This window comes from Corvus hawaiiensis, chromosome 14 (assembly GCF_020740725.1).
Source record: "Corvus hawaiiensis isolate bCorHaw1 chromosome 14, bCorHaw1.pri.cur, whole genome shotgun sequence".
NCBI lineage: Eukaryota > Metazoa > Chordata > Aves > Passeriformes > Corvidae > Corvus > Corvus hawaiiensis.
In genome coordinates, this window is record NC_063226.1 from 22650205 (window position 1) to 22783859 (window position 133655).

Sequence of the window (133655 nt, forward strand, 5' to 3'; positions counted from 1 at the left end):
TGGGACAAAGTCATCGGGGGACACGGGGATTTCCCCCTTTCCTCTCGAGGCAGCTGGGTACAGGCAGGGACCCGCCATCTCTTGGAGACCCTGAATGTGACAACACAGCCCGAGTGAGTGGGTTCCCGCTCTGGAGGGTGACAAGACTGGTGATAGCTCCCCCAGGATGTTCAGAGCTGCAGCTATCGGTGTCCCAGCGCTGTCACCGAACTGGTGTGAGGAGCGGTGGGCGACACCACAGGCAGCCCCGAGCCACGGCGGGCCTCGGCCACCCACGTCCCCGGGAATGGCCCCGCTGCGGGGCGAGGGTCCCGACTACAGCATCTCGGCAGAATCTCCGGCTCAGGTTGTGCCGTGCTGGATACGGCATCTCCATGGAAACCCCCGGCTCGGGCGGTGCGGGCTTGGGAGATGCCATCTCCACGGAAACCGCTGCGGCGCCCGGATGCGGCCGGGATGCGCCGGGCACCGGGTACCGCGGCGGGAGGGACGGGTGTCAGCGCGCCCCTGGTGCGGGGCGATGGAGACTGAGAGACCCGGAGAGCAGGGACCAGCCCTGTCCCCGGCACGGGACAGGTTGGGGAGAGCATTTCTGAGCCTGACGTTCCAACCCCAGACTTACCACCCCTACCCTGTTTGTCCCGCACTGTCAGGCTGAGCCTCTCGCCTCTGTCCGGTCGGGGGGGGTTCAGCCCCTCTCCCACCCAGGAGAGTGGAGTTCAGGCCCATTCTGGACAGGACCGTTTCCAGCCCATGGGGGCTGGAGGTGCTCAGGGACACGGAAATTCCCCGATCCCAATGAGCAAAGGTACAGGAGCACCCCAGGAATCCAGGGGTGCTCCATGATGGCCCCAGTGCTCGCACTCACATCCTGAGCTTGGGAAGCCAGAGGGACAAGATTTCAGCTGCAGAAACAGCCCAGACGAAATATTTTACAGGTTATTTATAGACTGCATTAAAAAAAGATAAGAAAAAAGAAACAAAAAAACCCCAACCCCCCAAAAAACAGGGACCAAAAGCCTTTTGTTTGTTGATTTTAAATCTGCCTTTTACTCCAACCCGCTCCCGCTGGCCTCCCGGGGCGCCGGGTGCAGGAGCCCGGCTGCACCGGCAGCTCCCCGGCGCTGGAGCGGCCCTCGCTCTCGGGTGGGTCCCTGCCCCGGGGGACCTCGTGGTGGCCGTGCTCGTCCCCAGCCCCACGGCACCGCCGCCGGCCCTGCTCCGCTGCCCACCGCCCGTGTGCCAGCCAGGCTGGGCGGCCCCGGGCCGGGATTAGTCCCCGCTCCCCGCTGGCACCGGGAGCAGCTCGGCCGCTCTCGCCGCGGCTCCCGGCTCCGTAAGCCCGGCTTTGACGTAGCCCGGAAAGTAGGCCAGTAAGAGCAACCGCAGCCGCTCGCCGCTCTCGGGGGACGCGGCGCTGGGGCGGCCGAGGAAGGGCTGCGTGTTCGCCCCGCGGCCCCGGGGCTCCCGTGGCCGACGCGGTGGCCAGCGACAACAGGGCTTTGTCCAGGTTCTCCCCGACTCGCACACTGTCTGCCAGCCTGCGGCCGGCCCTGCTGTCACGGGGAGAGCGACGATCAGGCCGGGGAAGTCCCCGCAGGGAGCCACCCCAACCCGCAGCAGTGCCAGGCTTCCCCGGCCCGTTTCTGTCCCCTTGCAGAGGGCTCTTCCCCACTTCCTGTGGGGGTGATGCATCCCTGGCATCCCCTTTTCCTGCAGCAGACCTGAAATGGGTTATTAATTGAAAAACCCCAAACTCCTGGGCCCAGTAAATCCATTTTTGCAGAGAAATCAGAGGGACAAGCGTTGCTTCGATGTGGGGGCTCCAGAGGAGCCTGTGCTGCAGCGGGAGCCTGGAGGGGCCGGGATGTCAGCACCAGCGGTCCCCCCGCACCAGGGTCCCTCCCACTCAACCCAGCAGCTCATGCTAATGCTGTCCCCGTTTATTTTTGAAGCATCTCTGGATACTGTTCAAGCCAGTCCAGTCCAGTGCTGCTTTTCCTCACAGGATGAGGCAGATCCAGCTGTGTGGCTACAGCTGTTCCCTCCCACGCTGAGCATCACCCACACTCCGGTTGCCAGACCCACCAGCTCTGTGTGAGGCAGGGATCCATACAGGAATCTGCACCTCGGCAGGTCCTGTCGCTGCTCCAGGTGATCCAGCCTGTGACAGCTGCAGACCCGCTGGCTCCACCGAGGCCTGAGCTGGTGTTGCACCTGCCGTCCTCGGTGCTCTGCAGGATCCGCACCTCAGGACTACCCTGGTGCCACCATCTTCCCGGCCCTGCAGGGAGCATCCCGTCGGAGCTGGTGAGGTCCCAGTTCAGGCTGGGGCAGGGCCAGACCTCGCGGGGCTGTGCTTCCCTCCTCAGGGACACAGGCGGCACCGTGCACGGCAGCAGCATCTTTGCCGTGGGGTGGGCCAAATTCGGGGACTGAAGGCACGTGGGGGGTTTCCCCTCCCTGCAGAGAGGCAAAAAGCAGGACAGCGCTCTGCAGGTCCTGCTGAGCCCAAACCAGCTCTGCTCTGCCTGCCTGGTCCTGGCTGCCCCTGACCCTTTCCAGCCCGGGTACCCTGAGCATGCCGAGGCTGGAGCTGAGGAGGTGGGCTGGGTACTGGGGCAGCCCATCGTGTCCAGCCAAACACTATCCGGGCTGGGGAGGAGGAAGGCAGAGCCGTTGGCCGGGGCAGGCGCGGGAGGGCCCCTGCAAGAGGCACAGGGACAGCGGTGCCGCAGGGATCTGCTGGCCTCAGTCCCCGGGGGCTGGGGCGGCTGCAGGCAGGGGACGCTGCCTCCCCCTGCTCAGGGCGCTTCACCTTTTACTAAAACAAACACGAACCCCCCCTGCACTTCACGACATCGCCGGGGGCGAAGGTTTCCCATGGCAGAGGGACGCAGGCTCTGCTGGGGCCACCGGCCTCGCGAGGGGCTCTCGGCGTCACGGCACGGAAATGCTCTCCGCTTCCTTTCCTTTTTTTTTCCCCAAGCAACACAACCGTGGCCCCATCACGAGCCAGCGCTCTCTGACCCCCCCGCCCCGGGTGCAGCAGGGACCACAGACACCCGGGCTGGGTCCCCGGCAAAGCCACGGCACCGACGGCCCCAGCGCCGCGGCAGCCCCCGCTCCCCGCGCAGCCTAGGAAGAGCCAGCACCCAGAGCCCTGCGGGAGTCACGGGGTACCCGCAGTCGGCACGGGGGGTGCCGGTGACCCGGCCCCACAGAACGGCCCCCCTTTCCTGGTCTGACCCAGTGGCAACGGAGAAGGGTGGCCCCGGGGACAGGCCGTGCCCGGGGCGGGCTGCGGGGCCGAGGTGGGAGGAGGCGTCCTTGACACGAGGGACGTTTCCTGGGACCAGCAACAGCTCCAGCTCCAGCGCTGGGGCCGGGGAGTGCTTCCCCAACTGGCGCGAAGCACAGCCCACGCTGGAAGTGCGGGGAGACGCCTGGGGGGATCCCTGCCCATTCTGTAAGGCTCTGGCACATCCCTCCACTTGTGCTGGGTGCACCAGCCAACCCCTGGGCAGCATCTCACTGTCACACTCCGAGGGGTGGCTGGGCACAGAGCACGGGCTCGGAGGGGGCAGCAGAAGTGAGGGCTGCCCGCGGGCAGAGCCAGCTCCCAGCATGTGCAGAGCAGCAGCACCTCACAGAGCTACTTCCAGGTGATCAGGTTCATTAGGGCTGAGCAGGTACTTTGGGAGTGCAGGTAGACCTGAGAAACACCCCCGAGACCAGGCTCAGCATGACAAGGTGGGGAGAAAGCCCCTTTGGCCAAGACTTAAAAATCTATATAGATACAAAAATGGGGATATGAAAGACAATGGCACAGGACAAGATGTTGGCAGTTATTCCAGTCCCTCACCATGCTCCCAGACCTGCCCCACTATGAGCCCTTGACCAAGCTCTTACCCTCAACTCAGCCAAAGCACCTGACCCTGCATGGACCCAAGGACAGGATGGAGGGCACCAGCCCAACCTAGCCCCAGACACTGCCAAGGCAGCCATGCACACAGCACAGAAAGGGCAGCCCTGGGTTTTATTGCAGGGAAAGAGGTAGAAGGAACTGGACAGAACCAGGAGCTGCTCCTGGTTCCTCGGCTCACTCCAGTTGGAGCCCCCAGGCTCCAGGCACAGAACTACTGCGCTCTGCGGCGCCGGGGCTGCGCCTTCCCCCTGGACACAGCCTTCTGCCCGGGCACAGCCTTCCCCCCGGGCACAGCCTTCTGCCCGGGCACAGCCTTCCCCCCGGGCACAGCCTTCCTCCTGGGCATGGCCTCTGCCCCGAGCCTGGCCCCGCTGCCGGGGGCCGTGTCGGGGACGTCCTCGGCCGAGATGGGCTGGATGATGTGGCCGGCGCGGGTGATGATGCGAGGGGCCGTCAGCTTCTGGAAGGCACGCTGAGTGTTCCACGTGGGGCCCACGGGCGTCCGCATGCTCTGCTCGAACTGCTGGGGCCGCTCGAAGGGGAAGGGCAGCTCGCTGACCTGTGGGGACACGCAGGGGTAACGGCCCCGAGCCACCCAGCCCCGCTCTTCCAGCCCATGCTGCCCCCAGTGCCCACCCCTTCCCACTTGTCCAGGACCCACACACATGCTGCTTCCCTTTCCGCTGCCAGCAGAGCCCAGCAGGGCTGGAACAACCACCACCACCAAGGGAGCAGCCCTGTACATCCCTCCTCCTTCATTTCCGAGCTGTTTAAGCTGGAAGCTAAGCATTGAGCAGGGATTACAGGCAGGGACTGTGGACATTTTGGGAAGGGATCACAGGAATGCCGCAGGCTCGCCCAGGTGCCGGAGCTCTCACGGAGACCGGGTGTCCCCACCTGGTGTGCTGCCGCGTGGATGTTGCGCTTCTCGCTCATGATGACGTGGGGCAGGTGCTTGTCCTTCCGCGGAGGCGCTGGCGGCGGCTTAATCAGGAACCTGTGGGCAAGTGAGGGGTCAGGGCTGGCACGGGGCTGGGAGCATCCCTGAGCTCTCCCCCACTCACCTCTTGACCTTCCTGGCGCTGGGTTTCAGCCCCGTGCCGCCCCACTCGCCCCAGCCTGGCAGCACCAGATTCACCGGCTGTGGCTTCGCCGCCTCCTCCGCCTTGCGCTTCTCCCGGCGGAAGTCGGCGACCACATCATCCCCAGCGAAGGCCTCTGTGATCATCCCGCGCTGCTCGATGCCCCCCTCCTGCAGAAGGACAAGGCAGAGTGGATTTAAGGGTTACTGGGGGAATTGGGAGGCACTGGGAGAGGGTTTGTGGGTACTGGGGAGAGTGGGAAGGGTGTAACTGGTGGGGTTTGGGGTTACTGTAAGGGGGTTTAGGAGTACTGGGAGTTACTAGTTTCGGGCTTCTCGTTACTGGGAGGAGGTTTAGAGTTACTGGTTTGGGGTTACCAGAGTTACTGAAGGGAGGTTTGGGGTTACTGGGAGGGAGTCCAGGGTTACCAAGAGAGGGTTTGGGGTTACTGGGAGTTAATGGTTTGGGGTTACTGGGAGTTAATGGTTTGGGCATTACTGGTTGGATGTTCTGGGTACTGGGGAGCACGGGGGAGGCACGGCCTGCTCACCTCCTCCTCCAGAACCACTGGGAGGCTGGGGCAGTCCATCTCCTGGGGCTTCCCATCCAGCACAGCCTCCAGGCTGATCATCTTCCTCTTGGCTGGTGTTTTCCTGCTATGTCTGTCCCCAGGCCTGCCTTCCTCCTGCCGCTGCGCTCGCTTCCCTGCTCTCGGGGCTACTGCCTTCTCCTGCTCTTCTAGAAGCTCCTCCTTGGCCAGACTCTCCACATCCTCCATGGTCTGCACGCGGCGCAGCTGCTCTGAGAGCAGGAGCTGCTCCTGGGCCTGAGGGGGCTGCTCCGGCCCCACACCCACCAGCTCCTCCACACAGACTGGGGGGACTGGGCTGTTGCCCAGCTCCTCAGCACAGACTGGAGGGACTGGGCTGTCCCTGGGCCGCTCAGCACTGGCCTCAGTCTCATCAGCACCTACATGTTGAGGGCAGAGATGGTCACTCCACAGGGCAGCAGAGTAAGGACAGCTATGTGAAACCAGCCAGAAACTGTCCCCAAATCCCCCTTCCTTTGTCCAGCCCCACAGCACTCCCAGCTCACCCAGCTCAGGGCCCTGAGCTCCTCACCATGCCCCTCATGGCTCCCTGTCCGCTCCCGTCGCTTCTGCTCAAAGTCTTGCAGCAGAGCTTCTTCCTCTGACAGCTCCTCCTCCTCCTCCATCTCATCCTTGCTCTCCACAGCACCAGGCACTGTGCCATCTCTGGGACCCTCTTGTGCCTCAGGCTCTGGGGCCGGGCCACTGGGCTTGCCCAGCATCCAGGGATTAGCTGTGCTGGCCCCGGTGGGCACAGGCAGGGCCGTGGTGTCCTCCTCGGGCACCTCACACAGCTCCTCCTCAGGTGGCTGCACCTGCACCTTCTGCATCAGCTCCTTGTTCCTGGCCAGCTGCTCCTGCATGGCCTTGCGGGCCTGGGGGACACCGAGAGGTTCTAACCCAGGGCAGAGACAACATTCCCAACCTTCCCTGCCCACCTCAGCCTCCCCCCCTTCCCCAAGCAGTGCTAAGAACCTTGCCACGGCATTTCAATGCATAAATGGGCTTATAAGAGATAGAGAGACTTTATACCATGGTTTGGAGGCACAGGACAAGGGAAAGTGGCTGCACACGGGCAAAAGGCAGGGACAGATGGGATATTGGGAAGAAATTCTTCCCTGTGAGGGTGGGGAGGCCCTGGCACAGGTTCCCAGAGAAGCTGTGAATGCCCCATCCCTGGCAGTGTCCAAGGCCAGGTTGGACAGGGCTTGGAGCAAGCTGGGATAGTGGAAAGTGTCCCTGCCCATGGCGGGGGGGTGGAACTGGATGAGCTTTAAGATCCCTTCCCACCAAACTCTTCTGTGGCCCCATCTCACCTCAAGGTCATACTTAGCCATAATGGCCCTGGATCGGGCCCATTTCCCCTTGTTCTGGTGCTTAAGGCTCATCCGCTCCTGGGGGAAGAGAAGCATCACACAGAGTTCCCCAAGGAGCAGGGCCCTCCTGAGGGATGGGGCAGAGGTGCCAAGGCAGCACCTGCATCCTGAGCTGCTCCAGCTCCTCCAGCCGTGCCAAGGCTGCCGCGGGGTCCGATTTGTGCAGCTGCTCAAACTCCTTCAGGGCCTGGCGCCTCCGGCTCTTCTTGAGCACGCGGTGGTACCTGTGGCACAGGGGCAGCTCAGGGCTGGGCAGCCCACGGGCAGGGCAGGGCCCAGCCCTCCCACCGTGCCCAGCCCTCCCACCGTGCCCAGCCCTGCCACCGTGCCCAGCCCAGCCTCACTTCTTGCTCTTGATCCGCTTCGCTCGCCGGGCCTTGGCCTCGTAGTAGGACTGCACTGCCCGCGCCTTCTGCAGCTCTGCCCGCCGGCGCCGGGCCTGCCAGGGAGCACGGGGTGAGGGACGGGAACATGGGGACACAGGGTGAGGGATGGGAACATGGGGTGAGGGATGGGGAGCACGGGGTGAGGGATGGGAACATGAGGACATGGGGTGAGAGATGGGAGCATGGGGACACGGGGTGAGGGATGGGAACATGGGGTGAGGGATGGGGAGCACAGACTGAGGGCTGGGGCCAAGGAAGAAGCCCCCAGAGCCAGGGCCCAGCAGGGTGAAGCCTCACCTCCTCCAAGCTCATGGCCTGCAGCGAGGCCATCTCCTCCTGTGTCAGCAGCGGGTCTGTGATGGGCTGCTGTGTCTTGTGGAGCAATCCTAAGATCTCCTGCTCCAGTGGAGTTCGGGCCTGTTGGGACAGAAGACACAGGAAGAGGATGAGGAGAACTGCAAGGGCCAATGCTCCCCTGGATGTCCCCATCTGCTGCCCCCAAGGAGGTCTGTGGAAGGCCCAGAGAAGTGTCCCCCCCTTGTCTCCCCTTGGGGGACTGGGTGGTCACAGCCCCATTCAGGAGTCCCACACCACAGCCCCTGGGCACTCTCCCAGCCCCGTGGCCAGGTGAGGGCAGGTAGAATTCCTCCCACATTGGAGAAATGGCCTCCCAGTGGCCAGGCAGTGCTGACCAGGCGGCACCACACAGGGAGCACAGAGCAGGAGTTCCAGGCCACGCAATGCCATGTTCCTCTGAAACAGGAAGGGACCTTGGGGCAGATCAATGTGAGTGACAGGTTTGTTGGGAGCTCAGCAGGGGCTGCCCCTCCCTCACCTGAACATCTGACAGCTCCCAGGGATGGCAGTGACTCCCTGCCAGCAGCACAACCCCACAGGAACTCGCATTCAAAACCAAACACATCCTTCTTTTGTAAGGAATGTTTCCAGGCGTGCAGGATTTGGCAAACCAACCCCCTCTATCTCAGCACTTGTGGCCAAGGAACACTCCCACGTGCCTGGCCCTGAGAAGCTTCAAGGAGGAGAGGAGACAGAGCAGGCTCCAAACCCTTTGCTCATACCTTACCTGGCTTGTCCCAGATGGAATTGACACACCTGCTCTGTGTGAGAACACTGACTGCCCTTTTAACCCTCCCAGCCCAGCGGGCACCTGCCCAGCGCGTCAGCCACAGGCTGGGCCCTCCTCACCTCCACCGCTGCTCCCAGCGCAGCCAGGAGACATCGACCTGCCCCAGCTGATCCTGGAGCACCCTGGCCAAAGCCCCGGAGCTGGCCCAGCTGTGTGACCGCCAGTGCCCACCTTCCAGGCCGAGGTCACTCTCTCCAGAGGGGTGACCGTGGCGATGTCCTGCCGCAGGGGGAACACCAGCTGCTCCGCGCGCCGGTTCTGCACCACCACCTGCTGCCACTTCCCCACGTCCTTCGAGGTGGTGACGTAGGCGGCCTCCCTCACCACCTGGAGGGGAACAGGACGGGCAGAGAAAGGCCATGCTGGCCCCCGGGAGCGGCAGGGGGGTACCGAGGGCCCCTTGGCTCCCTGCACTCACCCTCTTGGCCTCCTCTTTGCTCAGGGGCAGCTCCACCGCTGCCTTCCGCTTCACTCTGGCCAGCTCCTTCCTCACGCTGCCCAGCGTGGATTTGGGATGGATGGGCTGCAGCAGCTCCGACAGAACCAGCTTTTCCCCAGCACCTACGCGCAGGTGCGGCACTGCCAGGTGAGGGAGCTGTCCCAGCCCTCGCAGCAGCGCTCGGTGGGCAGCGCCGTCCCGGCCTCCCGAGCCCTGCCCAGCTCCCTGCCTCACCTTTGCAGGTGACATTGAACTCGGACACCTGCCCGCTCGCCTCCGAGCGCTCCGCCAGCTTCCGCCTGCGAGAGAAGGACAGAAAAAAACCCCAGAGGTGCCTCGTGTCCCCCTCGGGGGCTCTGCAGGGTTTGGAACCGGTGCCCGAGGGCAGGGGCCGAGAACCGCCACACCCGCCCCTCTCCCTGGGCAGCCTCTCCCGGCGCGGCTGCTGCAGGAGCCCCGGGGCCGAAGCCATCGGGACGCCCGTACTCCCCGCTCACCGTTTCCGTCCGGACAAGGCGCTGATCGCCTCCAGGAGCTGCCGGTGCCGCCGCTCGCCATCGTCCTGCCACACGGCACACGCGGTCACAGGCCCGGCCTGGCAGAGCGCGCCCACGGGGACGGCCCCCGCGCCCGCTCCCAGGCGCTCCCCCGTGCCCCCACGGCGCCGCCCGGCCGAGGCCCGGACCCGGCATCCCCGGCCAGGCCACGCCGTCCACCCCGGCCAGGAGAGCGCTCGGAGCCCCGCAAACAGCGGTGGAGGCCGCCCGGAGAGCCCGTCGCGCTCTTGCCGGCCCCGCTCACCCCCTCGTCGCTCTCGCTGCCGCTCCCGGCCGCCGCCGCTGCCGGGTCCTCCTCCGCCATGGCTCCGCACGCCGGCACTGCCGCAAAGCGCCACCGAGTGTCGCGCCGGGCCCTCGCGCTCTGCCGCGAAGCGCGCCCGCGTGACGTCAGGGTTGCCATGGCAGCGGGCCCGGCGGGCGGGGCGGGAGCGGGAGCACCGGTGGGGATCGGGGGGTGGGCCCGGGAGGGACCGGGGCACCGGCACCGCCGGCCCGGCCCCGGAGGGGGCTCCGGGACAGCTCTGCCCCTCCCGGGACGCCCCCGGGTCGCCGGTCAGCGGGAGCCGGCGGTGCCCACCGCGGGCCAGAGCAGCTCTGAGGGTCTCCGCTCCGTACGCGACCCTCGCGCGTCCCCCCAGCCCCGGTGATTCCGGGATTCGCTGTTCTCCCCCGGGACGTGCCGCGGGCTCGGGGACGGAGCTCCCTCACCTACGGCTCCTCCCGCCCGGCCGGCCCCGGCTCCAGGGAGCGTTTTTGGGGTTTACGGGATTCAAAGGATCGTTGGAGCGAATTCCCGGAGTTCTCAGCTACGGGGAGGTGCCGGTGTCTGTCACCTGTGCCCGCAGCATCCATCCATCCTCCTCGTCCTCTTTGTCGTTCTCCATCCCGAACTGGGCGCACAGGGGGGCTCAGGGCAGGGGCCCGCCGAAGGGAGAGGGATAACGAGCTGCTCCCCATCTGCTCGCGTCTCCATAGCAACAACAGCGGGAAAAGTTCCGTATTTTCCCCTCGGGTTTGACGCTCCGGGCCCTGCCTTTGCCGGCAGCCACGTGCCCACGGGGAGCGCCGTGCGTGGGATGCCGGAGACGGATGCCGGGGGTAGGATGCCAGGGAGGGATGCCGGGGGTGGGATGCCAGGGAGGGATGCCCCGAGGCGGAGTGCCAGGGATAGATGGGATGCTGATGGCAGGATGCCGGGGATGGGATGCTGGGGGGTTCTCCGAACCCAACCCCAGGGGCTGCGTGTGCAAAACCCTGTGAAAACTGCTGTGCAAAATGTGGAAATGGGGCGGGCGGGGAACCCACGAGGCAGCAACCCGTGCGCTCCCCGCGGCGCTGGGGTTCGGCAGCCCGGTGCTTGTGGGCACCCGGTGCGAGAAAACGAAAAAGAAAAGGGGAATGGGGGGCGGCGCCGGTCGGGCCCCACCGGGGGCTGCACCGGGAGGTGTGGCGGGAGCCGCCGGGCCGAGCCGAGCCAAACCGGGCCGGGCCAAACCGGGCCGGGGCCGGGGCCGGAGCCGCCACGTGCCGCGCCCCGCCTCCGCCCCGCCCTCCCTTGTCCGCACCGGGGCGGGGCCAACCGCGCGGAGTGGCAGCGCCTCTGGCCAATGGGCCTACGAGAAGCGGCGGGGCGGGAGGAGTCGCCGCGAAGTGACAGCGCTGGTGACCAATGGACAGGCGAGAAGCGGCGGGGTAGGAGGAGCTGCCGCCGAGTGACAACGCGCGCGGCCAATAGGCAGGCGGGAGGCGGCGGGGCGGGGCGGGGGGCGCGGCGGGACCAATGGCGGTGGCGGCTCCGCCCCGGTGGGGCGCGGGGCGTGGCGGCCCCTCCCGGCGCGGAGGGAGCGACCGGCGCGGCCCGAGCGGCACCGGCACCGGGTGAGCGGCGGCGCGGGGTCCCTCCCGTCCCCTCCCTTCCCGTCCTCTCCCGTCTCCTCTCTAACCCTTCCCTTCCGCCCTCTCCCCTCCGGATCCCGGCACGCCCGCAGAGCCGCAGCCGCCCTGCCCTGTGTGGCCCGGCCCTGCCCTGTGTCCCCTCCCGGTGCGGAGCCGCCCCGCCGGCCCCTCCCGCCCAGCCGAGGGTCTTCCTGGCCGCGCCCCGCGCCCCCTCCCTGGTGGATTCCCACGGCAACGCCCCTCCCGGGCGCGGGGTTTCCATGGCGACGGCGGCCGTCGCCCCCCGCGCCGGTGCCGCCGCCGCCCCGGTGCTGACCGAGCGCTCTCCCCGTTCCCTCTCCCGCAGCCGCCGGCCCAGCCCAGCCCAGCGCGGCCCCGCGGGGCCCCGATGATGCCGGGCGCGCGGGCGGCGGAGCAGCAGCAGCGCCCGGAGGTGCGGCGGCCGCTGCCGCCCCAGTGACGGCCCCGCCATGTCGGTGATGGTGGCGAGGAAGAAGGTGGTTCGGAAATGGGAGAAGCTGCCGGGCAGGAACACCTTCTGCTGCGACGGCCGCATCATGATGGCCCGGCAGAAGGGCATCTTCTACCTGACCCTCTTCCTCATCCTCGGCACCTGTGCCCTCTTCTTCGCCTTCGAGTGAGTTCCCCGGGGACCCCGCGGGACGGGGATGGGGATGGGGTGCCCGGGGCCCTCGGCAGAGGGAGGGGAGCCTGGCGCGGTGCAGCCTGGCAGAGGGTGCCTCTCCCAGCCCAGATCTGCTTCCTCACCCTCAGCAGACCGACCCTGGAGGTTTTGGGGAGAACGGGCCCTGCTGGAGCTTGTGACACTGGCCTCTCTTCCCCGTGGGTCACCTTCCGTCTGGGACTTGGCAGTCCCTTGTCCCGAGTGTTCCTGGCTCCAGGATAGCTGGGGTGAAAGGGCGCTGCTGCTGCTGCAGCCCCGGGGCCCAGCCTGCGTCCTTACCCACGAGGGGACGTGCAGCTCCCGCGCCAGCCCCACCAGCGAGGTGACCCCAACTGGAGGATTAATGAGGAGTGAGCCTGGGGGTCCTGCCAGTCCAACCTACCCCCAGCCTCCAGGCTGCACTACAGCAGAGCCCCCGCAGCCAGAGCCATCCTGGTGTTTGGGAAGGATCCGACCACTCCTTACATCCCCTCAGCAGCCTAAAGGCCTTCAGCCAAAACCTTCGATCCTGCTGAAAAAGAGGGATCTGCCGCCTCCCCTCAGCTCTCTCTGGGAGCCGGGCTGAGGAGTTGGGCTGGCCTTAGACTAATCCGAAAACCAAAAAACAAGCAAAAAGGGAAAAGCCTGTGTTTGTCTGGGCCGATGGTGTGGGAGGGGGCAGGACACCCCTCTTGCCTGGTTAGAGGATGAGCTTGGATCAGCTAAACAACTGCAAAACTTCCCTTGCTTGGTCTCCATGGGCATGTTTGTGTTCTGGGGCGGGAGAAGGGCTGAAACAGGGTTGGGTAACACAAAAGCTAAGCCAGGAAGAACGAGTGGAAGGAGCTGCTCGCTGGCTAAGCCCTGGCTATTCCTGCAGGTCCAAAAAGCCCTTGGCCCAGATGCTGTCCTCCTCAGCATCTTTCCTAAGCCAGGGAACTTGTTTCCACATTCTCTGGCCCAACGTGTCTCTCCCTGCTTCCCTGCCCAAATTATCCCTGGCTCGGTCTGAATTCCGAGGTACCAAGTGACACCGCTCTTGGTTTGATGTTTGGGGGTTTTTCCATCTAAAAAATGGGGCTGAGCCTTCCTGCCTTACAGGAAGAACTAATAAGTGTTGGTGCTCCAGAAATGCTTACTGCTGCACCAGAAACACTGATTTGAGGGATAATTGCTCTGGCTCCCTGTGGATCCTGTCCGTAGCAGGAGAGTGAACCACATCCCGCTCTGCCGTGGTTGCACTAGGCAGAGTGAGCCAAGGCTGTTTTCCAGACCTAGGCTGTGGTTAGTCGGGAACGTGACTGGAAATTCCTTGAGAAGCCCCTTTCCATGCTCTGGCAGGCAGAGGCCTGTGGAGGGGTCGCTTGCACCAAGACATCCAGGCCGTGCCTAGAGCTGGAGGGTGGGCTCTGCGGGGGGAGTGCCTATGGGAACAGGATCACCTCTGAATTTTAGTTAAATCATCTGAGGGAGATAAGGAAAAGTTTGGGAAAATCCAAATAGCCATTTGATTCTTTCAGTGCGGAACACCTCAGTGTTGGTTTTTTTGGAAGAAAGAGGGTTATTTTGAACTTGTTTGGGGATTTTTGAATTTGGGATGGGGATGAAATGTTGCCTTCCCAACGGTAAACGCTGCCCAAGGTCTCTGTTTCACTGATCAGGCTGAGATAAGCAGCTTGGCTTCTCGGGAGCCCTTCCTGCCCTGCATGTATAGGGAGTTTTGGGTGAGGATCTCAGCCTCGATGTTTCACTGTGTTGTCCATTTGTCTCAGTGTTTGGCAGGTTCTTTAGCGTTTGCATGGAAATTCCTGGTTTCCCCCTTAAAGTTCGTGTCTGGGTTTGGAGCGGCAGCCGGCGGTGGGCGGAGGAGCCCTTTCCCTCACTGCCCGCTCACTGCAGGCTGCCTGTGCCGTGCTGCTGCTCCATTCAGCTGAATCACTTGCGCAGTCACACCTTGTCTGAGCACGGCTCCGGGGTGCCTGGAGCCAGGACCCGTCTGGCTGCTCGCCCTGCGCCGGGCTGGGCTTGATCCCGGCGCTCCGGGCTGCGCTGGCTCCAGTTACAGCTGAGGCCGGTGGGGACGGGCACCCAGGTCAGGAGAAAAGCCACCGCCGTTCCCTCTCAGCCCTGGAGCGATGGCTGCACTCGCGGGGCTGCTGGTGGTGGTGGTTTTTTCCTCCGAGTTCCTCCAGTGCTGTCAGTGGCTCCGCGGTGTCCACAGGTGAGGGGGCTGAGCCACCTCAGCCCCGTGGCTGGGAATTTGAGTTGTTGATCCCCCAAACCGCAGCGCTGTGGTCTGGGATCGGGGAAATCTCTCCAGCCAGGAGCAAACAGGACCCAGAGGCTGGCAGAACTCAGTGCTGTACCTGAGATCCGACTCCTCCCTCCTAGATAAGGCAGAGGGACGGAGCTGTGCTGGCTCCCGGGAAGGGCTCTGCAGTGACCGGAGTCCTCTGCCCAAGGGCACCTCTCTCACCACTCTGTCGGCAGGGAGCAGCTCCCACTGCTTGGGGCTGGCCCCTGCAGAGTCCGAGACCTGTGTTTAACTGGGTCTGCTCTGTAACAGGTCCCATAAAATACAGTTTCACATCCTCTTGGCCTTATTTCAGACTCCTAATGGTATGTCAGCCCTGTGGTTGGGCACTTAGCTGCTGTTTGCTTGAGGTGTTCCAGCACGAGGAGAAGACCAGATAAAGCACTTGTGAAATCTCTTTAGGACCTGGGATAATGGGAGGCAGTGTCTGGGAGTTCCCTTTGCCGTTCCTGTCTCTCCTGAAGCGAGTTCCACGCTCAGCTGACGGGAATGGGATTTCTTTTGTCTCTCGCTTTTCAGCACAAAACTTGGCATCTGTAAATGTTAGAGGCATGATAGCACCAGCAACACTGGCTCCTCACGGGAGGGGGCTGCTCTTGGATTTTCCAGTGCCCAAGCATGTTTGTCACTTTGTTTTTCCTACTTTCTTAGCTTTGTAGAGATGAAAATGTCTTTGTTTTCTGCTGAGCTGAAAACGTCTACACTGCCCCTTGTGTGACTTTATTTTGTAGCCTTGATTTCCAAACCCCGGAGACCCAAGTCTGACAGAGGGGCCTCTGAGCTGGCGTTACCTCTGGTTAGATCTGTGTCAAGCATGGTCAAAACTTACATGTGAGTTGAGTGGTGCTTTTTAATCATTGTAATTACTCTCAGTAGAAGTGAACTTTTTGGTGTCCAGACTTCAGCTTGTTTTGCTCCTGTTTCTGCAGGAAGTGGCCACTTGTGGGGTTTGGATTGACCTTTTTCTTATATGGGGTTCCTTCTCAGGAGATGATTTTGCCCTCCCTGCAGCCTCCACATCCTCTGTGGCACCCCCATTCCCAGATGGATCTTGGGGTGATTTGCCTGTGCAGAGATTTGAGATTTTAGCTGGGAAAGGAGCAATGACATTGGCATAACACGTCTGTCTCCTGCCTCAGTTGGGTCAGAAGCACATGGTGTGTGCTAACAGTTGATATGTCACTGCTGGCAAATGGGGAGAGCTTCCATGGAGAGCTCCAGCCCTGCCTGTGCTGCTGGGAAGGGCCTGCACACAGTGTTGTGGTGCGGCCGGGCCTTGGAGCAGCTGCTTCCATGCTTACCTCAAACCCAGCAGCTGCTAGACACCATCCCAGGGCTGGTGTGAACAGCCAGCACAGCCAGGCTGCAGTGCCCTGGTGAGAGTCAGGCATTTGGGAAAGGTACAGCTCTGCTGGCACTCACACCAGGCACACGGTGTGGCTGTGCTGTAGCTGAGCAAAGTTAAACTGGTGATTTGCAGGTGAGACGACAGTGGGTGAGTGAGTGATACTGCAGAGCTTGTGCTAAGCCCTGGGAGCTGTGCTGCCCTGTGGCCGTGGCTGCAGTCCCTGTCACCAGGGCTGGCATGGTGGCTTTCCCCTTCCTCCAGGGCTTTGCTCAATGTGCCGATTACAACAGACCTTCCCAAGTGGGTGCAAAATAACCAGCCAAGCACCATAACTCATGGCACCTCCCAGCTGCTTCTCCCCCTGCTCCCCATTCCAATGATCTCTTTGTTCAGCCTTCCTGCCCCCAGCCCATCCCGCTGTGATGATTAGTTGTGATAGTGCTGTTATTGTCTGCTTTTTGGTGACAAAATGCTCCAGAGCACAGATATGGTGCTGGGAGTGGGGGAGCAGCGTCCTCACATGCCAACAGAGCATCTCTGTTGGCTCTGAGCTCTCCCAAACAAAAGATCTTTAAATGTCTGTTCCTGAGCAGTGAAATTGTCTTCGAGATAAGGCGTGGACTGAAGATACCCCAGTGCTAGAGCGTACCTGAGTACCAACCCAAGAGTTTGTGTGGCTGCTTTCCCTGCTGTGGACGTGTTCCCCAAGTCCCCTCCCGAAGAGCGAGGCCCCTCAGCACAGCTGGTGGGCTCCATGCTGGGCTCCGTGCTGGGCCTTGGGGTGCAGTTTCACCGTGGTGGAAGCTCCTCTGGCTCTTACCTCTGCTCTCACCTGCAAGGGGCCACAGAAGCCAGCCCAGCTAAGGGAAGCTAAGCTTAGCCTGTGTGGAAGCAGGAGGGCCATGGCTCAGCTTTAACACGGCTCGTGGATCCGTATTTAAACCCACAATATGTTCATGTTGCCACAGCGGTTCCAAAAGCTGTCTGTTCAGCTGGACAAGGGTCAGGCTGCAGCCCTTTGGGGCAGACAGTGTCCAGCTTTTCAAGGAATAATCACAGAATCATTTAGGGTGGAAAAAACCCCCAAGACCATCAAGTCCAATCTGTGACTGGTCACCACCTTGTCAACCAGCCCAGAGCACTGAGTGCCATGTCCAGTTGTTCCTTGGACACCTGCAGGGATGGGAACTCCACCACCTCTGTGGGAAGCCCTTTTCAATGCCTGACAACCCTTTCCATAGAAAAATTTCTCCTGATGTCCAACCTGAACCTCCCCTGGCACAGCTTGAGGCAGTGTCGTCTTGTCCTGTCACTGATTACCTGAGAGAGGAGGCTGACCTGCGCCTAAATCCATGTTCCATGTTCCTAACCCCATATTTCTACCTAAATGAGAGCTCTAAATGAGCTCCAAGGTTTTTGTTTACTTGCTGACTGACTCGCAGCTGTCCCTGGACTTTGCCCTTGCAAAGGGAATGCAAAGTTATCTTGGGCTGCCTGAAGACAATAAGCTCGGCCCTCCAGTTCTTCGTCTGTGGGCAGGGCTGGGCACAGGGACGTTGTTTTGGGGAACTGCAGAGTGTGCAGTGTCTGAAATGAAGGATGTTGGTTTAGGGGCCAGGCCCTCTGTGTTGCTGTGGGCCCCTGGTGTTGCAGCTGTGACTAAAGCGTGCTGTGGCTTCAGTGTGCAGCCCTTCTGTCCTCGTCACGCGTGGGGGACAGCTGCTGGAGTTGGGCAATGGCCCGGGACACGTTCCTGCAGTGGGCCTGCAGAGCCCAGTGCTGCCAGCTGGAGCTGGAAACTGTGTTGTGTTTGGGGAATCTATGGTGGGAATGGTGTCCAGAATTAAACACTGCTGTGGAGGTCATGGAAGTGGCCTTGCTTGGGATGGCAGCCCCACCAGGGAGGATAATCCCTGGCCCCTCACTGCAGTAGCCTGATGCTCCCGTGGAGAGTAGCTGTGGAACAGCAGGAGTCTGGGTTGGATCCAGCCCTTAGCAGAAGGGATAAAGGGTGGATCCTAGAAAGGCAGGAGCCTGAAAGCCTGGGTGCCCAGCTGCCTCAGGAGGCACCTGGCGAAGGGATGTGTGCGAGGAGAGGTGAGACATGGCACAAATGGTGGGATGTGGGTGGGCTTTCCCTTAAACTTCACCCCAACATCAGTGGGGTTTTCTGAAGGAATCAGGGTAAAATGTGGTTTTTTTCAGCTCAGTATGTCTCTAAATCAGGACTTCTGCCCAGGCCTCCCACACGGCCTGTGTTGTGGCACCCATGGGGACATGGCTGTGGGTGTCCAGGAGCAGCACAGCCATGGTGAGATGAGTCCCATGCTCCCTTTGCATCTCCTCCATCAGCAGCATCAGCACCATAAACTCCTCATTGGGCCTTGCTGCATTTATAGAGCAAACACACCTTGTTCCCTTTGGAGCTGGGGGTCTTGAAGCAGGAGCCTTTCTGCTTTATTTGGAGCATTCCAGTCCATTGTCTCAGAAAAGCCAAAGGAAGCCAGATGTCTTGTTGCATGGGAATGTTGTGCTTCCATAGGAATCCATTCCTGAGAAGCACAGGATGCACCTAATCCCAATAATTTCTGTGGTGCTGGAAGCTGCTGCCCTTTAGGGGCCAGCCAGAGAGTCCCACCATCCCCACAGGCTTCCATGCCTTCTGGGTCTCCAGGCTTGGGGTCCCTTCAGGCTTTGGGTGCTTCTCCCAGTGGTCTGTCCCATCCCTTGGCACCAGGAATGTAGTGGACAAGGTCTCTCCAGCTGCCTGGTTGTGTTTCTGGCATTACTTAAAACAGGAGCTGAAAACAGAACAAATGCTGGGAAGTATCTGTGCCTGGCTGGTGGAAAACACGGAGATGCTGTGATGGTGCCTGGTTGTTGGAGCTGCCCCAGGAGTGTTCCCTTGTGGTGGTGGGATCAGAAGGATGTACTGAACAGCTTCTCTGCTCCAGATCTGAGCAGTGCCCGGGCTCTGATGCCATGCCAGGCGCTCAGCCCGGCACTGGCAGACTCTGACTCATCGCCTCCCACCCCGTGTCCACAGGTGCCGGTACCTGGCTGTCCAGCTGTCCCCGGCCATCCCTGTGTTTGCAGCAGTTCTCTTCCTGTTCGCCATGGCCACGCTGCTGCGGACCAGCTTCAGCGACCCTGGTGTGATCCCGAGGGCGCTGCCCGACGAGGCAGCCTTCATTGAGATGGAGATCGGTGAGTGTGGAGCGGCCAAGCTGGTGAGGGCTGGAAAAGCCTCTCTATTTATGGCATATTTCTAGGTTACAGTCCCTGCAGAGTTTATCTTCCTGGCTGGACCTCCAAAAGTGAGGATTGCCCCAATCTGCTGGCTCACTGTACTTGGCCAAGTCTCAGAAAGTTGGCAGGATGTACCTGCGTCCCTCCCTGGGAGCCGTTTCACCTGCTGCTTTCTCTCCCATAGCCATGTACATACAAACCTAGTTTGTTTTTGATAAGGGGTGTAGAAAGCCTGGAGTGATCCCCTTGATCCTTCAGGGAGGGAGGAGGTTTGGTGGATGCGGGTGATAACACCCAGCCCACTCTCAACATGCCCATGAAAGCTCTGGCATCCCTTTTCCTGCCTCCAAGCTGCCAGGTTGGCTCTGGCCCGCATGAGCAGAGCTGCAGCCTCCGGCTCCGGAGCCAGCGGGCTCTGATCCTGCTGGTAGGAAAGGCAGGGAAGTGAGTTGTCATTTGAGGCCTGGCATGTTGTAGCAGCAGGTCCGATCTGTGCCCGGCTCTCTCTGGCAGAGGCCACCAACGGGACCGTGCCGCAGGGTCAGCGCCCGCCCCCGCGCATCAAGAACTTCCAGATCAACAACCAGATCGTGAAGCTCAAGTACTGCTACACGTGTAAGATCTTCCGGCCGCCCCGCGCCTCGCACTGCAGCATCTGCGACAACTGTGTGGGTGAGTGGGGCTGGGGGCTGGGCCTGCTCCTCGCAGAGAGCCTCGGGGGAGGGACGGGCCCGTGCCCGGGCTTGTGCTGGGCAGCTCCGGACTGGTGGAGTGTCCGGGCTGCCTCGTCTTGTACTCAAGGAGCTTGAGGTTTGCTCAGAATCTGGAGCCAGGTGGTTCCTCTTTGCCAGGACTTTGACAGTAACCAGTCTAACCGAGCCCAGCTGCTCTGTGTACACGTGCAGCCCGCTTTTGAGTTCCACTGGACTCTGGCCTTGCAGGACTGGAGGGTTGCAGTGGAGAGTTGTGTCTCAGGTGACAGCAGCTCCTTCATCAGCACAGAGACTGTGCCATTCCCTGGGGTGCCCTGGTTGTTGTCCTCCTTCTGTGTATGTAATTGGCTCATGTTCAGCATCACTGCTCCAGGCAGAAATCCCATCCTGCTGCACCTCTTTGCTCCTTTTCAGATTCCCAGCCTTTGTGTGTTTATACAGTTCCTTGAACCCTCTCCTGATTATTCCAGGGTAAGAACTTGGGGACCCCCAGGCCTTCATCTAACCCATGTGCTGTGGCTGTTGTACCCCAGGGAAAGAAGACACATGAGGGGTCAAGCTCAAACTCTCTCTTAATGTGCAAAATGACTCATTATAAAACGATTTTGGACTTTTGACCTCCTGAAAGGAGGCCAAAATGTGGGGTCCTGAGTGAGCGGAGGGTTGGACTTGGCAGTTTGTGCCAGCCTGGATTTTCGAGGTGGAAACAGGAGCAAGGATCTAGAGGTGGGCAGGGCCATGCCAGGGCAGTGCTGATCTTCATCTTGGCTTCCCCAGAGCGCTTCGACCATCACTGTCCCTGGGTGGGCAACTGTGTGGGGAAGAGGAACTACCGCTACTTCTACCTCTTCATCCTCTCGCTCTCCCTCCTCACCATCTACATCTTCACCTTCAACATCGTCTACGTAGCACTGAGTGAGTCTGCCTGGAAAGCTGGATGGCTGGGAGGGACAGAGTGGGGCTACAGATGCTGTGAAACCAGGGAACTGGACACAGTGGGATGTTCCATATTAAAAAATCTCTCTCTTTTTGTACTGCAGAATCTCTGAAGATTGGGTTTCTGAACACGTTGAAAGAAACCCCAGGGACATATCCTTCCCATGGTCCTGAGGGCTTGGCTTCTCCAAAACTGGGGGTTAGTGGGAGCTGCATCGAAGAGTGGCTGCCTTGGCCACTCTGAGTCTTTCAAAGCATTTTCCTCCCAGGTGACAATGTGGGGAGGAGTTTCATGGCTTTTGGGAGGAGAGCAAAACAGAAAACAGTGGCTAGGAGAGGAAGAGAAGTTGGTGTTTCTGGGGGCAGTAACAGCTGGGCTGGGCCTGCTCTCAGGCTGTTCCCAGTCCTTAACTGTTCTCACTGTACTGGAGGTGCTCATCTGTTTCTTTACGCTGTGGTCGGTGGTGGGGTTAACTGGGTTCCACACCTTCCTGGTGGCACTGAATCAGACAACCAACGAAGACGTAAGTAGAGCCTTCCTCTTCCTCTGAGCTGTCGCCGTTTCTCAGTGTGTCAAGGCTGTGCACAGCACAGGGATCTGGGGGCTGGGGCAGGGTGTCCCTGGAGTAAACCTGAGCTTGTGCCCAACTATTTCAGATTAAGGGGTCCTGGACTGGGAAGAACCGCGTGCAGAATCCCTACAGCCACGGCAACATAGTGAAGAATTGCTGCGAGGTGCTCTGCGGGCCCCTGCCCCCCAGGTGAGCTCCTGAGGGGTGGCCTTGACCTTCATCTTCCAGCAGCAGTTCTGGTGGGGAGAGAGGTGGGATTTGGGGAGACATGGGTCTCTGATGGCGTGGCTGTGTCCTTGCAGCGTCCTGGACAGACGGGGCATCCTGCAGCAGGAGGAGAGCACAGCTCAGGAGGGGTCGTGCCTGCAGGGGCCTGGCACGCAGGAGCCCCCAGCCACGCAGGGCCCTGGGCAGGCCCAGGAGGGTGGCATGAAGCAGCAGGATGGCAGCATTCCTCCCCCCAGTGCCGTGAGTGATCCTCTTGGGAGCTGGGGGGGCTCTGGGACAGCGAGAGGAAGCTGAGTGTGACTTAGAAAGGACAAAATGATATGGGGGGTCTGTGCTGAGAGGCTGCTGCTGAAAAGCTTGTTTGCTCTGACCCTGGAAACCAGCGTGTGTTGGTTTCCTTGGATTTCCTCAAAGGAGATCACAGCTGGCTGGGGTTTTGGAGATCAGTCCTGCCATGAGAGCACTCTGGAGCTGTTGCCCATGGAGCTCGGTGGGGCTGGGAGGGCTGGGAGGTTGCACACGTCTTGTTCTGGTGCTGCATGTGAGCTGCAGGGCTGTCCCTGGGATCTCCATCCTTGGAGAAAGCTGTTGTGGCCCTGAGCAGCCTGCTCTGTGTTTGAAATTAGTCCTGCTTTAAGGACATGGTTTGACAGGAGACCTCCAGAGTGCCCTTCCCACCTAAATTATTCCGTGAACGTGGTGGGAAATAGCTCATCTTGCTCCTGCTTGGGCATGAGTTGTCGCTTCTCTGGTGGACACAGCCCAGACACTTCTGCTGGAGCAGTCCAGTGCTCCAGCTCTCCCTGAAGCTGCTGTTCTGCCTGTTGGGCGGCCCCTGGTTTCTGGTTTCTCCTTGTCCCAAGCCCAGCTGAGACAGCTGCCAGTGGAGCTGGAGGCAGTAGCGGAGCGGTGGGGGCTGTGTGCTCGGGCTCTGCACTGGGCTGTTCCTGCAGGTCACTCTGTCCTCTCTCCGCAGGTCCCTGCACCGTCCGTGAGCGACACCGAGATGCCAGAGGAGAAGCAGCGAACGCCTGGGGAGCTCCCGGTGCCCTCCCCGGACGCTGGGCGAGCGGAGCACTAGCATCTGCTTGGAAGGGAGAACTTTCTTTTTTTGTCGAATCAAAGCTGGAAGTGGTGGAGGAGAGGAGGAGAAGGGCTGGATGGCAGGCACCTGATTCCCCATGGCCATTTTGCTTTAGTCATTACTCACCGCGGTGCGGGCGGCGCTGGCCCTGCGCAGTGGCACGGGACAGCGAGCGTGGGCAGCACGCCCTGGTCACCACGAGGCACTGCCACCACCAGGGCAGCTCTGCCTGGGGCCGGGCCTCTGGCTCTGCGGGCTGTCCTGGATGCTCCATCCCGGCGCGGGGCTGGGGCTGTCCCTCTGCCGGGGCCCGGCTCTGACCAGGAATCCCCCCAGGAAGGGGAGAGCAATCGTGGCAGCAGCGTCCTCTCTCCCCTCCTCACTCCTTCCTCTAATCTGTCGCGTTGTTTTGTGGTTGGCGTGGCAAGGCTTGTCAGGAGACATTTTGGTGCCCAAAGGACCCAAACAAGCGGGAAGGAGTTGTGCTGGCAGCGGTTTTTAAGTAGCGTTCTTCCTGTGCTCCTTTTCATGTGGTGTAGCAAGGCAGCAGCTGTGAGGGGACCCTCCCTCCCATCCTGCCCTGGGGCTCACACCGCCCTGGGGCTTCCAGGGAGGGAGAGGACAGCCCTTGCCCCTCCCTGGCCACAGAGCAGTTGTGCCGGGGTGGGCTGAGCTGCAGGGAAGGGTCTGCCCATGCCACTGGCTCCTGGCTGGTGCTGGGGCTGCATTTGCTGCCGCGTGTCCACACTGAGCCCTCCCCGGCTGTGGCACGGCTGCTCTGCAGAACCTCAGCCCCGATTCTGTGTTGTGTCACTGCGTCCCCATGTCCCCGCCCCCTTGCCTTGCTCTGCAGTTCTCAGCCACCCTAGACTGGCTTTGGGAGCCTTGGATCTTCCCAGGATTGTGCCAGCTGCCCAGGGCTGGGCTGTGTGGTGTTGGTCACTTGTGTGTCCTCAGCGGAGGAGAGGCTGGGGGATGGTGGGAGAGCTCTGTGCCATGGCAGGGCTCCCCCCGCTCCACAGCCCCCATCCTGCACTGGCAGGACCCTCACACCTGTGGGGTCCCCACAGAGGCTGCTGGTAGAGGAGAGGCCATTCCGTGCCCCGGCAGCTCCGCATCCCACGCCACAAGCACTGGGCGCTCCCGTTCTCCCCGCAGGCGTGCGGTGGGTGGTGGCAGGTGGAGGGTGTCCTGCCTGGCCAGTCCCGTGTGTGTGTCCGTGATGCTCCTGCCTGGCAGTGGGAAATGGCTGCTGCTCCCTCCCTGGCCTCTCGTGCCACCCTGCTCTCAGCAGTGGTGAGGAGCGGGTGCAGCCGGGACCCTGCTCCCTCTGGAGCCTCCCTGTGCCTCCCAGCTCGCTCCTTGCCGCTGGCCCTGGATGAGGTGCGGTGTTAAAGCGGCACCTGCACTGCCCCCTGTCCCGGGTGAGAGGGCAGAGCTGCCACAGCAGCTCCCAGCTGGAGTGTGCCAGGGAAGGAGCCCCGGCCTCCCTGCCACGGCCCCGCAGCCAGCCCAGCCCCATCCTGTTCCATCCCCCGGGGACAGGGGTCCTGCGCCCCACCCCGTGGGAGTCACCCCAACACGCTACTGACCAAATCTCCAATTCAGTGTGAAAAAGTGTATTTTTTGGCTCTGCTGCTCCCTGTTCCACGCGGTGTGTGGAGTGCTGCCTGCCGGGACCCGCCTGCACGGGTCAGGGTCTCCAGAAGCAAGGAAGGGGTTGGGTGAGGGTTGGGTGTTCTTTTTTTTTTTTTTTCTTATTATTATTTTTTTTTTATTTTAAAACAATGAAGGAAACTTAATTGGTTTGAAAATGGCTGAGCTGTAGCCCCTGTGTGTCTGTACTGCCCCAAGCCAGCTGCCTCTTCCCCCTTCCCTGTGTCTTTCCAGGCCTCTCCATCTCACGCTTCCAGTGTGTCTTAGCTGTGTTATTTGCATCTTGCTGTCGCCCACGGCGGGTGAGGGGGGTCTCCGTGTGTCCATGCTGGGAAGTGTCAGTGTCCTGGGAAGGCTTTAGTTGCCTGCAGACACAGCTTTCCTCCCCAGCTCCCTTCCTGAGCCTGCTGGCAAACCTGGGAAAAGGCAGCCAATGCCTGTGGTGTCCTGGCGGGGAGCGCGGTGCCCCGGCGTGCCCAGAGCCCCTGGCAGTGGTGCCAGGCAGTGCCGTGCAAAATGTCCTGGGGCTCCTTGTGCCCACCCAGCATCTGGCTCTGGTGCAGGGGCCGAGCTGGGCCCCGAGGTGCCACCACTGGTGCTCCCCTGTCCCCTACCAGCAGCCATCCCCTCCAGTCCACCCCACTGTTAGGGCCAGAGCGGGAAGCGGCAGTGCCGGCGGGCTCAGGGGGATTCTGCCATGGAGACAGCCCCCAGCTGCTCCTCGGGACCCCTCAGCTCGGCCTCCTCCCGGCTGCCATCCAGGGTCTCTGATCCCTCAAAGCAGCCGGAGTCCCGAGGAATGTCTCCTTTGGGCCCTGAGGGCGATGGCAGGGCTTCGGAGGTGTCAGCATCCTCCGGCTCGCTGGCTGCTGAGAGAGGGGCCGTGGCATTAGTGGTGCTGCTGGGGTGCCCTGTCGGGGGGTCTGCCACCCCTCCCCAGGACTGGGGGGTCTCCCACCCCTCCCCAGGACTCTTACTGTCGTAGTCCAGGAGGAGCTCGGCGGCCGTCAGCAGCTTGGCGCGGTGCTGGGGGTCCGTGATGTGCAGTTCGTTCAGGTGGGTCTCCCGCAGCTCCTTGAAGTCCTCCAGGGTCTGGTACCCGTTCAGCAGGAGGGTGGGGGTGTGCTCCTGGGTGGGGGGCGTGGGCAGGGGTGAGCGGGGCTCGGGTGGCTCCCCTGGCTCCCTCCCCTGACCCCCAGTGCTGGCCTGTGGCTCCCGCCTCAGCGTGGGTCCATGGTGGGCACCTGCCCCCACGTTACCCAGAAATGCCCCATGTGTCCCCTCTGTGCCCCTGGGTGCTTGGTGGAGGGACCCCCGCGGGCGGGGGACAGTGAAGGGGAGGGGGTGGTCCCAGTGCTGGCACGCCGGTCACAGCTGGGTGCTGCTGTCCCCCACGGCCCCTGTCCCCCACCTGCAGGTTGATGCGCTCCAGCAGCTCATGGAGGGTCTTGGGCTTGAGGCGCTTGTTCCGGCTGGAGCCCCGGCTCCTGCGGGCAGGGACTGTCTCCTCAGGGATCACATCCACGTAGATGAACTTGAAGGAGCCCACCCTGTTGTTGAGCAGCCCCGTCCAGGTGCCCACAGGCGGCTTCTCGATGATGCCAATGATGTCCCCTTTCTAGGCCGAGGGACATGGGATGGCGGTGGGTGCAGCCTTGGGGAACACCCCCACCTCAGGGGTGTCCCCAGCCACCCTCCCTCCCTCCCCAGGGGCTCACCCGCAGCTTCAGGGAGTCCTTGTCGTAGGGGCTGGGGGTGAAGTCGGTGTGGACACGGGCCCGGCCGCAGAAGGGGCCGGTGTAGGCTGGGACAGTCTCCTCCAGCCGCCGGCTGTCCCCAGGATCGGCAGGGCTGGGAAGGTCGCTGCCTGCAGAGAGGAGGGGGTCAGGATGCGCCCGGCTGGAGACGCGGGGCCAGTGTCCTGTCGGGGCCGGCCTCACCGCTGGACATCTGGCGTCTGAGGGCTGGGCGCCCGTCCTCCTCCTCCTCCAGCTCCAGGTACGACAGGGGCACCTTGTCATGGCTCCGCTCTTCCGTGCTGCTGGCTGGGGACAGGGGGCATGGGGACCCCTCCTCCTCCACCTCTCCCTGCTGGGGGTACCGGGGTCAGGCCGAGGGAGGGGGACCTGTCCCCCACTCACCTGTCCGCGTCCCCACAGCCCCGCTCACCTTCCCCTCGGCCAGCGCTCTCACGGCCATCCTGCCCATCTTGCGGTTCATGGTGCGGGAGATGACCGCCCGCCACTTCCTGCCCAGCTTCGTCCCGCTGCTCCGCCCGGCATCCTCGGGACTGGCACTGCTGGCATCATCCTCAGGGATCTGCCAGGGGGATGGAGAGTGAAGGCAGAGCCCCCCACGCGGGGCAAGCCTCGGCAGGGTCACACAGGGCTGTGAGACCCCAAATCCCAGCAAGGCTGGCACCCTGGGGCTGCTCCGTGACACCTGGGCCACTGGTAAGACCAGGAGTTTTGGGAAACCAGCTCTGAAATGGGCTGTTCCCGGGGGAGCAGGATGTGTCAAGGGGTGCTGCTGCCCCAGGCATGCTGGGAACTCACGTTCTCCTCCAGGCTGAACTCCTCGTTTGACACGGGGGAGCTGACCTTGGACTTGCTGAAGTCCTTGAAGCTGCTGGAACGCTGTAGGGAAAGCTGGAAGCAGGGGCAGAGGTGTGAGGGGGGAGATGGAAAGGTGTGAGGGCTTCTTCCTGCATCCCCTGCCCCAGTTCCTCTCCTCCCTTTGGGCTGCTCTGCCCATCCCAGGGTGATGCCAGTGCTGGGAGGAGTTTTTGGCTGGCACAGCCTTTCCTGTCTGCCCTCTTCCAGGAGCTGCCGTGTGCCGTGAACTCCCCAACCTGGGATGCGGAGCTCTCGGTGCCTGTGCAGCTGCTTGGCACAGCATTCCGAGGGCAGGGATGCTCTGGTGTGGAGCCTGGCACTGCCATGCTGGGAGCAGCCCAGGGCTGTGCCATGTTGCCACGCTGGCACATGGGCCAGGACATGGGGGGACACAGGGCTCTGCAGTGCCGCAGCTCCTCTCAGCACAGGTGGGCAGGCAGTGAAGGGCTGGTAGCACCAGAGCAGCCATGTCCCTGCTGCTACCCACAGGGTCAGCTCCAGGACTGAAAGTTTCCGTGTTTTCCGCCTGTGAGTGTCACCACACAGCCCAGAGAGCACACCCTCAGCATCCCCAGCTGGCTTGGTGCCACCTCCATGCCTAAGCCATCAAAGCTGGTTTTGGAGCTCAGTCCTGGCACACCTCTCCATCCCCTCCCCTTCCATTCTTTCCTGTGCCCCCTGCCCGCCTTCCTCTCCCTGGCCTCAGGTGCCTGTCTCACACAGAAGGGTGTCTCCACGCCAGGAGCGCCCTTGGTGCCAGCACAGCCACATGGTCCCAGGTGTCCCTCATCCCTGGATGCCAGCACCAGCGTGCTCACATTGGGGCACGCTGAGCTCGGCTGCCACCGCCAGCCCTCTTGAGGCCCTCGGAGCACACACCACGGTGCTCGCTCTGCTGCCACCACCACCACCAGGGATTTCCGTTCTCAAGCAGCTCTGCCAGCTCCTGTGATGGCTGAGGCCCTTCCCAGCCCTGCACAGCCTGGCCCTGTGCTGTCCCCTCTTTATTCTCCTCCTCATTCGCCCCTCACATCCCTAAGCACTCGGTTTTGCCGTTCCTTGCAGAGGGCTGGCTCTCAGTGTGTCACCCAGCTGCCCATCCGCAGTGGCTTTATGCGGCAGGGCCGGCTCCAGGTGCATCCGTGCAGAGGGGATGCTGGCTTCTGCCCTGCTCCCACCCCAGTGCCCTGAATCCACCCGATCCAGGTGCACCGAACCCCCCCAGGGCTTCACTGCTGAGACAGGACAGCTCTGCAGCTGGGAAAGCCGCTGCCCTGGGGCTGGAGGAGCCATGGAGGGCCCGGCAGTGGGATGTGAGTCAGGGCGGCCGGGCTCTCCCGGCGCAGGGCAGGGAGGGGGAAGTGAGACTGGCTGTGGCTGGGCAAGGGCAGGGGATGCCCACTGGGATTGCCCGGGCTGGATGGGCCACCGCGGTGCAGGGAGGGGGACTTCACCCAGATTTCCTGCGGGAGCTCGCCAGCACGGAGGAGCTGCCAGAGCAGGGAGTGTGCCTGTCATGGGCAGGACCCCGTACCAGGCACTGCCCCTGCTCCCCGCGGTGACTTACTGATGCTGATGCCAGCCCAGCAAAGCTTGGCAAGAGCTGAAGTGCCAGCTGGTGCGAGACCTGGCGGGGGATGAGGAGCCAGTTTGGGCCCCACTGGTGACTTCAGCCACAGGGTGGCACATGGCCGTGCCACGCACGGGGCTCTCGAGAGGCCGTGGCACCGGCAGCTGGGGCTCCCGTGGCTCCCGTGGCTCCCGTGGCTCCCGTGGCTCCCGTGGCTCCCGTCTCGGAGCGGTGCTGCCGGAGGAAGCGGCTGCCGCACGTGACGGAGCTGCAGCCCGACCGCAGCACCTTGCACAGCCATGGCCCCCAGGAAATGACGGGCGGCCGCCCACGCCTGGCGAGGCCATGGGGGGGGGGGGCACAGCGTCCCCCAGCACAGCCCCACGGGTCCCACCGGCACCCCAGCTGGCACCCACGCTGACCCCGGGGGCTGTGCATCCCAGCCACCCATCCCAACGGGATGGAAGCCAGAGTGGGAGGTGGACAAGGCCAGGACCACGCACTGGCGAGGCCACAGTGGCTGGTGGCAGCAGAGACGGACCGATGGCAGGGCCGCTGCCACGCTGTCCCAGCCCCCTGGCACCAGCTCTGCTGCTCAGCATCCCCCGGCAGCCCAGGCTGGAACAGCTCTGGATGTGCCGGGACATCTGCGGTGCTGAGGGCAGCTGGATGCCGCCAGCACTCACCTTCCTGTGTCCCGGCTCCTTGTCCCCGGCGTTGGAGGGCTTGCGGCGGAGCATGGCGCGGGGGCCGGTGGCGAGGGCAGCGTCCGGCAGCGCCGAGCACGTCCCGACCCGCGGCACCGGCACCGAGCCGGGAGCGCACAGGAAGCTGGCGGTCACATGAGAGGCGCTTGCAGCCGTGCTCAGGGTGGCTGCCGAGGCGCGGGCTGGGGTAGGAGGAAGGAAACCCTCCACCGAGCTGCTGCCCTGCCCGGGGCCCCTGGGTGGGAACGGTGTCTGTGCCCTGCACCTCTCGGCAGCGCTGCCCCTCCGTGACGCTGCCCCTGCCCTGCCTCCCCTCGGCGGTGCTGCTGCCCCTCGGTGCTGCTGCCCCTTGGCCATCTGCAGATGGGCAGCGTGTGTCCCCCAATGCAAAAGGTGACAGTCCCCAACCCCTCTGTCGTGCCTGCTCATCCTGCTGGGACGTGATAGCCAAGCCCTCTGCGTGACACTTGGTCGGGGATGCCCCCGTTATTTCAGGTCCCCCCGGCTCGGCATCACACCCAGGTGGGACATGCTTATGGTCACCCCGCTGCTGGCACCCGTGGGGACATCCCTGGTTGTGCTGGCTGCCCTGCACCTTCTCACTCCAAATCCTCCATCTTCTGCCCCAGAATTACAATCTGCCCAGATCCATCTTCTCACTGTCGGCATTGGCTTGGTCGCCCCAGGGCTGGACAGAGGGCACAAGTAGGGTCACAGGAGGGAGTTAGGGGCCGGACTGCAGCCCTACACCGGCCGTCGAGGCAGCGCTCAGCACATCGGGCACAGCAGGGCCCGCCTTGCTCATGTTTAATCACAAACGAGCAAATAGAATCCAACAAAACGAGGAAGTGAGCACGGGGGAAGACCCGGCCGTGCTGGGAGGGGGTGGAGGGGCCATCGGTGCGGGCTCAGGCCCCCAGCCCACCGAGCAGCACCGAGAGCAGCGAGGCGAGGACCAGCGTTCCCGCGGCGGCGGTGCCGGCGCCGTTCACCGGGAAGGGCTGGGTGCTCTTCTGCAGCCACTCGTACTCCTCCTCCAGCCGCTGCCGCCGCAGCTCCGGCCCCACGTGCGCCCGGATCCTCTCGTAGTAGGAGTTCAGGTACCGGATCTGCACCCAGGCACCACGGGGAGCTGCGGGGGGGGCGGCCTGGATGCCGCCCCCCCTTTGGCCCTCCCCGTCCAGCTGCCCCACAGCCCGACCACTGGCCCCACCTGCAGAGCTCATTGTCCCTCTTCATCCACACATCCATCCCTGCTCTATCCTCATTTACCCACTCCAGCCTCATGGCATGGTTCTGGCTTTTTGCTGCATCCACCCCCCCAGCCCCCTGTGCTGACCTCGCATCCCTGCTCTGCTCCCCACCCTGAGCACACCTCCGTACCTGCTCTGGGGACAGGAGTCTGAGGTCGATGAGGTTGCGGTCATAGGGCACCAGGGACATCATCTCGAAGGTCAGAAAAGGCGTCTCCCCGCTCTGGTGCTGCCATAGAGCGGCGTCATTGGGGTGTCCCCAACCCCCTGAGAGTTGCCCTCACCCCTGACTCGATGCAGGCCCCCACGCTGTGCCACCCCTGTCCCCCCTGTCACCCCATCCCCATCGCCCTACCTCTGTCTGTGCCTCCACGACAAGGACGACATCCTCAATGCGGATCCCAAACTCTCCATCCTGGTAATAGCCGGGCTCTGAGGGCCAGGAAGATGCCTCATGAGCCCCCAACCCCAGAGGCTTCCCCAGCCCACCCCAGCAGGGCTGGATCTGGCCCCTGAGTGGGGCTGAGAGCTGACACCCCATCCCTGGTTGAGCTCTGTGCCCAGGGTTGTCCCAGAGAGCCGGGGTGCCGCCAGGGTGCCGGGACATACCGATGGAGGTGAACATGCCGGCCTCCAGCGGCACGTTGTTGGACTGGAAGCCCACGGGCCCTGCAGGGACATAGGGTGGGTTAGAGCTCTGGGGACGGCATGTGCTGCAGGGACACCCCAGCAAGGACCACAGAACCACCAAGGCAAGGACTGTGGGGCCATCCTGACAAGGACCACTGATAGGATCATCCCAGTAAGGACCTTGGGACCACCTCTGCAGGGATCATAGGATCGTCCCAGCAAGGACCACATAGTCACCCTGGCAAGGATCATGGGTCCACCCTGGCAAAAACCACAACATGCTGCAAGTAGGGATTCCCCTGCCCCTTGGAGAGGCTCTGCTGGGTGATTAGAAGCCCCCAGCAAGCTCCTGTCCTCATCCCTGTCCCCGTAGCTCAGCCCACATACCCAGCACCAGTGCTGGTGGCACCTACACTCGTGGACTGAGAGGAAGTTGCCGATGCCATGGCCAGTCCCGTGGCCGTAGTTGAGTCCAACGTCCCAGAGCGCCCGGCGGGCGAAGGACTCCACCGTTCTCCCTGGGGAATGAAGAGGTGGGATAGGGGCCACGGAGTTTATGAGGCCCCCCAGTGCCCTCCTGCTCCCTGTGCCAGGGGTTCTGTGCAGGGCCAGTGCTGGGTTTGGCACCCACCTGCTGTGTGTGACGGAAAGACGAGGCGGGAGAGGTCAATGTTGCCCATCAGCACACGGGTGTAGGCTTCCTGTGGGGCAGGGTAGGGGGTGAGCAGAGTGGTACCCAGACACTCACCCCTGCACATCCAGCCCTGGCCGGGACTGTGGTGCTGAGTGCCACGGGGAGTGCTGGGCAGTGCAGGGGGTGCTGGGCAGTGCAGGGAGATGTTGGCTGACATGGGAGGGGCTGGTACCTTCTGCAGCGGGGTGGGCTCACCCCAGTGCACTGTCCGAGTGATGTCTGTTGTCCCGTCCCTGCAAAGGGGGGTCATGAACGGGGCTGATGCAGCCCCAGCGCTGGCTTTGGGGGCCCCCGGATGTGGGGCTGTTGGGGGGGTCTCTGGTCAAAGCTACGCACAGATATTGCCCTCCGGTGTCGAAGAGGTACATCTCGCCCGCAGACAGCGTCCGGCTGCTGCCATTGGAGGGGCTGCGAGGGGAGGGGGGTCAGAGCCCTCTCCCAGCTGCCCATTGCCCACTGCCCCCTGCCCACTGCCCACCACTGCCCCAGCCATACCTGTAGTGGGCCAGCGCCGCGTTGAGCCCGCTGGCCGAGATGGTCTGGAAGCTGGGCCCGCGGCTGTGCTCCTGGGCCCTGGAAGGCAGCAGGGAGGCAGGGAGGTGCTGGGGGTCCCCGGCTGCCCTTTGCTGGGCAAGGTAGGCCTGGGGGGCAGCACTGACCAGCGAAGTGCATTGATGTGCTGAGCCCCCAAAAACTCGTCCACCTGCCCCTGCGGGACTGTCTTCTCCAGCCACAGCAGGTACTGGATGACGGCCACCGCGTCCCGGACCTGGGGGTGCCCGGGGGCACCGGGGAGGGGGCATCAGCACCCCGCTTCCTCCGGTCTGCCCCCAGTCTGCAGGGGACTGTGGGGAGGGGGACAGCCCTTACGTGGGCAGCTCGCAGCATCTCCTGCTCATGGACATTTTTCACAGCCTTGGCCATCATGACAGGCGAGTAGTTCTCCTCCAGCAGCTTCTCCTGCGAGGGCAGGCAGGAGGTGGCACAGCTGCCTGTCCCCTCAGGCCCCAGGGGCAGCCCCAACGCGGTGACATGGGGCTCTCCCCGTGCCTGCAGGAGCCACGTGCCCCATGGCCAGGTCGGTGCCCACCTGGGGGATGATGCCGTAGAGGCCGTAGGTGGTGTACTCGGTGCCCAGCCACACGGTGACGTTGCCCTGGGTGTAGCGGCGCAGGTGGGCGCTCACCTGCCCGTACTCCTGCAGCTCCACGCAGAGCGGCCCCGGGCAGCCCGAGCGCAGGGACTCCCGCGCCGCCACCGAGAGCCGGGAGCCCTCCACGAACAGGCTGGGGAGGGAGCGGGACGGGGCAGGCAGAGATGTGGTGGTCACCTGCTGCCTTTGGTTCCCCCCAAGCCCGGCAGAGAGGAGGGACCTGGGGGGCTCAGAGGGAATGCTGGGCTGGGAATGGGAGGAACTCAGGCTGTGAGGAAAGGGAGTGTGCCGTGCCCTGGGCTGGGAGCCGGGGGATGGATTGGGAAAGATGTGTGTCTCAGAGGGACAGTCGGTGGGGCTGGGCATGGCAGGATGTGGTGGCTCTGGGGCTGGGGGCAACGGGGCTGAGAGGAGAACCCCATGGGGGCTGGCTCAGGAAAGGAAGGGTGGAAGGGGGGTGGGTGGTGAGCCCCTTCCATGCCCCGTGCCCACAGGGACATGCTGCCCACCTTATGGTTGTGTTGGTCAGGAGGGTGTAGGAGTAGAAGACGGGGTTGTAGGGGATGTCGTCTCCACGGAGGTTGAAGAGCCCTGCCAGGAACGAGACCTCCATGCCTGTGACCGCCACTGCCCTCCCAGCCCCAGGGTTCGAGCCCACGGCACCTGCCATGGCAGCACCACGGCACCTGGGTACTTACAGGCCGTCTCCTCCAGCCCCGACAGCAGCACGGCTGTGGGGCGTCGCACGTGCTGCTCCATCCGCTGCCGGATCCTGGCCACCTTCTCCTGCCAGCTGCTCCCTGGGAGTCGGGCAAGCGGTCAGCTCAGTGCAGGGACCACCGCAGCCCCAGGCTGTGGGTGAGCGCCCACCCAGCAGCTGTGGGAGATCAGACCTGTGGGGTCTGGGGTCAGACCTGTGAACTCTGCTGGGAGGCTGTAGATCTCGGTGGAGGAGGGAAGGGGTCTTTGGTCACCCCATGCCTGATCCACAAGGTTGGTCTCGAGGGGGATTAGGGTCCGGCCGGAGCCGTGTAGAACCCGGCTGTAGCTGTTCCAGGTGTCTGGGGGGTGAGCAGCCCGCAGGTTGGGGCTCCTGGTAAATCTGCACCCAGGGGCTGCCCTCCCGTGGACAGGGTGACCCCCAGTGTTAGCCAGCCCTACCGATGGAGAAGAGGAAGGGGTCCAAGCTGACATTCCCCCCCGCAGGAACCGCCTTCAGGATCCACATCCCGATGGATTCGATGGAGGCTGCAGGGGAGAGCTGGGGTGGCACCACGAGTTTGTGCTGCGTCCCAGCCTGCGCTGAGCCCAGAGGAGGCTGTGGCAGGGGTTGGGGGGCTCCTGGGAGCGGGGAGACTCAGCAGCCCCCGTCCTGCCCCCACTGACTTGTCCTCTGCAGCTCCCAGTTGCAGTCCAGCTCCCGCTCTGCCTGGGTCCAGTAGCGGCTGTCAGTCCACAGGGCAGCCTTGTCCTGCGTCACCACAGCAGTGCCTGGGACAGGAGTGGGGGCTCAGGCTCACCTCTCTCTCTCTCCCTGCAGCTGGCAGGGACCCCCAGAGGCTCTCAGGGAGTGGGACCATGCCATGTGCGTGGATCTCCGGGAATGAGGAGCAGCAGGGTTTGGGGGATGCCCTCACCTGCAGAGCCGGTGAAACCGGTGAGCCAGCCCAGCCGCGCGTCCCGCTCGGAGATGTACTCGCTCTGGAGCCGGGATGGAGCCGTGAGAGGTGGCTGTGGGCGCCGGCGGGGAGCGGCTCCCCGGGGGCGCGGGGGGACTCCTGCCTTACCATGTGGGCATCCGTGGAGGGCACGATGTAGGCGAGGGCGCCGTGGGTCCGCATGGTACCCCGCAGCGCGGCCAGACGCGCCGTCGTGTTGGTGGCCGTCGGTGGCAGGTACTGGTGGCACAGGGAGACGTGCTGGGACTGGGGGGGACCCCATGCCGGGGGTCTCAGGAACAGGGAGGGGGAGCAGGGCGGGGCTCACCGGTGGGTCCACGGAGCAGTCCCGGATGTCATTCCTGGTGGAAGGAGCCTGTGGCACCCGCCCTGCAGCACAGCCTGTGGGCACGGCGACACCCGGGAGCCTCAGGCCACAGCCTGGGGGCCTGCTGGCCCTTTGCTCCAGCCCGGAACCGCCCCAGGCAGCTGTGACCCTCGTCCCCAGCCCCAAATGCCAGCCAGCCCAGCTTTGGGGCTTTTTACAAAACTCAGTGTTTTTAGCCCCAGGAACAGTGGGTGAAAACCAACGTCATCCCCTGGTTCAAGAGGAATTAAATCTGCCGGTGCCTATGGCACAGTGGGATCATCACAGGGAGCAGCTGGTGCCCAGCACGGAGCACAGAGGGGCTGCCAGGAGCCTGCCAGGAGCATCCCAGCGCTGGGGCCGTGGAAGGAGCTGGCTGATGGTGGGGCTGTGTCCAGCCGGACCCGGTCTCTCCCCAGGGTTGCTTGGCACAGGGTCCCACCACCACTCCCTGGGCTCTCCATCACCAGCTGGCACCTGGCTTCTCACCTTGGCCAAGGGCACAAGGCTTGGGTCCATGGGATAATGCAGGATGGGGTCATACTCAGCATGAGAGGCCTTGGGTACCTTGTCTCTGCACCCTGGAGGTCTGCTCCTGACCTGTCACCTGCCCCGGGCCCATCCCTGGGGCAGCTGGGCAGGGTGAGCCCCATGACACAGGCTGGCTCCTACCCCGGGGTGGACCCACCCCTGCTTCCCCCAGAGCTGTGGCTGGGACATCCCACGCTCTCCGTATGTGGCTCCTGGAGGTCGCAGATGTGCCGTCCCACCCCAGTGCCCAGCCCACCGCTGGCCATACCGTGAAGCAGGAGCGCCCAGGCTGCGATCCAGAGCGGGGGGCACATGGCTGCCCTGGCAGAGGCACCAAGGGGACACTGTGGGTGACAGGTCCCTCCTCCTGAGCCTTTGCCCCAGGGGCAGAGGGATGCGGGATGGGAGGGACGAGGCCCCAGCAGATACAGGGTGTGGGGAGCAGAATTTGCTGTCCCTTTGGAAAGCGAATTCCACTGCTAAATAAAAGCAAACAGCAAAATCAGCACAAAGTCCAAAGATCCTGCAGGAGCAGAGGTGGGAGCGTGCCAGCTAAGCCTGGCACCGCCTGATGGCCAGGGAGAAGTCAGAGAAAGGCTTTGCTCCCTGGGGAACGCCTGTGTTCTGGAGCTATGGAGAGCTGACATGGGATCTCTGGGGTGAGGGCCAGATGCCCCCCAAGCCAGTCAGCCCCCCAGGCCATCCCTCCTCCTCCACAGGACATGGAGCTGTGCAGGTGGGCACCAGCCCCTGTCCAGTGCCTGGGACCAGCAGCCCCTGTGCTCCATGGGAGGATCCTGCTGGGATGTGCCCTTTGTCCTGCCAGGTGCAGCAGCTCCGCACCTCCGTGCATCTGCCTTGCTAAAACCTCACTATCTTCATCATAAGGAGCCTTGACCCCGAGGCCCGTCACTGATGGCACAGGTTCTTCCAGCGGCTTTAATGACTCTGGTTGTGGAGGGAAGGGCTGGGAGAGGGGCAGACCTGCTGCCACAGGCACTGGAGGTGTCCATCCCGGGCATGGACACAGATCTTCAGGGATGAATGCACATTCCTACCCAGGACAGGTCATGGTTTGGTCTGGAAAGGACATTAGAGATCCTCTAGTTTTGACCCCCTGCCATGGGCAGGGACACCTTCCACTATCCCAGGTTGCTCCAAGCCCCTTCCAGCCTGTCATTGGACACTTCCAGGGATGGGGCAGCCACAGCTTCTCCGGTCAACCTGTGCCAGGGCCTGCCCACCCTCACAGGGAAGAACTTCCTCCCTGTATCTAATCCACACCAACCCTCTTTAATTTAAAACCACCCCACCTTGATCTGTTGCAATGGGCCCTGCCAAGAAGTTTGTCCCCACAGCCTCACATCCCCACCCAGTCTTCCTAGAGCACTCCCTACAGGATCATTGCTCATCACAGCCCATGAAGATCTTTGGGATGTGGCCCCACTTCCTGGGCCTGGGGTCCCTGCAGCCCAGCTCTCACAGGCTCGGCCTCGAGGCTGGACAAAGCTGGGTCTGTGTGGGGACCACGAACCCTCCGAGCTGCTGCCGCCTCTTCCCAGTGGCACTTCACGGCCTGTTGGACAGTGCCTGTCTGGCTGTGTCACCACACTGACTGTCCAGCTACATCACTGAGCTGTCTGGCTGTGTCACTGTTCTGCCTGTCCGGCTGTGTCCCCTCAGGGACTGTCCGGCTGCGTCCCCACACTGTCCGGTATGTCCGTGCCCGCCTGTCCGGCAGTGTCACCTTTCCCCCTGCCGTGGCACCGCTCCGGCTGTCCAGCTGTGGCACTGGGACCGGGCTCACCACGAGGTGGCACCAGGACGGCGCCGGAGCCGCACAGACCCTGTCCCGTGTCCCACTGTCCCGTGTCCCACTGTCCCGTGTCCTGTCCCTAAGCACCCTGCAGCTCCGGCAGCAGCAGGGCCGGGTGGTCCCCTCGCCACCCGGTCCCTCCGGCTGAGCCCTGGAACGCTCATGTCACGAATGCTCTCAGGCTGCCTGTGTCCCCGTCGCCCGCTGGTCCCCCCTCTGTGAGAGGAACCCAGGAAGGGGCAGAGGGGGGTCCCCATAAGGGGCAGGACAGGGACAGGTGGGAGGGGGACACCAAAGCTGCAGCGATTGTTTCCCAACGATGCGATGCGGTGCGTGGGGACAGTCAGGCAGCACTTTGCTGCCATCCTGTTCATTAGTGACACGCGTTAATGATGCTTCATCCTCCCTGCCTGGTTCCTGCCAGGGGCGGGGGCTGCGCCCCTCACCCCACGGCTGCACCCCACTCCCAGGGGGTCCGCACGGCGAGGGGGTCCCCACCCTCCTTATTCTCACCACTGAGCTCCACCCTGCAACGCCATCATACCCAGTGCCAGCCCGGTGCCATCATCCTCAACGGCATCCTCCTCCTCCTCGCCCAGCGCGGGGGTGGCACGGGCCGTCCCTGGGGACCCCCGGGGCCGCGTGTCGCTCCGAGCCAGCGTCAACAGGACGAAGCTCCTTGTCCGCCGTGCGTCCGGTGGGGCCCGTCCCTCCCGCGGGAGGTTTCCTCGAAGACGAGCCGGAGGAAGGCTTTGGGGGGACATCCTCCCTTTGTGGGCTATTGTTGGCCTTCCGTCACCTGCAGAGGCCGCGGGGTGACTCAGGCCGGAGTGACGCGCCCGGCAAACAGGACGCGGGGAGGGCGTGCGGGCGCAGGAATGCGGAAGGCGGTGGTGGCACCGGGATGCTGCCAGCATCCCTGAGGTGCCCCGGCAGGCAGGGTGTGCCTGGGGATGCCTGCCCGGGGGTGCACCACAGAGCTCGGCAGCCGGGCTGCAGGGGTGAGGCTGCAGCTCCTGGCCCCCCTGAAGGAGCACCCCCACTTTGGGGGTGCACAGCGCTGGAGGGGAGCGCTGACCCCACATTGCGCCAGAAGCGGGGGCTGCAGGAGAACCTGGCTGGGGTGAGGGGCCACAGCCAACAGGGCTGGAACAGGTTCAGGGGATGTGCCCCTCCCGTGTGCGGCCGTGACATGGTGCCCACACACCTGGTACAGCCCCTCCTTACATCCCCACACCCCTCCGTAGCCCTCTCTACAACCTTCCCAACCCAAATACAGTCCCCAGCCCTTCCTACAGCCCCCCATACACCCCGACCCCCCTACAGCCCCTCCTACAGCCCCCCATATACCCACACCCCCATACAGCCCCCCCCCCGCCCCTCTTTGCCCCCACACCTTGTCGGGACCACCCGCCCTCACCCCGCTGGCAGGGGCTGTCCCAGGGTGCAGTGTACTTGACACCCACCTTCTTGAGGGTTGATGTCACCCACCTTGTGGGGGGCTCACCCTGGCCAGCTGCCAGGTGTCCCCAAAGCTACTGGATCACTCCCTCCTCAACTGGACACGGAGGGAAAATACAAGGAAAAGACGGAAATAAGGACCAGGATGTGACCAGGTACGGGCACAGTTAAAACAGACTCAGTTTGGGGAAATTAATTGAATTTCATAAAATCATGGAATAATGGAATGGTTTGGGTTGGAAGGGACCTTAAAGACCGTCTTGTTCCAACCCCCTGCCATGGGCAGGGACACCTCCCACTGTCCCAGGTTACTCCCAGCCCCAATGTCCAGCCTGGCCTTGGACACTGCCAGGGATGGGGCAGCCACAGCTGCTCTGGGCACCCTGTGCCAGGGCCTCACCACCCTCACAGCCAAGAATTTCTTCCTAATATCTGATCTAAATCTCCCCTTTTATATATTTATCACCAATCAAATCAGAGCAGGATAATGAGAAAAAACCCCAGACCTTAACTGTTTTTCCCACCTCTCCCTTCGTCCTGGGCTCTAAGTCATTCCTGTTTTCTCTCCCTCCTCCCCTCTGGAGTGGGGGCTGTGGGCACCGACCCGCTGCAGACACTGCCTGGCTGGGGGGGCTGGAGGGGACTGTGGCTGGGGGGGCAGGACAGTGGAGGGTCCCAGAATCTGAGGGTCGGGCTGGGAGGGGTGTCCCAGGAGCAGGATGGATCCAGGCTGCATAGGGTCCCAGGCCAAGCTGGCAGCAGTGTTAGGGTCTGGGGGCCCAGCACGAGCATGGGTGGGGGGTCCTGGACCAGGGTGGATGCGTGGGTCCCAAAGTCAGTCTGAGTAGGGGGTCCAGGGCCGCACTGGGCACAGAGGCCGGGGCCAGGCTGGGAGTGGGTCCCAGATTCGGGCTGGATGGGGGTCCCCGGACAAGCTGGGGTGGTCTCAGAGCACTGGGGACGCGATGAGGGGGCTGTGGGTGGGGAATCCGCCGGAGGATGTGCCGGGAGGGGATCAGGCAGCAAACACGGATCGGGGGAAACCCGTGGAGGTGTCCAGCGGCGGGGCGGGGCAGGGCGGACACCTCCCCCCATCCCGGGGCCAGATGACGGGCGGCGGCGGGGCCGGGCCGGGCTCTCACCGCCTACAAATGCGGCTCCCCCGGCGGCCGCCCCCGCCGCCCCCCGCCGCCCCCCGCCATGGCCGCGCCGCGCCGGCTCCTGGCCCCGCTGCTGCTGCTGCTGCTGCTGCTGGGGCTCGTCCTGGCCGCCCCCGGTGAGAGAGGAACACTCGCGGGGACCCGGGCCGGCAGCGGGGGATGAAGGGAGTGCGGGAAGAGGGGACGGTGGAGACCGCGCCGGGGTGGCCGCGGGTTGGGGGGCGCGGGGGGACCGGCACCCCCGCCCGCACCGCCGGGATCCGCTGGGCTGCGGAAACACAAAGCGCTTACTTTGGAGCCGAAAACTACCCGGTCCTCCGAGCACAGCGGGAACGTCCGGAGCCGCGGTGACAGCCTCGGGGCATCGCCGGGTCCCGCAGCGGGACCCACGCGGGGCTCGGCCCCGGCTGCAAACCGGCCCCGCGGGGGTGTGGGGCTGGCGGTGCTGGGACCGGAGCTGGGACCAAAGCATCCCAGACAGACGCCCCGGGGGAGCAGGACCAGTGCTGGCACTGGAGCATCTCCGCCAGGCACCCAGGGGAGCAGGACCAGTGCTCAGGGACCAGAACATCCCGGCCAGGGGCTCCAGGGCCCCGGGGAAATGGGATCGCTGCTGGGAGCACCAGGCACCACGGGGATGTGGGGGAACGGCTCAGGGTGAAGGGCTGAGGGTCTCGGTGGCACAGAGGAGGGGGTGGCTGTGGCCGAAGGCGGGGGCTGGGCAGCCCCGTGCCCCGCAGTGAGGCTGGTGGCCGTGGCCGCACGAGGTGGCCATGCGTGGCACAGGTGGCCGGGCCGCCCCGGCACAGGAAGCACTTGGCAGTGATGGCTCTTGTTGGGGACAATCCAGGAAACCGGCCGGCCCGGGGCCAGGCAGTCCACGGTACTATTGCCCCTGTCCTGCGTGGCGACACATGGCTAACGCTGTTCCTGGTGTCCTCAGGGCCACTGGGGCAGGCGCCGGACGGGAAGGATGCCCAGGATGGCCTCACCCGAAGGCTGGTGCGGCCGCGGGGTGCACGGCGTGGGACCGGGCAGCGGCAGGGCGGCTGGCGGAGGTACCGGCGGCCCCGGCCCCGGCTCTCCCACAAGGGGCCCATGCCATTCTGAGCCAGGTGAGGTGCGGTGGGGCGTGGGGGACGCAGGGAAACGTGTGACGGTGCATGAGGGAACTCACACGGGCTTGCTCTCGTTGCAGGGCTGCCGCCAGCCTTCCATGGACACGGCTTCCATCGCTCGCGCCGCGTCCTCGCCCGCTCTGCTCATCCTCCGGCCCTGGGCGCGGGGTACCCCCTGTAAGCCCTCGGCTGGCCCCACCTTCTCCCGGCGATTGCTCCTGGTGGCCCCGGTGCCGTGTCTGGCACTGTGGGTGTGTTCTGCCCCTCCTCGCCACCTCCCAGGGCTGGCTGGAAGGGGGTTGCCTGCAGAGGGGCCAGGGTTGCCACGATGCCCTGTCCCGGTGGGCACGGGGCTGGCTTGGGCATGGGCCCGCTGGGACCGCGGGCTTTGCGCAAAGCACTTTGTCAGGTGGAGCAGCTTCTCCTCAGGGGTCCATGAGCTGCCTCGGGGTCCTGCCCCAGCCCTGTCTGTCACCCCCACGCCAGGGGGGAGCACAGAGCTTGTCCTGGGTCTATTTATTCCCCTGGTGCTCATCCCACACCCTGGGTGAGCTGCCCTCCCTTTCCCGCTGGCAGACCCTCCCGGGGACCCCTGTGCTGTGGGGTGCCCACCCAGGACACGCTCTGGGGCCCTGGGCCCCTCTGCTTCACGCCGTGGGACAGCAGGAGCAGGGGGGCACTGGGGGCTCTGTCCAGCTCTGCCATACACCAAAGGAGGGGCCCTGGCTCTGAGTTGGGCCCTGCTGATCATCTCCTGTGTCTGTAAAGATTTATTCCATGTAAATATATCTTTATAATAAAGAGTTATGATTGTTAACTCAGTAAATGCTGATTTCTGGAAGGGCAGGTAGGGGTTGCTCTCCTGCTGGTGGGGAGGGATCTCAGGTCCCTCTGCTCCCTCCTGGGGCTGTCTGTAGGCACTGGGGGTGCTGGCAGCCCCTTCCCCAGCCCACTGCTAGCAGAGAAGGTGCTCAGCAAGGAGTGAAGCCATGTGCTGAGCCTGTGGAATTGGCGAGGAGAGCGGGAAAACACAGGTCAGAGAGGCTGAGAGATGGAGGAGGGGATGCTGGAAGGGCACAGGGATGCTGGTCCCTTGGGCAAGGAGAGGGGCTGGGGCACCAGCAGTCCTGGTCACAGCTCTCACTGGTTCCGTATGACTCTGCTGCTGTTGGACACTCTGGGTGGTTTGCTGGATCCTCCCTTTCCCCCTGACCCCACCAGCCCTGGGCAGCTGCCCCACAGCCCTGTACACCCAGGCAGCTGTGAGTGCTGGGTACTGCCACCTCCATCCCGGGCATCCCTGTCCCTTGTGTTCAGTCACTGCTATCCCTCCCTGTCCCGGGTATCCCTGGCATTCCTCTCCTCCGTGTCCCCATCCTTGCATCCCCATCTTGGTGTCCCCACCCCACGGGGCTGGGTGTGAGCAGGGCCCGTGTGGGGGGCAGGAGGGTCAAGGCTCAGGGACTGAGGGTCCCTGTAGGACCCTGCGGGTGGGGAGGAGGGGCTGAGCCCTGCGAAGGGAGGGGACCCCACGGGACAGGACACCCCCAGCCGTGGCTGGGAGCCCTGAGGGAGGCGGTGCCCATGCGGGGCCCTGCACTCCCCGCAGTGTCTGCAGGGGGACGCCCCGGGCGCGGGGCTGTGGGCAGGGGTCGGCAGTGCCGGCGGGGAGGGGGTTAAGGGGCTGCGGAGGAGCGGAAGGGCTGCAGCTGGGCTGGGAGCGGGGCCTGGGGAAGCGCCGGGACCCAGCTGGCCTCCATGAGCTCATCCGCCGGGACCGGGCGGGATGCACGCCCCGGCCCAGTGCCAGCGCTCCCGCCACGCGGCCACCGCGCCCGCCGCACGGCCTGCGAGCCACCACCGCCACCCGCGGGGCCTGCGAGCCACCGACTGCCACCCGCGGGGCCTGCGAGCCACCACCGCCACCCGCGGGGCCTGCGAGCCACCGACTGCCACCCGCGGGGCCTGCGAGCCACCGACTGCCACCCTGCACGGCCTGCGAGCCACCACTGCCACCCGCGGGGCCTGCGAGCCACCACTGCCACCCTGCACGGCCTGCGAGCCACCACTGCCACCCGCGGGGCCTGCGAGCCACCGACTGCCACCCTGCACGGCCTGAGAGCCACCACTGCCACCCGCGGGGCCTGCGAGCCACCACTGCCACCCTGCACGGCCTGCGAGCCACCGACTGCCACCCGCGGGGCCTGCGAGCCACTGACTGCCACCCGCGGGGCCTGCGAGCCACCACTGCCACCCTGCACGGCCTGCGAGCCACCACTGCCACCCTGCACGGCCTGCGAGCCACCGACTGCCACCCTGCACGGCCTGCGAGCCACCGACTGCCACCCGCGGGCCCTGCGAGCCACTGACTGCCACCCGCGGGGCCTGCGAGCCACTGACTGCCACCCTGCATGGCCTGCGAGCCACCGACTGCCACCCGCGGGCCCTGCGAGCCACCACCGCCACCCGCGGGGCCTGCGAGCCACTGACTGCCACCCTGCATGGCCTGCGAGCCACCACTGCCACCCGCGGGGCCTGCGAGCCACCGACTGCCACCCTGCACGGCCAGCGAGCCACCACCGCCACCCGCGGGCCCTGCGAGCCACCGACTGCCAGCCGCGGGCCCTGTGAGCCACCAACTGCCACCCTGCATGGCCTGTGAGCCACCGACTGCCACCCTGCATGGCCTGCGAGCCACTGACTGCCACCCACAGGGCCTGCGAGCCACCGACTGCCACCCGCGGGCCCTGGAAGGCCCTGCCACCCTCACCCTGCCTCACAGCCACCCCAGAAGCCACTGCCACACACCTTCACCCCTGCTGGCCACCCCATCAGCCACTGCCAGCCACCCCACAAAGCCCCCAGGAGCCACTGCCGGTGCCCCCATGATGGTCTGCGTGGGTGCACAAGGGTTGCCCATTCACTGCCCAGTCCTGTCCTGGCCCTCATGCCCAGTTTTCCAGCCCCAGCAGCCTCCCAGAGCTGGGACATGGTGCCCCAGCCACAGTCCCTCCCAGATGCCCCCAGCTCCAGCTCTGGGATGCTGGGAGGGGTTATCATTCCTCCATTGCCAGCCTACGGTGCTGCTGCTACTGGTTTGAACTGGGAGTGCTCTCCCCCTGCACTTCAAACCACCCCTCAATGCCCGTGGTTTGCCTCCCCAGCTGCAGCAGCAGGCACCTTGCCCAAGAAATTTGGTGAGGTCCCTGCCTGGGCATGGGCAGGACAGGCAGTGGGGGGCCCAGCAGACCTGAGGAGCGACTGCCATGGCCGTGCCAGCAAGGCAGCGATGTCCCACGTCCCCCAGGCATCGCCCAGCCCCAAGTGCTTGGGCTGTGGCCAGGGGCTGCACAGCTGAGCCCTGACCCCAGCCCTCCTGCGCCAGCCTGGAAGGAGGAAGCCAGGGAGGACCTCCCGGTTGGGCTGTGGCCAGCATGGAAGGAGGAAAAGCTTCTGAGCCGGGAGACCTAAGGAATCTCTGGCTCTTCCTGGCCTGGCCTGCTGCCCGCAGGCAGGTGGGAGCTGCTGAGCTCGGCCGTGCTCCCTGTGCCCCGTGTGCCACGGCAGTGCCAGAGCCCCTGCACTGCAACAGGGAGCTGGGGCAGAGTGGGCAGTGGGCACAGGGCAGTGCTGGGGACATGGGCAGTGGGCACAGGGCAGTCCTGCTCCTGTGTGTGCAAGCAGGGTCTGTCCCGGCAGGGCAAGGACGGGGTCTGCAGGTCCCAGCTCACTTGGCAGGGATGCCAGGGGCACTGGGAGAGGGCTGCAGCAGTCGCAGGAGCCCTGCGGTCCTTGGGGACCGCTGGATGCCCCTGGGGGGGGAACAGGGAGAGTTCACCGCCCACCCAGAGCTGGCAAGGGATGCTCGGTGTGGCCGTGGGACACCACCAGCTCCTCCAGCCCCACCATCTGGGCACCACCAGCATCCCTCAGTGCCCATGTTCCTGGTGGGCTGATGCATGTGTGAGACCCCCGGAGCTGCACCCCAACAGCCTCCAGGGTCCCCCACAAGGATCCCTGTGCCCTCCCAAGGAGGAGGATGGGCAGGCCTAGGCTTTGTCCCATCCCCAGGGAGCATCAGGCCTTCGCTCGCTCCGGCATTTCCGCCGGCAGTGGCAGGAATGTGGCTGCTGCGGGAACAATGCCGGCACCTTGCGCTGGTCCCCTCCATGACAGCACGGGAGCAGCTGCCCAGGCACAGCCCTGCTCCCAAGGAGCTGGAAGGAAGCAGATGGAGATGACACCGGCTGCCATTTCCTGCGGCAGGACGTGCGGGCTTTCTCCACCACCGCTCCCCTCGCTGGCCCAGCAGCGCCTCGGGCACCACAGGCATCAGTGCCCAGGGCTGCCAAAGCCGTGTGCCACACAGGGCACCAGCACCCTGCTGCACCCACTGCCCTGGCCAGAGCCAGTGCCATCTCCATCCCGGTGTGGCACATGCCACCACCCACTGCCGGACGGGCCACCGGCGCTGGGCTGACGGTGTCAGCACATCAGGGGTGCACCCAGGAGCTCAGCCAGCAGGAAACAGCGGCATGGGACCCTCTGCCCCTGTCCCCAGCTGTGCCCAGCACACTGTTGGAGTGGCTGGGGGAGAGCCCAGCCCTCAGCTGCCCCTGGAGCGGGCCTGGAGCTCTGGCCAGGGCTCCGTGGTGGTGCAGAGCTGCGTAAGGGGGGCCCGGTGCAACCCCCAGGCCTTGCACAATGGAGGTTTATTTGGAACGAACGGTTTCCCAATAAATTATGTAATTTAAAAATTTTAAGGAAAAGAAAAAGGCAGAAGGGAAGGGAGCCCACGGCAGCTCAGCCTGTGCACGGGGACCGCAGGGCCACACGACACCCTGGGCTAAGCCCAGGCACCGGCGGGGCTCTACGACTGCAGCCCCCTCCCCTTGGCTTTGGCCTCCCGCACCTGAGGCCAAATGGCCCCACAGGCCTCTTAGTGTTTCAGTGGGACAGGCCACTCTTGTACCCTCAGTCACCACCCCCACAGAGGGCTGTGCCCTCAGCCAGCTGCACGTCACCCTTGCACTGCAGCCCCCCAGCTGCTCCTCTGGCCCCCAAGGAGCATTTCTGGCTCCCTTCACCCCCCAAACCTGCACCCTCTGCTAGCACCCTGGGGAGGAGAGAATGGACTCCATCCAGTGGCACCTAGTCACCCAAGCCTGTCCTACCCCCACACCGTAGGCTGGGCTGGAGGAACAGCAGTCCCATCCTGCTGAAGATGCACAGGAGAGCCCAGGAGGCGCAGAGGGCAGCTCATGGCTCTGCCTGACCCTGGCCACTATGAGCCACCCACGATCCTGTGTCCCTAGGGGAAGCTGGGGCACAGAAGGGACAAGATACTGAGGGCAGAACGAGGGGTGCAGGGACAGACCCGTGTGCCAGGGCCCTGTGTCCTGGGAGGGAGGGGAGAGGGGAAAGGCCCTGCTGAAGGGGAGAGGCTGAACGTCCGAACAACCTTCCTGGGTCAGCACGGTCCATAGCACAGTGACGGCATCAGGGCTGGCAGGGCTGTGTGGCAGAAGGTGGCACATGTCCCACAGCAGTCTGGGGCGGTGTATGCACCAGCACATGCACCCGGCACCGGAGGGACGCGTGTGCCACGGCCTCCGAGAGCACCAGCCATCCCCACCCTTCTCCACAGCAGCTCTTGGGAGATGGGTGTGACACAGAGAGAAGCGTGACTGGGGGAGCTGGTGATACTGCCACGGGACGATGGGCGCTGGCACAGTGCTCGGCTATCGACAGATCCACCTGGCTCCCGCACACAAGCCGGAGGCTCCAGCGGTGGATGGCAGTGCAATGAGCGTGCAGGTCCTCTGCAGTGTGAGGTGTGGCATGGCAGGGAGGGGGAACGCGTCCCTTCCGACTGTAAACACGGCACTTTGAGAGCTTCGAGCCTTTACCCCTCGGAGCTGTGAGAGGCCCGGCTGCAGCACAGGCTCTGGCTTTGGCACACGGCAGGAGTCATTCTTCGTCCCCGGTGAGCAGGAAGCTGTAGAGGAAGTTGATGGCACGCTGGCGGTCCTGCTGGGTCTGCCTGGCCATCAGGTTGGGCGGAGGGCGCAGGAGGAGGCTGGAGAACAGGGCAGCTGTGGAGGCAGGTAAAATCCATCACTGGTGAGGAACGAAGACCTTGGGAGGTGCAGGAGGAGGCTGGGATGGAGCAAGGGCTGCAGAGGAGCAACACTCACCGATCATGGTGGCACTGACGTTGTTGTCGTCCGAGTACCTGAGCAGCTCCCGGAGGAAGGACATTAGGTACCGAAACACATTGCGGTGGCAGCTCGGCAGCTGAAGGATCACCTGCCAGGAAATGGTGTCAGGAAGCTCTCCCAGCTCCCACCACTGCAGCCTGGGCACACGCAGCACTCCGGGCTCCAGAGCAACTTACCCACAGCTGCAGCCCAGTGCTGATGGCACTTGTGGGCTGTGGCTCCTGGTGACACTGCTTCAAGGAAAGCTGTATCACCAGGAAAAAGCCCCCACTGCCCTGGGGCTGCTTCCTGCTTGTTTCCAGTCAGATCCCAGCTCTCACCGCCCCAAAACTTCCCCCTCTGCCCAGGGACATGCTTGGCCTGGCCTGCTGCCCCACCAGCTGTTAAGAGCCATGCACAGTCCTCCATGGAAGGACAGGAATTGTAGCTCTGAGCAGGTGCTCAAGCCCTCAGGACCAGGGGAGGCTCAGCCCCTCCCTCAGGCTCCTGTTCCCCAGGTGCTCGGGGTGAGACAGGGCTCACTTGGGGTCTCTTTGGAAGAGCTGCCTACTCTCCCAGAGCCACTGCCAGCCCCTGGGTAGGGAGCAGGGCCCAGGGCCACGGCAGCAGCCCCACACGCCGGCACAGCCCTGCACCTGTCGGCACAGCCGGCTGCTGTGGGACACATCCAGGCACCGCTGGTACAGCTCATAGCAGATCACAGGCTCCGGCAGAGCCTCCAGGAAGATGAGGAGAGCCTCAGCCACAGAGTGATTACTGCCCGCTGGACCGCTGGGAATCAAGGGTCATGCTGAGCAGAAAGATCCCCTCCCTCTCCAGATGCTCATCTCCTTGGAGGTCATGCAACTTCCCTGCCTGTCTAACCTCTCCTCCTCCGCCTTCTCCTCCACTGTCTCGCATCCATGAAAAACACTGCTCCATCCACCCTGCACTGCGTTTCCCACCCTCTGGCTGCACAGGAGCCCCCTGCTCCATTAGCCTCTTCTCCAGACCATGCTCCTCAGTATCCCAGCTCCTGCACTTGGCACAGCCCTGCAGAATCTTCCAGAGCCCCCTGGCTGCTTTGGCCAGCACAGATTCAGCTTTCAGAGAGGTTGTGGGGGGACCAAGGGGAGCCCATCCCTGCCAGGTAAAGGTGACAGACAAGTTCTCGTGAGAGCGAACCCTCCCAGCAGAGCTGAGATCCACCACGGAAGGATACGGATTGTCTCAGGAATGCTGGTGTCCAGGCACTCAATGATCTGCTCCAACTCATCCTGCATGCCTGGAGTCTGGAACAGGTCCTCCTGTCAGAAACAGTACAGTGATGGATAAAGTCACCTTCCCCACAAAGGCTGAGGCACATGGTGACTGGAAGGTGAACCCTGGGACACCCAGCCAGTGCCTTGAGCACAGGGAAAAGCCCTGTCCTGTAAACACCAAACTCGAGTTGATCCCCAGGTGCTTGTGAGGAACCAGGTCACCAGGAGAGCTCCAGTGTGGCAGAGGCCCTCTCCCTCTCCATCCCTCTCACCTGGTGGAGGGCATGCTTGAATAGGTGGTCCACCAAGAGCCAGATCTCCTTTGGCACCTGCAGTGGCACCTCAGTTGCCTCCTCGCTGTCCAGGGAGCCCATCTGCAGGATGGATTTCTCCTGGGGAGAAAGCACACAAGGGCTCAGGGAAATCTTAGTCCCTGCTGTCTCAGGCCCTTAGTCCCTGGTAGGGAAAGTTGGGAGAGGGGAAGCAGCAGGACCCTGGGGTGCTCCAGACCTGACTCACTTTCACAGCACCAGCCATTGCTCCACAGGCCCCGGCTCCTCTCCCTCCTGCTGCCCCATGGAACAACCTGCCCGGTCTCTCCAACAGCCCCAGCCCCCTCAGCCCCCCGGGAGGGGGCTCTGGCTGCCCACGGTGCCCCGGCCCCATCCCAGCTCCCACCCCGCAGCCCTTGTGCCGTGGGAGCTGCCGCGCTGGGGAGCCCAGCCCCGGCCCCGCTCATCCCACGTCTCCCCTGACTCCAGGTGTGCTCCAGCCATGGCTGCTCTCAGGGCTCTGGAACCGTCCTGATTCCTGAAGTTTCTTCCCTGATTTTCCCAAGGAGAGGTCTCGCTGAGCACACACCACCAGGGTCACAGCTCCTGCTTACTCATGTGGAGCAGCTGACGAGCTCCATGGCTCAGATGTCTCCATCACACCAGGCTTTAACCGGATCCACATTCTGGATTTTACTCTCACTTCACCATCACTCACATTCCTGTGACCTCCAAGGAGGAAGCCATGCCCAGCACTCCCAAAGCACCCAGGAACCAGCACAAGCAGGAACACGACCCCGCCACCAGCAGAGGAGTCCACAAGCCACACAGAAAGCACTTCACTGCAGCTGAGGCGACAACTGGCATAGCTGTCCCTGCAGCACACACAGCCACTGCCAGCAGCTGGGGGCAGCTTCCCCACTATGCCCCCAGACACCCTGGGTTGACACGAGCCCTGGTGGCACAGGCAGTAGCCCCACTTGCCACACGGCACAGCATAGCTCTGCCCTGCACAGCACTAGGTCTGACCTCACTGGCAGATGAGGAGTCACGGCTGCCTTGCTCAGCCACATCCACTGGGAAGGTCGGGAAGCAGCGTGTCAGGCAAGAGCAATAGAGAATTCCTCTAAGAGGGAAAGGGGGAGAGCTGCAGACCCTCTCCCAGGGCTGTGGACACTCTTCCAGGGCTGAGGCTCTTCCACAGAAACCCCCTGTGCCAGGGCATCGCTGGAGCCAAGCGCTGGAGCAGCCCTTGGCATGGTTGGGAGAGCTGTGGAGACCCCCATGCAGGAGATCCCAGGTTCTCAGGGAAGAGAAGGCTCGAAGTGCCTCGGGGCAGAGGGGAAGGAAGGGAGGAGGAGCAGGAGCAGGAGCAGGAGGCGGGTGCGCGTTGGCCGGGCCCCGGGCGCCCTCTCCTGCCGCGTGTGAGGAAGGGAGGCACGGCCACGTCCTTCCCACGGGAATGTGCTCCCAGAAGGATGGCACCACATCCCTCCCTTCTCCTCTGCCAGGAGGAGACTGAGCTTCATGCGGTTAAACACGGGAGCTCGATCCCCTCTTAAGAGAGGGAACATTCCTTCCCTCTCTTGTTTCACTCTGCCGCTGCGCTGACAGCCCAGGGAGGAACAACTCCCTCGGACCGGGAAGCCAGCACAGAACCAGCTCAAACAAGTTACAAATGTCAGAGGCAGCGCAGGGAGAGCAGGAACACCCCCAACATCTCCCACTTGCTCTTCCAAGGACATGCTTTCCTTTCTTGGCTCCAGCACCGAGCACGGGTGCCAAGAGAAGCAGTGATCCCGCTCGGGCATTGTGGCCATCAGAGCCAGCAGCCCCGGCTCCACTGCTCGAGGAGGCACAGAAACATCCACCTCCTGCACAAGGCCTTCCCTCGGCCTCCACAGGGACACAACAAGATGGAAGGAACAAAAGACCTGAGTTTCCTACTCCAGCCCTCTTCCCACAGGTCTGAGAGGATGTTGTGAATTCCACCTTATGGTCAGAGCTATCTCTGGTCTGTCAAAGGCTGCCAATCTTTTTGGGAATATCCAGCACTGCTGTCAGGATCAGGAGAGTAATTTTTTTCCCCAAAGCAAATTTGGTAAGCTTTAACATCTCAGTTGAGCTTGGATCCGGGGTCACTATGTGCTTCTCTGTGCTCTCATCCAGCCCACAGCTGTGCTAAGAAGCTTTGCTGGCAGTGTCCCCTCTGTGCTCCCCTCCCCTTCCCTCTGCCACAGAAAACAGGGGAAAAGCTCTCATTCTTTACAAACACACCACTGAGAAGCAGACTGCCACACAGCAATTGCTTGTGTTACCTTTTCTAAGAAGCTGTCTTCTTCCTGAGAGCAGCAGGAAAGAGAGGAGAGGAAAAAGTGTGGTTAAGAGGGAGAAAGCACTCTTGGATCAACTCTTCTGATTAAGCAGAAGCCTAATTTGCATTATAAGAACCCACTGAACATCAGGTCCTTCACACATTTTGCTGACATGGCCAAAATTAAACCTGGTGAGAGATTTGCCTGCCAATTAGCAACAATCCCGCTCACATGATGCACAACGTCGTCAGGATTTCTGGAAACCCCTCCAAGGGGCTTGGACAGTGCCGTTCACTGGCCAACAGCTGGGCCATGGGCAGGTGAGACATGTCTGCCAGGAAGAAGTTCCCTGGTCAGAATCACTGTCCCTGTGTTATTTCAGCCATCTTCCCTTGTGACCAGGCCAGAGATAAAACATTCCCTGGGCTAAATCTGTGTTTCTGAGCGTGTGGCAGCTGTGGAGCTCACAGGGCCCCTAAGCAGCTTTGGGTACGGTCAGGGAAATGAGGGTTTGTGCTCAAACCCGGCTGCTGCTGCTGCAGCCTAAGAGCATTAGCACAGTACAGAGAGGAGTGTGCCAAGCCCTCCGGCAGCACAGCCAAGCCCTCAGCATCCCCAAACAGCCATCCCTGTACAGCCAGGGCCGGCTGCACACGGCTCATGGGGTCTGCAGGAGGGAACGGAAGCCAGCTGTCCATGCTGAGCCTTGGCAGATCAACCTCTCAGGGTGGGAACAGCCCCAGTGCACTCCAGGCCGAGCCGGGAGCAGCTGCAGCTCCCATGGCACAGGGACACCAGGAGGGAGTGGCATCTCAGGGTCCCCATGGCCTCTGCAGTGCCTGCTTGCTTTGGGGGCTCCCTGAGCTCTAACAGAGCCACAACAGACTGGCCTCTTCCCGGGAACAGCTTGCTCAGAACAGGAGCTGGCACAGGTTTCTCTCCTGAGGCACAGGGGGAGGCACACGGTCACAGGTTTGGGAGGGCAGACAGCCACCTGCACGTTTTGTAATGGGTGAGTCATCTCCAGCCTCACCCCCCAACCTGAGCCTGGCTGCTCACCTCTCCACAGAATCACAGAATGGTTTGGGTTGGGAGGGACATTAAAGCTCATCTTGTTCCACCCCCTGAGATGGGCAGGGACATCTTGCACTATCCCAGTTTACTCCAAGCCCCTTACAGCCTGGGCAAACTGTGCCAGGGCCTCCCTACCCTTACAGGGAACAATTTCTCCCTAATGTTGAGACTTCAGCACAATCTGCTCCACAAGATTCACCTGTTCCTGACAGGGGTTCTTCGAGAGGCCTTTTAAAACCCACAGCAGGATCTCAAGAAAAAACAGGATGACACTAATACTGAAATCCCAAAGGAGAGGTGCTCCAGTGACAGCAGCCGTGTCAGTGTCTCTCTCCTGGGAGAACCAGGAGAGCCATTCCCACACAAACTCCCACCTACACTGTGCTACCCTGCACCCACCTACCTCAGCCCCTTAGTGACTGAGTCTCCACACCTCTCTCCACTGAAAACCACAGACGAAGTCTAGCCAGGCTGAGGAAAACACTGGATGCAGTGAAGGATGAGCCCTAACACCCTGCAACTGCAGGAGGTTCTTAAGGCACAGACAGTGCCAGCCTCACACAGCCTGAGCAGCACCAAAATTTGGGGAACTGCACCCAAATGCTCCAGGTTGCAGGGCAGGCAGGACCTGCACCACCACCAGGCACTAAGTGCTCTCAGCTTGGCCTGGCTCCAAGGATTTCTCAGCTCATAGGTAAAATCAGAATCAAAAACCTTAAAATATCCCCTGTGTCCATAAGGGGAGCTGTGTCCCTGCTGCGGACACTGGGGCAGGTGCTCTTTGCTGATCGTTTTACTCCTGTATTTCTAGATGTTTCACTGAATAACAGGAGAAAGAAATCTATAGGTAAAGGAAGGAGAAGAATCCTCCAGGTACTCTTACAGATCTAACAGTGTGTCTGTGAGAGCAGAGCCAAGAGTCGGGGCCCCAAGTTCCTCTGTATCAAGCAAGAAGTTGGTGCTGAGCCGGAAGAAGCAGGTGGAAAAGCAACCAAGGCCAGTGAAATGTTCCAGACCCACTTCTAGAACAAGAGTGACTTTCAACCAAATCCTGAGAAATCTGAGGAGCCTGAAGCCTGGATCAGTTGCTTGACCTGAGGAGGCAAACACTGTATCTTGCCACCTTGATCCTGCCTAGCCTGACTGTGTGTTACAAAGTCAAAACTCTGGTATAAAACTGACTTTTCTGTATACTGAACTTGTGAGAAAAGTAGATACCTACAAAAAAGATGGGAACTGGAAGAGGCAGGGAGAGGCACCGGACAACTGCTGAAGGAAAGAGAAAATGTGGAAGCAATGGGAGTGGAAGCTGGAAAATCCACAGAGGTGGAAAAGCAGCAGCTTACTGGATAAAAAACCCCTCATGTAAAGGTGAAACTGTGAGATAGGAGAAGAGAGGAAAGGTATCACATGGCAGAGAGACTCAAACAATGGGGCTGAGCTTTCAGGTGGACGGAAGGAAATGACTCTCCTGGCTGAACACGAATGGGGACATGAACTGGCACCCAGGAGCTGCTGCACCTCACTGGAACACAGCCAGGTAAGGCAGTAAGGAAAGATGAATGAAACCAGCCTGGAAATCAGAATTACATCCCCAAAATGGGACTTAACCCCAGAAACAGTTATGACAGTAGCCAAAGGACAAGACCTGACTAGGGCACAACTACACCCTCTCTCACGCACACAACGAGCTTTGGGAGGAGCAATATTGATGCTGGGGGCTGGCAAAGGCTGGGGGGAGGAACAGTTTGCTGCACCACAGAGAGACCTCTCACTGATGAGTTATCTCTCACCCAAGGCTTATCTCTCTCACTGTGGTTGGTGTGGGAGGAAATGGCCAGAGAGGCCGTGACGCTGCTCATCTGTGAGCTGCGTCCTTCAGCACCCCACACCCACACCACAGACTTCCTTCAGTCCTCCTGCTTCTGCTTGCTCCTTCCCCTGAGCAGTAGGAATGCATCCAGAAGGAAAAGGCTCCCGGGGCACTCATCACGGCAGAAGTAGCCCTGGTACCATGGAGGAGAGGACCTCAATCACATCTCTTATGACACAGTAGTGCCACTCAGCTGAGCCTGCCAGCACCAGTAACACCAACATGAGGTGCTGGGATCACTTTTTTGTCCCATCAAACAATATTTGATGAGCCTACTCAGGAAAAAGGGATAAAGTACAGGCTGTCAAAAGCCATTGGCTGGGGTAGAAGGGAAGAATAAAAGAGCACCTCAAGCTCTGTGAAGTCGCTCAGCTCAGAGCCAGCACAGCCAACCCGAACTGCAGGCACTACTCCTGCTTTTGGGAGCAGTCAGAAGGGAATCAGGCCTCTCTGGGTTAAAAGAGCTGCTTCAGAACTCACCAGGTCTATGAGTTTGGTGACTGGAACTTCTCGGATCGGTCGCTTCATCCGGCACAAGGCCTCGAGCGAGGTGCCAAAGCAGCTGGGCAGGTAGGTCCCACTGATGGTCAGGAAATAGTCCTTCCCTCGGTCCAAGTGCAGGACAAGAATATCCTCGATTTTATCCTCACCAGAGTTCAGGAGGGTGACTGAGTCCTTGCTGACGTACACATCCAGGGAGATTTCTGTGCTCTCGTCTGCAACACACCGGAGCTCTCAAGAGCACATGGACACTCCAAAAGGGGATGACAAGGACAAACATACAGTGGCAGGGACAAAGGCCACAACAGACAAGACACACAGACAAGACTGATGGCAAGAAAGGTGGGACACAGGAAAGACAGGAAGGACTACATGGAGATGGGATGGGGGGTCTGCAGCAGTACACTCACCTGGCTCCAGGTAACCTTCACAAGGCTCGGCCCGAAGCCATGGCTTGCAGTAGTGGCTGTCATTGAGCTTTGGGATGAAGGAGAAGTGACAGGTGACCTGCCCGTTATTGGTAATCTGGAACTTCTGTTTCTGCAGCTGACGGAACTTCACGTTCTCAAACTCAAACTGCAGAGCAAAGAGAAATCAAGTGATAAGTGATATTAGTGGCCAGGATATGGCCCCCAGACTCTGCAGTGGCCCCCCCATGGCTGCGAGGAGCCCACCCAGTGCAGAATTCCTCACAGAAGTCCTGCCAAGGAGCCAAGACAACATGTCCTCTCTAACCCAATTCCTGATCATATGATAAAGGATGGAGTTCAATTTCCTATAATCCAGTTTATTGAACCAAAGTCTTTGGAAGTAGTTCTGGCACTTTGAAGGCTGCTGTGCTTGGACAGTGACTCCAATGACTCCAGTTTCATCCTCACCTCTCTCCTGCTCAGCTCCAGGGAAGGAAGAAAGTCATTCTCCATCCTGTCCATTATACGAACAATGTCTTCGAACAGCTTCCGATACTTCTGCTCATCCACAACCTTAACCTGTGGGAGAGAAAAAACACTCAGCAAAGCTTCTGACTGGCTTTCACAGGAACTCTCTTGATCATGAGCAAACTGCAGAAGTGAATTATTTCTCTAAGCACTGGCTTGTGCAGCTGGAAGGCTGAGAACTCACACACGTGGGTGCAGCCCCAAGCTGCATCTGCAACTTTACACAGATTTCACCCCTGCAGATGTTACCAGCATCTGTCTGGCCACTGGTCACACACCTGGGAGATCACGGGAGGTGACCTCTGTGGGACGGCATTGGCATGCTGCAGCATTCCTCATGATTCTCCAGAGGGAAAGGAGAAAGACTTTTCTTTAAACAGATTCAGCATATTCTACTCAGCCCAGGTGAGGCACACATGGAGTGCTGTATCCAGATCTGAGCTCCCCAGTACCGGAGAGACATGGAGCGCCTGGAGCAGGGCCAGCAAAAGCTACAGAGATGCTGAAGGGCTTGGAGCATCTCCCTCACAGGGAAAGGCTGAAGGAGCTGAGGCTGTTCACCCTCAAGAGGAGACACAGCTGAGAGGGGCCCTCAGCCCTGTCTGTCCCTGTCTGCAGGGAGGGCTCTGAGCAGGGCCCAGGCTCTGCTCTGTGGGGCCCAGCAATGGCACAAGAGGAACGGGCAGGAACTGATCCCAAGAAGTTCCACCTGAACATGTGGAAGAACTTCTTCACTGTCCAGAACTGCTCAGACACAATCCCATGCCATGTGCTCTGGGATGGCCCTGCTGGAGCAGGGAGGTGGGACCAGACAACCCACAGTGGTCCCTTCCAACCTGACCCATTCTGGTGAGACCTGAGCCACTCAGGGAGCAGGAGGTAGCAAAAATGGACATGGAGTGTCCCCATTTGCTGCACCAGAAAACCCAAATTTGCTGCCACTCTCCACTGAAGATGTTCAGGTGTGAACCAGATGACACATCCCATGCAGCACAGGTACTGCCAGGCCCAGGCTGCTGCTGTGTCTCCCTGTGGAGGAGGGAACAGCGGGACTCACCCATTCCAGTGCTGCCAGATGCAGCACCCCCACAGCAGGCAGGGCCCAGCTGGGCTCACCTGTGCTCTTGCACCAGCCTTAGCAGAGGTGCCCTGACTCCATCACCGCCTCCTAAAGCAATGCCTGGAATGCCGGGCAGTGCTGGGATGCTGCCCCAAGGTACACACAAACCTACCCCGATGCGGAAAAGGGCGCTGACGGGCTTGTGGTCACTGGTCTTGAGGTCCATGTGACTGCAGTACCGAAGCTGATTGATGTTCCCGCCTCTCCAAAGGATCCGATCACACCATGCTGGCACACGACACTTCCCACTACAAAGAAAAACAGGTTACCAGGGGAATCCAACAATCCTATCAAGCCATCCAAGCTGTTCCTCTTCCCAACAAGGCAATTCCCTCCACTCACATCGCCACAGCAGTGATGGGATGAACTCCTATCACTTACCCCAACTTGAATTCTGTTATTTCTTCTGCTCTCCTCCCCTTTCCCAACACAGCAGATAAAATTCCCATCCTTTCCAGCACCAGGAAACAAAATAACCCTCAGTCAAGCCCATTTCCACAGCCTGAACCCATGTGTGCTGTGACCCAAGTACATGACTTTCTTTTGCTGCCAGACCTTTCTGCCCACAATCCAACCCACTCATACTGTTTCCACTACGGAAACTCTACTCAGTGATTACTATCACATTATGAAGCCTGAATCCTGGGTTATCCTTCTTCAGATTAACTACTGCGCTGATTCATAAACACAGCAGAGTCAAATTCAATCACCACATGGTTTGAAAGTCCTTCTTGGGAGTTTCTCCCTCTGCAGCAGCCCCTGCAGCGGACGCAGCCATGTCTGTGGGAGGCACCAAGTGGGAACCACAGCTGCTATCGCAGTGCAGCCACCCTGTGGGTGTGCAAGTCAGGGGACAGGGTGACTCAGAGAGCCCATTTCCTTAGCTCTTCAATTCCTTTTTTATACTCTTTGCCTGTCCCTGGCAATAGAAAAAGCCTCCAGTGCAGGGTCACCTGAGCTCACACTTCACCTGCCTTCATCCAGCAGGATCAGCAGCAACAGAGGTTTAAGGGATGTCCCTGGTCAATGTACACAGGGGCTGCTTATGGCAGAAAGCGGGAAAGAAAGGAAGGCCAAACATAACACTGACAGGGATTCACAGCTCTAGAAAGCAGGAAATCAAGTTTTGTGAGAAAACACGTTTTATGTCACAGGTAAATACACCCAGTGGCAGCCAATGTACCTGGAGTCCCAGCGATCTGTTTTAGAGTCATATTTATACGTGGGGATGAATTTAATTTCTCCCTCCATGAAATCTGCAAATGCTTTCTTCTGAGTGCGCTGAATATTCAGCTAAAGCAGAAAAAGAAAGCTTTAAAAAGAAAAAAACCCAAACCAAACCCAAGAAACCCTCCCCTGCCACAGCAGTGTAAGAGAGCAATCTACAGGCAGAGCAACTACAGCCTGTGGCCATTCTGTGGGATTCACAGACATCCCCAAACTGCCTCTCGGACCTCACAGCTTAAACAGTGGTAAAAATTCAACCCGTAAGTGGACTGTTTTCCAAACAGACCGAGTACAAATGGGTACCACTCGCCAGACCATGCAGGCAGCATCAAATAAGAGTTAAGGGAAATATTAATTACTAAATGCCTTCATCAGTTTTCAGGATTAAGATTGCCATCACTAATCTTTCCCCACCAGTCATTTTAGCAAGAGCCTCCAGCATTGCACTCACCTGACAACCTGACACCACCCTCCTTTGCTCCTTTCCCCTTCTGAAAAATCTCCTGGATGTTTTCCTCACTAAGACCTGAGCTACAGCTGTTTCCTGCACGAAGCTCTGCAGTACAGCAAAAATGAGCTACAGAGGACAATCAATCAAATTTCCTGTGAAACTGTCAGAGGTGATATTGCACCACTGTTGCTCATGTTTATGTTTCTCGGGTGCAACCCTTCACCCAAAAGGCACCTGCTGCCAGTTTCTGTGTGCTGCAGGGAAGCGCCGAGCAGGGAAGGCGACAGCACAGAATTCAGGTCAAACTGGCTGAGCAGATCTGGGCTCCAAATCAATACCTCTTCCACAACACCGATCACAGCAGCTTTTGTTGCTGTTACAAATGCCTGTGTTCAGCTTGTAGCTTGTACTTAAGAGAGAATTCCTGCACTGAGACACAGACACACTTACACAGTGACTGCCTGAGTCACCCAGTTACCCCAGCATGGATCCCCTTTGTTTAGGGGGTTGTTGGAACCAGCACACCCTGTTGGGGTCCAGTGTCTGTGTTTATGTCCACACCCTTATTGCAGTGTGTCACTGAATTATGTAGGTTGGAAAAGCCCTCCAAAACCATTGAGCCCAACTGTTCCCCCAGCACTGTCAAGGCCACAACTAACCTATGTCCTCAAGTGCCACATCTACGTGTCTGTTAAATCCCTCCAGGAACAGGACATCACTGCCCTGGGCAGTCTGTGCCATGCCTGGACAGCAGTTTCCATAAAAAAAATTTCCCTAATATCCAACCTGAACCTTTCCCAGCACAACCTGAGGCTGTTTCCTCTTGTCCTGCCAGTTGTTACCTGGGAGAAGAGACCAACCCCCACCTGGCTGCACTCTCCTCTCAGGGAGTTGTAGAGAGAGAGAACATCCCCCTGAGCCTTCTTTTCTCCAGGCTGAGCCCCCCAGCTGCTCCTCATCAGATTTGTGCTCCAGCCCCTTCCCCAGCTCCATGTCTGCCAGATCCTCCCAAGCAGACCAAGGTGACCTCCCAGGGATGGGGCGAACGTGAGCGAATTCACTGACCTGGTCATACATCAGCAGCTTCTGAAGCTCGTTCTTGCTGATGAGATTCTTCACTTCACTGGCATCTGGCAGACACAGCCTGTAGTTCAGGTCTCCCAGCCAGATAACAACACTGCAAACAAAGATACACATACAATCAAAATGGTCTGGTTTGGAAACGAGCTTAAAGCTCATCTTGTTCCAGCCCTCTGCCATGGGAAAGGACAACTTCCACTGTCCCAGGTTGCTCCAAGCCCTGTCCAACCTGGCCTTGGACAATTCCAGGAATGGGGCAGCCACAGCTTCTCTGGGCACCCTGTGCCAGGGCCTCCCCACCCTCACAGGGAAGAACGTTGGGAGCAGACCAGCAGTTAACAGCTCCCTTTTGTAAACCACATTAAGGCTGAGACATGTGGAAGACACAAAGGAGACATTAAAGATTGAACCCAACAGGAGAAGTTTCTAGTGACAGCAGATCATACAGGACTAAGTCCATCTCCTCTGGAATTCCCAAAAGATTGAAGGCTTGGTTTAGTAGGAGGTAACGCATTTGTCTCAGCATGAAACAAGCCAGAGAACAGCACTGACTCTCCAATGAAGCAACACCACACAAAATCCAGGTGGTATTGAGGCTCTTCTCATGTTAAGAAGAGGGCAACAGTGGAGCTCATTAAGCAGAGCCAGCCTGTCAGCCAGTGGGACAGGTGAGGCGCCTGTATCTGCAGGGTTATCCCTCATGTGACACCCTGTTTTTACCTGTTGCTTTCTCACTGCCTTTCCTTCAGCCAGAGCAGGCCACTGCTGCACCACCTGCTGAGCCAAGACCGCCTGATGCAGAATTAGCAGGAGCAGATTTAGGTTCCTGGAGTTTACAACCTCCTGGGCATTGTTTCCCATCTCAGCCATCAGCCACACCTCACCAGCACCCGCTCCCACCCTGCTCCTCTCCAGGGCTCCAAACAGGCCTATAGCCTTCTTGTTATCAGCACCTAAGAAACACTCATGGGACTCGCTCTTTACTCCATAAAAGTCTCATTTAAAGATTAAAATTTAAACCCCTCACTAGTACCAAAGCTCTTCCTGTTTATAGCCAAACCTCAACATTTCCATTAGTGGATTATGAAGGATAATCTAATATTTGAAGTTTTTTTCTGTACTAATCCACTCTACATTTTTAAATGGTTTAAGTATTAGTTACAGAAGTACCAACCATTTGTATTCTGCTTAGGCCTGCTGAAAAGGAAGTTACACACAAATGCAAGGAGAGGGATGTTGTGGACAGGGTGCACAAGGCACCGCAGCAAGGAGGTGACCAGTTTGTCTGCAGGAACTGCAGCACACCACAGCCCTTGGGACTTCAAATTATTTCATCAAGCCAGAAAACTTATCTGCATGAAACCTCCTGTTGCTGCAATTCTGACTTGACTTGGGTTGCTCGACACCACTTCACAAGGGTACAACTCACTCGTGCTTCATGATGTTGAGCTCAGACAGGCTGTCACTGGGGATCATGAAGCTCATCCGGGCACAGATGTCCTTGTAGTCCTGGTTTCGGCGCTCAAAGTCCTCCACGTGGGCAGCCAGGTGGGAGTTGACGACACAGAAGGTGGTGTTGTAGAACATGAACCTGATGGCCACACCACCCTTGTTGCCCTGGGGACAGGAAGGACCAGTGGGGCTGGAGCAGGTGAGGCACGGGGAGGGGACTGGGATGGCACAGGTGAACCAAACCAGACTGTGCCACTTCTTGCATGGCTACAGGGAAGCAACAAGCTGGCCTCAGTGACTCACCATCTTTCCCATGACTCCTGTGCCCACAGACTCTGTCACAACCTCTCTGATATTGCTCAGATGATCCTTCTTAGCAAATATGAGCAACATCATCCCAACCAGGCGGACCATCTGCACCTGCAGAAATAAACGGGATCCGGAGTTCCCAGAGAAGCCGTGGGAATGCAGTTCTGATCTGCTCTGCCTGATGCTCTACTGCTCTGCTCTCCCTGTTCCTCGTGTTCTGTACTCAGTCCCTAATTGCAACAACAGAACCCAAAGGGTCTCCTGTCCACAGCAGGGTTCTTGGGGTCCATCTGTCACCCCCCAGGAGCTGTAAGCAGTGCTGAGCTCACTGCATTCCCACACAACAGGGTGGGCAAAGAGGAACTGAACAAACGCGCAGCAGGTTTGTGCCCCAGGTCTCACCCTTGCCGTGCTCCAACCTGCACAAGCAGGGAAGCCCCCGAGTGCTCCAGCCAGGCCCAGAGCTGGGGCTGTCCTGAGGCTGCAGGTGCAGCGGGAGTCAGAGCTCACCTTGGCTTACTCCAGACTCCAGTGCAGAGGGGAATGGACAGAGATGCTCTTATTTCCCTGAGGCAGACGTGCCTGATGCACGGGGTAGCAAAAGGCATCTCTGAGCCACACAGGCTGACTCATTTACAGGAAACACTCGTTCCCTAAAGCCAAAGGGCCTCTCTGGATCTGAGCAGTGACCTGCTCCTGCAGAGCTCAGCCCACAGGGGTTAACACCATGCTCATGTGCCCTGTCCCAGTGGGGATCTCAGGTCTGCTGCTGATCTTTTACATGTGCTAAGCCAACACTGCCCAGCCTGTGACCTTCCTGCACCTCCAGAACAGTGGTATCACCACTCTGAAACAGCGACCAGGCCTCACCTGCTTGAGCACAGTCTGCATGCTCACCTCTATACACAGAAAAATTCACATGTGTTGGGATTAAGTCCATGGCGTGAGGAAAGAAGCTGAGAGCAGGGAATTCAGCTGCGAGGGCCCAGCACTGACTCTGCTCTGCAGGAGCAGAATTTGCAAGTGACCACAAGCCTTATCTACAGCTTCAGCCACTTCCCCCTCCTTCAGCCATATCCTGTGCTCTCCCTTTCACCAAGGTGGGAGAAATTCACTCAAAACTCAAGTGAAGCAAAGGGAGGGGAGGGAGCAGGAGCCTCTCTGCAGTTCAGGCCATGACTCCTGGCTCCGCTTGATAGGTCTCAGTTCAGCAAGATGCTCTCTTCCCTGCTCCATTCCCTGTAACACCTGCCCCTGAGCTTAGCTCAGAGCAAGCAGGATGGGCTGTGACAGCAAACACATGGGCTAAGGAGGAAGGGGAAACCCCTTCATGTATTCTGAACTCGTCCCCACAGCAGAAAGGTTTGTCACAGCAGAGATAAAACCAATGTCTTGCTCTAAACCAGCCAGAACAAAGTCCTGCTGCCACAGTTGAAGCAATTCCGACCCAAGGCAGCAGCATCTGGAAGATTTCACTTCATAAATCATCTATTCCTTCAGGGAAAAGCTGTTCATTTAGTTTACCAGCTCAGGACACACCTGGCTTCTATACTACAGGATGAGAAGGTAATACAAGTAGAGAATTTGAACCTGATGCTTCCCTGGCACCTAGCTCCTATTTGATAAAGGTATTGTGATCCCCACTTTTACAAATTTCTATTTCAAAGCACAGTATTTCCCTACAACTGTGGTACAGAAACAGACTCCACATTTAACTTGGCACATTTGACACATGCCCAGGCGTGCACATGCCCAGTATCACCCTCGGTTTGCTCCCTGGACAGGTGAGAAAAGGGGAAGCCCTTTTCCTTTTTCCTTCCCATCATGCCAGCTCCATGAGAAGAGCCCACACCACTGAGCAGAACTCACTTTCTTGTATTTGGCCTTAGGGTGCAGGGCCCTCTCCACAGCAGACAGCCACTCCTGCTCCTTCATGGAATCAAAGTAGAAAAAAGCCTCCGTGCTGAGGTCCAGCTCCTGAAACCTGGAAACCCAAGAGCTTAGCACCGCCAGCCCTCCTGCACATACCCCTCTTCCTACAAGAATGTGAAACCTCCAGCAACAGCCCTTGGAGGAACAGCTCCTTATGGCCACTTGCTAAATGAAGAAGTAGAATTTCCCCACAGTGCCTCTGAGATCCTACCCCAAACCCCCCAGCAACCCTCTCCCTGAGAAACATTACTTTAGGCAGAGGACAACGAGCGAGCTGTGTGGATGCCCCCAGGAAAATCTATTCTGTCATGCCAGCTTTGTTCAACCTGATCCTCTGCCTCATCCGATGGCTTTTTGCCCTCAGACAGCCCCTGTGAGACAGAGCTCAGCTCTGTGCAGCCTGTGAGAGCACAACAGGAACCTGAACCAAACCCAGCCCTCCTGGATCCCAGCAAGAGCAACAAGGATCCCCCCAGCTGCTCACCCGATGCAGTAGAAGTCCGGAGGCTCCATGTCGCACACCAGCCATGGATTCAAGAAGCTGTCAGGAGACTGCCCGTTCACATTCCATGTTCCCACAAAGAACCTACAACACAAAAGCAGCTGAGCTGTTAGAAAACACAATGAAAACCACAGCAGCACAGCAGTGTTCCGGCTGGAAGCACATACTCTGAGCTGTCTGCACGGGGCCAGGCCAGCCATGGAGGAACTGAAATTCACAGAATCATTGAGGCTGGAAAAGATCTCCAGATCATTGAGTCCAACCTGTGCCCGATGCCCACCCTGTCACACAGCCCAGAGCACTGAGTGCCACGTCCAGGCGTTCCTTGGACATCTCCAGGGATGGGGCCTCCACCATCTCCCTGAGCAGCCCCTTCCAGTGCCTGACCACCCTTTCCATGGAGAAATTCCTCCTGGTGTCCAACCTGAATCTTCCCTGGTGCAGTTTGGGGCCACTTCCTATTGTACTCTCCCTTGTTCCCTGGGAGCAGAGCCTCTGACCTCCCCGGCTCCACCCTCCTCTCAGGGAGTTGGGGAAAGCCAGAAGGTCCCCCCTGAACCTCCTTTTCTCCAGGCTGAGCCTCCCCTGCTCCCTCAGCTGCTCCTCAAAAATTCTCCCAGTCTTGGCTCACTCCCAGCAACACTCCTCTTGGAGTAAGACATTCCACCAGCAAACATCCAGCTCTTTTACCACCACAAGGGGCAACACCACGACACTATGGTGGGACATCTGTCTTCACCCTCTCTGCCCACCTGCTCCAGCCTCACCACGGCTCAGGAGATCTGACACACACACAGAGAAGGCAAAAGGAGCAGCTGCACCATGGACACTTGGTGACTCTTGGGCTGTACCATCCTCACTGGCCACCTGAGCCGCAACCCATCAGCAGCTGCCAGGGCCAATCCTGGGTGAGATCTGAGCTCACAGGAGAGATCCTGCAGCTGTCCTTCCCTCCCAGGTCTCACCTGAAGTTGTGCAGGTTGATGTAGGCCTTCTCCCTCTTGGCCAGCACATGTTTGATGAGCCCCTCTCTCTGTCCCGACTGCGTGCTGGGCAAAAACATCTTACGCATCGTGTTGGTCACCTTGGGCTGGTCTCTGGATGTACCTTCTCTCTCTCGGTGAGATCTAGGAAGGAGGTGGGAGCAGCACTAGAATCAGTTCTGCTGTCTAGGAAGAAAAGTAAAAAAGGGAACAGATCCCTCGCCTTACTTACTGCTTATTCTGAGGGACAGGAGGAGGCGGGGGCTCCCGCCGAGATCCCGTTTGGTGGTTTTGCATGTTCCTTTTCTCCTCTAGGCTCAGAGTGTTGAAGTCATCCTCAAATCCCAGAGCTCCTGCAACGAAAAATCCAAGAAAAACACCCTCAGAAACAATTCGAAAAACCTCAGATCAAGAAGGAAAAAAACGTAACTCCACAGAAAGCAAAAAACCAAATGATAGTAGGAATGTATCAACTGTGTGACCCTGGAAACGGGAGAAAGGGGCACTAACCACAAGTCAAGGCAGGAAGGAGCTTAACATGCACAAACCAAGGGTGAAAATAGCACTCTGGAAGGAATTAACAGACAAGGGAGCAGGGCCAGACTCAGCTCCCACCCTGGGCACCCCAGCACTGCACAGGCCCCAGAGCAAAGCCAACTGTACCTGGAGATAGACCTGTGAGGCTCTTCTCCACCTGATGCCAGATGGATGAGTCCTTAGGTTCAGGAAGAGATGCTTTCAGCTGGGCTGGAAAAAAGCCCATCCCTGTCAGAAACTGCTGGCAGAGGATTTCACATGCACAGGTGCAAGCCTGCTCACCTTCCTGAATGCTCTGCACTTCCGACAGGAATCCCAAGCAGCACTCCTCGTCAGGGATCTCGAAGAGCCGCTCCGGCGTCTCGTCGCCCTGTATCCGGACCTTGCAGCCTGCTTCAAACACACTCACTGAGTCAGCCCAGGCTGGCTCACAGAGAGCTTCCAGGTGTTGTTTGTGATAGAAACCTGCACCTAAGTTACTCTCCCTGCGTTTCTGAGGTCCCCCCACCCTGCTTGGGGTATCCCTAGCACATTCTCCTGGCTTTAGGAATCCTTCTCCCTACTGCAATCTTGAAGAGAAGAGCTCTAAAAGCAGGAAGAAAAACTGCAAACATTTCAATCATTTGCATTTCAAACCTTGTCTGTCATGACAACCGAGTGTCTGACAGAGCCAGATGACAACATCAGAGGGAAAACAATCCCTGTTTGAGCAGAGGACAAACACAGAGCCTGGGGGAAGACTGGAAGGCAAGACAAGCACCAGTGGCTGTTCCCTGACAGGACCTTTAGCCACACCACTGCCCTTATAAAACTTACTGTTTGTAGCTATATCAATCAGCAGAGTTTCTTCTGCCTCTAGAAAAGAGAAAACCAGGATCAGTAGAGCTCACACTGGATGCTGCAGTAATTGAGGACTCATATAATTACACTGCCTGCTACCAGCCATAAGAGAGTCCTGACAGAGGAACAAAGAGCTCTAATTTACATCCGTACATTCCTAACAGTTCTGGCAGAGAGAAGCTGGACAGACACCTCCCAACAAGCGTCCCAGGGAGACTCCCACCACACAGTTCTCATACACCTGGACGGTTCTTCCCCAACAGTGCAGCTACTTTGGGAAAGACCAACTTGACAAGGAGCTTCAGAGCTTCTCTACAGAGCAAGACCGGGGCAGAACATCACCAAACTGCACACAAGAGAATCAGCAAATCCAGGAAAAGAGGCTTTTACTCCTGACAAGGATTTGCCCCAGGGCCACTTGCTGCTATTTAAGTCCTTCCAAGACAAGGCCTAAAGCCTTTCCTCATCCAACATGTAGCTGTTGGGAGCTGAGAGCTTGCTAGACCTTATGGAAGTTTAGATGTAAACATGCAGGAATCAGGCAACAGCTCTCAACTCCTGGCATAGCAGAGAAGCCCAAGAGACAGACACCAAATTCCAGACCCGGAAACCAGGTTCTGCATGTGTTGGCTCTGTGTGATGCCAAGCCCACCACGCATTGGAGGCAGCCAAGTTCCTCACAACTGCATGCTGACGTGGGCTGACAACCTGCTTGGATGAGGAACAAGGGGATTCCATAAAATGTGAGTTGCTGTTTCACAGGGAAAGCCACTGGCTCAGGAGGCAGTTCAGGAAACACCACTAAATTTGGGGTTTGTGGATGAACAGCAGGAGATTCTCAGCCTTTCCCCCAGCAGTCAGTACCTTGCACACATTTAAAGCGGCTATTGATGGGAATATAATCCAGATCAGAGTTTTCTTTCTCCTGGGAGCGAATAACGACCCTGCAGACAGAAGGAAGGCTTGTAAAGACCCGGCAGCAACGCCCTGTTCACGCACACACAAACGGGAGCTGTATGTACAGAGACACAATGTTTGATTTCTATCGCTAAGCTTCTGGGGCAGGAGGAGGAAAAAGGCAACGAAGGCGAGACCGTGCAGGACGCGGACAGCCGGGGGGAGAAGTAAGAGCTGCTGCACTCTCCCTGCCACGGGGCAGGTCCAGCACCGGGGCCGCAGCGGCTCCGGCTGCCGCAGGAGCATCGGGGAGCGGGGAAGGCACCCCCGGAGCGCCGGTCCGGCAGCTCCCCGCCCGCAGGGCACGGCACGCAGGGCTCCCGAGAGTCACGACGGCTGCGGCAGCTCAGCGGAGAACCGAGCCGGGCCCGGGCACGGCGCGTCCCGCCCCGAGCCCCGCCGCGGCGGGGCCGACCGAGGCGAGCCGGGCCCCGCCGGGCTCGCACTCACCCGTAGCGGCCGGCCCGCCGCTCCAGGCCGAGCACACACGGCTCCCGCCGCCCAGCCCGCACCTCCGCGCCGGCAACGCTCTGCGCCGCAGTTAAGGAAAGCTCGGCTCCCCGGCCCGGCCCGCCCCGCCGCCCGCGCCCGCCCGGCCCCGCCGCGCCCGGTGGATACGAGCAGGCCGCAGCCCGCGGCGCGCGCCTCCATGGCGGCGCTCGGTCTCCCGGCGACTCCGCGCTGGTCACGGGCGCGGAGCAGAGCGGCACCCGCCGCCGCCGCCGCGCCCCCTGCTGGCGGGAGGACCCCGCCGCCCGCGCCCGCGGCGTGCACCGATGGCGCGGCAGGAACCGGGAGGGCATGGGGAGCGGGGGGGACTTGTGGGCCTGCCGGGCGCCCCTGGATGTCCCGCAGCTCAGTTCCCACCACGCGGCGGGAAAGGCACCGGACGGGACCGGCGCTGATCCCGGTGTCCGCCACCCCGGAGGAGGCGAGGGCAGCGCTCGGCCCCGCCCCTTTACTGCCGCCCCCGGCGTTGATTGGCTGCGAGCGATGGTGATTTGCATGTGGCGCGGTGCAGGACGGGAAGGGCCGGGTTTGAAGCGTAGGGCGGCAGCGGGAGCGCCATGGCCGCCCCTGGGCCGGGAGCGGCCGCGGAGGAGGAGCAGTACCGGAGGTGAGCGGGAACGGGGCTGAACGGCCGGGAGACTGCGGGGGGCCCGTGGGCGGGCTGGGATGGGGCCGGGGGTGGCAGTGGCAGGCCGGTCCTCCCGGGTGTAGCCCGGGCCTGGCCGCCCGGTTCTCACGGTGACTCCCCCAGGCTCGTGACCAGCGCCAAGGCGGCGGCGAGCGACGGGGAGCTGGAGGAGGCGCTGCGGCTGTTCCGGCTGGCGGCCGCTATCCGCCCCAGCGAGAAGCTGCGGGGCCGCATGCAGCGCGTGGAGGAGGCGCTGGCGGCGGCCGAGCAGGAGCAGGAGGAGGAGGAAGATGAGGGCTTCGTGGACGTGTGCGGCAGCGGCCTGCTGATCTACGGGGAGATGCACGGGAAGTTGTTCCAGCACCAGCGGGAAGGTGTTGCGTTCCTGTACCGCCTGCACCGGGAGGGCAAGCCTGGTGGCATCCTGGCAGACGACATGGGCCTGGGCAAGACCATCCAGGTGATTGCCTTCCTCTCGGGTATGTTTGACGCCGAGCTTGTCCAGCACGTCCTGCTCATCATGCCCACCACCCTAGTCAGCAGCTGGCTGGCTGAGTTCGCTCGCTGGACCCCTGGCCTACGCGTCAAGGAGTTCCATGGCAACAGCAAGACAGAGCGCACCAGGAACCTGGAGAGGGTCCAGAGGAAGAATGGCATCGTCATCACGAGCTACCAGATGCTCATAAACAATTGGAAGCAGCTGGCCAGCCGCCACGAGGAGGAGTTTGTCTGGGACTACGTCATTCTCGATGAAGCACATAAGATCAAGTGCCCGTCAAACAAAACGACCAAGTGTGTGTACGCGATCCCGGCCCAGCACCGCGTCCTGCTCACAGGCACCCCTGTGCAGAACAACCTGCGGGAAATGTGGTCCCTGTTTGACTTTGCCTGCCAAGGCTCCCTCCTGGGAACTGCCAAAACTTTTAAAATGGAATATGAGAATCCCATTACCAGGGCAAGGGAGAAGGATGCGACTCCAGGTGAGAAAGCACTGGGGCTAAAGATATCGGAGAATCTCATGGCCATTATAAAGCCCTATTTCCTCAGAAGGACCAAGGAAGACATCAAAAGCTATCATGCTGATGAAGTGGATGCTCCTCTTCCTGACGATCCAAGTGAGAACAAGGCCCCTGTCATGCCATCTCTCACTAGGAAAAATGACTTTGTTGTGTGGGTGTACCTGGCACCGGTGCAGGAAGAAATCTACAGGAACTTTCTCTGCCTGGATCACGTGAAGGAAGTGCTGATGACAACCCGATCACCTTTGGCTGAGCTGACAGTCCTGAAGAAACTCTGTGACCACCCCAGGCTTCTGTCTGCGAGAGCCTGTCTCCAGCTGGGCTTGGAAGAGCAGGAGGGCTCCGAGCAGGATTACAGGATGGAAGCAGGTATGCTTCCAGGCATGAACAAAATAGATCATCTCTCTGATGAGACTGTGATCCAGGAGTCTGGAAAGATGCAGTTCCTTGTGGGGCTGCTGGAACGGCTGAGAGAAGAGGGACACCGAACCCTGGTGTTCTCACAGTCGAGGAAGATGCTGGATATCATAGAGCTCGTTCTGTCTCGCCGACAATTCCAGATCCTGCGCATCGATGGCACGGTGACCCACCTGACGGAGCGGGAGAGGCGCATCAACGCCTTCCAGAGCAACACGGACTACTCTGTCTTCCTGCTCACCACGCAGGTTGGGGGTGTCGGCATAACCTTGACAGCAGCCAGCCGAGTGGTGATCTTTGATCCCAGCTGGAATCCAGCAACTGATGCTCAGGCTGTGGACAGAGCTTACAGGATTGGGCAAAAAGAGAACGTAGTGATTTACAGACTGATCACCTGCGGCACCGTGGAAGAGAAGATATACAGGCGGCAGGTATTCAAGGACTCTTTAATCAGACAGACCACCGGTGACAAAAAGAACCCATTCCGTTATTTCTCCAAACAGGAACTAAGGGAGCTGTTCACGCTGGAAGATACTCAGACGTCTGCGACTCAGATCCAGCTGCAGTCCCTGCACGCCATGCAAAGGAAGTCTGATCTGCAGCTGGATGAGCACCTTGCTTACCTGCATTCCCTGGCAATGTTTGGCATTTCTGACCACGACCTGATCTACACAAAGGAGATGGCTCACGAGGAGCAGGTGGAGAGTGAGGAAGCTCATCAGTACATCCAGCGGAGGGTACAGAAAGCCCACGAGCTGGTCCAGCTGGAGTCCCAGCTCAGAGATCAGAGGATGGAGGGGATGAGAAATGCTTGTGAAGAGATGTGGCAAAGACCATCGGGATCAGTTTCCGGGCCTAAGAAGTTGTCTCCAGGGTTGAATGACAAAAATCATTTTGTTTCACCACCAGTAGCTGATGCACATGAAAAAGACAAAGCAATTGATCTTACAGAGGATGAGGAGGCCCAGGTGCTCGATGTCAGCTCCAAAATGACAACTCTGACTCTTGCTGACTGGGATGAAGAGAAACTGGTACAAGATGTATCCAGTATGGAGACAAAAGTGCTCGATACCAGCAAGACAGCAGAACAATCTGGTATACAAGAATCTGAGCAAAATCCTGAATCTAGCATTACACCATCATCCCCTGCACTCGAGAAAGTGAGTCAAAGCCCCCAAGAGAAACAGCATTCACAGGTACATTCAGACAGCTTGGCCAAGGCAAGGAATGACTTGTCTGGGCATTGTCACAATCCCTCCAAGTCTGGCATGGCTGACGATCCTAAAAGGGATGCAGAACTGTCAGTTCAGGTACTTGACCCACACACTCCCCTGGGGACGGAGCAGAACAATGTTCCTGAGCCAGCTTCTGCTTCTGCAGTGCTGAGTTTATCAAATGTTACACTAGAAATCGATGCTGAGCTCTACAAGTCTCACGTGTTGGAACACAGCTTGGAGGGTACATCTGCTCCTTCTCTCCAGGATCAAGTTGACTTCAATCTGGTTCTGGAAGAATCTGAAGAGGAATGGCAGGATGCCTCAAATGGAGAAGGATCAGTGGAACACCCTGAGAAGGAGAGCATACAACTCCAGGCAGAAAGCTTGTGTAAATCTCCAGACAAAGAATCTCCAACCAAAACTTGGCCAAGTGAGACCAGTAGCCACGGCAAACGCTCTCCCACAGCTGAGGAAGAGCCAAATGCCTTTCTGCAAGGCAGTGAAGCATCGGAGGAAAGCAGTGGTCTCTTTACTTTTGGTAGGAAGAAACGCTTAAACAGAATTGCTTCAGACAGTGAGAGTGAAGATCAGCCTGAACAAGTGCCCTCCTCTCCCTCGGACAGCGCTTGGCACCGAGTTCCAGAAGGAATTAGCGCTTCCACCCCTAAATATGACACCAGTAGAGCTAAAGGCATCTTTTCTCCCCAACTAAATAACAGTGGTAACAGGTCTAACGCTTCCAGACACTCGTTCATCAGCAGGTTGGTAGATGAGGTGGAGGACATTGGCGAAATCATGGGAACCACTGATGAGGAAGATGATGATGACAGTGATGAGGAGCAAGACAGGTTTGTGGAAGAAGAAGCTGAGGAGTGCACTGGGGAATCTGCTACGACTGAAGAAGAACCTACTGGAGAAACCCTTGATACAAGTGAAGGGTCCTCCCACACAGACAGTGTGGAATCTGAGCAGTCCGAGGCAGAGGAGACGGAGTCATCTCAGGAGGAATCCACGGGTGACGCTGAGCTCCAGTCAGGTGAGCAGATTGACTGCTTCACCCAGGAAAGCAGGTCTGAAGAAGGCATTGGGCAGAGCTCCTCTCCTGCTGCAGGAGATTACGACACTTTGGTGCACAGTGGGAAGAAACTTCAGAATGATGGAAAACTCCAGGAGGCATTGGACTGCTTCCTGCAAGCTCTTGACATAAAAAGTGGAGATCCTGAAGTTATGCTTCTGACCCTGAACTTGTACAAACAGCTGGCCCAGAAGTGACAGGTGTGGCTCTGTGAAGACAGTCTGGCTGCTCCTCGTTCCCGTGTGTCTGCACCACGGCCCCGGGATCCCTGAGTCAGCTCCAGGCTGGTGGCTGCTGTATACTGAGCAAATTCAGCACCTCCTGCTTGAGGAAACAGTCCAAACATCCAGGTGTTGGATGCTGGGGAGGGAACTTCACTGTGGAGTCAGCTCACAAAGGTGAAAATGGTTCATGTTCTTGTCTGATTATTTAATAAAAAAAAAGGTATTGTTGATGTCTAAACCCCTCTCCATGCTGGCAGCCCTGGCTTCACCTTTCTACCCTCCAGGTTGTCGCTCCTCTCCCCTGAGAAGATGGGGACAGTGCAGTCCCACAGTCACTGTACAGCCCAGCCTTGGGCTGCTGTGGTTCCTCCCTCCTTCTGGGTTTTAAATAAGCCAGTTTGGGTGCCTGAAGGTCACCCACCATTTGGGTGAGCTGAATGCTGGTGCAAAGGAGACTCCTGCAGCCTGGGTGTAAGATGGTTTGAGAATGGATTGGCTGTGGAAAAGTTAAAAGATTTAAAAGATGTCTGCTGCTCTAATTTCTCCAAACAGTGGAGGAAGCAGAGCAGTGGAGACCAGCACAGCATCTGCCTGGCACCAGCTGTAACAGCCAGTGCAGGAGCCCTTCTGAGCCCCCTGCCAGGTGTGTGCATGGGGGGCTGTGGGGCTGGAACACAATTAGACCTTGACTGCTGCAAAGTGCTGAAAGCTTCAAACCCTTTGGTGTTGCTGGAGGAGCCAAGGACTTCAAAGGAGGCTCTAGGCTGGCCTTATTTGTCCCCCTCCCAGCTCCCACTCCCCTTTCCCTCTGTCTGGACAGTGAAGCCTGAGGTACCAGCAGCATATACTGGGTTTAACTACTTTTTCTGCTAAGGAAATCCTGTAACCCTCTCCCCACACACAGCTGAGCTCTGTTACATTAAGTATTTCTCTCAGGTCCTGGAGGCAGGATGAAGCTACAAAGAGGGTTTGTAGTTCATAGAATGGTTTGGGTTGGGAGGGATCTTAAAGACCTTCCAGTTCCAACCCTTGCCACAAGCAGGGACTCCTTCCACTAGACCAGGTTGCTCCAAGCCTGGCCTTGAAACACTTCCACAGATGGGGCAGCCACAGTTTCTCTGGGTGACCTGTGCCAATGTTTGATCACCCTCACAGGGAAGGATTTCTTCCCAATATCCCTTCTAACCCTGCCCTCTGTCAGCCTGAATCCATTACTCCTTATCCTATCATTCCAGTTCTGGGTAAAGAGCCCCTTCAGATACTGAAATGGGCTACGAGGTGTCCATACAACCTTCCCCAGGCTGAACAGCCCCAACTCTCTCGGCCTTTCATCACAGGGAAATGCTCCAGTCCTTATCAACTTCATGGCCTCTTCTAGACTTGCTCCAACAGTTCCATGTCCTTCTTATATTGGGGGCCCCTGAACTGTGTGCAGGACCCTAGGTGGGGTCTCAGGAGTGCAGAGTAGAGGGGGAGAATCCCCTCCCTCACATGCTGCCCACGAATGCCCTGTTCCAGACAGGAACATTCCTCTGGATGTAGCCCACGACATGGGGGGTTTCTGGGCTGAGAGCGCTCACTGCTGGCTCATGGGGAGTTTTTCATTAACCATCATTGCCAAGCCCTTCTCCCAGGGCTGTTCTCAATCCCTTCTCTGCCCAATCTGCAGCTGTGCCTGTGAATGCCCTGACTCAGGCGCAGGACCTTGTACTTTTCACGTGGTCCCACCTCTCCAGCCTGTCCAGGTCCCTCTGGATCCATCCTTCCCTTCCAGTGTGTGACCACACCACACAGCTCAGTGTTGTCAGCAAACTGGCTGAGAGTGCTCCATCCCACAAACCAGCAGCTCAAAAGCTCCTGGTTCTGGCTCTGAGTGACTCTGCACCCCCACCCTGCCCCTCACCAACACAGCCCCAGTCTGGTGTGCTCATCACTGGGACTGACTCCTGCCAGTCTCAGCTGGTGACAGCACAGCAGCAGATCTGGATGTTTCCTTGTGCCATGGCACGCTGCCTTCTGCAATGCCCCACCGCAGCACAGGACTCCACACCTGGCTGAGCTGTGCAGTTTGGGAGAGGAGCTCTTTGTACTCGGAACCACAGCAAACACGGACCTAATTCTGCTGGTGCAGTTGTGCCAACATGCTTTTGCCAAAAGAGAGAACAGAGCTCTGGTAGCCTGGAAACAAGTGGTTTATTAATAGAGCACCATTAAATGGGGCAGTGTCTGCTCTGGGCAGCCTGTCTGCCCTCCACAGCAAGCCATTCGTTGGCTTCTCTGAGCTTTCCATACTCAGCAAAACCAACGCCCTGAAAAGGGAGGGAAGAGAAGGTTTCACCTCACCTCTTCCTCCTGTGGAATCTCGGGAACGGCCTTTTGTTCTTTGATGTTTCCTCATCTCCAAGCTCTGTGCATGGTGCTCACCTGTAAACAAAGCTGGTGCCTGTTGCTGGCGCCATGGCTGGTTTGGGGGCTCTGTGGGCAGGAAGGGGATCACGGCTCTGGGATGGATTCCTGAGATGGCAGGAACCTGCTGGGCTGCTTCACCTGCACACCCCACAGCACAGGGGAGCGCAGGAAGTGGCACACAAGCGTTTAGTGGCTTTTTGCTTATTCAGACCTCAGTTATCCAATTTCTTCCCCCAGCTCTGAGTGGGCAAGGTGGAGCTATAGGAAGAGGTGAGTCTGTGCTCAGGAGAGCTCTTCCTTCCCTCCTGCCCCCAGCTCCCTTCCCTGCCTGGCCTGACCCAGCTGCAGTGTTACCCACCCTTCACTGAAGGGACTGTCCTGCAGCCCCGGAGCACAGCTGCACCACAGGAGCTGTCTGCACCCTCCTGGGGAGGATGGAGATGGAGACCAAGCCCTGGGGACCCCTCTGTCCCTTTCTGTTTGCAGATTAAAAAGCCTGGGCACCTCATTCTGCTGAGAGACCATTATCTCCACAGCAGGAGAAGCAAGAGGCTGGCCTGCCAGGCAACAGGGGCTTCAGTATCTGTAAAAGGCTCTTGTTTCACCCTTCCCAGGGACACTTTACCTCTCTAGGCAGGGCCCTGCTCTGCCAGCACAGTGGGCAGGGACAGCCAGCTGCCTCCAGACATGTTGCTGGTTGTGCCCGACTTGCTCCAAGGCCAAGGTGTCTGGGACTCAGGATTCAAGCAGTCAACAAGGTCATCATGATCATTCATGTTTTATTTTCTGCCTTCCACCATGATAATGTGGTATCCAAACTTGGTCTTGACGGGAGGGTCTGTGTACACGGGCTTGTCCATGCTGCTCACAGGCAGGGCAAACGCTGCCTCCTGGAATGGTCCCACCATGGAGCCTCTGGTCATCCAGCCCAGGTCTCCCTGCAGGAAGGGACCGTCGGGGTTAAGCTTTGAGATTCAGTGCAGGGAGGGTGGGTGATGCGGCCGTGGGGCGGGTCCGTGCTGACAGCGGTGAGGAGCAGGCCCAGGCTCCCGCAGGCGCTGCCCGGCCCCACTGCCCCGTCCCGGGTGCAGCACTCACCCCTTGCCTGGCCTTGTCCTCGCTGTACTGTGCCGCCACCTCGCTAAAGCGCTGCCCGGCCTTCAGCTTCTCCATGGCCTCCATGGCCCGGCCGTGCTTCTCGCACAGGATGTGCCGAACCTGGAGAGAGGGCAGCGGGGCTGTGGCGAGCGGGGCCGGCGGGCGGGACGAGCCTCCAGGCGCGGGGGCGGAGCGGAGAACCCGCACCCCGCCTGGCCCCCGCCGCCCCCCACGCTCACCTTGACGGCACTGCCGCCTCCCTTCGGGCCCTGTGCTTTGCCCTCGCTGCTGCCGCCGCCGCTGTCGCCGCCTGTGAACCGAGCACCCTGAGACCGGCCCGGTCCCCGCTGCCCCTGCCGGGCTCTGAGACCGGCTCGGCCCCCACCGCCCCCGGTCCCCCGCCCGGCCGGTGCCGGTGCCGCCCCCGGGTCCCCGCCCGGCCAGTCCCGGTCCCGGTGCCGCCCAGCCCCGCTCACCCTTCCCGGCTTTGCCTTTCCCCTTCGGAGCCATCTTGCCGCCGTAAGGCCCCGAGCTGCCCGCGCCGCGCCGGGCGGGGGCCGCCCCTGCCCCGCCCCGAGGCCCCCGGCTGCCCGCGCCGCGCCGGGATGGAGCCGCCGCGCGGGGCCGCGACGGGCGGGGGCTGCGGGACACGGGGCTGTGCCCGCCCGGCGGGGGCTGTCGGACACGGGGCTGCGGGACACGGGGCTGTGCCCGCCCGGCGGGGGCTGTCGGACACGGGGCTGCGGGACACGGGGCTGTCGGACACGGGGCTGCGCCCGCCCGGCGGGGGCTGCAGCCGCCCGGCGCACAGAGCTGCGCTCGGCATCCACGGCCGTACCCAGCGCCCGCCCAGGGCTGTCCCCCACACTCTAGGCTATCCCTCTCATCCACCCCACCTGCCCTAGGTGCCAAGTCCACTCCCAGTCCACCCCTCCCCACTTCAGTCCTGCCCCCGGCCTGTAGCCAGTGCCCGGCGCTGCCCCCAGCTGCCCCCCGGGCTGTCCCTGTCCCTCTCCCTCCCACCCATCCCACCCGCCCCCAGGACGCCAAGTCCACCCTCAGCCCCTCACACCATCCCCGGCCCGCGCTCCGGCCTGTGCCCAGTGCCCAGCCTGGGCTGTCCCTGGCCCCTCGGTGTCCCTGTGCCTCCCCCAGAGCCGCCGGGCCGCGGCTGATGGGGCCGGGCTCCCCCGGAGCCACCCAGGGGTGTCAGGGCGTGCCCACCTCCCCAGCGCCGGTCCCTCGGCAGCCCACAGAAGCACAGGCACAGGCGGGCAGCAGGGAGCACTTTACCAAGCTGGCGAGATAAAAAGTACAACATTCCGTAGTTGGCACCTTGGCGGCCCCCACCCCGGGCAGGGCTGTCCTGCCGGCCGCGCCCCTCCCGGGACCCCGCTGCCCTCCCAGCGGAACAGCCGCAGCCAGAGCGAGCAGGGAGCGAGCGGCCAGGGACGAGCACTGAGCCAGGAAGAGCCTCAGGAAGAGCCCCAGGAAGAGCATGTTCCTCCAGCCAGGGAAATTAGGATCTCCATCCCATGGCCAATCTCCATTCCGATCTCCATTCCACGGCCAGTCTCTGTCCCACAGTTGACCTCTGGCCCACTTGGACATTCCCCCCCGGCAGCACGGCCACTCCAGCTGCCAGTGGTGCTGGGGGTGTTGCAGGGGGGTCCCTGCCCCGTGCTTGCCCCCAGCCCCCTTTGCCGGCTCTGTCCCTGGTTTCCTGAGCAGTCATGTGCAAAATGTACCCGTCCCCAGAGCTTCCCAAGATGTGCCCTGGCCCCATCCCGCACCAGCACCCTGCCACTGGCTGGGGCTGCAGGATGGGGTGAAATGTGGACATTCATTAGAGCTATTTTTTTGTCCTTTTTTTTTTTTTTCCTGAGTTTCTCAGCCTGGCTCTTAATTACAGGCTTAAATCTGCAGCCCTGGGAGAGGAAAGGGAGAGATGGGCGAGTACCAGGAGGGAGGAGGAGAGGAGAACCAACTGAAGCCTCAGTGCGATTAGATCCAGAGTGGGGGCAAGGAAGGGGAGGTGTTTGCCCGGGCTGTGCTCCCCGGGGATGCTCCTGGTGGGGCAAAGACCCCGTGGTGCCCTGCTGCTGCCTGGACCCACTGCACCGCTCCGTCCCAGCGCAGGAGGGCTGGAGTGAGTGGAAATACATCAAGAAATAAAGCGGAAATTTCCCTAACACCCTGTTTCCTTGTCAGCCGCGGCTGGCCCTTCCTGTTTCTCTGGGCACATGGCCGTGCTCCTGCTTGTAGCTCTGTGTTTCCTCCCTGCCCTGCCCTGGAGCCCTGCACCACGGCCTCTGTTACTGGCAGCTGGGGCCCCCATGCTGGAGCCAAGCCAGGAAGAGGCAGCTGCAGGTGAGGGGGACAGATCCCACCCAGGGACGTGCAAACCCTCCTCCATGGCCCCGTGCACGTGCCCTGATGGCACGTGTCCCACTCGGCCTTGCTCAGCTCCCTAGTGGCCAGCGGGCACGGGTGAGTGGTGGGCAACCCGGGGGGGACCCCAGGAGTCACCAGGGAGGTGGCTCAGGTGATATCCATCTGGATTCCAGCCACCATCTCGGTAGCATCCCAGGGCCTCCGGTGGCCGGGGCAGCAGGAGAAGTTGTCGCAGCGTCCGTCCGGGAGATGCAGGAGGCAGAGCTGGGGACGAGCTTCCTTCCCATGGCACAGCACCCCCATCGCCCCGGGCGGCAGCGGGGTGCAGGACCCCCGGTGCGGGGGCTGGCGGGGAGTGGGGTGGCTGCCGGACCCCCTGTGCAGTGAGGCCAGGGCCGCTGGCAGTGGAGGTGACCCCGGGGTTTGTTTTTGGACTGAGAGCTGAGGAGCTCCAAAATGCAGCATTTTGGGGGCTTTCAAGGGGTGGGGGTTTTGCTTGAGGTGGTGGCGCTGGCTGCGGACGCTGGGTGCCAGTTCCCCGTGTGACAGGGAGGATGCTCAGGGCAACGACAGGGAACCTCCTGTGACTCTTCGAAAGCAACCGCAGATCCAGCCAAACCCCTGGCGTCTTCCCAAAGTGCATCTCTGTGTGTCCAGCTGAATTCATCCAAGGGACCTCTGCATGGGAAACTAAGGTACAATGTCAAAGGGAAGAGAATCAAACATCACCACCACTGTGCATTAGAAAAGCTGTTTAAAGTACCACATGCCGAAGGGACCAAAGAGTCTCAAGCTGCTTTGCTGCGGGCATGGGACAACACCTGGGGCTGTGATTCTGTTCTGCTTCCTGGGCAGGCGCCTTCAATCCCTGAACGGGCTCAGCCAGGGCCAGTCCCAGCCGCTTCCCTCGTGGGAAGGGCCCAGAGTCATGAGGGCTTGGGCTCCAGCCACCGCCTCTCTGCCAGCAGCTCTCCAAGTAAGGAACAAAAGCAGAAGAACCCCCCAGCAGGACACAGGGGCTCCCCAGCAGCCAGGACAGCCCTTTGCAGCAGCGCTCCCTCTGCAGCCATCGCCACCCCTCCGGCTGGAGGGCCCCTGCATGGTCAGGGCTGGCTTTTGGGGCTGTTTGCACCGTCCAGCTCAGGGGCAAACTCTGTGATGACCCTCCGGGCCAGCGGGTTCGTGGTCTTGAGCAGTTCAGCGGCAGATGGCCGAGTACCAGGGCTGGTTTTGCTGCTCTTCTTCTGGAGCAGGGCTTTAAAATCCTCATTCCTGCTGGAAGACTTCCCACTGCTGCCTGCTGCTGCCAGGGACTCGCCAGCTGAGGAGCCTGAAGTCTTTACAGGTGAGTGGGCGGTGGGTCGGCTGCTGAAGGTGTCACCAGGCTCTTTCCGCCCCAAGACCTTCCTCTTCGACCTAGGCAACAAAGGGACACAGGTGGGAGCAGCCTGGGGGTGGGATGAGGCCCCAGAGCGAGGGGCACAGCAGTGCCCATCCTGCTCTGCTGGAGCAAGGTGACAACACGAGCATGGCAGGTGGTGCTCCTGGAAGGTGGGACTAATCTGGACCCTCCCTGCTGGTGGCCTAGTCTGGCTACACTGCACTCAAGGCAGCAGCAACCGGGCTGTCCCCAAGGACGAACATTGGCCCCAGTATGGAAAACGGAGGTGTCGTGGTGGGGGGACACAACACCCGGTGCTGTGACAGTGGTGGGACACAGTGGGCACAAGGGCTATGCCCTCCAGTGCCTGCACCAGCCTTACCTGTGGATCACTGTGAAGAGATCCTCCGTGGTGCGGGAGGTCGTGAACACCTCATCGTCCTCCTCCACGATGGACTCGGCCGTCTTGTCGCTGGCAAAGCTCTTCTCCTCCGTGCCAGCCTCTGCTGAGCTGCCTGTGGGCAGGGAGGAGACAGCAGTGAATCCCCTGTGCAGCATGGGGAACCCCTATCCCTGGGGTGATCCCACCACAGGGGTGGGGAGACCCTCACCTTGCTCTGAGGCAGGCTCGCTGGCAGGTGTGGTGCCCACAGCCTTGGGGGACGGCGGATCCTCAGCCTCAGGGTCGCAGCAGGTGGGCTCAGTGTCCAGCGTGATGATGGGGCTGGGGGTGGGTGGCAGGTCCCCCACACCAGCTCCCAGCTGTGCCGGGGCCGGGATGAGCGGCAGGTACAGCACGCTGGGCTTTTTGGGCACTGGCGGCGGCACCTTGGCCTTCCTGCGCTCCCCCTCGGCACCGCTGCGCTCCGGCCGCAGCTCGTCCAGGCTGCCCTGCGAGAGCCGCCGGGGTCCTGCCGGGGTCAGGGACAAGTGGGGCTCCCCCAGACCCCTCCTCAGCTCCCCTCTCCGCAGCACCACGACGACATCCTGTGGCACCCCCTCCTCCTTGGCGGCAGTGCCTGGCGGGGATTTGGGGGACAGGGGACCCTCCTCCCACAGAACCAGGGGCTTGGGCAGGATGCACGGGGGGCGCCTGGCCAGTGGTGGCTTCTCCGCCACAGGTGGCTTCACTTTCCTCTCCGGCCCTGGGCAGGGGACGCGTGCTGGCTCGTCCATGTGCTCTGGGCCGTCGGTGTTGTCCTCTGGCTCTGAGCGGCTGATGGAGCGGAGGCGGACGGAGCGCAGGTCAGACTGTGTCACCACGGGCATGATGGGTGTGATGGGACTGGTCTTCTGGGCCAGCTTGGTGCCGAAGGTGGAGTCAGAGTGGTGCCGGCTGACCTTCGTCTTCCCCTTCAGGGAGATCTTCAGCCCTGAGAGGTCGAGGTGGGCGGGTGGGGTCAGTGGGAGGTCGAAGGATAGCCTGGCCTTGGGGCTCCTCTCCATGGGGGACGTGGGGGGCAGAGAGGATTTCCTCTCAGGGACCAGTGGCCTCACACGCACCTGGTGCGGGGAGTGCCCGAGGATGGTGGAGGTGGGGACGGTGGGGGTTGGGGTCTCTGACTGACTGGAGTACCCGCTGGATGGGGACATCAGCCCCGTGGGCCTGCCTGGAGAGGAGGTCTTGAGGTCTGCCTCGGCTGAGAGCTGGGAGGGCGTTGTGGCCCTGGAGACTGAAGGGGACACGAGGGACTCGGAGCTGCCCCGTGTCTTGGCACACTCAACGGCCGTGGTCCCTGTGGTCGTGCTTGAGCCAGAGAGGGACTGGTAGGGATCACTGCCGGCCTTCCAGTCTGTGAGATGCCACTGGTGGGGGGTGGCTGTGCTGTTGGGCTCCCTCCCTGCACTCCCCTGCGGGTCGGCGTGCACCAGCCGGTGACCCTGGAGCTCTGGTGGGATGCACAGGCTCTTGGGCCGCTGGTCCTTGGGCAGTGCCGCACTGAGCCCCACGTCACCGTCCTGCCCCTCTTTGATCAGCGAGACGCTGCGTGTGGGTGGCGAGGGCTTCTTCTTGGCCTTCTTCAGGGAGATGCTCTTGGAGCGCCGCCGCCGCTGCCCCTCAGGCTCCAGCCCCAGGGAGATGTTGTCAGTGCTGGTGCTGCCCTCGGAGCTGGCGCTGGGGTAGCTCAGGGCGTAGTTGGCGCTGCCCCGCCGGGTCTCGGTGTATGCGATGTCCACAGAGCAGAGGGACCCCGAGTCAGTGGGCACCGACAGTGACCGCTCACGGAACCGGCACCCTGCCCGCTCCACCTCCAGCTGCACCGGCCCTGCCGCTGGCTCCGGCTCCTCTCGGCTTCCCGGCAAGAAATTCCCCTTGGCTTCCTGGACGCACCCGGAGCTGGGGGGGGAAGCAGGCACTGGGCCGGAGAAGAAGCTGGGCCCGTTGCTGCCCATGTGCTCTTCTGTGGCGATGAAGAAGGAGGTGGAGGCGGCGGGTGAACCTGGGCTGGGCGACGGGATGGAGCCGCCTGGGGAGGTGCAGGTGGGCCCCTTGCCTGGGCCAGTGGTGTGGTGGGGGGGGCTCCCATAACCCAGGGCACTCCAGGGCGGGGGAAAAGGGGTGCCCTGTGTCCCATTGCAGGCACTGGCACAGGGGTTGGCTGCCCCATCCATGGCAGCAAGTGGCTGGCAGCAGCGGGCCCCGAGGTCACTGAAGGTCTTCCTCAGCGGGGCCGAGAGGGGCTGGCGAGGGCCGATCTCCTGGGGCGTTGTCCCTCCACTCGTGGTCTCAGGCACGAAGCTGCAGGACAGGGACTCAACGATGGGCGTGTGTGTGCTGGACGTGGGGCCGTTGGCGCTGCCTGCGGAGAGAGACACAGCCTGCTGAGCACCATCCTGCCTCACTCACAGGGACACGGCCCTGCCCCGCACGCCGTCCCAGCCCGTGGCCAGTCCTGAGGCTGTACCTCTGCCCAGGCATAAAATGTGGATTTGTTGGCTGGAATGTGCCATGGACAAATCAGCAGCCATGGCAGGAGGCTCCATCCATGGGGACATCAGTCCCATGGCAACCAAAGTGTTGCCCTGGTGCTGCTCCATGGGGGGGGACACAGATGGGGATCAGGAGGAGCCAGGTCAGGCACTGCCAGCTGGGACAGGGAGGGACATGGTGGCTCACAGTGCCACCCCATCACAGCCCCTCTGGGATGGGAAAGGAGCCTGGAGCCCTGCAGTGGCTCTCAGTGCCACCTCACCTCAGCACAGCCAGGATGGAGAAGGAACCTGGAGCCCTGCTCTGAGCACCCCCAGCAGACAGGGATGCTCAAGGCCGTGGTGGGCTGAGGTCTGATCGACTCCAAGGGAGGAGTTGTGACAACCAGTTGATGGTCTGACCACTGTCATGGGAAGAAACCTTCCTTCTACGCCGTGAAAACTACCTTGAAGCGGCTGGTGCCGTGGCTTCTCCCCCTGTCCCTACCCGCCTCCACAGACAGGCTGGCTCTGATTTCTCTACACCTTCCACAGGGGACAGCAGGACAGAGCCCCTGCGCCCCAGTGGCTGCTGTTCCCAAGGGTCCAATGCCAGCCTGGAAGCACTCCAGGCACTCTCACACACACACCCTGAGCACTGGCATAGCCAGCTCACCAGCCCCAGCAAAGACCTGGCCAGGTGTGTGCCCCATGGCCAGGGCACCCTGCGACAGGGTCTGCCCACGGGGAAGGTGGGCACAGGGAGCGGTTGGAGCCGAGGCTGGGTGACTCCTGTCTCAGAACCCTGACTCAGGGTGCAGGGGCTGCCCCCGATGCCATGCCAGCCCCAGGCCTGCCCAGTGTCACCAGTGTGCCCAGCACCTCGGTGCCTTGGGAGGGCGCAGAGTCAATGGGGTGCCTGCACCTCCCGCGGGCGGGGTGTCCCCGGGAGCCCGTCTGTGCCCGGGCTGGCTGCCAGCCCCAGGATGGCTGTGCCGCCCGTCAGGACAGCTCAGGGGGGTGCCAGCCCTGCCCGGGTGCCGCCTGCGCGGTTCTTGCCGTCACCTTGGTCTCGCAGGGACAGGTTAGGGAATCCAATAATGGTCCGTCTACGCCGCAGGGTGGACTTTGGGTTCATCGCGGTCTCTGTGTTAAACAGGGAGTGACGAGCACTCGCGTGCCTAGCAAAGTGCTGCCCTGTAGCCAAAACAAACAGCGGTACGCCGCGGTGCCGGGAGCCGCTGCCGGGGCGGGAGCTCGGCCCCCTCCTCACCCATGTTCTCTGCCTGTCCCCAGCCTGGCATGGTGACACAGGTGGGAGTGTGGGATGGCAGGAGGATGGTGTGAGCCATGTGGGGCAAGCACGGGGGACATGGAGGCATGGTGGGAAATGCTGCAGATGGAGGTGGGATGGATGGAAAGATGCAGAGACCAGCCCTGTGCTGCGTGACAGGCACTGGTCTGTGCTGGTGAGGCCGGACCCCACACTGCTGTGCTGAGCTACACTGGAGACATGTACATGAGCCATGGAGAGGGACCAGTGTGGCCCTGGCACAGCTCTCCATGATGGAGGGAAAGGGCGGACAGACACCTCTGCCCTTCAGAAGGCGCACCTCACCCAGCCAGCAGCCCCAGACTCTGACCAGAGCGTGGCACCTGTGTCTGCAGGGACTGGGCAGGACCGCGCTGCTGGGAGGTGCGGCCCCAAGAGGATGAGCAGATGGACGGACAGGAGGAAGGTGAGACAGGCCGGGTGCACGGCGTGTGGTGAGAGCCCGGGAGACAACAGGCCTGGCTGGCGGGGCATTACACTGGGGATGCGAGACCTGCCAGCAGCATGGCCAGCGGACCAGACACACAAAGCTGCAGATGGCCCAAGGGATGGCTGGGAATGATGGACGCCAGCATATCCCTGCTATCCCCTCTCTGCCTCGGTGCCCACCTAACCCACAGGGACACAGCTCGCAGCCATAGCCCCCTCCCACCACCCACCCCTGCCCCAGATGGCTGCTGGGGCACATCTCTGCCTGCACCCCGTGTCTCCCCTCCGCGCCATGGGGTGCTGCCCTACCCGAGACATTGATGGGGACAATGTTGGTCTGGATGGAGCTGGGCTGGTGCCACTGCTTCTCCTCCACGGTGGGCAGGGGGAAGGCCCTGGGCCAGGGGGGCTGCTTGTCCGGGCTGGTGGGGAGGCTCAGGGAGGTGTCAGGGGGCCGAGCACCAAGCGCAGTGCTGCTGGTGCTCTCCTCTTCAGCCTCTCGCTGGCTCAGGGGCTACAGGGAGAAAGGCACATCAGCCACCAAAGGGACAAGGGTGGAACACAAACAGGGACTTGCTGCCCACCCCGCCACCCCAGAACTCACCATAAGCACGAACTCAAGGCGCTTGGCAGGTGGGGGTCGAGGTGACGGCTCAGGGGAGGTGTCGGGGGGCAGGTGTCCAGCAGCGCGGAAGGTCTGCCCGGTGACCCTGCTCTCGGTGTACTGCTCCTCATACTCCTCTGCAAGAAAAACGGCACCTGGGACTCTCCTCCTGCTGCCAGACCCCGGAGCAGGGGACGTGTGAAGGGATGGTGACTATCCCCTCTGGCTGTTCCCAGCCTAGCTGGCCATCTCTGCTCAGAAGTGGCAGCTCAGAAGGTGAGGAAGGGAGACCCCAAGGAGGGTCTGGGAGAACTGAAGAAGCACAAAGATCCCAGCAGCTGGCCCTGCTCCTCCCGGGGCGCAGTCAGGGGATGTGGTGGGTCTCGCTGCGAAACAGCCCCACTGGGGACAGCCAGGAACTCAGTGTGTCCCCATCCTGTAATTGTTGAGCTAATTAATGCTGGTGGCTGTGGACTGGCGGAAAGCAGTGCTGCTCAGGCTGACTTAATGAGATTACAAGCTGGGGGATGGCTGAGCTGCTGATCTCATCTGATGCCTGAGGAGCATCCGCGCCAGGGCCGCGTGACAGCCTGGGCCAGAGATTGGAAGGAAACAAAAACCACTGGACACGTTGATCCAGTTAGGCAGATCAGTGGCAGGTCCCTGAGGCCCTCATGAGAACCGTGCTCTGGTGGGGCTCATGGGTGCCCTGGTGGCCCCAGCAGGTGATCCTGGTCCCAGTTGCTTTGGCACCTACAGCAGTGACTTGGGAGCAGAGATCAGTGAGGGGCTACTGGAGGCTGGGATCCCCCAGGACCCAACTCCTGCAGGCTGGTGAGGTCTGAGGAGTGGCTCAGACATGCATGTGGGAGATGAGCTCACAGTCTCAGGGTGATCACCTAGCCAGGGCAGCACCCACCCAACACCCTCACCCAGCCCACCCCAGCCCCTCTCCCTGCTACCTTGCAGCAAGCTCTGGAGGTTGAGCTGGGCCTCCTGGTGCAGCTGCTCCATGCCCGGCGGGCGCCCAGCTGCCAGGAAGACGTTCACGGGTTGCTGCCATGGCAGCTTGGTGGGGGCGCCTTTCTTGCTCTCGAGGTCCAGGTTAGAGGTGGCTGCAGGGGGGAGAGAGTGGGGTTAGGGGCAAGTGGGGGGCCGGCTTCCCTGCGGGTGCTGCTGTGGGATAACGCTGTGCCAGCACAGCGCTCATCCCACCCCAGCTCTCCAGCAATGCCGGCATGTGGCTGTGTCCCACCCTGGCAGGCTGCTGCCCGCTGGGACCAGCCCTCATCACCGCCACCGCTTTGGGGGCTGGACACTGCCCCTGAGGGCTGCCAAGAAGGGAACTGGCTGAAATTGGGGAAGGAAGCCAGCCCTGCCACCCGTGCCTAACCGCGCCCGGGCGCAGGAAACGCTGCACGCTCTGGTGGAGCAACGTCCTGGCTGCGGAGGAGAAGAAGCTGCAGCTGAAAGGCAGGAGCCAGGGACCCATCGCTCCCATTGCACTGCAGCTCGGGGCTCACATGCCCTGCCCTGGCCTGGACACCCCCAAAGCTCTCCAGGGAAGGAAGCCTCTGTGAGGACTGCTCAGACCCTCTGAAACACCCCGATGGGTGGAAAAGTCCCTGGGAGCAGGATCTGGGCTCAGCAGTGAACTGGCCCTGTGGGGAGCTGAGCGCTGCTCCCACAAACAGGCTTTGCCATGGGAACACCGCAGCCCTGGCACCACTGCTCGGAGCGGGTGTGGGTTTGCACCCAGCACGGAGCCGAGGCAGTGCCACTGCTGGCATGCTGCCTCCGAGGGCACCTGCGCCCCAGCAGGCACTGAGCGGGTCTCTGGGAGCTTTACACAGGGATATGGATGACCAGGGGCTCATCCCTGGGGATTCAGGGTCATCCTCCGCTGCACAGTCCTTGTCCCCGTCCCCATCCCCATCAGCTGAGGCGCTCTGATTACCAGTGTGGGACAAACACTTCCCCTCTGCCACCTGCAGTGCAGTGCCGGGCCCCAGGACCACACCACTGCCCTGCTGCCAAAGCCTGCTCCGTGCCAGGCCCCAGCGGAGGCAGCAGAAGCAATCCCATTTACCTGGGAAGGGGAGTGGCCCCAAAACAGGTGTGGGACCCCCAGAACAAGCCACATTTCCCTCTGCCCCCAGTGGTCAGGCAGCTGTGGCCCAGCTCATCTGCACTGCATCACGAGCATCCCTCTGCTGCTCATGGTGCCTTCCTGCCCCCAGATGCCCTCCTGCCTACAGTACTCTCGTGCCCCTGGGTGCCCTCATGCCCACCCTTCCCCCAGCTGACAGAGCCCGCACAACGCCCAGCACCCCAAAGCAAGGTGCCATGTCCCCAGCCTAGTTACTTTTATAATTTGTTTCCATAACGACGGGCCTTAACACCGGGTTTTTCCTTTTTTTTTCCCCTTCTTCCTCCTCTAAATAATTTGAGTCGTTTCCATACCAACCAAGAGGTGTTGGGGCGCATGTGTGCATGTGTGTGCCCGTGCACAAGGCACGGCTGGGCATCTCCCCAAAAACCTGACCCACAGTGCCAGGGGCAGAGACCACGCCTTCACCTCTGCAGACCCCAGACCCCAACCTGCTGTTTTTGGCGAGGTGGGGGATCCACTGCTGCCGCAGCACTTCTGAGAACACCGCAAGGGTGCACCCCAACTCCTGGCTTGCTGCACCCCCTGCCTGGCTCACACAGCCCCAGCCTTTGGCCTCAGCACAGCTGATGCTCCTCACCTTCTGCCCATACATCCCCCTGCAGCCGCGCCCCACCAAGGACTCGGGGACATCCTGAGCAGCCCCCTGCTGCCCCTGCACCTCTCCAAGCCGCTGCCGCCCTCCCCGGAGCACGGGAGCTCACCTCCGCAGCTCGGCCGTGCTGCCGAGCCACCCCGGCACCCACCCTGGGCTCCGACCGCGTGGGCAAACCACAGCACCAGAGCCGGGGCCACCCTGGGCGCGGCGGAAACGCGGCAGCACCCACGCCCAGCACCCTGCCCTGCAGCGGGGACAGCCTCGGCCAGAAGGGGAACACGCAGCGCCGGGGTCCTCCCCATGGAGCTTCCCCCTCTTCACCGACGCGTGCTCGTTTGGGACTGAGTGACCCAGTGCAGTCCTGCGCCGCTGTGGGCAGTGCTGCAGGCACTGCCGAGGTGCTGGCAGTGCCGAGCTGCTGGCATTGCCAAGGCGTGGGCATCATGGGTTCCATCTCCCAGCTGGGGAGAAGGGCTGGGGGAAAGAACGGATGAGCCGAGCCATCTCCTGGCACCCAGATGCCCCAGACTTGCACCGCAAGGACAGCACTGTGCCAGAGTGAGCAGCATCCTGAGGCTTTGGCTCCCCGGGAGCAGCCACGCTGAAGCTGTTTTGGGAGCAGTGGCTCTGGGGGTGTTTTGGGAGTAGCACTCACAGCCCAGCGCCACGCTGCAACTCGGCGACGGGGAGTAAGGAGCCGGCAGTCCCGATTCAGTGCCACTGCCACAGTGCTCCCAAGGCATGGGCAGTATTTGGGAGCAGCCTGATGCAGGCTCAGTACAAGGGCATGTCGGAAGCGTCCACGGAAGCCCAGCTGCCACCCCCATCTGGGGGCACTGGATGCCCCAGCCAAGCAGGAGTGTCCGGCAGGAGGACACAGCAGCTGGCGGGGATAGTGCAGCTGAGCTGAGCCAGTGCCCTTGGCAGCGACCCTCCCACCACGCTTATCAGAGACAGGCTCAGAGCACGAAATACCTCTGAGGGGCTCGCACCCCGTGGTGAATGCCTGCGGGAGATGAAAGGCATCCTGGCACAGCGGAGGCAGAGGGACAGCAGAGCCAGAGGGACAGCTCCATCCCACCAACTCCAGCAGTCTCGACCTGAGCCTGGCCAGCCTTGCTGCTGAGGGAAACTGAGGCATGGCTGGTGGGGGTTCACCATGCTCCCTGCTGGCACCAGGCCCCCTCCTGGTCCCAGGGCTTGTGGAGAGGAGCAGGCAGCATCACTGACTCTACCTGCTAATGGACATCTGCCTGGGATGTTCCCAGAGTCAGCACCATCAGCCGCAGCCTATGCTGCAGCCTCAGAGTCCTGCTGAGCGTGAGTCAGTGTCCAGGGTCTTGTGGCCATGGCGGGTACACAAGGACCGAGGCTGAATTCCAGGGAAGTTCACTTGAAGGGGAGCTGAGCTCCACTCTCTCCTGCGGGAAGAGCATCCCTGCAGGACCCCCAGCCCCTCAGCATCTCCTGAGTCACCCCTGCTCCATGCCAGCATCCCTACTCACCCACAGCCCAGGCATCCCGAATCCACAGGGAGATATTTGACAGAGCCATCAGAGCTATTTCAATCCAGGCCAAAGCTCCTGTGAGACGATGCCTCTTGCTTGAATTCACCGCCAAACTTCTCCCTCTCAGGCTCGCTCCCCACGCGCAGGAGATGCCGGGGATGCGTCTGGAGCTGCTGGGACCCTCTCTGCCAGCGTGGAGCACTGGCAGCAATGATGTAACGGCAGCAGCAGGCGATGCGCCATCAGCAGAGCAGCCATGGCAACGGGTATGGGCACAGCGGCAGCTGCCGCCAGGCCGGAGCGCCGAGCACGCTGGAGGGCGAGGGCAGCAAACCTGGGGCCGAGAATGAACCTGACAGTCCCCCGAGCTCGCTGGCCGGAGCCGTGTGCCGCAGTGCCCGGACCGTGTGCCACCGGCTTCAAGCAAGTGCCGCGGCCTGCCCCGGTACCGGACTGCTCACGGCCGGCGCGTGCGGCTTGGTGACATTCCCGTGGTACGGAGCCAGGCGCATGCTGCTCCACAGCAAGTGGAGAGGAAGGGAAAAGAGCACACAGAGGGAGCTGGCAGCGGCCGCACAAACACCTCCTGTCCCAAGCTCACCCCCTGCCGAACCCGACCTGCCGGACCAGCTCCCCGCGGGATGTGGAGCCGCATCCGCGTGCACGGCAGCTCCAGGGCCGGATGCCCGCCCAGGTCTGAATGAAATCCTGAAATGACACCCTGCTGACACCCTCAGGCCCAGTGCCACAGGGCAGCGGTGCTCACTGAGCAGACCGGCCCCGTGTGCCGCTTGCACACGCTGTGCCTGGGATGAGCCCTCACTGCGAAAGCCAAGAGACTGTGCCCTGTCCAAACCTGACCCTCTCCAGGTCACCTCCCACTGTCACATGTCTGGTGGCACAGCTCCAAGCCCCCAGTGAGGCAGGGCCACCTGCACAGGTGTCTGACCTGCTGGTGGTTGAGGCCAGAGGGCTGGAAGCCTTTCAGAGGTGCCATGCCCAGACCCCAGCTTGGCCATGCCAGGACCCTGGTACAGCACAGCCCTGTGCTCCCACACAGGTGCCCAGCAGGACCACAGGCACAGAGAAATGACACTGTCTCGACACACCGGATCTGCCAGAGGCTTTCGGCTCTTCCAAGCTCTGTTTAACAAGGAATCAGCCAATTTTTGTACTGATGGGAGACAAGGGCACTGCAGAAGTTGCTGGCAGGGTGGATTTGGCAGCTGTGGGGGTCCCTCAGTTCATGGGGAGAAGGCTGGATTATGTGAGAGGTTTCTATGAAAACCACTAGCAGCAAACCATTCAATAATGTCCCTGTCCATCGGCAGGACTCATAGTTGCAGTGTGCAAGGACATTCGGTCCTGGCAGTGTGATGGGCCCCAGTCAGGGAGTTTTGGTAGAGAGGAGGTGCGTGTGCTGCAGGATCTGGCTGGCGAGGCTGGCCCAGGAGGAGCCCAGTGTGCCATTTGCCCATGCTGTGGGGATGGGAACCACCTGCGGCCACACTGGCAGCGGGGCTTGGCCCGGGACCACACCAGCCAAGGTGGACTCAGGCTGCTCCCTGACAAGGGGCTCAGACCCACTGCTCCCGGGGCCGGAGCAGCAGCACTGGGGCAGGCACTGGAGCCCCAGAGTCTGGCTGGACCCAGATTCCCATACCAAGCCCTTCACCATGGGCAGTAGGACCAGCACCCAGAGCCCTCCCCCAGCCCTGCCGAGGCTCCCTGGCAGCCTCCTCATACTCCAACCCTCACTCTCCCGTGCTTCCCAGCAAAACTCCAGGCACAAATCTTTCCTGAGAGCCTCAGGAAGCCTGGCATGGCAACCTGTCAGCCCCAGCTGGTCCTGGCAGCCCACCATTGCCGCGTCATGGCCGAAGGAACCACTGGGCACAGGGTGGCCATGGCTGGCTGCCCACCAGCCATCCCACGGTGACATCCCCAGCCTGGCTGGGACTGTTCGGTGGCACACGGAAGCCCAGGCAGTGCTCACCACTCTGCCCAGTGTCAGCTGCCTGTGCCAGAGGCTGCTTCCAGAGGGGTCCTTCCAGGAAAGCACGGCTTCCCCTGTGCCCGGCTGGTTTTACACTCCGCGGGGCCGGGACAATGTGAGGAAGTCGCCTGAGAGGGGAATGCGGCCAGAGGCCCTGGGACAAAGGGGCCTGAGACCTGAAATCAGCTACAGCAGGAGCGAGAGCAGTGACAACAGCAAGGGTCCTGGGTGTCTGTGATGCCTGTGTCGACCCACGGTCCGTGGTCCCACGGTCCTCCCTCTTGCTGCCACCAGCACGTGGAAGCTGCCAGGAGGGCACCATAGCACCAGGACAGGCAGGATCTGTCCCCGCAGCACTGATGAGTGGTCAGTGGGACACATGGGCTGGGAGTCTCTGTCTTTCTCTTGCTTTGTCAAGAGCAAGGATACCCCACCAGGCTGGGGAATGGCAGAAGGATTTAAAAGGGACAGGGACACTCCACAGCTCAGGTCAGGCTGGGAAGGGTGGGACAAGACTGGTACTGCTGGAAGGCACTGGCCCTGGGGCTATTGCATGGCCTCCAGAGGGTCTGTGCCCAGCAGCTGCCCCCAGCCCAGGGTCCTGCCCTGCAGAGTGAGCAGTGCCTGCAGATCCCACCGCCCCCACTGCCCGCCCCAGCCCTGCCCTGCTGCCTGGCTTACCTGCCCGGTGCCAGGGTGCCAGGAGCCACTCCACCTTGGCCATGGCTGTGAGTGCTGAGGGAGGCCGCTCACTCCAGCCACCCAGGAGCTCCTGCCTCAAACCAGGCCGAGAGCACTGAGCTTCCCCGTCCTTGCTGCTTCCAGCTCCAGCGGGGAGAGGAAGCGACCAGGAACTGGCTGTTTGAGTCAGTGCCACAGCCCATTGTCCTAGCCCCGGCCCCTCTTCCTTCCCCGGGGAAGGATGGTGGAGCGACTGTGGCTCTGCATAGCCCGTCCCACATCCACCCGCCCTCACGGCGGATCGCCCAGGGATGCACCTCCCTCTCTGTGCAGCACCTGGAGAGGGATGCTATCGCCAGGACAGGCTGGACTCCCTGAGCTGGACAGGATCACGGAACCTACACATCCCCCAGCTGTGGCTGAAGCACCATCTGAGAGTGCTGGGCGACCTGGGGGGACACAGCACATGGGGGCTCGTCCTCCCAGCAGAGCACGGCCATTCCTGCACGGAGCAATCGGACAAGAATCCTCATGGGGAAACCAGCGCCTGCAGCCTGTTGCTGTCCCCGGCCCGGCTGAGCCACTGCCCGCCAGCTCCCCAGCCCTTACAGCTAACAAATCAGGGGCCCTTCTGCACCCCCTGGCTCTGACCTGGGAGCTGCCAGAGCTCCCAGAGCTTTGTCTCACTTCAGCTCCTTCCAACGCCTGGAGCAAAGGCTCCTCAGGGAGCACTTTCCCAGTGCCCCGGGGCTTTGTAAAGCTGAGCTGGCTTCTCCCAGAGGATGGAGGCTCCTGGGAGCCAGGGCTGCAGCAGAGCTGAGAATGCTGCCCCAAGCCCGGGCTTCATTCAGGGAGCGGCTTTGGGGCCCTGGGGGCAGCACGTGGAGCATATGCCTTGCCGGGGGCTGGGCTTGCCACCCATCCACCCCATGCCAGGCACCCAGCGATGCTGCAGACCCAAACGACGGGATGGGTGAAGGATGGCGAATGCCAGCGTTTTCCCCTGGCAACCCAGACACATGGCTCCGATGGACAGGGGCACAAGGGCAAAGGACACCTTCCCCCATGGCCAGTGCTTCCTCTGGGACCCGTCTTGCAGCTGTAGTGCCAGTGAAGAGAGATGCAGTAACTGGAGACCTCCCAGTCCACCAGACCACCAGGCAGAGACCTGAAAAGTCATCACAGCTGTGCCAGCAGCCCACAAAGATGCTGCCTGCTCTGAGGGGCCGCTCCGAACATCACCACACACACAAGCCAGGGGCTGGGGCTCGTCCCACTCGGCTCCTCTGGCATGTGATGAAGGAGTGCAGGCGGCTGCGAGCCCCCCACCAGTGCCACAGGAGCCAAAGAGACGTGTACTGGCCAAGAGGACAGAGCAAGGGGTCACTTGCTCCAGATCAATGCAGCCATTCCCAGCCTGATGGGCCACAAAGAAAGCCGGATCCTGGACCCCAGATGCAGCGTAAGACCCTTCTGCACGCTCCCCATGCAGGGGGCAGAAGGCTGACCCTGCCTGAGGTGAGACAAGGTGCATCCCACTATGGCAGGTCCCTGCCCTGCTAGCACATCCCACCCCACCAGCGACCCACACCCATCACAGGGCTGCTCCTTATGGAGCCCCAGCTCCCTCCCCTTGGCAGATAAGCTCCAGCCTGGACCTGCTGCCACCTCTCTGCATGGAAGCCTGTGCGCAACTGCTCAGGAATGCCCAGGCACCGAGCTTCCGGCAGCCCTGTGAGTGTCCAAATATTTGCTCGAGCTTTACACCCAAGACGAGTTTTGGGCTATGCAGTGCCAAATCCCACTCCTCCCTGCCCCCAGCAGCCAGATGCAGGTCTCCTCAGGGAGACCAGGCACCAGAGGGAGATCTGATGGAGATCTCCAGTCTGGCAGGGAGCTGTGACCTGTGCCTCATGACAGAGATGAGCCAGCTCTGGCCAGGGCCTGGCCCCACAATCCCCCTTGGGCCCTTCCTGCAGCTCCAAGAATTCCTTTGACAGTCCAGAAGTGTGATTAGTTCTCTCCTCTGAGTGACACCAGGTGGGAGAGGCAGGCAGGGAGCAGAGCAGCATCCGATCGTCTGGGCACTGCTCATCTTCCATGCCTGCAGATGGGAGCCGAGGGCACTGTGCTGGGTAGTGGCCAGCACAGCATCCCTCATCCCTGATGACCTGCAGGGCAGCATCCTGCGGGCTGGGCACTGCCTGCCTCCCAGGAGGAAACGGGCCAGCATCCCATGGTCCCTCTGAGTCCTGCAGTCCAATCACTGCCCACTTCCCATGCCCCCCAGAGGGGAGCCAAGGGTGATGTGGTGGATACCGAGCAGCCCCATATCCCACACCCCTCTGACCCGCAGCTCAGCATCTCTCCTGGTCCCCTCCTGTGCAACTCAAAGTTCTTGTGCCCCATTTCAGTGCTTTGCACCCACCGCTAAACAGCGGTTGCAAAATTAGACAGCACCAGGCTGTGCTGCCACCCTCTCTGCCCACTGATTATTAAGCTGTGACAGTCATTTGGGCTGTGACAAGCAGTCCCCATTCTCCTGCAGTTTCTAAGCAATCTTCCCGAGGTCTCTCCCAGGGCTGGCAGCTCCCTGATGCTGCCCACACTGCTGTGTCCCGCTCCCAAGCCAGCAGGCAGGGAAAGGGCAGCAGGAGCTGCGGCCAGCAGAGCCCAGCATGCTGCACTCTGGGACTCCGGGGCTCCGGCGGGCCTGGCACCAGAGTTGTTGCAGACCCCGGCTCCTGGCTCTTCTGGCATTCCCAGGAGCTGGGTTGGAAGAAGAGCTGGAGCCCTTGGGAAGGTTGCTGAACTGCCTGGACCAGCTACGTGGGGACAAAGGAGTGACCAGACAGGTCCCGCTTGTCTGACCCGGCTTCCTCAGAGGGCACCTGCCCTCACTGCCCGCTCCCAGCCCCAAGTGAGTCCTCTGCTCCCTCTGCTCCCCCTCAAACAGCTCCCTGCAGAGCTGCAGGGCTGTCCGCCTCCCCGAGATTGTTTGTGGTACAGAGCCCCCAGACACCCACCACCACTGCGGTGTGTGGGAGAAGGGAGCTGGGCTGCGGGGGCTACACCGGCACTGGGCTCCTGCCTGGGTGGGCCCAGCTCCAGGGAGAGCAACTACAGGGGCTCCCCACTGCCGGGGCTGGCTCCCCACACCTTGGGGCTGCCTCCCCATGCCCAGGGCTGGCTCCCCACACCTTTGGGACGGCTCCCCGTGCCCAGGGCTGGTTCCCTACTGCATGGAGCTGGCTCCCTGTAACCCGGGGCTGGCTCCCCGCAGCTCGGGGTACGGGCCAGCACCTGTCCCACACGCTGGGGGACCGTGGTGGCCCCACCGCCGGCCCCATCCCGCGCCGTCCCCGTCGAGGCCAAGCCTCGGCCGGGGTGACCTCTGCCCGCGTCCTCCAAGCGACCCACCGGGAGCGGGGAGCCAGGAGTGCCGAGCCGCAGCCCGAGCCCAGCCCGAGCCGCCCCGTCCCCGCCGCCGCAGCCGGGGGTCGCGGGGGCGGCGGCGCTCCCGGGGGCGGCGGGGGCGCAGGTTCGGTCCCGCCCCGCCCGGTACCTGTTGCCGAGCGCATCCTGCCCCGCCGCTGGCTGCGCGGCCCCTTCCGCTGCGCGTTGCCCATCCTCCGCCGCCGCCCGGCCCGGGCTCCGCGCGCCGCCGCCCCCGGGCCGCCCCCCGGCCGCCCCCCGCCGGGCCCGCCGCGCCGCGCGGGGAGGAGCCGCGGGCCGGGCCGGGCCGGGCCGCATCGCTCCGCTCCGCGCCGCTCCGAGCCCAGCCGAGCCGAGCCGAGCCGTGCCGAGCCGCGCCGAGCCGAGCCGCGCCGGGCGGCACTGGCACCGGCACCGGCACCGGCCCCCGCCCCGCCGCCCCCTCGGAGCCGAACGGGCGCCCAATGGCGGCGGCTGCGGGGGCCGGGCGGGGGCGGCGCGGGGATGGGGAATGCCGGGGTGATGGGGATGGGGCGGGGGGATCGGGGCTGGGGTGATGGGGTGATGGGGATGGCGGTACCGGGGCTGGACACCCTCCGGGGAGGTAGAGCTGTGGGGTACCAGGGTGATCGTGGGGCGGTCCCGGGGCTGGGCACCCTCAGACCAATAGTGTGGGGATACCAGGGCTGGACAGCCCCCAGGGTGATGGGATTGGGTCGGGGGCCCTCGGGTTGGGTAGCCCCTGGGGAGTTGTCTGGTTTAGGGATGAGTGGGGGGGGTTCTGGGGCTGGACAGCCCCCGGAGTGGTGAGGATGAGGTGGTGCCAGGGCTGGGCACCCCTGAGGCCATGGGGCTGCGTGGGAGGTCCTGGGGCTGAGCACACCAGGGGTGTTGGGGCTGCGTGGGGACCCCGATGCTGGCCCTGTGGGGTGGGTGGCTGAGCAGGGGATGCTTGGAGGCAAGGGGTCGGGGACTTCTGCCGAGAGGCAGAGGTCAGCTGCAAGAGCAGCTGGAGCCGTGCACAGAGGGAATCAGGAGGTGTGGGAAGAGCTTTTGGGCTGGGTCCGCTGTGTGAGAGCTGCAGGACATTGCAAGAGCCAGGCCTGGGGGTGATGTCATCTCAGGTAGGAGAAACAGGGTCGTCTCTGTCTGCCAGTACCTCCAAGGTCTCTATTCTCGGCACTGAGTGTCCCAGGCAGTGCCATGACTGCACAAAGCTCGGCTGCATGCAGGGACCCCCAAGAGTCTTGGATCAGCTGCTGCCCTTGGGTGCCTTCCCCTGGCCCAAACCTCATCATATCCCTGTGACGGGGAAAAAACCTTTTCCAGAGTGGGGAAACCTGTCCAGCATGCCAAGGCCCCCCACTTGTGCAGCCCTTCACCCCTGGGAGCCAAGAGGCATTATTGGGATGGCTCAGCCCAGCCTCTGTGTCCCAGGACGGAGCATCCCTGACACATCGGATCTCGGCATCCATATAGCAACAGAAAGGACCAGAAAGCGCTGGGAGGTTGTTATGGAAACAGCCACAAATTGGATCAGTACTCGGTGCAAGGAGCAGTTTGTGTGACTGATGTGGGAGCAGGTGGGTGTGACAGCCGCAGCAGTGCGGGGGCCCCATGGTGGCACCCATGGTGGAACCCCGGTGCCCATGCTGTGTCCCTTTTCTGGGGCTGGGCTGTGGCAGTGCCTCAGCTCACAGGGATCCGGGTGTGGGGCTGCAGGCAGCGCAGGCTGGCTCCCACCCACCTCACCCAGCCTCTGCACTCCCCAGGAAGGCGAAGGACTGGGGCGAGTTGGGGGTGGTTCGCAGAAATTCCATCGGGAAAATACTTTCTGCCACTTCCCCAAGCCCGAGCCAAACCCAGCACAGGGTGTCAGGCAGGGGGGCAGCGGCCCCTGCACAAACACCCCTCTGTGGGGCTGCGATCCGACAGCGTGGCCATTGTCCTGCTCCCTGCCCTGGGGAGCCAGGCAAGGTGCCCATCACTCCGAGCCGCTGGTCTCCTTGTGCGGGGCAGCCCCAGACCCCGCATCCTCCTCGAGCCCCGCGGGCACACAAGGCTGCCTGCGCCGTCCCGGCCACACGGCTCCTGGGAGCCCGGACAAATCTGGGCTCATCCAGGGCCCCGGGCTCACCGTGCCAGGCTCGAGGGGCAGGAGGGCGCGGGGAACTGCTGGTGCCACGGCTCCGTCCGGCTGAGCGCGAGGGTGGCCCCGCTCTGCGTTCCCGGAGCAGACCCCTCCTGGCAGAGAACCCAGCTGTGAAGGAGCCATAAACACTTGCTAAGTGGCCGAGCTGGTTATTTTCGGGCCAAGAGGCCATATTAAAGCTCACAATCAGCGAGGCAGATGAGCTCATTGGAGAACAACGGCTTGGGGCCGGGCCAGAGCCGGGGCCAGGGCTCCCAGCCCCGCGCCGGCACCATGACGAGTCCCAGGGCTGTACTGGACCCTGAGAGGTCCCAGGTCCCAGCAGAGCCACCGGCAGGGTCCCGGCCAAGCTGGAGGGCAGAGCTGGGACACCGAGCCCCACAACACCTTGTGTTGCCCCGCTGAAGGTGACCCCCAAGCTGCCCCTCGAGTCCTGGCAGGGGATCTGCGTGCAGGGCTGGAGCTGCCGTGGTACCTTTGTGCCACCTCGAGTCCCCTCCAGGCTCTGCATTCCTGGGATTCCTTCAGTGCACCAGACATATTTCCTTGCTCTGTGTCCTGGTAACTGCTCTGGGGGCCTGACCGTCCTGCCCAGGACCGGCACTGTCAGCGGTTGCCCTCCCTGTTCCCGGTTTGTGCCAGGGCTGGAGGATGCAGTCACCTGGCTCTGCTGCCTCCCGCGCAGTGCGAGAGCTCGGCATGAAGCTGTGTGTGGGGTCAGGCAGAGGCGACAGGGGGACCCCAGCCCTGATCACTCCACAGCCTGCACCCACACCCCCAGAGCTTCCTCTGAATGCCCTCCAAAACAGCTGTGCCAGAGAACAGCGCGGAGCCAGGCTGCCACCACGTGCCGTGCCACCATCACTGGTACCTGTCATTTGTGAGCCCTTTACGGGAGACGTGGGGTGCCAGGGGTGGCATCGGCACCTCCCCCGCACTGCCACTGGATCCCCCAGCCCCTCTGCACCTTCCGTGCACCTTCCTCCCTCTGGGGAGGCTTCCTATCCCAGCCCGAGTGGGTGAGGAAGAAGAGAAGGGACACATCCAGTCCTTGTGCTGGGCACGGGCACTGCCAGGGAGCAGAGGGCACCGCACCCCTCCCGGGGCTCTGCCCACTGCCACCATCGGTGTGTCCCGCCTGCGAGCCCTCGCGGGATGGGCGCTGGGTGCCCAGCTGGCCCCATCCCACCATCCCCACGGCGCGGTGCGCACAGACAGGAGCCAGGAGCCGGCCAGGCGGCTGTGCCAGCCCCGGGGCTGCTGCTGCCTGCCCCCACCTGCAGTGACAGCCACCAGGTCATGCACCCCTGACTCCCTGCCCTTGTCCTGCGGCGCTCCCAGGCCCTCCCGGGGCGGGGCAGGGAGTCCCACAGCCAGGAAAGGACAAAACTCTTACTTACCCAACTCTGCCTCCTCCTCTTCCTCTCCCTCCAGGCCCAAGGCCAGGGGGTACGGCGGCTGCCCCACACCTCAGCGGATGCTCCGAGCCCCCATGGCCGGGATGGACTGGCGGCTGCCCTGGCCGGGAACGGGAGGGCGGCCACAGCGCCAGCTCTGGCAGTCGCTTGCTCGCACTAACTCGAACCAGGTTTCTGGAGAAAGGCTGGATGGAAACGCTTCTCCCACCCCAGCCCAGGCCCTTCTTAAAGACATAGCTACACATCCCTGCCGCGGGTGCTGGAGCCGTGGAGATTGAGCGGGGATGGAGCATCCTGCCAGCTGGCGTCTTTCCGGTGGGTCTGGGAGCCACAGCAGGGGTTGCGATTGGTGGGTCCCCGGGAGAGGAGATGGCATCCACCACCTCTGCTGTCGGCTGTGCCAGTCTGCGTGGGTGCTGTGGGCAGTGCCAGCTGACCCTCCTGTAACTAGCAGGGTCAGGCGGCCAGGTGGAGGTTTCCTGGGGATGGCAGCACCCCATGGCTGTCAGGGAGGTGGCTGTCCATCCCCCCCGCCCTTGGCTGGGGTCCCAGTGCGGCAGGAAGGGAACTGGTCCCACACAGGCAGTCCCTTGCAGGTGGCCTCGACAGCCCACGCTCTGCCTGACAGCCAGGGCCACCCGGGAGGCCACGGGCTGCAGCTGCGGGGAGGGGAACACCCGGGGGATGGCCAGAACCTTCTCATGCTCTGGACGAGGGGGCACCCCATGCTGGGTGTGCAATGGGGGATTCGCTCTCCCCACTCGCAGGGCACAGCTGCGTGAGAGGCCCTGGGGATGGCAATGACTGGATGGTGATGGACAAGCCGTGTCCAGCAGAGAGGTGTGGGCACTGGGCAGCCACACCCACGGCAGCCAGTTGGGAGGGATGAGAAAGCACTGGAGCAAAATCCTGACACAGGGGGAGGTGATCTCAGGGCTGACCCCACAGCAGGAGACACTCCCCCCCATTTCCACAGAGCACAGACCAAGCACGAGACAACCCAGGAGCATCCTTCCTTCCAGGAGCACTGACAGCACAGAACCCAGCACCCCCAGCACGCCAGGAGCCCCCATCTCTGCGACAGACACACGTGAGCACACACAGACATGTGCAGAGCCACAAACACTCGTGTGCCAGTGGGGTTTGCTCTGCACTGGGGTGCGAGGTGCCGGGCTGTCCTTGTCCTCCTGCCTGGCTATGGGGGCACTGGGTCAGGATCCAAGCTCACGGTGGGGCCATGCTGCTCCATATGGATGCAGCTGGAGACTCAGGGTGCCAGGAAGGGAGGAAGTGGCTGCTCACAGCCACTGTCTGGGTAATGGGGAGAATTACCTTGTTCCCTGTCTACTTCAATCTGCTGCCATTAATTAAGTCAAGGAGTAATGATCCTCTCCTGATGCCGGCACTGCCCACCAGGCTCAGTCTCCCCATGCCACACAGCTCCATGCTGCCAGACACTGTGCTGTGCCAGGCTGGCATCCGTGAGGGGTCAGGCTCCGGCAGACAGACAGGGGACGGTCACCCCCATGCTGATGGGTACTCAAGCAGAGCCCCATGCCCGCCGCTGCCCAAGGTGCCAGCCTGATTCCCTGCCAGCGGCATCCTGGTGCCAAGGTGGGCGGCCAGCGGGAGAGCAGGAGGAGGGTGGCAGAGCCTGCTGGCACGGCTAAGGAGAAGATTCTCCTTGCCAGCATCCTTGGCCCATTGGGCGCTGCGCCAGCTCCTGCTCAATCCAGACTTGTGCTGGCAGCCAGTGGCTCCCATGCACGCGCAGGGACTGGCGTGTGGCCGGCCCTGTGCCAGCGCCTGCAGGGCAACGGGCATGGCCAGCGGGCACGGTGCTGGGCACCTGGGGAGCACAGGCCTGGCTGGGAGTTGGATACGCATCCCCAAGGGACTGCAGGGTTCTTAGGCAGCCAGGTGGGTCCCTGGTGGGCTCCTGTGTCCCTCCCCAAGGGTCATCTGCTCTCCGAGGCACAGCCCCACAGCCACTGGTGCCTCGCTGCATGGATGACTTGCTCGGGTGCCATGGGGAGCCATCCTGCACTCCCACCTCTGCCTCCATGGAGCACCACGGAGCTCCCTACAGCTGGAGAACCGGCTGCCAAGGCACGCTCCAGCTCTTGCTTCCACACGGAGGTGAACACATCCCACATGCTGCTTTAGGATGACGCAGGCTCCAAGGAGACACATAGTTGAAGCCAATCCATGTTCCTGGTCCGTAAGTGTTGCCATATTCCCAGCCAATGTGGGGCTGTAAGTGCTTCCTAGGAAGAACCAGGAACACTGGTGCTCGTGGAGTTTCTTCTGCAGAGCCGGGCCCAGGCAGGAGGAATCAGAAACACCAGGGGTGTGCAAGGCTGCGAGGGGACAGCAGTGGCTGTGTTCCCTCGTGCTTTCATGCACTTCTCACTGGGTGATGGGTGTCCAGAGGACCTGCTGTCCCTAAGGACCTACTGCCCCTGGGGGCCACAGCCCAGCTCCTGAGCAAGGGCCACTAGCTCAGCTGTCACATGAATCCTTCCAAAACACCGCCCAAGGGTGAAAACACTTTTTTTGGAATCAAGGTTTGGATCCATCCAAGCAGGAATCTCAGCCCTGACAAAACCCCAGCAGGGAGGTCGCAGCAACGAGCTGGAGATGCCGTCCTCAACACCAGCTCTCAGGATGTCCCACGTGTCTCCCCAGCATGGCCAGGCTCTGCAGGAGCCCCACACCCACGGGCAGGGGAGCCTGGGGAAACTGTGACCCTGGAGGTTGGAAAAGCCCAGCCAGGGCTGCCCCTTCCTTGCAGGAATGTCAGCAGTGTGGGGAGCTGCTGGCAGCAGGGTTGGGGTGTCCTGCCCCTCACGCTGCCTGCAGCACACATTTTCAGGGAGTGGCCATCAGCCCACTGCCGAGGATAGCTTTCAGCCAGAGCAGGGCCGGTGTGAGCCGTGTGTTATCCATCCATCCATCCATCCATCCATGCATCCATCTCTCGCTGAGCTGTCAGACGGTTCCTGTTAAGGGGAGGGTGTGGCCCCACTCCCCCTCCTCCGGCAGCTGAGCCAACTATCCAGCCTTGGTCAGCATCCCACTTCCCGCCCACACCAGCAGCCTGGGGAGACGTGCTCACCCCTCTGACACTGAAATCACCACTGGCTTGGGGAAATGCAGGCAGACAAAATGTCTTGGAGGTCTGGAAGAGTTTTGGGAGCTGCTCTGCCCTGCAGAGGAGGCTGCAGTGGGTTGTGGCTGGGATGAGCAGTGCTGGGCTCCTGAGAGGGACCCCCATAAGCCTCTCTGGCACTACTGTGAGGCTTTGGCACTTCTGTGGGGTGAGCAACCCTCACCCCACACTGGCCACAGCCTGTCCTGGTGGCTAAGAAGGCTCCAAGTGCCCCTTCACAGTGGTGGTTTGGCCACGGCAGGTCAGGGCTGCTGGGGAAGAGAGCATCAGGGTGAACTGAGACCATGGCTCACTCCAAACCGACCCTTCTCATCCCCGGAATTTGGGACATCTCCTTCCCGTGGCCCTGCAGTGAGAGCCCTGCACCGAGAGCCCTGCACCATTCCTGGCACTTTGTTCCAACTTGAAGGGCACTGATCCCATGGGCAGGTGCTGACGAGGGCAGCTGCGGGGTCAAAGGAGTGGGGCTCAGGTAGGTTCACATGGTCATGGCTGCAGCCCCTGTCCCCTGTCCCTGCGACTGAAGGACAGACCAGCCACTTCAGCCTGGCAGGAAACTCTAGTGTGTCAGAAGGGGTTGGGTTTTTTTTCTTTTTTTGCTAATTTTTTAAAATCCAGTTGCAGAATCTGGGGGGAAATATCTGTGGCAGCTCAGCAAGGGAAGAGCTGAGCAGAGGGCGTGGGGGGCAGCAGCCCTGGCTGGCCGGCAGCTCTATCTCGAGGGCTGCTTTCAGAGAAGGCTGGGAGGTCAGAGGATGGGAACGCTGCACATTTCAGCAGGAGCAGTAAACAGCTGCTCCTGCCAGCACAGCCTGGGGTTTCTTCCAGAGAATCGTCCTGCAGCTCTTCAGGGACTGTGCCTCAAATAGCTCTCGGCGCCGGCCCCATCCTCTGCTTCGCTGAGATTTATTTCTGGAGCTGCAGGGTCCCAGCGGGAGAGGCTGAGCCATCCTGGTGAGTGTCACCCTCCAGGACGTGGCTGTGCCAATGGGAGGGGGACAGGGAGCCTGGTCCCTGTTCTGCCCTGGCTGCAGTGGGACCCTGTCCCCAGACATGGCATCCTTGCACCAAGGGATGAGGGATGCTCCCAGCTCCCAGCTCCCAGCTCCCAGCTCCCAGCTCCCAGCTCCCAGCGTGCGCCCTCCCCACTCCCACCACTGCCGGTGAATAAGAGCAGAGGAATCCAACAGCCGTTGGCTGCCGTCTCCTGCTGGAAACATCCACGCTGCCTTGTCGGACAAGTGTTTCCCCAGCCCTTTGCTGTGTGATTTCTTCATCTGGAAGCAACGCTGCTCCACTGGCATCTCCCCTTCCTGAGGAGGATGAGCTCCCTCAGCTCACAGCCTCTGGGAACACCAATGGACGCGTTCTGCTGCACAGTGGTGACCTGAACTCCCCAGCCGTGGGGTGAGGAGGCCCAGCTCTTGAATCTTTCTAAACCTGTCTGGTAGGAACCAAAACCAGGCAAAGGCTTGTGAGCTGACTGAGGATGCCCAAATCTGAGAGCTGGCACAAGGACCATGCTTGGGAAGGGCAAGCCACCACAGTCCTTACAAGCTGGCCAGGCAGGCTGTGACCTGGACCCATGCTGGCTGAGCAGAGGCTGCGCCAGGGCATGACTGGTGCAGGGTGAGCTCCCCCCGGAGCATCTTCCATGGCCTTCCATTCAATTTTAGGAGGGGAAATGTGATTTTTGCCATTGGATCCTCTTCAATAAATGAAAATGGAGGAGAAAATAAACCCCAAACCCAGTGTGGGGCATTGTTAAGTGTTTGCTCCTCACTCCTGGGTCCCTGCTGTGCTGCAGCTCAGTGGGAAGCCCTGGGCAGCCACCACTCTCCGGCAGCACCAGGAGCTCACAAGGAGCTCCCGGCCCCCCAAGACGTGATCTGATCCCACACCATGGGCTGATGCTGTAGCAAAACAAACTGCCACTGAAATACAAGTCAGAATTTTGTTCTTTACCCAAGTAAGTTTGGTGACACTGGAAGCTCTTGCATCCCACTGGCTGGTGGTGGATGGATGTGGAGCAGGTGAGAGGGTGCTGTGGGCTGTGCTCCCTTGCTCCCTTAGGATGCAGGGGGAAATGAACCTCCTAAGCCTCTGTGCCACTGAGCAGGAATGAAGAGGAGGCGTGGTGAGCTTGGCTCTGTTCACGCTGCCCCATCTCTTCCCACAAGATAAATCACAGCATTTTTACCACTACACGCCTCTGACCCCAGCCCTGAGCCAGCCCAGCACATCTACATGCATGCGTATTCATGGTTCTAACGAGGAGCTGTAGCACAGGAGGACAATTTGCTGCTGCCTTACACACACACCTGCAGCTACCTGTGGTGTTGCTCCATAAGAAACTCCATGGAATTAGCTGAACACACGGCGTGGGGCTGCACGCTCCACCTGCCCACAGCAGCAGCTGCAGGCGTCCCCCGACCATACCCCCACCACCCCCCCACGCTGTCACTCTGCTGTCCCCTGTCCCCTACACCATCTCCTCCATGCTGTCTTCCACTGTCCCCCCACACTATCCTCCCTCCTGCTACCACGGTGGCACACACACAATACTCCTGTGGCCACCTGGAGCAGTCCCAACCTGCTGGCCAGACACAGGCAGTGAGGGACCATCTGGTCACCGGCACGATCAGCTCCTCCTCCAGCAGACCCTGGTCCAGCACGTACAGCGAGGATGCTGCCGGGTTTGGCACACGCTGGTGCAGTGCACGGGTCAGCTTGGGTGACTGTGAAACCTCGCTGTCCCCTTATTCGTCCTGGTCGATGCACAGGACGGTGGGAGCCGCTTCTCTGTCTGATGACGGGTCCGCAGCATTTGCAGGAGCAGCGCAGCTCCCAGGCCGGGCCGGGTGCTCCACTCGCTCCCGGCTTCCCGGACGCAAGCTGTGAGGATCTGTCAGTGATTTCCCATGGCTCCAGGCAGATGGAGCAGCAAGGGAGCTCTTGTGAGGGGATTTGCCGAAAGCAGAGGCACACGCTCTGCCAAGGGCCTGGGAAACGCGCGGTGCTTGAGGGGAACGTGCTGGAGCAGCACTGCCCTCCCCGCCCCGCAAAGCCTTTAAAACAAACTTCTATAAACAACTCCAAAATCAGCTTATTTTAAGATCTCCCGAAACGGCACACTGCCTGTTCCTGACCCAGCACAGCAGCCTGTGCCAGACCGAAATGCTTGGAATGGGAAGTGGAAGCAGTCCAAGGGAACCCAAACCCCGCTGGCTGCCAGGAGAGGGGACGAGCTGCCAGGATGCCTGGGTGACAACCCAGCATTTTCCCCAGATACAAAACACCCCGAGTGAAAACTGCCCCACGCTGGACAGGACAGCCCCCTTGGTCACCTGCCCCAGGATGAGGCGGAGCACCTGAGGCAGGGACAGTGTGGGGGGACACACAGCCCTGACAGCCCGGTGTCCCTGCTTTCCCAAAACAGCCCCCCGTAATTGCAGACACAGCGTGAGGTGTGCTTGGCTGGCAGCCTGGAAAATGCCCACTGAGAGCAGGGAAATAAAGTCCGGGCAGAGGGAAAGGGTGCAGGGTTGTCCTGGCCTCACCCCAGTGCCCTGGCATCCCAATGACACCGCACCCCCATGCCCGGCACGGTTCCCTGGCCACTGGCACCATGGGCCTTGGTGAGGCATTGCCACCCCTACCCCGCTCCCCCAGACCTCCCTGCTGACGGAGCAGGGATGATGGGCCCCGAAAGCGGGAGCCGCCGCGGGTCACCCGCGGTGACCACATCACACGGGGTGACCACATCGGAGGAGCAGCAGCGCAGCCCTCCGGCACTGGGGCAGGGAGCGGAACCCCTGGGAGCGGGAAGCGGCCCCAGCAGCGGTACCCCCGGCATGGGGCCCGCAGGCTCCCCCGTCCCACGGGGGTGTCCCCTTACCTGTGGCGGCGGCGCGGAGCGGGCGGCCCCGCAGCAGCGACTGCAGGCGGGCGGCGCGGCGGTGCAGGCGGGCGGCGCGACGGGCCAGCGCCCGCAGGTGGCCCTCGATGTCCCCCAGGAGAGCGACCGAGTGGCCGCAGAGCTCGGCCAGCTGCCGCAGCAGGGCGAGAGCCGCCAGGCTGCAGGTGTCCCGCAGATCGGTCAGCGGCCCCGCCGGCCGGACCCGCACTGCCACGCTCCGTCGGTAGAACGGCATGGGGCGGATTGGCTCGGGGCGGATCGGCTCTGTTTCCCCCGGCCCGGTTGCCCCCCGGCCCGGTTCGGTTCAGCCCAGCCAGGCACTGTTCCCCCCGTCGAGCCCCGCGGCTGCGAGGGCTGTGGTCCGGCAGCAGCGCCGGGGCTCGGAGCCGGTCTGTGGGAGGAGGAGGAGGAGGAGGAAGGGGAGGGAGGGGCGGCCCCGCTCGGGGATGCTCGGGCCGGCGGCGGGGCACGGCGGCACTCGGGAGGGAGAGAGCGGCCCCGGCGGGAGGAGCTGCGGAGACGCTGCGGGCTGGCTGGGGCCGGAGCCCCGGAGCTGGCGCTGCTCGGGCTGGGGCACAGGGATCCCTCGGGGCCGGCCCTTCCCTCCCGATGCCATTCCGAAGGACACGGACACCCTCCGGTACCGGCAATTCCCCGCCGCGTTCCCATTCCCAAGGGCACGGGCCCCTCCGGCGCTGTCTCCAGCTGCAGCCGCCCCTCCTGTGCCGGGACCCGGGGCCTGTGGGGCCTCCCCGAGTCCTGTCCCTGCCTCCTTGGGCTTCAGGGTCCCTCGAGGTGGGCAGCACCCAGCAGCCGCAGCAGGACAGGCCGTTAATCCCGCATTTCCCCCGCATTTCCCGTGGGTGTTCTGCTCCAGAAACTGCTCCCTCCCCGTCCTCCCTGCTCCAGCGCCTGCTAAAGCCAATATTTGGGTGTCCCCGGGATGGCACCAGGGTGCAGTGGGGATGTCCTGGCTGCCCAGCCCCGGGGAGCTCCAGGCTGCATGGCTCCTGGCAGCAGGGAGGGCGCAGCAAAAGCTGAGAGAAGAGCAGCTGTGGTGGGTGTAACCTCCAATCCAGATGGCCCAGCACCCCATCCCCGGCAGCTCCAGTTGCCTGGAACAGAGAAGGACTAGAATCCCTACTGGGAATTTCCTGTGATACCATTTCTCCCTGCATGGTGAACCTTGCTGGACTCCTGAACTATTCCTGCTCTGCTTGGGTTTGTGTAAACGTTTGTGCGTCCAAACCCAGCTCCATGGGGCTGCTTCCACTGAGAACTATCCTTTCCCTTTCCCTTTCCCTTTCCCTTTCCCTTTCCCTTTCCCTTTCCCTTTCCCTTTCCTTCTCTCCTTTCCCCTTTCAGCTTCATGAGGTGCCCTGAGCTGCTGTCTGTGCAGAGAGCGGAACAAGGTCTCCTCCAGGAGCCTTGGAGCTCTCCCATGCGTCATTCCCTGGGCTGATGGACTGTGGTGGCTGCCACCTGCCTGGATGCAATCGAGGCAGAAGGAGCTGAGGAGCGCTGGTGCCTTGGCTCTGTTCCCAGCACAGATGGGGAAACTGAGGCATGGGGTCACACCCCGCTAGGACATGAGGAGGGTGAAGTCAGCCCAATTCTCTTGGCTTGGCCAGCCTCGGTCATGAGTCATCATCCGGGTAAGGAGAGCATCTGGACCCCATCAGGGCTCTGCTCACTCCCCATTCCCAGCCCACCCGCCCTTCCCAGCCCTGACCTCTCCCACTGCCCGCCGAGAGGGAGCACATGGACAATGTCCCTGTTTCTGTGGCTTTTCCAGCACAGATCTGTGTGTTTTGAAACACGAGCACGAGGTCTGAACTGTCCTTCCCAGCAGCCACAACACCCACTTGGGCACTGTCCTGCTGGTCAGGGCAAGGGCAAGAAACCCTCCCAAAAATGGAATTTATCCAATTTTTTCTCTGGTTTTGAGGTGGTTTTCTCTTGTTCTGCCTCATGACGCAGGCTTGTTGTGGCAGCAGTGCCCAGGTCTCGAGGCTGGCTTAGCCAGGAGGATTTTAAGCCAGGTAAGTGCCAAGGGCTTTTTCTTTTGCTTTCTGTGTGCCTTTGTCTCATTTCCAAACCTTCTTCTGTAGTTGGAGAGGTGTGAACACCTTGCCATCGAGTGTGAGCTGAGATCCGGACTCTGGGAGCCAAGGGATTCATAAAACCATCACATAGTGCAGCAACCTCAATAAATGACAAAAATCTGGTCGCTTAGCAACTTAAACTGGCTTTTTTTTTCCTAAATGGATTGTGTTTTCTTGAAGTCTTATGTCAAATATTTAGCGTGAGAAAATGACAAGGACCCTTTCCATGTGAAGTAAGCTGCACCCATGAAGTCACCACATTATTCTGATGATCAGGAGTGGGGCTGGCCAGGGTGGGAGGGCTGGAAACGAGGAGCCACAGCCCCGTGATGGCTCTGGAGCTGTGGACAGGCCCCAGGGAGAGATCCCGGGAGAAGCAGTGCCAGAGCCTTGTTGTGGTTCTCTGCGGAGAACCCCCTCGGCGGGGGAGGGCCGGGATCCAGGGCTGCTCCGGGATGCAGTTGCTGTTCCGGATGTGCGAAACCCTGGCGGGGAGCGACGGGCTCGGCATCCCGTGGGAAACAGCCCCGCTGGCCAGTGGCTGGGCAGGAGCGAGGCCAGTTCTGCAAACACTGATTATAACCAGATGTCTCAGGCATCGCTTTCCCTGCTCTGGCTCCGCTCCGCCCCGCAGGGAGAGCCCCGTCCGAGCAAGGGCACACGGCGTGCCCAGAGGGGATACCTCGGGTGGGCTTTCTGGGGCTTTGGGTGGAGGGCGTCCGGGGATGGTGGCGCCCAGACCCTGGAGGGAGTCAACAGGCGGTCCTGACCTTCTCCCCGATTCATCCTGAGGACTCCCACTGCCTCTGCCTTGCGTCTTCTCACTGAACATCTGGCGATGGAGTGAGGATCATCGGCTCCACACAACAGCCTGTCCCATACCGCATCCCTGGATGCTGCTAAATCCAGAGCAGCGTCACTGGCTGGACCAACCCCAAGGGGTTCTGTGTTCAACAGCCAAATTCTCTGCTTTTGCAGAACGGCTTCTTATTGCTCCAAGACCTCCGGCTCCAGGGCAGCACTCGGCTGGAGCCCACAGCCATGCAGGTGAGCCAAGCGTGGCTCCTCACGCAGAGCTGACGGGAGCTGCTCCAGCTGCCTCACCACCCTCACCAGGGGCTCACTCGTGCTGCACGGGTGCTGGATCCCCCCGTTCCCGGCGTGGGGATCCTACTGGCCTCCCAGTGCCCACTGGAGGGTGCTCTCTGCCAAGATTTGCACCGTGGATGCTTCTAAAGCAGCTCTGGGTGAGAAGAACATAAGGGACAGGTTGGAGCGGTGTTGGTGGGATCCCTTCCTCAGCGAGGAGGCAGCACTGGACCCTCCTGGGCACCGTGCGGGATCCCCACCGCAGTCACACGCCCCAGGACCAGGTCCTGTCCCCGTCTGCTCCCTTCCACGTTGATTTGCTCTCCCAGGCTTTGATGTGGGGCAGCGATTCTGTGGGGCAGCAGCTGAGGCTGCTCCATGTGCCCGAGCCGTGGGTAAACATCTCCAGAGCAGGCTGCCTGGCCATACCCCTCTCCGTGGCCTCGGAGCCTTTGTGGTGCTTCTGGCAAGTCCCTTTCCTGTCCTGCTCCAAAGCCCGACAGTTCTGCAGCTTCCCTGCTCTCCTGTGTCTCCTCCGGCCATCTCATGCGATGGTGCCAAGCAGATGCCAGCAGGGACACACAGGCTGCCGGGGCCATGGGCCTGCTCAGACACGATCCTATGGCCCAGGACACTGAGGCAGGACAGGGAACAGCACCTGGGATCAAGCTTTTCTCCCACACAGTTCACTTCATTTCCCAAGCTAAACACAATTTCTTCAGAACTTCATCTGAGGAGCCTGAGATGTCCCCAACCAGGACCATGGATCCAGCTCTCACCACCTCCCATTCCCTGTCCTCCTGCTAAAAATTAATTGGCACAGCCAACACCCCAAGGGTGTCTCCCGCAACCATCTCTGATGTCATTTGCCACCAAAATGTGCTACAGCATTCCCTGTTCTTGGCTCACACATGCTCCTAATCATTATAGCAGCTCCTTTTCCATCCAAATCCACTCCCTCCCACCCTGGCAGTCCCCACAGTGTGCTCCACAGGAGCTGGGCTTTGCGCTCCTGAAGTGCAGGTGCTGAATCACTTGTTCATTGAAGTGAATGTTCAGCTACAAACTCATCCTCCAGCTCCCTGGCCTGGCTGGTCAGAGGTGCAATGGACTTTCTGGGTTCAATTAACTTCCCTCTGTGTCATCCGGGGACTGGGCTGCACTCTCCAGCTCTTTGTCCTTTCCAGAGTGCTGTGGAAAGCATTAACATGCGCAGTGATGAGATCCATGGTGGAAGTGTTCACGAAAAATTGAATATCGGGTGCTTTAGTTTTCTGTTCAAATAATTTTTTCCACACAGGCACCTTTCCCCTGGCTCCTACCTGTCCGTAGTCCTGCAGCCCTCTGGCTACCCCAGCCATCCAAACCCCCTGCTGGGAGCAGTACCAGGGATGTTTTGGAGACACTGACACATTTTCCATCACAGAATCTATGTCATTCCATCTGTGCTCCATTAGCCTATTTTTAATCACAATTTAAAGCCATTTTCCAGGAACAAACACAAACTTGCTGGCCTGTAACTCCTTCAGGCCCCGGTGATGTTTTGGTTCCAGGTATGTGAGTTGCTGCCAGGCAGAGCAGAGGCTGCAGTAACAGGATGAATGTTCATAGAATCATGGAATGGTTTGGGTTGGAAGGAACATTAAAGGGCATCTCATTCCACCCCCTGCCATGGGCAGGGACACCTGCCACTATCCTGGGCTGCTCCAAGCCCTGTCCAACCTGGCCTTGGACACTTCCCAGGAACAGGGCAGCCACAGCTGCTCTGGGCACCCTGTGCCAGGGCCTCCCCACCCTCACAGGGAAGAATTTTGAGAGCAGATCAGCAATGAACGTCTCCCTTTTTGTAGAATCACATTATTACATCTGCTGAGTCACTGCTGTACACCAAATTGGTTTTGATTCCCTACAAACCTCAGCTCCTCCAGCCCAGGATGCTGAACCCACCGATGCCCTGGGTGGGTGTTTGTGCAGACTCCTGGCACCCCGTCCCTCCCGGGGAGGGAATGTCAGGATGCAACGCTGCACTTCAGTGAGGAAGCGATGTGGACTTCACAGGTTTCATGTTTTTTTGAGTTTACTCCCTCCAGACTTCCTTCCACACCCGGACAGCACGTGCTGTGCTTGCTTTGTGGTGAGCCCCTGGGCTCCCTGAGCCCTGTGCTGCAGAATAACAAACACAGGTGGCAGGTAAGTGCCAAGGGCTGTTCCTTTTGCTTTCTGTGTGCCTTTGCCTTGTTTCCAAACCCTTTTCTGTAGCTGGAGAGGTGTGAACACCTTGCCATCGAGTTACTGGACATGCTGGCTATGGGGAGCGAGTGCTTAAATAAACTGCTGCAAAATAATAATTATTGGACAAAACCCGCCAGCAAAATTCCATCTGCGGGGCAGAGGACACAGTTCCTGTAATTGACACAGTGCAGGTGTTTGTGTCAGGAAGGAAACATCACTTTGATGCTGTCTGAATACCTGGGATTGTTTAATGATTTTAATAAGGAGTCACTCATGCAGAGGCCCCATGGATGGATCCTGCTGTGTACTCAGAATTACTCACCCTGTTCTCCTGAGGCAGAGGTTCCAGGCATGTGGCAGCTCACAGTAACATTTTCATTTATTCTTGATTTAATCCTCAAGGTAATTTACTCTTACATGTGAAATTAGTTTTTTCTGAGTCAATAGATTTTTTTTTTTAAAGTTTTCCACCTGTTTAAAATCCATGGGTTGTGGCTGGGAGGGGATTGGCAGTGGCGTGGGAGGACGTGCATCCACAGGCTCCGGGAGAACCAGATCTGATCTGTACCCCTGGCAGGACAGAGGACAGTGTCAGGTGAGCTCCAAACCAAGGGCTGGCCCAGGGGCAGGCACAGCTCTACTCCTGTCCCTGGCAGTGTTGGTGCATTGCTGGTGCAGGGTTGGAGATGGTCTGTGAATGTTCCTGCTCCAAAGGCTCCAAGATTTTGCCAATCTGCAGATCACACATGGCTACACGGCACTCGGGGACATTTGTCATGGGGCTGTGTCCCCCAGTGGTGGAGCCCCTCATGCTGCTCTGTGGTGGCAGCTGACCCATCCTTGTAGGAGGACACCAGGATGTGTCCCCTCCGTGGGATCACCATTGTCCTGGCTCACGGGAGCCAACTGTGCTGGTGCCTGTAGGCTAAGCCAGGAAGAATTGGGGTCCACGTGTTACATCCCCCATCCCACGCGGGGTGCCTCATTCTGCCCTGTTAGCACGTGGAGGAGGAGTCTCACTCAGGGTGACTGGTCACTGTCACTTCCCACTACGACAATAAACGTCTCCTGCTCCCTAATTTGCTCTCCCGGTTCTGCCAGAGCAGTCGCACTCCCCACCCCGATTAGGAGTGTGATGAACATCATCACTGCTGTCCTGTCGCTCACCAGCTGTCTCTCAGCAGGTTAAATAAATGCTGGTGAGGACTTCTCCCTGTCAGGATGCCAGGGAATCACAGTCTCCTCCTGCTTTGCTGCCAGCTCTGCTCTGGAGCAGAGGGAACACAGCAGCTCTTGATGAGGCTCTTGAGTCTCATCCAGCGGCTGGATCCTGTGCTGAACCTTGCCTAGATCAACACCCCAGACCTCAGAGCCATGGCAAAGACCAAAGCTCCTCTTCTTGCACTCTCCCATCCCCCTTTGCTATCCATCTGGTTCCAAAATCTCCCTTTGCCCGCCTGCCGAGCAGCACATCCCAGCAGCACTGGGTCAGACTGTGGTGCCAGTGAGGTCACATACACGGGTGCTGTGCGTCAGTGAGGGCACAGCGAGTCCCTCAACTCCAGATGCTGCTCTTGCATGGTGAATTCAAAGTCACCATTTGTGATTTCATGATTCCATGACTCCGTGGCACTTGAGGACATGGTTTAGTGGTGAACTTGGCAGTGCCAGGGGAACAATTGGACTTGAGAGAGTGGCACTGTGGTTTGGAGAGTCTCGGTGGGGGTGCTGAACTGGGGAGTGTTGTTCCTACACCACAGCGTCCTCCAAGTGGGAGAACATCCCACCAAGCCCTGTGAAACAAAAACACATGGAGCAGGAGGAGCCTGAGCAGGAGAGAGGAGCCGTGGCTGATCCCAGACGGGCAGGACCTCTGTCCATCAGCACTCGCCTGGCTCTGCCCCAGCTGGACTCACACCAGGGCAGGGAACAGGGAGGAGTCACCTCCACACGCATGGAGCTGGGGGGGCTTAGAGCAAAGCACCTCTCTGCCAAAATGTGACTTTACATTTTGGGCTTCACACTGAGTCCTGTCCTAATCCAAACTTTGATGTGGCTGTGAATGGCTGAACCGCAGCCCTGTGTGGTGCAGCAATATATCCAATTAATATGGGCTGCTTCACATGCACTGTGTACCTTAAAGGCATGCTACATTACCAGCATATTTTTCCCTGGCTTCATATAAATACTTATAGGGCCCGGGGGGTCACTACATGAAAATAAATAGTGTTACCTTCTGGTATCACAATACATATTTCTAGAACAGAAATGAGTTATTTAATTTTCTTCACGTGCACGTGTCCAGCACCAACAGAGACCACGGAAGGGAGAGTTTGACTCCGAGCTCGCTCCAGGGCGGCTCCGCAGAGCTCCTCTGTGAGGATGTCCCTGTCATCTCCGCCGGGGTGTCCCCGTCAGCTCCATCCTGGCACGGGCACGGTGCCCGGCTGCGGTGGGGACAGCGTTCGGGGCTCTCCTGCGGGTGTCACTGTGCAATCGCTCTGGAGCTGCCGAGCAGCGCTGCCTGGGAAGGGATTTGGCCCAGAAGAGGGAAGGAAAATATTCCTCACGGCCTGACGCGCTGCCAGTGCTGCTGATGGCCAAGAGCTTTGGATTTGGGTGCTGGTCCCCCCTGGCCTGTTCTTTTCCAGTTGCTTTCCCCCTCCTGCTAAAATCCTGGACCTCACTCTAGTTCTCTCCTCCCGCCTCTGGCTCAGGCTCCCGCTCCTCCTGGGCAGCTGGTGGGGCTCTGAAGGGCTGCAGTAACTCCTGAAAGACGGAGCTGGTGGGAAGTAGACAGGGAGGAGAGGACCTGCCATGGGTGCAGGTTTATTTATGATCCCTTTTCATCCCTGCTCTGACGCACTCAGCTGTTCTGAGCCTCCCACACCTTCAAAAGCCACTTGTTCCAGTTTCTCTTCAGGTAAAGCTTCACTTTTGGGTTAAAAAGCTCTTTTTGGAGGAAGAGCTCATCCAGCAAATCCACCTTAAACCTCTCACTGCTCAGGGCCCTTCCTCCTGCCTCAAGACACAACCCCCGGGCCTCAGAATGCTGGGGGCACGTGCAGCCTCTGCCCACTCACCGCCCATGCAGCCCCTAAAGCCTCTCCCAGCAGGGTGTGAAGGGGCAGAGGATGCTCCCATCCAGCCCAGGGCTGCGCAGCAGCTCCAGGGGGAATGGAGCAGCCAAGGCTGGAGAGGGAGGACAGCGATGGCAGGGAATGGGTGGAGCTGTGATTTCTTTTGTCGGGAAATCAATAAATCAGCGGGTCTGGCACTCCTTCGGCATCTCATCCCACTCAGACATCCCAGTGGGAAGCAGGCAGTGCAGGGAGCTCGGGGCTCTGCAGTGCAACTGAAGTCGGAATTCAGAAAATACCTAAAAATAGCAACCAGATGATCCCTGACCCCATTACTCATCTCCCTCCACAGAAGTACAGATGAGACCAGCCTGGACTCCAGCTGAAGGCCTGCTCCTTCCCTGAGGGAGCTGTACTGAGGAGTCAGATGCGTCCACAGCAGCCCCGCAGTGTCGTTCCACCACCGGTGGTGAAGGTGGGGTGGGAGGTGGGATGAAGGGAGGGTTGGGATGTGGGGTGGAAATGCCTCTATTTCCATTTACAAGCAGATCCACCCGAGACAAAAGTTGATGGTTTTGATTTCTCCTTTTATCTCGCAGCAGTTGTGTCGTTGATGTCCCAGCATTTCTGGCCATTTCAAACTCAACATTCCTGGTGAAAACAACCAGAAGAGGCACTTGATGGTTTAACTTGTGGCGGTTTAATTCCCGGTCCCCTGTTAGCATCAGCTGGTCTCCGTTTCAGGATTAGCAATGGTAATTGATACCCGAGCCCGGGATAACTGCGCCTGGGCTGTGCTCCTGTCAGCCCCAGTGACAGCTCTGTCAGTCACCAGGTGATTTATGCAGGCGCAGAGCCTCACCGGGGTGGGTTTTGGTGCTCCTGTTGCAAACTGCTTTTATTTTTCCCTCACTGCTTCACTCACAAGCTGATGCTCATCGTTATCGTGGTTTATTTGTGTGCGTGTGGGATGAGCACTGCAGGTGTTACACGGACACGGGGGTGCACACGCAGGTCTGGAGCTGCTGCTGAGTCCACACCCCGTGGCTCCTGTGCGTGCCAGGAACAGCTCTGGCATGTGCCAGCTGCGGGCTGGAGCCCCCAGGCACCTCCGAGGACGGTGGGCAGCACCTTGCAGAGCCACGGGGGCTGCCAGCTCTGCTCCCAGCCGATATCCCCCTGCAGGGCTGGGCAGAGGGGGGTCAGCATCCTCCCAGGTGTTCTTGGTTAGGTGGTACATGCTTGGATGGGAGGCTGGTGAGCACCTCAGCACAGGGACTGTGCCCCATCTGCCCTCAGAGACCGGAGCTGTGCTCTGGAGCTTGTCTGGCATCACTGCGGGACCCTCGGCAGCCAGCTTGGGGCGTCTGGCAATGCCTGCGGGGTGCCTGAGGCTGCCAGAAGAAATCCCTCACCGGTCCTCGTGGGCTGGAGTGAGGTGCTGTCTGCTGCGGAGGGTGGGGAGCTGTGAGCCTTTGCCCGGACCCGCGTGGTGCTGCCCTGAGGGATGGGGTGCAGGAGCAGCTGTTCCCCACGGGAAAGGCTCATGTCCCAAGCACAGCCCTGTGCTGGAATCACCTCGCTGCCTGAGGCCAGGCACCTGTGCCCACAGCTGGGACACGTGGAGGCAGGCGCTGTCCCAGGAGCCTGGGATGGCTCAGCAAGCAGCAGGGAGACACAGGGAACGCGCTCACCAGAGTTAGCACACAGCCAAAAGCGAAATAAAAGGCCCTTTGTCCTCCTTCTCATTAGTCTGTGTCTCCCCTTGCAGGGGAAGTAATTATCCATTTCTTCGTGCTGTTGTGTGTTCTTCGTGCTGCCTGGTGCTTGCCCAAACACCTTGTCTGCAGAGCCAATTGATGCTTCTCACTCCCCCATTGTCTGAAAGGGCTCTGTGTTCCTTGTGCTCCATCTGTTTGGCCTTTGTCTGCCTTTGTTTTGCTTTATTTTCTCCCTGGTGCCCACTTAATTAACCAAGGGTAATTCTGCCTTCAGGGAGGGATTATTTCCCACATGGGAGAAGCAGCTCCGGCTCTCCAGGCTGTGCCTGTGCTCCCGTGCAGGGTTCCTCACCAGTGCCGAAGCAGTGCGGGAGCTCAGGGCTCCGGACCCCCAGCTCCAGGATACCTCTCTACCCACAGGATGTGGCCACCTCTTCAGAAAGAATAGATTCAAGGTTATGAAAGTGAAATCTCTGTTCTCTCCCACCAGACATTACCCAGGGGAGTCTGAATTCCTGTGGCCCAAAGAGCGGGAGGTGATTTTCTGGGGCAGCATCTCCTGGTGACTGAGGAGGGAATAACCCTGGCTGTGCCAGGTTTTAGTTCAGGTGGCAGACTGTGTGCTCAGCTCCTGGGCAGTGTGTGAGCTGCCATGCTGCCCCAGCCCGGTGTCCCTGGGTGGGAAGGAATGTCCCTGAGTGAGATGGGATGTCCCTTAGGGGGAAGGGATGTCCTGAGAGAGATGGGATTCCTGCATGTTTCTTTGACAGCCCTGATGGTTTCCAATTTTAGCCGTGAGCACTTAAAGCCCACCTCCTGCCTCGTGGCAATGATTAATTGGGAAGATGTTGAATTAAGACTATTGATGTCCCCTCCTGAAGGTCAGGCTGGTGATCAAGTCATATGAGAGTGTTTATGCTCATACTAAATTAATTGCCTGCCATTTTCATGCCTGTTAATGATTTGTTTGTGATGCTCTTCATTGTTGTAATGGGGGACCAGTGACTGATGGACCTCCCTTCTTTATGAGTGCAATTAAAAAGGCAGCAATTAGGGCATTTATGCAGAAATAACAGCTAGGATCGAAGCCTTGCGTAGGGTGTGTGACCCACACTGTTGGTTAAGTGTCACAGTCACAGCTATGGACTCCTGCCTGGGTTTACATCAGGCTGCTGCAGTGGGATGTGATCTCCAGGCCCAGTTCTGGGGAAGCAACAAGTGGGAGCTGCCACAGCAGGCACACGATGAAGGCTGAGGATGAGGAGCACTGTGGGCAGCAGGCATGGCATCCTCCCCCTGCTTCCCAGCATCTCGGTCAGTGAGGGCTCCTAAAGCTCCTGGACGTGATGTCCTTCATTCAGGTGCTGCCCTTGGCTGTGCTGGGTCCTCAGAGCATCCCCCACAGGGGCTTGCTACTCTTGCTAAGGGACGGGAAACCACAGTGGGGTTGGGATTTCGGGGTGGCACAGACTGTGGCAGTGATGCTGCTGGACCTTTTTGGTGAGCCCCAGGTTCTTACACTGGCAAGTTTGCTTCCAGTAGCCCAGGACAACCCTCTCCCGACACCAGACATGGAGATTGTTTGTCTTTCAGTGCCACCAGGATATCGCAAAATCACAAAACCATTTATGTTGGAAAAGACCTCCAAGATCACTGATTCCAACCATCAACCCAGAACTTCCAGGCCCACCCCTGAGCACAGTAAGAGCAGCCCTGTTAGAGGTGACAAGGATCTCACCCCCAGTTAGTTACTGCATACACTGATACCCACATCCTTTTAGATCTCAAGGCTGCAAGATGTCTTGACCTCATAGACTGAGAAACTGCAGCCTCAGAACAAGAAACCTCTGAGCTGGGTTTCTGCTGACACGCTACCCCCCGGCAGCCCCTCGGCTCCCTGGCGTCCACCAGCCCATGCGGGTGTCTGAGATGTTTCACAGCCTCTGTGTCCACGGGGGACATTTAAATTCAGCTGGTTTGTCTGGCAGAACACCCCCAGCTCTGGGCAGGAAGGTCATCTCCAGCTCACGGCCTGTCACCAGCCACTCGGGGCTGAGCTCAGACAGGCTTTGGCAGGACGTGTCACTCGTGGGTCTCATCGCTCCAGATGCTGTCGGGTGATCTGAGCACACAGCTCTGACAGCAGAGCCTTGCTACAGCCAAACCTCTCCCTTCTGGCTCCTCCAGCCGCCCAGCCTCCTTCTCTGTGGAGCTCTCAGATGTCACTGTTGACTTTATGCTCCCTTTTTGTGGTGGCCTGCTCTGGGTCGGGGTCGGTTCCCTGTGCCCCCAGGTGTGCAGGAAGCTCATCCTGGCCCTCAGGCAGCACATGCCCTGTTACTCCTTGTTTGCCATCCCAACCATTTAGGGGCCGCAGTTTTGTCCCGTCTGCTTGGGATGCCTGTGGGGACGGGCCAACACTTCCCGGTGCAGTGGATCCGTGGGGCCGCTCCTCATTCCCCCTCAATTTTCTGCTCCCCTTGCATGCAGCCCACAGTGCCTTTGATAAATCCACGGGGGTTTTCCTCATAATGTTGTGGTTTCTCCTGTCCAAAGGGACTGTTCTTAAACTGGTGTTTCACAGCTGAAGTGTGGAGGTGAGGTTTATTGTGGAGCAGAGATCACAGCCTTGTAAGGAGGCTGTTCCCATTGGAGCTGGGAACGTGCAGGGCTGCATCCCTGTGTTGCTTGTTTAGGATCTCTGTACAGCCAGGTGTGGAGCTACTCCACCCCTAGGTGGGGATGGGAGTCACTGAGCTGAGCTCAGCTGCATTCCAGGGAGGGCAAGAAGCACTGACGTTGGTGTGGCATGGTGGGGCATATTTCACAGAACCATGGAAAATCCCTCCTCACTCCAAGTTCCCAAAGTACAGCTGTTCCCCGGCACTGCCAAGGCCACCACTAACCCATGTCCCCAAGGGCCACATCCACACGTCATGAATTCCATGTGTTCGGGGCTGTCTCTCTTGGCTCTGTCCAAGGCCATCTGGGGCCAGCTCCCAGCAGGGTGTGAGGGGTTGCTCTGACTTTCCTGTTCTCACAGAGTATCCCCAGAGCTCCCTGCTGTCCCACACAACTTTGTCCATCTTGCAGGAAACAAAAGATCAGAACAGGCTTCAGAAGAGCGGCTTCTCAGCAGATTGGCTCTGAAAAAGGAAATGGGTCCTCACAGAACTAAACTTTCTGACTCTGTTATAACCACTTCTTAATATTCTAAAAACATGACACTGGGGAGTTACTTTGGGAGGGGCTCTGTCATGGGGACCAGCAGGGATCTGTGACTTCTTCTGGGGACAAGCTTACATTTGTGAGTTAAAACCTGCTGGAAATTGCCACCTATCTCTAGTTCCAGTACAAGATGTAACCCATCCCCTCACAGCCCTACTGTGAAAACCAGGAAGCACCAGCACTTGTCACACGGCCTTCGCAGCGCAGGATTGCCACCCCTGTCACTTCACCTGTTTTTCTGCTATTGGCAACCACAGCTATCCCTAATTTATATCAAGTGGTGCCTCGGCACCACAGGCAGGGCCCGGGCAGCGAGGGAGCTGGGTGCCTTTCACCCTTCTGGGGACAATGTGCCACTGGAGCAGCTGGACAGAGAGCAGGGGCCACGCCGTGGGGGTCATGACTTCCCTACATTATCAGCCAGCACTTATGCAGGGAGGGAACAGTATTCCCTGTGCCTGATTAGTATTAAATATTCCCCAAGCCACGAGGTCCTGGTGTGCATCAGCATATGGCAGAGCTGCCTCAGCGCTGGCCACCGAGCAGGGGGATTCATTAGTAAGACATTTTTATGTATGAAAAGAAAAACATTCTGATCCCTGCGGCTGGCAGCAGGCTGGCGTTTTACAGTTCTGGGAGGAAGAGAAGGATCTGCTCGTTGGCACACTGCCCTGAAATGTTTATCAGCAAACATTTGTCCTTGTTTTCTTAAATTAAAAAATTGCATATTGCGTGTTGGAGTAACAGTCTGCTGGAAATGGGCCCTTTGGAAGGGCTCTTTTTGTCACCTAACCCAACCCACTGGGCATCCTCTACCTGCACCAATGCCACTGCAGACACATCCCTTCCCTCTGCACCCCGGAATGTGTCGGTTCTCAAGGTCCGTGTGCAAGGATTTCTCTTCCCTTGTTTCCCCCTTGTTGAATCAGTGGTGGCAAATTAGGTCATGCGGAGCTAAATTGAGCATTAACTGTTCTCCCTTCAGAGCTGTGTCTGCAGCCTCTCTGGGGAAATCAAAACCATTTCAAAATGTGACTGGGATCAGATCCTTCCCCTCCAGTGCTGGAGAACTCTGGGCTCTTCAGAGAGGACTCTGAGAGAAAGCTCCTCATGAAGAGCAGGGCTTTGGGGAGGCATGAGGATGAAGAAGGGCTGGGAAGGGGCTGGAGTGTCCAACCTGCCCTGGCAGCCCCCCTCCTCAGCTGTGCTCCCACATCTCACGGTGCTGCTGTGCCTTTCCCTGGTTTCTGCACACCCTGGTGTTCCTTACGCATTCAGCAGCTCCGGGTGGTGGGATCAGTCCCTTCAGTCTCTTTCACAACCCAGCTCTCTCACAGCTGCTGCAGGACCTGGGAAAGCTGCTGAGAGTCTGGAGTGAGAGCTCCAGAGAATGTCCCACCCCTGTGGAGCTTTGTGAGGGTTTGACCTGTGCTGGAGCCTCCATCCCTGCCTGCTGCACTGCCCAGGCTCAGCTCCCTGGTACAGGAATCCCGCCCTCACTGCCGGCAGCAGGAGCAGCATGGGCTCCCTTAGTCCTGGGGAACCCGACCCTCCCGCTGGGCACTCCTGCTGCACGGGGGGAGCTGTGACTGGAGCTGCTCTCCACTACCCTGTGACCAGGAGCTGTTTCCCATCACTGCCTTCACATACTTCTTCCAGATTAGCAAGCTTCAAAGGCAGCTCGATGGTGAACCACAGCACGTGGAGTAGTGAGGGACATTCCTCCTGTCTCTGAGGGCACCTGGGCCAGGGCTGGTGCAGCTCCTGCCTCTCCTGGAAGATCCCAGCCTACCTGGCCAAGCCCAAGAACTCTGGGATTAGTATTTCCTAGGCACAACTCGCTCAGTGATGGTGGAAAGGTGCAGGAACTCCTTCTTGGGACCTCATGGCTGCTGTGGCACAAGGTGAGGAGTGCTATCTGTAAGGAATGGTGCCTGCAGGAATAATGGGGTAAAACCTGGGAAAAGCTGAGAGCAGGGAATGACTCCAGCAGTGAGGCTGGGCTGGGTAGGATGGAGCCTCTGGCTACACATACCAGAGTCACTCTGTGGGCTCTTTCCTCCTTCCCACTCTTTTCCCAAGCTGCTCTCTCCAAAAAGGCTTGTCCTCACAGGCTGGTTCCATGGATACATTCCAGGCAAGTTAATGAGACCTGAGAGCTGCTCGTGGCTGCCTCAGCATCAGTGAAATGGGGCTCTCCAGTGTGTGAGATGGTGATAAACTCAGCAGGAGCACCACAGCCTGGGATGGGCCGTTCATCCTTCAAGCACCCAGACCCCACCACTGAGATCCATTCTTTGAGGTACATCGAGCCCACACTGGGGGCAACAAGAGCAAACATCGAGGAGCTTACAGGGCTGGGTGACTTCTCTGAGGGCATCTGTGGCGTTGCTCCCTCCAGTTTCCTGACCTTAATCCGTAAAACACTGTCATGGCTTGGAGATATCTTGCAAGTTGGCAGAGCTGGGAAAGAAATAATTCCTGCCTGGGGAATGCAAGGCTGGAGCCCCTCTGCTCTGGAGCCAGCCTGGGAGAGCTGGGGGTGCTCACCTGGAGAAGAGAAGGCTCGGATGAGACCTTAGAGCCCCTTCCAGGGCCTAAAGTGGCTGCAGGAGAGCTGGAGAGGGACTGGGGACAAGGGATGGAGGGACAGGACAAGGGAGAGTGGCTTCAATATGATGAAGGGCAGGATTAGCTGGGATACTGGGAATCAATTATTCCATGTGTGGGTGCATGCCCTTCCTCAGCACCCAGACCTGCAGTGCTGGAGTAGGACCCCATCCTGCTCCCAGGGCCAGCAGCAGGAAGGGGAGATGGCAGCAGGATGGACCCAGAAGCTCTGATGTGCAGGGCGAGAGCTGCACTCGGGCCCTGCTGAGGGAGGCAGAGCAGGAGGCTGGATCCACAGAAGCTGCTGACCGAGGAGAGCAGAGTGGGGCTGGCTGGGCTCCTCCAGCTCATTCGATGGGAATTGAGAAGGAGTTGCAAGTGGCCTGGTAAGGTTTGGAAGGGACCTTAAAGATCATCTAGTTCCAACCCCCTGCCATGGGTGGGGGTGCTGGGATGCTGATGGGATTTTCCTGGGATGCCCAGTAGCCTGTTGTAAATACCCTGGGGATACTGCAGAACACACGTGGCCTTTGGAAAAACACCCACATTCCCTAAAATAGTTTCCCAGCCAAAGCTGAGACGTTATTTAATGAGCCCTGAGTTTGGATAAGGCTGGTTTAAGCAGATCCTTGGGTTTTCTCAGCTATACAGGGCTCCGAATGAGCAAGATTCCAAGTTTCTGCCAGGAACAAATGTGTGTTTGCACAGATGGGAGGGTTACCTGGTTCTCTCCATCTGAGATGGGTTATTTACCATAAACATGTTTGCACTGGAGCTGTGAAATGAAGGCATGCTGATTGAAAACCTTGGAGCAGCTGTTGTCTCGGCATCCTCCAGGAAACTGTCACTGCCGGCTTTCCTTCCCATGGAAGTGACACTGCAGATCAGTCTAGGGAATGAGTGTTGTGTTGAGGAGGGGTTTCTGTCATGCTGCCAGGAGAACAGCAAATTCGTGTTTGATGCATTAAGCAGCATGTAAAAATTTAATCAAAACTGCATTTATTATACATGATAGTGGGGAAAAAATCCTGGTAAGGGCTTCTGCTCTTCATTAACTGCCTTAAAATGACTCAAGAGGAGAGGGAAAGTGCTTCAGCTTAGCAGAAAAGCTTGAAAATAAGAGTGTTGCCATTAGTTTTGTTGAGGTGACCCATAAAGTGTTTGGAGCAAAAAAACTCCCCCTGGATCAAGTGCGGTGCCTGAGCCAGCGCTCGGGAACAACCCCGGGGGCTGTGATGCACTGGAGTCTTCATCCCCTGGGGTCCCCATCCCCTGGGGTCCCTCCTGTGTGGCATCAGCTGGAGCTGGTGCTGGAGCAGCAGTGGCTCTGTCTCTGGAATTGGCTTTTCCAGGCTGGAGGCAGGGGTGCAGCACGGACACAGCCTGTGGGTGTGACTCTGTGTGTGACGTTTGCTTCTCCTCCAGGAAAGGCAGCGGTGTCCCCAAGGTGCATCAGGTGTGGGCAGCTCTCCTGCCTGGGTTCAGGGTGATGGGGGATCTCAGGTGGATGATGGGGGGCTGCTGCTGCTGCTCACAATCCCCTGGACACTTCCCCAGCAGACAAAAGCTCTCGTCCCCCTTGGCTGGCGGAGGATGGACTTGGCTGCTGCTCTGCTCTGGTTAAGCAGAGGTTTGGTGAACCCAGTAACTGTGTAAACAGCATAAACCTGGGAAGGTAAATAACAGTTATTGCCAAGATTACAGCTGAGTGGAGACACGACGGCATCCTTCATTGATGGAAGGGAAAACCAGCAAGGAAGAGGCTCTTGGACTGACTCAGAGCAGGAAGCACTGAAGCAGAATGAAGGGAATGAAGCTGTGTTGAACTGCAGGGTGAATGGAAATCTGGGAGGTGTCCTTGGTGGAATTCCTTGTGCTCAGTTTGTCCCATCCTCCTTTGCTCCCTGGAGCTGAAGGCACCGCGCATGGTGCAGGGGGAGCCCACGGGAGCAGAGGGCTCACGCACAGCCCCATCCAGGCACCGCCTCGCTGGGGGTGAGCAGCAGAACCTCATGGGAAGCCATCCCTGGGAAAAGCCTCCTTGGCTTGTCTCCGTTTGCTGGGAGAGCAGGAGCAGGTCTCCAGCCTCCTGTAGGGATTTAGACATGGACAGGAGAGTGTGGAGCACAGGAACTCACTTCTGGCAGCTGCTGTCCTGTCGCCGTGAGGGGCTGAGAAAATAAGGGCAGGTTTTTATGGAAAGGGTAAAAGCCTCAAGTGCAGATTGGAATTCTTAATGGAGCAGCCTCTTCCCTCGTGGAATGCAACAGCACTGCCAAGGCTGGGAGCTGAGCTGTGCTTGTCTGAGCATGGCTTAAACGGCTTGAAGGGTCTGGAGGGCTCAGTGTGGGAGGGGATGGGGCAGCTGCGATGCTCCTGCCCTGCATCCCAACACCAGAGGACACTTGATGGGATGGGAAAATGTCCCCTCCTCTTAAACAACCCCCTTTGCATTCCCCCCTCTGCCTCCTCTCTGTGGCTGCAGCCCTGGGGCAGTGAGGTTGGGTTGGCAGTGCTGAGAAATCAGATAAATCAGGGAAAGAAAACTTTTGGGTTTTTCCCTGTTAAAGAAAAGAAAAAAAAATAAAGAAAAAAAAGAAGAAGAAGCAAGAAATGAAAGGAGCAAGGAGAAAAGCTGTTGAGAGGAAAATTAATCTGGAAATCAGGTCTCTTGGAGTCAGGGGGAAATTGTTTTCAGAGAGAAAATTATTGCAAAATACTGCATGAATCGGATTTTACCCCGTCAGACAAAAAATGCAGCTGAGGGAAAGGCCGGGCTGGTGGCAGTGGTAATTGGTTCTGACTGTAATTTAAACAAGGCAGGAGCTGCTGGAGCAGGGCCTGGCAAAGACAGAATTCTCCTTCTTATAAGAGGAGCTGGGTGGCCCATTGCTGGAAAACAACTGCTGAAATGTTTAATTTTGTGACTTTTTTTAAAGAAAGCAAGCCCATTTCTCTTTCCAAATTAATGTTGTTAAATGCAAAGTGGGGTTTTTTTTTTCAGATTAAAATGAACCCTCCCTCCCAGTGAAATAGTTCAATAAGAAAATGGTGTAATATTTTTATTTTGGATAAAGCCAGAGTGGTTTTACTTATTTTCTTGCTTTAATACTGGGCTGAAAAATAGATACTTTGCCCTGATCTGGTGCATGTTTGTGGGGGTGGAGGGGCTAGTTGTGCCAGCTGCAGAGTCTGGGAGCCCTTTTTGTACTGAGGGGAGAAAATGTTGAAATGTAGAAAACACATGTCAAGAACATGATGAGGGGTTAGGAGGTTATTTGGCTCTGGCTGTCTTGTTGGGTTTTCATTGGAAAATCAATAACAATCTTGTCCACGTGTGTCAGCAGCAGCCAGTCAGCCTCTTGCAGATCCACAGGGATGAGCTGGTCACTCCAGTCAACTCGATCTAAACTCTTGGAAGGTTTCGGGGAAAGGGAAAACTCACTTAAGGCCAACACGATGTTCAAATGTGGTTGTTTCTGCCAAGACTCCCTGCCAAGGGATCCCTGTCCCCACCACATCCCTCTCACTCCATCCCTGAACCCCTTGCGTGGAGCTCCCAGCCAGGACCTGGCGGACACTGGAGCTCAGGACAGCAGTGCCCAAGCACAGGCCCCTGACCAGCAGCACCAGAGGGCTCCCATTTCAGTGCAGTTTAACACACAGGACACTCCCAGGGGTTTGGAAATCCATGGATGTGTCCATGCCTGAGGTGGCAGCTGGGGCTGTCACCAGCCTGGGAATACAAGAGAGAAAATTTTTATTTAATAGCAACCGTTGCCATAAAAGATGGAAATATTGACTGAATGCCCCAGAACTTCACCACTATCCATGGATTTTATTGAGGGGAGTTACGGCCATGGCTCACATGCAGAAACTGTCTCCTAGCGACCCCTGGGCAGAAGCTGTGCTTTGCGATTTGTGCTTTTCTGGTTTAATGTGATGTCCCAGCACAATGCCATCAGAAGGAGCCAGAGCTGTTAAATCCATCCAAGCCATGCTTCCCAAAACAGCTCCTGGATTTCCTTTCTCTCTCTGTGCTATTTATATTCCTTGTGCTTGTGGAGAGAACACAGCTCCAATGCTGCCTTTGCTGCAATTAAATAAACCCTCTATTCTACTTTTTCATTCCTTTTTTTTCCCAGTAGGCCTGAAATAAACACTCAAGGAACAGCAGCAGGGTGCAGGGGGCTGTGAGCTGGGACTGAAGGGAGTTCCCTCTCTATCCAAAGGGATTGAGTGAGAGGTGTGTCACAGCCAGGCGTGCTGGAGACTCCAGGGCTGGTTCACCAAGGCTGGGAAGGATGCAGGAGGAGGGAAGCCCATCACCCCACTGGAGCTCATCAGCCCAGCCTGGCCCCTCTCCACACCACGGCCACATCTCGGCCATCTCTGTCACGGGCAGACCCCGTGCAAGCCCTGGATTAAGCTTCGCCTCCTTTTTAAATTTAAAATCCAGCTGCCTGCAGATGCATGTGCAGCTTCAGTGACTCCTCAGTCCAAAAAGCTGCTGAGTGGATAAATGGTTTGAAATGGTTGATGCAGAATCTGGGTCTTGGCATTTCCAGGAGGAGGAGTTCCCATGTCTTTTCATTTTACAAAGTGCTTGGAAAAGAGTTAAAAGATCAGCTGAAATGGAATGGAAATTGTTTGAAGTTCTCTAAATATGTGTATATGGATACACACACAGGGGAAAAAAGGGAGGAAGGGGGAATTCTGGTTTCAACTGTTTTCTTTTTGCCTTAGGTAAATTAATTTTATTTCAGCTTTTCATCTGGTTTTGTGGAAGACTCATACTTTTTACTTTTAATTTTCTTGAAGAGGTTTCTGGGATCAGGATACAGCATCAGCAGCCTGGGGAATAGGGAAGGAGACCAGCACAAAACCTCGATATGTCCTAAGGTTGGTGGCGACAGAAGTGCCTGTGCTGGGTGTTAGGGAAGAAAGGAAACCTTTGTGCACCATGAGTGTATCTGTACTAAAGGGTTACGCAGCATCCAAACTACAGGGTTACACGGCGGAGGGGTGATTATGTGGCTCATGCAATTATCACCCTCAGGGAGGTGTTTTCCAGCACAGCGCTGAGGAATTCCAGTGCTGATGCGATTTCCTTCCTCTCTAATTCCTCAAGCCATTAATCTGAACCGACTTTTATCATCCCCTTGCTGCCCTCCTGTGCACGCAGGATGATAAATGATCCACAGGCCACCCTGGGTTGTTGTGCTGTAATTTACTGCCCAGCGTTGGCTCTGGGGCTGAGCTGGGCTGTCCCTCCTGCTGTCCACAGGTTGGGCTGTTTGAGCCTCGAAGGGCAGGGAGCCAGCACCAGAGACTGAGTTTGGGGACTGGAGGGGGACTTCATTTTTTGTCCAGATAGCAGTTTCTGCTTAATTTCCAAGACGTGGGTCAACACAAGCATCTTTGGAAGGAGTGTAACAGCATCCTGCAGTGATGGCAGACCTGGAACTGGAGGCACTAAGCTTGGGATGTTGTGTAGGGAAAAAGGCAGCTACTCCTGCTCATCCTCTCCATGGCTCCTCTGGTTTTGTGGCTCATGCCTCCCCGTGCTGGGGGATGCTGTGGGGATGGCACAGGGATGCTGTGGGGATGCGTCCCCTCCCTGCCACCATTGCTCCCGTGTCACACCATTACTTGCTTAGGTCAAGCGCCTTTGGTGATGGAGGGGATTTAAGTCCCACATTTGATGGTGAGCTAAAGGTGGGAATGTGCACTATTTTATTCCCCCCAAAAAACCTGACTGTGGTGGTTTGTATGTGTTTATATCACATTTCTTCCCTGGCAGCCAGCACAGCATGCTGCAACCTCATAGTGGGTTTGGAAATGGGGAAGGATAATAACACAAAGAGGACATTTCCCTGGCTCCTCCGTTTGTGCAGGCCTGTTCTATTTACCAGCCCAATGCTGTGCTGAACTATTTTACCATCGTCTGTTTTCTTAGCAGAAGTTCATCTGAATTCCCAGCCCCTATGCTGGGGATGTCCTGGACATCCCTCAAGCTCTCACTGCCTCTGAGAGGCCTCCTCTCCCTCGCTCCATGGGACAGGGCCGGCCTGTGCTCATCCTCCCTGCTTTGAGGAAGACAATGGCTGATCACATATTCCAAATGCCTCGTTCCTCTTCTGGACTCATTTTCCAGCACAGGAACGTTCCCTCTCCAGCATGGATGCTGCATACCAAACATGCTGCAGAGTCTCTGACATGTTTAGTTCAAGGTCTTTTCTCTGATAGCCTCAGGTTTATCTTCTCTAAATCATTCCAAGGATCTCACTGATGACTTGGGAGGAACGAGGGCTGCTCTTGCTGGTGTCATTGTGGATGTGAATCTTAATGGCAACCTGCGAGGTGGGTCTGAGTGAGGGGGAGGTAACACCCCCCCGTGTGCCACCGTGTACCATTAGCCCTGCATACACCTGGAGATTAAAGGGACCGGTCTAATTAAAACAATATAAATCTGGATTTCCTGAAGTTGGACTGGTTAACGATGTGTCACACTGCAGCAGCCTGGAGCTGTGAATTAGCCTGGTGGTGCCTGGCCCCGGCGAGCCGCGTGCCACGGCCAGGGCTGCCAGCGCCGGGCTCTGAATCACATCCACTCGAGGTCGTCTCCAGCAGACTAGAAAGGCTTAATTCCATGAGTTCAATAAATAATGTGTCTGTTTTAAGCACAGACAGTAATTCATGGCCTCTGCGTAACAGTAGCTCAAAGATCTTAATTTAAAGGTCTTTGTGAGGATGATGCTCTCATGTGCTGGGGATGGTTATGGAGTCTCTCATTTTCAAATTACTGGGTAGAACTGAGCCCTATTTTAATCTGGCCATTAATTAGAGGGAGTAATTGTTGACCAGTGTCTCTCCGGGCACTCTAATGTGAACAGGAGCAGTCATTTAGTGTGGCGTTGGTGGACGGATGCCTGCGGCACTCGGCTCTAATTGGGTCCCAGCCCTGGAGAGGATGGGACTGAGCGGAGCCGGAGGCTTCAGGCTGCCTCCTTCATCCCTGCGGTTGTGATGAATTCGCTGTCTGACTCCAGTGACCCACGGGCGGGGACGACGCAGCCCGCAGCAGTGAGAGCCGGGGTTCGCCTGGCGCCAATTAGCGCTGCCGGCGAGGAGGAGGAGTGGGCTGGGGCTGCTGTCCCGCCTCCCGGGAAGCGGCTCTGCAGAGCTCCGGTGCCTGCAGGGAGGTGGGAAATCGGCACATGCGGTCCAAGGCAGTGTCTGACACTCACCACGCCTCTGGGTCATCCCGCGTTGGGGCAGGGCACGGGGCCACTTGGCTCCGTGCAGGAGCTGTGAGGGAAGGGGAATGGAAAGGGAGATGGAGCAGAGGGGCAACTCCCCGGCAAAGGATGCTCGAGCCATGGGGAGCAAGGAGAGGGCCAGGAGCAGGGCGTGAATGAGGGTTTGAGAGCTGCTGGGGGCGACTGAGAGGGACAGGGAGCAGGGAGAGGAACCGAGAACAGGGAGAGGGACAGGGAGCAGAGACCGAGCGATGGTACAAGAGGTGATGGAAAGGAGGGAGAAGGACCAGGAGCAGGCAGAAGCACTGGGAGCAGGAAGAGATACAGGGAGTGAGAGAGGGACTGGGAGCAGGAAGCAAGGGAGGATACGAGAGGTGATGGAGCAGAGAGGGAGAGGAATTGGGAGCAGGGAGTGGGGGAGGATACAAGAAGCAATGGAGAAGAGCCCATCCCATGGAGCAATAGGATCAAGGATGGTCTGAACACCTGAATCACCATTTGCCTTTCCTTGCCCTGTGTCCTGGAGGTGATTTGTCAGAGCAAGGGTGCCCTGGGTCCAGAGCCTGGTGCCCAAGCCCAGTTAGGCTCTCCCAAAGGAGACATCAGAGATGAGGCAGCCAAATCCACATTGTGTGTTCCCATCTCCCTCTCCAGCGGTGTTTTTGTTTGTGGTTCCCGTGCCTCACCCCATGCTGAGGGGCTGCAGTGAGCTCCACTGAGCTCCGTAGATCAAACTCCCAGGATTTACATGGGGGGGAAGGGGATGAGCAGAAAAGGTGACTTTAGGTGTTCTTCTTCTGCAGCCGAGGTTTCAGAGCTGTGGCTCTTGGCACCCACATCCTCCCAGCTGGGGAGGGGACAGTGGGAGAGAAGGGAGGCCTTTGTTGTGGGAAATGGCTTTGGCAGCTGTGGTGGGGCAGGTATTTATTGAACCCATTTTCACCAGTGGATATAAAAATGGTTTGCATCCTGATCAGGCTGCTGTTTCCTTCTCCTCCTGTCACGTGCTCCTGCTGCCACTCACCCAGTGAAGCACTGCAGCTCAGAGAAGGTTCCTTGGGGTGCCCAAATTCCCATGGGTACCTTTGGTAGAGATGGATGGGGGCTGATGGGGGCAGTTTTCTGGAACTTGGGGCTGCAGCTGCTGAATGGAACAGTCTGGGCAGGGATCAGCATCACTGTCAGCACTTGCACCCCAAAAGGGTCTGAAAATGAAATGGGGTCACTTCCTGGCAGAGGGGAGAGGCACTGCCTGGGGATGGGTCCTGGGGATGTGGCACCTGGGGACATGGGTTAGTGGTAGGCCTCGCGGTGTTGGGGGATGGTTGGGATTGAAGGTCTCAGAGGAATTTTTCAGTCTGAATGATTCCATGCTCCTGTGTGCTGCAGGCTTGCAGCAGGAGAAGCAGGCTTGGAATTCAGGATAATCTCCATGTGCTGAAAAAATAGCACAAAATCAATGATAGAAAGTTCAGTAATAACAAGTGCAAAGCACTGCACTTACACAGGAGGAAAAAAAACCACACAAGAAGATGAAAGGAGGAATAATTGGCTCTGCAGTAGATTCCCTATTTTTTTATTTACTGCCCATTTTTTATCAAAGCAAATTCCCAGAGCTGGGGCAGCAGGGCCAGAGACAGGTTTGGACACTCGTGGGGATCCCAGGGGGTGTGCAGAGGGGCTGGGACATTCCCTGGGTGTCCCTCCTTGCGCCAGCACCTTGACCCAATACCAGGCCCTGCTCTCCCTCGCATGGATGATTTCACAGCCTGACTGTGACCACAGGCAGCCCCCACGCTCCAGAGAAAGCTCAAATGTTCGGGATAAAATGATGCCTGGGCTGAGAGGGACCCTGTCATCATCCCAGACGGACCCCTGGCAGGGCAGAGCCAGCACGGAGCTGCAGCCCCTCATCATCCCTCAGCATTGGAGTGACTGCAGGGCTGGGAGCTCCAGGCTGCAGGGACAGAAGCACTGGAGTTAATGGATGGGGAGCAGGATTTGATGTGCTTTAGTGTCTGTTTGAAGAGTCATGAAACACTTGGGGCTATTTAATTGAAAGTAACTGTGCAAAACCCAGAATTAATTCCTATTAAACATCTGCAGTGACATTTTCTTAAGTGGAAATTAAACAGGGATTAAGGTGAAGCCTCCTAAGACTCTCCTGTTGTGACCAGGAATATTTTAAGGCACAGGAGTATGTTAAATTTGAAGAGATGAGCTGATCTAGATGCATTCGTGTTTTTCCCTCTCTCCGTGTGGCTGCTCAGGCAAGCGGGGGGAGCTGGAAGTAGAACCACAGAAACATGGAATCATGGAATGGTTTGAGTTGGAAGGGACCTTAAAAAACCACCCTGTTCCAACCCTTGGCCATGGGCAGGGACACCTTCCACTATCCCAGGTTGCTCAGAGCCTCCTCCAGCCTGTCCTTGAACACTTCCAGCAACGGGGCAGCCACAGCTTCTCTGGGCACCCTGTTCCAACAGGAAACCCCATGTGAGCTGTCAGTGTGTTTGAGGAAGGAGAAAGAACGGACAAAGAGAAGGCTGGGAAGAAGAGAGGGCTGGGAAGAGTGGCCAGGAGGGATGGAGTGTCAGGGAAAGGAGATGAATGGGGCACCTATCCCTCTCTGGGGCTGAGCCCTGGTCATTGGAGCAGCAGCCACATGGATCACACTGTCCCACCGACAAGAAGCATGACCTGCTCAGAAGATAAAAATTTGGCCGGACATGAGGGCAGGAGAGATCCTGTGGGAATATTGGGGACAGAAAGCTGCGTTTTTATGATTATTGGGTTCCTGGCAGAGGCTGTGTGACACCGTGCCCAGAGCTGCAAGGAGGAGGCTGCTGCCCACCAGCTCTGATCAGCGTGAGGCTCCCAGTTCCAGGTCCGGCCATCTCCTCATCCAATGTGCTATTCAATTAATTAAATATTCTCTCTTCCAGATTGCTGGCTGAGGGTGACACACGCTTAATGAACAGCTGCAGGTCCCTAATCACATTGGCAATTAGGAATGTAATTAGAGCACTTGCAAATGGTTTTCATGCTGATAAAACATGACAGAACGGAGCGTTTTCACTCACTGTCAGCTGCCAGACAATCTGTTACCCATCTAATGGCAATTTAATTACAAATTCCTCCACTACCCTGGTTTCCGGTCGCTCGGGTCCGTGGCTTGCTTGGGCAGCTCTTGGGTTCTGCTGAGGTCACCTGGCATCACCGGCCTGGAGCTGGGCACGGAGCAGAGGGATTTCTGGAAAGGTCCAGGAAGTGGTTCTCTCCCACCTGGCTCCTGCTGAGCCAGTGTTTGGACAACGCTCTCAGGCACACAGTGGGATTGTTCAGGTGTCCTGGGCAGGGCCAGGAGTTGGACTTGATCCTGATGGGTTCCTTCCAACTCAGGAGAGTCTCTGATTCTATGATTCCAAGGGGATTGAGGGGAAATCCAGGTTAAATACAGTGCGAGGGCAGGCCCAGATACATAGGAAGGGCTGTGCAGAGGGCACAGGGGGAAGATCCCAGCTCCCATGGAACCATGCATGATCAGATTGGTTTACATTACCTTGACTGATGCAGGGGAAAGTCCCACCTGGCTGAGGAGCCTTGAGAATATGGGTGTTCACACGTGACATCTGATGTACCCATGTCATCAGGGGTGAAAGGCTCCCCGGCCATTAACCAGCCCCAAATTGCTCCAGCGCTGCCGGCCCCGGGCAGGTGAGGGATGCAGTAACACAGAGGGAGCATCCCGACCTGGCCACTTCCCCCCTTGGCCACTTGCCCAGGCCACGCAGGGTTTGGCCACCTCTGCGCTGTTGCTGGTGGTGACCGCAGTGGGCAGTGCCTGTGGCTGCAGCTGGGGCAGTGTGTGGCTGCGCAGGGGACGGGGCTCAGGCTCCCTTGTGGCACGAGGATGAAGGTGCTCAGTGGGCTCGCAGGATGCTGCTGTGTATTTGTGCCGTGAGTGAAATAAAATAATACCGTAATTTTGTCATCAGCAGCACTTCTCCCCATCCTCCAGGTGCTGTGTGAATGCTAAGAGCGTGTTTAATTCATTATCAGGGGGAGCAGGACTAAAAAGCCCATTTTACAAATGAAGACACCACTCGAGAGAAGTTACTCACATCAGGGTGACACACAGGGAACAGAACAGAGGGATTTTAATGACAAATGAAGGGCAAAGGTCTGCCAAATGATGGACATATATTTTGGTACATGAAAGCTCAGAGCCCAGGTATCAATTAAATCATCAAACCGGCTGAAGGTGGTGATGGTTCCTTGTGACCATCAGTAATCAAGGCAGCTGAATTCATGGCTCTGATGGGCTTTGAGGAAACTCTGCAGGTCATTTTCTCATTGTTCTGGTGTTTAGCTTCCTAGAATCATAGAATGGTTTGGGTTGGAAGGGACCTTAAAAATGATCCAGTTCCATCCTCCAGTTCCACCCAGTTCCTCCCACTCTGCCCTGCAGCCCCCTCAAACCACCTCACCCATGGCTGCTGCCCTGACAGCTCAGCAGTGGCCCCATCACTCAGGGAATTCCTGACGGGCTGTGGTGGCAGAGGCACCTGTGCATGGCAGTGGGACGGTGCTGGAGCGCAGAGCAAAGACAGCGGCTGCATCACGCAGATCCAGCTCCATCCAAGCATCTGGCTGATCAAAGGCAGCGAGCCAGCACAGTTCCTGTCAGCGAGGAGCTGTAATGAGGATTTTCACGCAGACAGCCTCTGCACAGAGAATCCCAGTGATGGATGTCAGCCTGCTCGCCTGCGTAAATAAACAAGGACAAATTAGAGCCAGGGAGGCAGGAGAGCAAGGGCCACGTGGAGAGAAGGCATTTGGCTCACAGTGGTGGGAAATAGGGGGCAGGGAGGCTGAGGCTGAGGCTGAGGGAATTTCTGAGGCT

The 133655-nt window shown here is 59.9% G+C and overlaps 9 protein-coding genes and 1 long non-coding RNA gene across 23 annotated transcripts; 4 read left to right on the forward strand and 6 right to left on the reverse strand.

Moving 5' to 3' along the window:
• Positions 1-4020: 4020 nt before the first annotated feature.
• On the reverse strand, positions 4021-9850 carry UTP14A (UTP14A small subunit processome component). 2 transcript variants are annotated; one of them, XM_048319265.1, is made up of 15 exons: positions 9749-9850; positions 9445-9509; positions 9182-9246; positions 8927-9069; positions 8680-8835; positions 7659-7778; positions 7320-7414; positions 7076-7199; positions 6916-6993; positions 6132-6474; positions 5561-5979; positions 4993-5180; positions 4826-4925; positions 4260-4487; positions 4021-4205 (listed from the first exon to the last, which is right to left on the reverse strand). In XM_048319265.1, exons 1-15 carry the CDS (start codon positions 9806-9808, stop codon positions 4140-4142), a joined length of 2250 nt encoding a protein of 749 aa, XP_048175222.1. In that variant the 5' UTR covers positions 9809-9850; the 3' UTR covers positions 4021-4139. The 2 variants fall into 2 exon arrangements, with proteins under 2 accessions (XP_048175222.1, XP_048175221.1); XM_048319264.1 differs by having other exon boundaries at positions 4021-4487.
• Positions 9851-11768: 1918 nt separating this feature from the next.
• ZDHHC9 (zinc finger DHHC-type palmitoyltransferase 9) lies at positions 11769-23002 on the forward strand. Its single transcript, XM_048319104.1, has 9 exons — positions 11769-12040; positions 18776-18936; positions 19492-19650; positions 20469-20606; positions 20732-20780; positions 21049-21151; positions 21285-21388; positions 21502-21667; positions 22404-23002. The coding sequence occupies exons 1-9, from the start codon at positions 11874-11876 to the stop codon at positions 22506-22508; spliced, it is 1152 nt and encodes a 383-aa protein (XP_048175061.1). The 5' UTR covers positions 11769-11873; the 3' UTR covers positions 22509-23002.
• A 1112-nt stretch (positions 23003-24114) lies between these two features.
• On the reverse strand, positions 24115-29216 carry SASH3 (SAM and SH3 domain containing 3). Of its 3 annotated transcripts, none has more exons than XM_048319107.1 (8): positions 29039-29216; positions 26723-26815; positions 26337-26486; positions 26108-26255; positions 25886-26034; positions 25579-25785; positions 25145-25295; positions 24115-25036 (listed from the first exon to the last, which is right to left on the reverse strand). In XM_048319107.1, the coding sequence occupies exons 1-8, from the start codon at positions 29090-29092 to the stop codon at positions 24849-24851; spliced, it is 1140 nt and encodes a 379-aa protein (XP_048175064.1). In that variant the 5' UTR covers positions 29093-29216; the 3' UTR covers positions 24115-24848. The 3 variants fall into 3 exon arrangements, with proteins under 3 accessions (XP_048175064.1, XP_048175063.1, XP_048175062.1); XM_048319106.1 differs by having other exon boundaries at positions 24115-25033; positions 26108-26258; XM_048319105.1 differs by having other exon boundaries at positions 26108-26258; positions 29039-29215.
• A 635-nt stretch (positions 29217-29851) lies between these two features.
• Positions 29852-37989, reverse strand: XPNPEP2 (X-prolyl aminopeptidase 2). Of its 2 annotated transcripts, XM_048319366.1 has the most exons (22): positions 37706-37989; positions 35614-36425; positions 34776-34849; positions 34577-34687; positions 34427-34490; positions 34176-34280; positions 33951-34037; positions 33704-33850; positions 33488-33589; positions 33299-33380; positions 32727-32922; positions 32507-32596; positions 32296-32405; positions 32132-32209; positions 31973-32044; positions 31809-31869; positions 31574-31643; positions 31356-31460; positions 30922-30981; positions 30668-30744; positions 30443-30541; positions 29852-30168 (listed from the first exon to the last, which is right to left on the reverse strand). In XM_048319366.1, exons 2-22 carry the CDS (start codon positions 35657-35659, stop codon positions 29968-29970), a joined length of 2037 nt encoding a protein of 678 aa, XP_048175323.1. In that variant the 5' UTR covers positions 35660-36425; positions 37706-37989; the 3' UTR covers positions 29852-29967. The 2 variants fall into 2 exon arrangements, with proteins under 2 accessions (XP_048175323.1, XP_048175322.1); XM_048319365.1 differs by lacking the exon at positions 37706-37989 and having other exon boundaries at positions 35614-36502.
• A 1833-nt stretch (positions 37990-39822) lies between these two features.
• On the forward strand, positions 39823-41696 carry APLN (apelin). The gene is made up of 3 exons (XM_048318830.1): positions 39823-39898; positions 40726-40897; positions 40981-41696. Exons 1-2 carry the CDS (start codon positions 39823-39825, stop codon positions 40890-40892), a joined length of 243 nt encoding a protein of 80 aa, XP_048174787.1. The 3' UTR covers positions 40893-40897; positions 40981-41696.
• Positions 41697-45593: 3897 nt separating this feature from the next.
• On the reverse strand, positions 45594-67410 carry OCRL (OCRL inositol polyphosphate-5-phosphatase). 4 transcript variants are annotated; one of them, XM_048318827.1, is made up of 24 exons: positions 67344-67410; positions 67176-67255; positions 66633-66712; positions 65745-65783; positions 65211-65318; positions 65055-65138; positions 64624-64744; positions 64374-64535; positions 63391-63492; positions 62844-62958; positions 60969-61085; positions 60643-60830; positions 59199-59310; positions 57639-57748; positions 56568-56703; positions 55276-55386; positions 54808-54973; positions 54377-54612; positions 50953-50976; positions 48635-48754; positions 48323-48407; positions 47757-47884; positions 47098-47209; positions 45594-46995 (listed from the first exon to the last, which is right to left on the reverse strand). In XM_048318827.1, the coding sequence occupies exons 1-24, from the start codon at positions 67374-67376 to the stop codon at positions 46871-46873; spliced, it is 2694 nt and encodes an 897-aa protein (XP_048174784.1). In that variant the 5' UTR covers positions 67377-67410; the 3' UTR covers positions 45594-46870. The 4 variants fall into 4 exon arrangements, with proteins under 4 accessions (XP_048174784.1, XP_048174782.1, XP_048174786.1 ...); XM_048318825.1 differs by having other exon boundaries at positions 65211-65321; XM_048318829.1 differs by lacking the exon at positions 65055-65138 and having other exon boundaries at positions 65211-65321.
• Positions 67411-67485: 75 nt separating this feature from the next.
• Positions 67486-72053, forward strand: ERCC6L (ERCC excision repair 6 like, spindle assembly checkpoint helicase). Its single transcript, XM_048318824.1, has 2 exons — positions 67486-67842; positions 67987-72053. The coding sequence occupies exons 1-2, from the start codon at positions 67793-67795 to the stop codon at positions 71786-71788; spliced, it is 3852 nt and encodes a 1283-aa protein (XP_048174781.1). The 5' UTR covers positions 67486-67792; the 3' UTR covers positions 71789-72053.
• A 2933-nt stretch (positions 72054-74986) lies between these two features.
• On the reverse strand, positions 74987-75892 carry PIN4 (peptidylprolyl cis/trans isomerase, NIMA-interacting 4). The gene is made up of 4 exons (XM_048318905.1): positions 75799-75892; positions 75562-75632; positions 75323-75442; positions 74987-75162 (listed from the first exon to the last, which is right to left on the reverse strand). The coding sequence occupies exons 1-4, from the start codon at positions 75830-75832 to the stop codon at positions 75004-75006; spliced, it is 384 nt and encodes a 127-aa protein (XP_048174862.1). The 5' UTR covers positions 75833-75892; the 3' UTR covers positions 74987-75003.
• Positions 75893-76591: 699 nt separating this feature from the next.
• On the reverse strand, positions 76592-105757 carry NHSL2 (NHS like 2). 7 transcript variants are annotated; one of them, XM_048319061.1, is made up of 8 exons: positions 105402-105757; positions 85336-85488; positions 84374-84510; positions 84079-84283; positions 83073-83153; positions 79709-81898; positions 79480-79612; positions 76592-79132 (listed from the first exon to the last, which is right to left on the reverse strand). In XM_048319061.1, the coding sequence occupies exons 1-8, from the start codon at positions 105655-105657 to the stop codon at positions 78820-78822; spliced, it is 3468 nt and encodes a 1155-aa protein (XP_048175018.1). In that variant the 5' UTR covers positions 105658-105757; the 3' UTR covers positions 76592-78819. The 7 variants fall into 7 exon arrangements, with proteins under 7 accessions (XP_048175018.1, XP_048175017.1, XP_048175024.1 ...); XM_048319060.1 differs by having other exon boundaries at positions 83073-83204; XM_048319067.1 differs by lacking the exon at positions 105402-105757 and adding an exon at positions 98314-98400 and having other exon boundaries at positions 83073-83204.
• A 1027-nt stretch (positions 105758-106784) lies between these two features.
• Positions 106785-107623, forward strand: LOC125333252. The gene is made up of 3 exons (XR_007206815.1): positions 106785-107077; positions 107403-107464; positions 107534-107623. It is a non-coding gene; the product is annotated as an uncharacterized LOC125333252 (long non-coding RNA).
• The last annotated feature ends 26032 nt before the right edge of the window (positions 107624-133655 follow it).

Excerpts from the sequence above, each read along its gene's own strand:
- UTP14A (XM_048319264.1), bottom strand. The coding sequence starts at position 9,808 with ATGGCGGAGGAGGACCCGGCAGCGGCGGCGGCCGGGAGCGGCAGCGAG. Across the intron at positions 9,247-9,444 it reads GCCTTGTCCGGACGGAAACG|GCGGAAGCTGGCGGAGCGCT; the intron begins GTGAGCGGGGAG and ends CTTCTCTCGCAG. Across the intron at positions 5,181-5,560 it reads CAGTGGTTCTGGAGGAGGAG|GAGGGGGGCATCGAGCAGCG; the intron begins GTGAGCAGGCCG and ends GTCCTTCTGCAG.
- ZDHHC9 (XM_048319104.1), top strand. The coding sequence starts at position 11,874 with ATGTCGGTGATGGTGGCGAGGAAGAAGGTGGTTCGGAAATGGGAGAAG. Across the intron at positions 18,937-19,491 it reads CTTCATTGAGATGGAGATCG|AGGCCACCAACGGGACCGTG; the intron begins GTGAGTGTGGAG and ends TCTCTCTGGCAG. Across the intron at positions 21,389-21,501 it reads TGCGGGCCCCTGCCCCCCAG|CGTCCTGGACAGACGGGGCA; the intron begins GTGAGCTCCTGA and ends GTGTCCTTGCAG.
- SASH3 (XM_048319105.1), bottom strand. The coding sequence starts at position 29,092 with ATGCTCCGCCGCAAGCCCTCCAACGCCGGGGACAAGGAGCCGGGACAC. Across the intron at positions 26,035-26,107 it reads CAGACGCCAGATGTCCAGCG|GCAGCGACCTTCCCAGCCCT; the intron begins GTGAGGCCGGCC and ends TCCTCTCTGCAG. Across the intron at positions 25,786-25,885 it reads AGGACTCCCTGAAGCTGCGG|AAAGGGGACATCATTGGCAT; the intron begins GTGAGCCCCTGG and ends CCCTCGGCCTAG.
- XPNPEP2 (XM_048319366.1), bottom strand. The coding sequence starts at position 35,659 with ATGTGCCCCCCGCTCTGGATCGCAGCCTGGGCGCTCCTGCTTCACG. Across the intron at positions 30,982-31,355 it reads CTTCCTCTCAGTCCACGAGT|GGCCCGTGGGCTTCCAGTCC; the intron begins GTAGGTGCCACC and ends ATGTCCCTGCAG. Across the intron at positions 30,745-30,921 it reads CGGCATGTTCACCTCCATCG|AGCCCGGCTATTACCAGGAT; the intron begins GTATGTCCCGGC and ends CCTGGCCCTCAG.
- APLN (XM_048318830.1), top strand. The coding sequence starts at position 39,823 with ATGGCCGCGCCGCGCCGGCTCCTGGCCCCGCTGCTGCTGCTGCTGCTG. Across the intron at positions 39,899-40,725 it reads GCTCGTCCTGGCCGCCCCCG|GGCCACTGGGGCAGGCGCCG; the intron begins GTGAGAGAGGAA and ends TGGTGTCCTCAG.
- OCRL (XM_048318825.1), bottom strand. The coding sequence starts at position 67,376 with ATGGAGGCGCGCGCCGCGGGCTGCGGCCTGCTC. Across the intron at positions 66,713-67,175 it reads CGGCGGGCCGGCCGCTACGG|GGTCGTTATTCGCTCCCAGG; the intron begins GTGAGTGCGAGC and ends TTCTGTCTGCAG. Across the intron at positions 47,885-48,322 it reads CAGCATTCCTGAGACAATCC|CGGGCAGTAATCACTCTGTG; the intron begins GTATCCTTCCGT and ends CCAGCGGTCCAG.
- ERCC6L (XM_048318824.1), top strand. The coding sequence starts at position 67,793 with ATGGCCGCCCCTGGGCCGGGAGCGGCCGCGGAGGAGGAGCAGTACCGG. Across the intron at positions 67,843-67,986 it reads GAGGAGGAGCAGTACCGGAG|GCTCGTGACCAGCGCCAAGG; the intron begins GTGAGCGGGAAC and ends TGACTCCCCCAG.
- PIN4 (XM_048318905.1), bottom strand. The coding sequence starts at position 75,832 with ATGGCTCCGAAGGGGAAAGGCAAAGCCGGGAAGG. Across the intron at positions 75,443-75,561 it reads GAGGCGGCAGTGCCGTCAAG|GTTCGGCACATCCTGTGCGA; the intron begins GTGAGCGTGGGG and ends CCCTCTCTCCAG. Across the intron at positions 75,163-75,322 it reads AGGACAAGGCCAGGCAAGGG|GGAGACCTGGGCTGGATGAC; the intron begins GTGAGTGCTGCA and ends CCCTTCCTGCAG.
- NHSL2 (XM_048319060.1), bottom strand. The coding sequence starts at position 105,657 with ATGCCGTTCTACCGACGGAGCGTGGCAGTGCGGGTCCGGCCGGCGGGG. Across the intron at positions 81,899-83,072 it reads CCTGTCCCTGCGAGACCAAG|GCAGCGCCAACGGCCCCACG; the intron begins GTGACGGCAAGA and ends CTCTCTCCGCAG. Across the intron at positions 79,613-79,708 it reads CGAGCCTGCCTCAGAGCAAG|GCAGCTCAGCAGAGGCTGGC; the intron begins GTGAGGGTCTCC and ends CCCTGCCCACAG.